General features: G+C 42.0%; 1 protein-coding gene and 1 long non-coding RNA gene across 2 annotated transcripts in view; one reads left to right on the top strand and one right to left on the bottom strand.

Annotated features, from left to right (window-relative positions):
• Nucleotides 1–17,697, bottom strand: part of LOC143837937 (uncharacterized) — an 18,731-nt gene extending 1,034 nt beyond the window's left edge. The window contains exons 1-2 of the long non-coding RNA XR_013231147.1: nucleotides 17,632–17,697; nucleotides 13,540–13,670 (exon numbers count right to left, since the gene is read on the bottom strand). This is a non-coding gene — a long non-coding RNA (uncharacterized LOC143837937). The remainder of the gene's footprint in view (nucleotides 1–13,539; nucleotides 13,671–17,631) is intronic.
• Nucleotides 17,698–28,244: 10,547 nt separating this feature from the next.
• On the top strand, nucleotides 28,245–136,306 carry MDFIC (MyoD family inhibitor domain containing). The gene is made up of 5 exons (XM_077338460.1): nucleotides 28,245–28,385; nucleotides 74,239–74,395; nucleotides 87,558–87,686; nucleotides 117,349–117,615; nucleotides 135,668–136,306. Exons 1-5 carry the CDS (start codon nucleotides 28,332–28,334, stop codon nucleotides 135,913–135,915), a joined length of 855 nt encoding a protein of 284 aa, XP_077194575.1. The 5' UTR covers nucleotides 28,245–28,331; the 3' UTR covers nucleotides 135,916–136,306.
• The last annotated feature ends 7,873 nt before the right edge of the window (nucleotides 136,307–144,179 follow it).

Genomic DNA, 144,179 nt, shown 5'->3' with positions numbered 1-144,179 from the left:
TAGCAAAAGATGCTGGGAGCTGCTCTAGGCCCTGCAGCGGCGGGGGTGGGCTTCAGGAGCTTTCCAGGCCCTGCTGCATCAGACCCTGGGAGCCACTGGGAGGTCCAGGGCTGCTCCCAGACATTCTGCCACCAGGCTCCAGGGCACAGGGCTGAGACGGACACACAAAGGGTGAGTTTTGTGGGGTCCCGTTTTCAGGATATGATTTCTTGGTTGTGCTGGCAAGGAGTTGGTTTCCAGTTGGAAGGTGGTACAGAGCATCTTATTCCTATTTTCAGAAAACTGGAAAATAACCACACTTAAAAACTGGGGATGTGTATTTGAGTGTATCCGAGCCAAAAAATACTTTTAAAAAAGCCAAATGCAGCTTAGAAAATCTGACTGGCTACTGCTATAGTTGCTCCCAAATAAATCCAATTTTTTTTTTAGTTTGGGGAGGGGGTATATTCATCTATACTTAATAGAAGAACTGGGTTTTTATATCCTTCTTTTCACTATCTGGTGGAGGGCTCTCCAAGCAGCTTACAAACACTAACCCCTTCCTCTCTCCACAGCAGACATCCTGTGAGGTAGATGGGGCTGAGAGAGCTCTAAGAGATCTGTGACTGGTCTGAGGTCATTTAGCGCTGATGGATGAGTGGGGAATGAACCCTCGTTCACCAACACCATGTGGACATTACATGTACTCTTTTTAACCATTTTGATTATAGTTAGAAGAATGTACAAATTCAGGAGCAGACAAAAGGCATTATTTTTCATTTTGTTCCAGAGCAAAACAAATTTCAGAGATATAACCTTATTTTAAGAACAACTGTGCAACAAGTACAGCCAGTCCCACATCCAGGTAGATTTTATTTCAGAAAAAAAATAATCCAGTAAAACTGATGAACTTATCATCCATTATTTATTTATTTAGAAGAATATTATGCTAGCACCAGGAACTTGCCTGAGGAAGCTTACAAAATAAAAATAATAAAAAACAGAACATTAAAAGCTATTAAAACTCAGCCAGCATAAAATATAGGCCATAAAAATAGACCATCAAAACCTTAAAATAACAGTTTTCAGTCTAAAAATATGTTAAAAGATCAACTTTTAAATTAAAAACCTGTGTGATAAGAATTTTTGGGGCATGATGTCCACTTATAGTGCGCTGTCCCATCCCAGCGATATGAAGGCATGTCTAACAAGGAAAACTGCATTCCTAAAGTTAAGTGGAATATGAAGACAGATAAATTTATCAGCAATCTGTTAGGCTCTCAGTCCTTCATTAACAGTCCGTCATTAAAATTTTATGTCCATATGTGCCTTTGATACCCTTGTAGAAAGCCTTCAGGAGACCCTAAGAGGCATAAAAACAGAATCAAGCAAGCACGCACATGGCCATTCTAAAATCTGGTTTGATTAGGAGTGCAGGTCCCTCAAAAAAAAAACAACTGAGAGATCTTCTCAACTGTTACAGGGTTAACCCTACAGGGACTCTAATAATTGAGATGAAACAACTGAAACAAAATTACAAAAATAGTATACTTATCAAAAAGAAAAAGGCCATGCTGGAAGCCTGGGAGCAAATTAGACAAGCGGCTCTTCATAGGGATCCCTCTCAGTTTTGGAAATTGGTGGCAGATTGTCCAAAAAAACCTTATATAGTCTCAACAATCCCATCTGAAATATGGGAAGCACACTATAGGTCACTGTACTCTGCACTGGAATTGAATATTCCTCAATCAATGGATATTGAAGTGGAAGCCAATCTGCCTGACTGGCCACAAGTTGGCCAGGCAGAAATAAGGAAGCTGATAGGAACTTTGGGCATGATGCCTGAAAGAAAGTAACATAGCCATCAGGAGAGCCTCAAGGGAAAGGACATTCCATAAGCGAGGCACTGCTACTGAAAAAGTCCTGTATCTTGTTACTATTTGCCTCAACTCTGAAGTTGAACACACAGACAGCAGGGGTTGTGAGGTAGATCTTAACTGGTGGTCTGGGCAATATGGAAGAAGGTGGTCTTTCAAGTACCCTGACTTCAAGCCATTTTGGGCTTTAAAGGTAAGAACAAACACAGGGAATTGTACTCAGAAAATATTTGGGTAGCCAGAAAGATATTTCAGCCCTGGAATGACAAATCCCTGTATCCTACCTGCAACAATGGATAGATGCTACATTTTGGACGAACTTAAGTTTTCAGAGTGTTTTCAATGGCAGCCCCAGGAAAAGCACATTAATATAACCTGGACGTAATCATCATCCTGGAACAATCATGTATTCTGAGGAATGGCTATAGCTGCTTTTATAGCTAAAGCTGATAAAGGAAACTATGTACCGCAGAGAAGATCAGGATCCAGCAGTACCTCCAAACTAAAAGTAAGATTAAGCAGAGATTTGTTAGGGCATTCCTTATTAAACAAACCGAATACTGAAATTTTGAGGTGGGGGACATGCCAATGAAAATACTGATTTTTATAACTTGACGGTTTCCATATGAGGAATCTACCTCTGGACAGCCTCCAATTGCTGGCAGATTTTAGAGCCCTCTCCACATGACGTAGTCTGCATCCCGAGGCTATCCAGGGGCTGGCTTGAGTTTTGGCCAGATGTGCCTCAGGATGAGGGAAATTGCCAAAACTGGATTTGCCACCTTCTATTGCACTTCTCATCAGGGAGCAAACAGGGGCAAGCCTGGATGGAGAGGAAAAGATGTGATAGTCTCTCTAGCATTGTCCCACCCTTACATCTCCCCTCCACTCTCCATTTCCTGCTGGATAATTAAAAAAAAACATTGTGCGGTTTACGTTGCTGCAGGACTGTGGAAACCACCTTGAGATCACTTTACAAACATGAGCCCATAAATCAAGTCTCATTACTCATCTTTTGAATACATTGTACACAAAACATGATGGGTAATGCTAGGCAAGTTACTGTTTTACTTAAATCTTCTCAGCTTTGACTCCAGTGCAATTAAAAAGAGAAAGCGAAAATGAAGGATAAGAAGTAGTTGAGAGACCTGTGCTGCAGTGATCCACCCATACCCTTCTTACAATAAAGAACATTTAGGAGATGAAGTGTAGGATTGGAAGAACTCTGCTGTATCTTATTTGTCTATCTATCTGTCTGTCTGTCTGTCTCTGTCTCCATATATCTGTCCTTCCGTCCGTCCATCCATCCATCTGGCTGGCTCTTCCATCCGTCTGTCCGTCCGTCCACCCGCCCGCCCGCCCGCCTGTCCATCCACCCACCCACCTACCTATTCTAATCATTAGGCCACCACTCCTGGCCAGCTGGTTTGTGGCAGGTAACAACATATGAAATAGCAATGAAAACAATACCCTAACCCCCCTTCCCCAATTGCTGATACGACTCCAGAGCAATGATGTAACCCACTTGCTGGGTTACCCCACCTTCATCCGCCCAGCCTCAACCAAATGCCTGGTGGAGGAGCTCCATCTTGCTGGCCTTGTGGAACCTACTTAGTTCTGTCAGGGCCCTTAGCTCTTCTGGGAGCTCATTCCACCAGGCAGGGGACAGGGCTGAAAAGGCCTCAGTCAAGACGAGGCAAATCTCATGCGGGTTGGGGACCTCCAGTCTATTGGTAGTTGCACAGCTCAGTGCTCTGCATTGGGCATAGGGGGTTTAGCGGTATGCCAGGGCAGGATGCTGAATCACTTACTATCTATTCTGAAATAACCTCATTAAGCAAATAAAATTTTTCATATGCAATGGCTTGCCATAAGGGCAGGGGAGTCTTCTTTATGTTACTTACCACAAAGGTGGTTTTCTGTATCATGAAAAAATGAGGGTTTTTTTGAACTGTGATGGCTAGTAACCCAAAACAGTTGTTATTAACAATAAAATCTAGCATACTTTTTCTTTTTGAAATATTGTCAAGCAATCCATAGTTTTCTAATCATCAAGGCATTTAATAGCACAGAAAACTCATCATCAGTTTTGATGAATCAATGAAAAAGTTTTAGCTGGATTTTGAATAAATGTGCAATTACTTGTTCTAAATTTTACTGTTGTTATTATCTTCCATACTGAGTCATATAAATTGCTGTTCTGAATATTGGTTTATATAGGGTAGGGCGCACTGAGGATGACATTCAGGAACCAAGGGGAAGGTAGCCCAAAAAAGTTTGGGAACAACTGCTTTAGATGATGTGTTTACTAAGGTCACTGCTGTACACTCTGTTAAGCCGCTCTCCAAGGTCTCAAGTAGATATAATAACTGTATCTCTAAGATTTAAAAATTGTAGCTTCAATATTTATCAATAATATTTGAAACAAAAAGTTCAGCTTTCTGTTTCATTCATGAGTCACCATGAACCACCATGAAATCCTTAAAAAGTTCATGGACATTTGTGATGAGGGATTCATCACAAACTTTGGTTCATGAACCAAAACAGGGCAAAATCTGTGATGAATTTTGTTTCATGGTTCAATTCGTGCCCATCCCTAGTTAGCATCAGCATAACTTAAAACTAATTTACACTAAAATTAAAACAATTTAATCTGGAGGACATCTTTTTAAAGAAGGCATACAATTTAATCACCTATCAGCTACTAAAGAAAAGTTTGAATTGCTATGCAATAAACTGATAGTTAATGGGAGAATTTTGAAACTTGGCATGAGGACTATAATGCCTTTTCACCATCAACAAATAACTCTTTGCAAAAATTCAACAGGGGTTTAAAAGAAAAATGTGGCTTGTCACAGGGTTACTTGGATTCTTGGTATAGTTACTGAGAAATTGATCTAAATTATATGGAAGACAAAAGAATTATAGCTGAAAGTACAAAAACAATTATGAATTTAAGAACTAACGTTGTTAATAATAAATATAAAGTATATGATTATTTTAAAAAAACAGTACAAAATGTTCCGTATCCCTGTAGTATGCATATACCCTGACTTGGATAGTGCAATCTCATCTGGTCTTGGCAGCAAAGCAGGGTCAGCTTTGGCTAGTATTTGGATGGGAGACCTCTAAACCAGGGGTAGTCAACCTGTGGTTGTAATGGCAAGCAATGACCTCTGAACATCTCTTTCCTTAAAAATTCTATGAGGTTCAATAAGGAGAAGTGGGTCACAAAAATGAGAAGCATGCATACTGGATGGGAGATACACTTCTGGGTAGCAGTATGTGCGAATGTGATCTTGGGGTACTTGTGGACTGTATGCTGCTCTGTGCTCTAGCTGTGAGTCTTGCATTCTCATTTGTATGGCACACTTTGTTTTTGCAACCCTACAGTGGAACTGAATTTACAGGTGAGTGTTTGAGCCTTGAGTCTCCACTTTTAGACCCTGACCCACAAGCTAAAGGCCAGTAATCACATGGAACATTATATTATAATGAGGAGGGCCTGTGGCCCGCAGAGAGGGGATGTGGCTTAGTGATAGAGTATTTTTTTTATTTATTTATACTTAGATTTCTATACTGCCGTTCCCAGTTGGGCTCATGGCAGTTTACAATAATAAAAAGATTAAAACACAATAAAACCCCCATAATTCCCATTCATTATATACTATTACTGCTAAAAGGCAGCAGGCGAAAAACCTCTAGCTACTCAACTCCTTGTCCAGCCAGGGGGCCAATTTACTTGTTATCTTACTAGTCTTACTAGTAGGAGTGAGGAGGCAGATCAATCAATAACAATAACCTGATAATAAGATGGACATGATGGACATGGAGGGATCCAAGCTTGAATCAAATATCCCTGCCCTGGCCTCAACCCCGCCCTGGCCTCAACCAAATGCCTGGCGGAAGATGATAGCTCCGGCAGGGCCCTTAGCTCTTCTGGGAGCTCATTCCACCAGGTCGGGGCCAGAACTGAAAAGGGACTAAGTATAAGAGTATTTGATTTCCATGAAGAAAGTTCTTAAAAGAGTGAGGTAGTAGATATGGAAATCTTCTCTATGAGTACCTGGAGACTGGTGCCTATCTGAGTGGACAAAACTGATCTTCATAGATGAAATCACTGATTCATTGTTAGGCATCTTCATGTATGATTTTTAATTCCCCCCAAAAAGTAGAGGATTGGATTGTGTTTCTGATTCTACTGATATGTTCAACATGTCTGGGTTTTGTGTTTTGATCAGATTAAGTGTCCATATTTAATCATGGCAAGTGTATGTTTAAAGTGTGCCAAAATGTTGAGTATGGAATTACCAATTTTTACCAATATTTTTATTGGTGATAATCAAGTTGGACAATTATCATTTCAGGACTCCCATAACCTTTTATTGCTTGAATGAGTGCTTTGCTAAATATTTTCTTTTTGTGTCTTTCTGCTCAGTATACCATATAAATCTGACCATGAAGAAACTTGGTGGGGAAAGTGAAAGTTATTGGTTTGTGCTTTTATTGCCGTATTTATGGAGCGTTTGTTAAACCAAACATTACTTTATGCCCTCATGAATAAATAAAAGTCACTGTAGTTAGCAAATGTGTGATTTGAATGGGGGGATGTTTCTAATATTTGAACTCCTTTTGGTGCCTGAAATGCAAAATTACTGAACAGTAGAGCAAATAATGCAATCAAGGCTGCCTGGCAGACCACAAGAGAATGAATGCATTGAAACTCCACTATTTTAACCTGTCTGTTTTGCACACACAGAGACCCATAGCTCAGACAGTGAATGAATGCATGAGGATAAGAATGCATGTGGTGGAGGGAAATGCTTCATCGTTCCTATTATGTTTCTCTACCTTACATAGATTCAAAGTGGCTAACCATCACATTTCCTTCCTTTCACCACGACAGGCACCTTGTAAGATAGGTGGGGGCAAGAGGGTTCCTAGAGAACTGTGACTGGACCAAAGTCACCCAGCAGGCTTCATGCGGAGGAGCGGGAAATCAAACCTAGTTCTCTAGATTAGAGTCCACCACTCTTAACCACTACCCCACACTGGCTCTCAGTGTCAATTACCATGATCCTAAGATCAGTTTTGCAGTACTTAACACTAATAGAGAGTTAATGTGGTGTCATGGCTAGAGTGTCGGACTAGGATCTGGGAGTCCCAGGTTTGACTTCCCACTTTCCCAGAGATGCTGGTCAGGTGACCTTGGGTTACTCTGCACTTATTGAGAAGATAAAATGGAGACGAAAGAACAGCTTGGTGCATGGGCAAAATAAAAATGCACTAAACAAAAACTAAATTAACAATAGGTCCTTAATGCAGTTAGGAATTGCATTAAGGCCACGCACATCTATTTCATGAACTGAAATGTGAACACACATATATGCCAATATGCAGCTTAATATCACACTTACTCTGGATTCTACATAAGAGTGAGATCAGTTATTGTGGCACAGAAGCACCCATCTTTATAGCCTAATCTTCCCATTGGTGATTCAGTTGACTGTAAAACTGGAACAATTGATCAACCACTCAGTATTTGAGTGGTCACTGGGTAGAAAGATGGAGTATGAATAAAGTAACTATGTAAATAAATAATGTTAGTTCTATCTGAGGGCAATAACATTCATGTCAGGTCTTGAAAATTGTTCAAAGCTTGTATGCTATATGCCCAGCTGTGCATACAGATATTGGATACTACAAGTACTCTTTAGTCCTCTAAACATGAAACAGAAACATCAACTTGCATGAAAAGTAAAAGTGTTTTTGTCTGCTGTGTCTTGAAAGGCATGTAAACAACTTCATGCAAATTAGTTCATCCTGGGAATCTCAATGAAAGGCAATAAAAGCTGAAGGCATATGCAATCCGATGGAATGATGGCAGTGTGCTTTCACCATTTCTACTTGCTCTGAGATCATACAAATGATTTCTCTGTGTCTAACTTGCCAAGTAGAATTCCCTGTTTATCTCAAACATGTCTTGCATTGTTTCACATCAAATCCAGTTAAATGTTGGTGCATTGTATGTCATGTAACATGTTTTTATTGGGCATTACTTTCAGGCTCTTGAAATATGCAATGCAAAAAAAAGCATTAAGTTGTGAGACTATATAAAGTGATGTGATCTTTCCCTTTCTATTCTACGAACAAGTAAAAGACAGAAATTATGCAAAGACAGAAATTATGAAAAGTTGATTGCCTCAAAAGGTGTCCAATTATGGACCAGTTTACATCTAGGGTTGTTTCCCAGCCAAGCACCAGCAACCCTACCTACCCTAACAATTCCACATACTTTGGTGCCCTGGAAAAAGCAAGTATTTCTATCCCACAAGAAAATAACCAAATGGAGAGAAGGAAGGCAAACATTAAAAACAGAAGGCTTCAGAAAAGTTAAGTAAGAACAAGGTTGATACTTGTGCTATAACAGTTAAATGTAACTGTTCCCACTATATCCCGTCATCCCAAACAGGCAGGTAATTCCAATTTTTTCCTGACTGCCAGTGAACAGGAGCTCACCATCTCCTTAGGCAGCCTATTCCACTGCTGAACCTGCATTTCCCAGAAGTCAGTCTGACACTTTAAGCTCTACATCACAAATCATCAGCGCAGGGAGACTCAAATTTGGCCACCAGCTTCAGAATGATTGTAGGAGATCCATGGCCTAGGTGAGACAAACCACCACCATGACACCATGCTATTTGTAACTGAAAGGGGCTCTGTGGCAAGCATAACTCAGAAAATAATACTACATGTTTGAAAACCCCACAATGGTGATAGAAGTTATATTTCCAAAAATGAAGTGAACTGGAACACCCTGAACCAGGTTATCTTTATGTCAGCCAACTTCTAATAAGAGAGTTTTTAAGCAACCTGTCATGTGTCTATAATTCTCAGTTCCACAGCCCACCATGGAAGGTTGCTGGGTGAAACACTCTCAGCCGGACCTACCTCATAAGGCTATTGTGAGGATAAAATAGAGGACAGGAAAACAATGCAGATTTTGGTCCCCTTTGAGGAGAAAGATTGGGTATGGCATTTGTTATAATGTTTAATGATATTTTTCAAATTACATTATTTATCAAAGCCTTTAAAGGTGCATATTGTGAGCAGTATGGTGTAGTGGTTAAGAATGGCAGACTCTAATCTGGAGAGCCAGGTTTGACTTTCCACTCCTCCACATGCAGTTAAATGGGTGACCTTGGGTCAGTCACAGCATTGTTCTCACAGAGCACTTCTCTCAAATGTTTCTCAGCCCCACCTACCTCACAAGAATGTCTGTTGTGGGGAGAGCAAGGGAAAGGGGCCTAGAAGCAGCTTTGGGCCTCCTTTGAGTAGTGAAAAGAGAGGTATAAAAAACCACCACCACCTCCTTCTCTTCCTCCTATACACCATAAAGGGCTATCAGATCTTACACCAGCACCATAATGATTAACAATCCAGTGCCTGAACTGTGAGCTGTAACTTCTGTTTCACATGCATAACCACTAAAATATATTAATGTTGCATTATCATGCATGTAAAGGCTGGTGGAGGAGGAAGCATCCTTTTTCTACTTGATTTGATCATGGGAAAATATTAACTCTTCCCTCCTCTTCTGTTCATAATATTTAAAAAAGTGAAGAGAAAATAACTGGCAATTAGTCGGTAGCAACTCTCAGCATGGAGTGGTTCCCTTGTACCATCTGTTGTTAAACAAGTTCTGTTAAGCAAGTTTTGGAGGTATGGAAGTCTGTTTAGCTGATGCTAGTTCAAGCAGAGGAATAGACAAAGGACTTTTTGCTACACCCCCAATGGCTGCAGCCAGAACAGCATTCTAAAAGTAAAAGGAAATGTGTTTGTCAGTAGGCAATGGGACATTGACTTCATGCACCCTCCATCTGACTTCCTCAGGGTGCACTGGGGGTGGGCTGCATCCCCCTTAATACACCACATAGTCAGAGTGTTCAAACAAACTGTTGTTTTAATATTGAGAAGACAGTTGGATTATATCCTGTTTGAGAGGTCTATTGTGCTGAATGTTGTAATGATATAAAGGTTTTTAAAAAAAAATAATTTAGTACTGTTGTGATCCACTTTATCTGAACATCTTGATATTCAGCTTCACATGTAAAAGATTCTCTTGTCCATTTCTATGGGAAACAAAAGGTTAGTACATGCATAGATGTTCATGATCACTCATGCAGAAATGAAATATTTAACTACAAGAGTATCTTGTATTTGGAAAGTTATTTGCTGACATTTAATTTTCTGATCCTTTCAGTCTATACAAAAGAATCTGCACACAGGAAATATGTGAGTAAACTGACAAGATTTTGTGAAAACCACTAATTTATTTTATTGTAGGTGGTTTCTGCTCTATGTTTCAAATGCTGCTTGGATTTTTTTATCAAATAAAAACATGTGAAGACTAATCATCTTCAAAGGATTCCTTCATTTATTTCAACAAAATCAGTATGAAGATACAGGTGTGTACTTTTTGTGGTAATATATCTGAAAGCTTATGTATATTAATTAGGGCTATTTAACTTGGGTAAAAGGAATGATTGTAACAGCTATTTTGAAGCAACCTTTTTGATTACATACTGTGTCCAAGTGCTCTAAAGAAAGAAAATCTATCCGGTCTTTCTACTTTGCTGTTGAGAAAGAGGGGAGGAAAATGGTGTACATTTCATTGGTTAGAATGCAGTTTCATGTCATTCTAAATCACATTAAGAATCAGTTGAAGTTAAGGAGTGGGTGGTGAACTGTCAAGTTTCAGAAAGAGAAGAAAAAACTTGAGACAAGGTTTTGGAACTTACAAATTCAGATGGAAGGATTTAATCAGCCACTTTCCATGTGCTTCACTGAATACGTGAAGTCCTGTCTGTCATATACAGATAGAGTGGTGAGAGTCTGATATGTATTTCCCAGTTCCACCTAATTGGATCACTCCAGCACTAGCATCAGAACAGGCAATTAGTAAACTGGACAATAACCAGGTTGGAATCCATACTGTTAAAGCAGTAGATCCTGTCTCTCTTCCATGAGAATAAAACATATATATTCTGTGGATTCTAATATATTACTTTGCAACTCCCATGTTTAAAGCAGCCTTGAATATGATATTGGATGGTAAATTAACGATATACTAGATCTCTTGTTAAAAGGCACTGAACTGTCTAGAAAAGGTGCATAAGGAACAGAAGCTATTGTCACTTACTGGTACATATACAAAGGATACAATCCCTTGGGAACTTATCATGTGTAAATCTTATTGAAATAATACTTGTACCAGAGAACTGCCAATGAATTTGTGAACAGTTGTAAGCATTTCAATGGGGTTTGCACAGGAGTACTTCCTGTAAAATCATGCCCAAGAGCACAGGAATATCCAGTTTCCCTTAGTCTTCCTGGTGCAAATCAGATTTTCAAATGGAAGACAGCGTTAATATGTCATAGTATCTCTGTGAGACTATGTATTTAAATATTTTGAACTGAGAAGAGGGCATAGCTAACTGCTGGTCTGCAGAAAAATGACAAATCAAAAATTGGGTAATATCACCATCACCATCACCATCACCAGCACCACCTCCTCCTCCTCCTTCCTTTTAGATCTACCAAAGTAGTTGGGTAATATCTTGTACTAGAAACATCTCACACATGCATGCAAAGTTTGAAGGGCTCCAGTGCTCTTCATGCAGGTGGATGTTTTAAAAAGGGTGGGAGAATATTGGCGGTGGGGGGAACAGGATGTTCCAGGTCCTGATGTTAAGGCCTGTTCTTTGCATCTTGTATAGCAGGAGTAGTCAACCTGTGGTCCTCCAGATGTCCATGGACTACAATTCCCATGGCTCATGGGAACTGTAGTCCATGAATATCTGGAGGACCACAGGTTGACTACCCCTGTTGTATAGGATTTGTTGGTAATGGGTGGAGTTGATTTCACATTGCTCCTAAGCCTAAGAATAATAACATCCTTCATTAGCAAAGTCTCATCAGTACCAAACTGAATACAGAGCTTCCTTAAGAGGTTGACATTTGAGTAAAAACATAGGAATCCTTATAGTAACAAAATGGAAAATTAATGTGGATGCTAAATCAACTAAGGGGTCCATGTAATTCCAACTGTGCACTTGGTTTCCATAAATTCTTTGCCTAATGAATCATCTACATTAATTGAAGCCGGTCAGGTCTCCAGCATATGCCTCACTGGTTCAATTTAAAAAATGACATTGTTGAATAAAAGTCTTTGCTACTTCCTTGTCTAATTCTTACTTTATGGAAGACCCAAATATGAAAGATTTGGCATATATTATTTAGTTCTTCTATATTAAGGGAACACATTTTTGGATGTGACATAGCACACAGCATTCCAAAGCAATTTAAACAACATATGCAGAACCAAAATTCTGAATATTAATTAGTTTTCATTGAAGAGAATGCACAGAGTTCGTAGCTTAAAAAACAGAGAGAAGGAGAAAGGCTGAATTCTACAAAGATGATAAACCAACCAGAATGCAATGCAATTATCACTCTCTTCTGATTTATTGGCCCTTCACAAATTAACCCTGGCCAGTCAGTATGGTGTATAAAATTAAATGCTGGGGTGATTATTTAAACAAACATATACATATACATATACATATACATATACATATACATATACATATACATATACATATACATATATTGACCAAGTAGATTATAACTTTCCCCTCATATTTAGGACAGAAGTGAGTTCAATATATTTCTTTAATATCTTGCCCATCACCAGAACATAGTAACACCAGATGGCTGTATTTTATAGTCAGCATTTAGAAAGGGGGAAAAAGTTATTTTTAATGGCAATTTAATCATGCACAAGAGTATTTTGGATTAGAAGAAATGTCTAAGGCACCAATCACCTGCAAACAGTGAATTGCCTAGTGAGGAAGGGTGCCAGAAACAACGAGCCATTGTGCGTGTTTTCCTGGAATTATGAGCAGGCCTTTGACATGGTAGAACTGGAAAGAGTGTTGAAAGTACAGACAATGAAGGCATAGAAGGAATATATACACTATATAATAACCCTCAAATACCTCAACATTATTTGAACAGCAATGCTTAAGCTTAACTTGACAAGTCAAGTTAAGAGATCAAACTGGGGAAGTGCTGGGTGAGCAGATAGAGTTTCATTGAAATTCTTTGAATCTTGCCAGGATAAATATTTATAAATGTGGAAGACAACTGTATGACCATTGTAGCACTAGAGTCACCTTTGAGTTTACAGATGAAAATTATAATTTTTAAATATTGGGATCCATACCCAAAACATTAGTAGATATATGGGTTTAGGAAACTGTTTTACTTTGAGGTGAAACATTGGTACATTTAGCTCAGGAGACAGAAGTGATTCTTAAGGGTTTCAGGTTGTCTCCAGGATCCTTTGCAACACTTGCTGAAATTTGGACATACCAAAGACTAAGCCTAAAACTTTATGCTTACAAAACATCTGCTTTACCACTGAACTATGATCCATCCCATTTTGAGTCATGATCAAAATAATCCTATGATCTTTTCAATAAGCATGTCAGTAGGGAACCAGGTGGTGACCTCATAAAAACCAGGAAAGGGAAAGATCTGGTGGTTTAAAAAAATGTATGCAGCATCACTTTTAAACCAAGTCTGAAATTTTGGTACCCAACTTTACCAAACTTTATACCTTTCAAAGCCCATTCATTTCAATGGATTCAGAAGCATGTCACTCTGTGCAAGATGGCACTGCAAAGTGCTCTTCTTCAGGCTCTCTTGTCTTCTGCTATCAGCTACACCACAGTCCTAACTCCAGTCTTCCTATGTTAGAAATGTAAAGGTCAAGTGAGGGCATAGAAATATTGAAAAAAAATCCCAAAACTTCACTTTTTAAAGAAAATGGGGGGGGGCATTTAGGTAAAGATTTTACTCACCCAAAATATGGTGTATGAACATGGCATTTGTTAATTATAGTGCCTGTGCATATACCACACACACACAATATTTATATATATACTACAACATAACGTAGTGCCACAAGGCTCCGTACCAGGTCCAGCATTTTCAACATTTTAATCAATGACATGGAGGTAGGGGGACTCCTCATTAAATTTGCAGATGACACCAAAATGGGAGGAGTAGCAAACACCCCAAATGATAGAGTTCAAGAAGATCTGAACATGCAGGAAAAGTGGGAAAATGAGAACAAGATGCAATTCAATAAGGATAAGTGCAGAGTTCTACATCTGGGTCACAAAAATAAGAAGCATACATACTGGATGGGAAATACACTTCTGGGTAGCAGTGTGTGTGAATGTGATCTTGGGGGTACTTCTGGACTGTAAGCTAAATATAAGCAGACAGTGTGACATGGCGGTAAAGAAGGCAAATGCAGTCTTGGGCTGTATCAACAGTAGCATCATACTGAAATCACAAGATGTCATAGTCCCACCATATACTGCATTGGTCAGACCTCACCTGGAGTACTGCATACAGTTCTGGAGGCCTCATTTTACAAAGGATGTGGACAAAATTGAGAGGGTTCAGAAGAGACTGAACCAGGGCCTAGGGACCAAGCCCTTTGCGGAAAGGCTGAGGGCCTTGGGAATGTTCAGCATGGATGAGTTGAGAGGGAACTCAACTGCATTTAAATATTTGAAATATTGTCATTTGGAGGAGGGCAGGGAAAGGTTTCTGTTGGCAGCAGAGGATAAGACCCGAATATATGGGTTTAAACTATGTGTAGAATGGAATTGGCTAGATATCAGGAAGAACATTTTCAGTTAGAGTAGTTCAGCAGTGGAATCAACTGCCCAAGGAGATGGTGAGCTCCCCATCACTAGCAGTCTTCAAGCAGAGGCTGGACACATACTTATCCTGGATGCTTTAGGCCAGGGACTCCCAACCAGGTTCTGTGGAGGTCCGTGAGAACTCTGAAGTGGCATGGTATGGGGTGGAGTCTGGGCTGTCTTTTCAGCTCCTACTCTTCTTTCTGGTCTACACAAGGCACCATAGTAGTATTAAAATTCTGAGGGGGAGCAAAAGGAGGTTTAAGAGGGCATGTAGTGAAATCACTTATGGGGTGTGGCAGGGGATGTGGCCAGCTGACATCATTCCTAGGGCTCCTTGAAGTCTCCAAAATTATTTTAGGGTCTCCTCCATGGTCAGTAGTTTGAAAAGGGCTGCTTTAGACTGATCCTGCATTGAGCAGGGGGTTGGAATAGATGGTCTATATGGCCCCTTCCAACTCTATGATTCTGTATTTTTAATTATATGTTTGTTTAATGAGACCAATATTGTAGACAATTTCTAGGTCCATTCCGCACGACTTTAATATAGCACTAGTCTTGCATTTTGTTTTCACCACTAAAATTACGTTCCGCATGACGTCGTGAGCAATCTGCAACACTCCTGCAACACTAGCGCGAAAATCGCTTAGTTGTAGTGATTTCCGGGGAATTGGGAAAAGTGGATTCACCCTCAGAAAATCGCTACACTCCTGCCAACAACCTGCAACACTTGCGAAAAAGACCTGTGCATTCTCAATGTAGCAGTTGCAACAAAGTCCCTCCCCCTGGCTCTCTCCTCCAAACTTCTGGCAAAGCGATCACCATTTTTTCCCCCTTGGAGCGAGTGGGGAAAGCAACAAACCAGCGAGGCTTCATTCACCCAGCGAGGCTTCTCTGGCTACAGTCCCTCCACAGAAGTGCTTTAAAGCTCCCCTAAGTCCCCAAGCACAACACAGCCCCCTGTTCGCCAGTTCCCTTTAATTTCGGCCAAAAATCACGCCTGTGCAGGGGAGGGATTTTTTTTCCACTCAAGGGAGCATGGTAACGATGACTGCCAGCTCACACGCCAGCTAGATGGGTCTCTACGTTAGGAAGAATCAAGGCATATTCGTTGAAACGTGTGCGTGTGTGTTTTTTAAAACTGTGCTTAAAGGGAAAGGGTCTTTTCGGGAGCATGATAACAACCGCCGATTGGCTGTTCGTTTGATTGATGGCCAGGGGTGGGAACAAGCACAGAAAAAATCGCTTCCTTTCTAGCAATTCCTGCGAGACCGGAAACCTGTGGGGAACGAATGAAACGCTACTGGATTCCACTACAAATGAAGGTATGCGGTCCGCCCAGTTTCATCATTCTACATCTCTCAATAAACTATTGGGAGTTTCACAAGATAGGGTGACTATAATTAATATAATTGTAAAATAAACATACTGATGCCACAATTAAACTTAGTATAATTACTAAACAATTGCAGTGCTGTTTCTGAATGGCTTATGGTGGCAACTAACTCCGATGACAGCATAACTTCAAGCTTATACAAAGTGAGAAATACAAAAACATATTTGGAGGTATAGCACTATTAAGATGCACTGACACCATACTATACTGTGCCAGTTCTCACACTGCCAGTGTAGAAATATAAAGCACAAGGGTGAGTTAATGAAACAGGGTATCCTAAGCCTATACAGTGTGCCTTCCACTCCAACTCATGACACACTCCAGGATACCAATCACAGCTCTCCCGAGCACATTAAAAAATCCAGCCAGTGCATTCTAGTCCTATTTCAGATAACAGGTTGTTTCAGAGGTATGTGCTAGTGTTGACTTGTATTGGATGGCGGCTTTCACTAATGATTGTCACAGGGGCAGTGTCAATATACTGCTCCAGAATAGGTGGGTTGGGATGGGTATGCTATGAATTCCTGTCCAGTTGCTATGTTCATTGCTCTTTGGAGGTGGGTTTTTTTTTTGGTACATATTTCTCTTTTGTAGAATACATAACCAGCATGCTCCAGTGTTGTTTGTTTTGGCCTAATATTTGGGAGACACAGGTTCAAATTTCCAGTCTTCCATGGATAACCTTGGGCTGGCCTCTCTCAGCCGGACTTACCTCACCGAATTGTTCTGGTAAAGGTAAAATGGAGGAGAGAAGAAATATATTGCAAGCCATTTTGGGTCCCCACTAGGGAGAAAAGATTCCAATTCAAAAGCATACTTTCTGGAAAGTCCTGCATACTCAATATTATAACAATTGGTTTTGAGTAAACTGCTCTAGGCTTGGACTGTAAGAGACCAAATGATGGAAGCAATTACCTATCAGTATATTTCTGTGTGAGGGAATGCATTGTGAGAACTGGAATTCCTTTTTATTTGGTTCCACAGCATTCACTTACCAGTGTGTGGGGGAATTAAATAAATAATTTGGTACCTGTGTAAAGACTGACAAAGTAATCAGTATGTTGGGGGTGGGGGGAGAAGAATCAAAGAGCAGATGGTTGTTGGGGTTCTCAATAATTAGCACTTAGCAATTTACATTGTGTTAAGCTATTCTACAAAATAAAAAATTCTTCAGACATTATGAATCATCATACAAATAAGATGCATATATTAATGATATAGAGCGAGAGAAACAAGCCAAGTCAGTGAGATAAATCTGCAGTCATCATTAGGAGGGGCTTTATTTTTATGAATATCTACTGGGAACTAGCTCATTTGTCAAAGAGGGCTTTTTATTGCACTGAAAACTTAAGTTGGAAAACAGAATTTTAAAATATTTCAATGAGTGGAGAACATTTTAGATACCAAGGTGAATTTTATAGTCTGGGCTCATCTCCATAACAATCTATATAACTATACTTCTTTTTTAAAAAACAGAAATATTTAAGTTAAAGAAACTCTATTGAACTAATGCTTAATGCATTCATCTGTGTACAACAAAGTCATTCATAAAAGTGATGCTTTTTCAAGCTTGCCTGTTTAAGGAGAATGTGAATACCTTTCACCACAGGAACTCACTGAGGCAGCAAAACTCTGGAGTGTTGCATGTTTTGAAAAAATTACAGATTCTTGGAATAGGAACCTTTTTGCTCACTTCAGAAGCAATTAACTAGTTGCTATACACCTGGAGCTTGTTATTTCTGGGAAAGCCCTTAAAGCTACAGTTCACATTTCATTGAAGGTTGGTAAGAAATCAAATAAAAGTATGGTTTAAAAGTCAGGTAATGCTTATTCCATACTTCTGGCAAGAAAAATATTATATAGAAGCTGCTTACTTCCTTTGGCTAGAAAAATCCAGTTTCCATACCTAGAAGCTTTGCATCTTATGAATGTTCTATTTTCCCCATAAAAATCTTTAAAATGGGAGAAGATGGTAGGTATATGAGTGTGCATATGGTTTTCTATACACTGTGCAACTGCAGAAGTTTCTAAGATCACTTGAATTTCAGGGACTAACCATTTATTCTAGCATAAACTTGCATGAGCCAGAGTTCACTTCATCAGGTGCATGAGATTGACTTTTTATATATTTGACGGTGAGCTCTGTCTATCTATCCTAGCTTTTAATTAACCGCCACTCCCAAGCCTTGCTTGGTTTACATTCGGGGCATGGTGGGATGATGTTGCTTGTCACCAGATATACTTCTACCCCTGTACCAAAGATCAGATCAAGGATATGGCCAGCCTGATGGGTGGTGATGGCTACAAATTGTGAGAACTCCAGTGTCACAATGGCCGACATCAGGTCTGGGCCATGTCCCAGGGACAGTGAGTCTGTGTTGCTATTGAAGTCACCCAGGATTAAAATCAAAATCCTGGGAAACTGCAACGCAAAAGCAGCTGCCACCTCCAACAGGCCTGACAAGGCATCTGGTGGAGTGTTAGGGACATGGTACACCAACCAAATGGCCAAGTTCTTTACCGATTCCCACCCTAGGCTAACACATTTGGCCCTGGGAGAGCCTTGTAGGAGTAAGCCTTCTGGATAAGAAGAAGAAGAAGAAGAAGAGTTGGTTCTTATATGCCGCTTTTCCCTACCCGAAGGAGGCTCAAAGCGGCTTACAGTCACCTTCCCATTCCTCTCCCCACAACAGACACCCTGTGGGGTGGGTGAGGCTGAGAGAGCGCTGATATCACTGCCCGGTCAGAACAGCTTTATCAGTGCCATGGTGAGCCCAAGGTCACCCAGCTGGCTGCATGTGGGGGAGTGCAGAATCGAACCCGGCATGCCAGATTAGAAGTCCGCACTCCTTACCACAACACCAAACTGGCTTTCCACCCCCCCCCTTCCAAGGAGCCAAGACTGGTGAGGGACTGACAACCCAGGTGGGGCCAGATCTTGAATTGTGTAAACTGCTGTGAGTCCAATCAGGAATGGTGGTATACAAATGTAAATAATAAATAAATAAATCTTTCTGTAGAATATACTACAGGGGCATTGGAAGAGATGTGTATTTTGCATAGTTAGATTAGGAATGTGGAATAGATGGGAATAAGATTAGGAATTTCAGAATAGTTAGACCGCTAGGATTGTTTTCTCTGCTCTTTCTATATATAGTTCATTTCTCTTCAAAAAATATTTCATTCTTTTAAGCAACTTGGAGCTTTGCTCTGTTGCATATTTAAACACTGTCAACAGGTTCATAGTTCATAGCTAAACTACAAATATATTCAAACCAGGAGGTTGGAAGTCTCCCAAGTCACGCATCTTCCTATATGGGCACCTATTTCTGAATGAGGTTGTGTTCCCATCTTTCTGCTCCCTGCTGCTTTTCTCAGAGAGCAGAAAGCAGAAGTTCAAAAGGCTCCCAGCCATTTAAACTAAACAGCTGAGTGGTAAAGCAGTACTCAGCTGTTTGATTTAAATGTCTTGGACCTGAGCCCAAGAAAATCCCTTTAAATGGTCCAGCTGTTTAAAGGGTCCTTTCTTTGTCTTGCTTTGCTTCATTAAAAGGTCCTTGTGGCCTCAGAATGGGTATACCTTTTATTTTCACTCATACAACTTGGATCAGAAGCAAAAAGAGTATGTGAAGTAGTTAGAAGGTAGGATGAAAGTTAAATAAAGTCATTAGGAGACCAACAAAAATGCAATAGTAAAGTTAAAATATCCAGAAGGTTACAGACTCCAAAAAAATATTAAGAGCTATACCTGACGTCAATGGAATAAACCAAACCTTCACATTGCATACTGCAGTCCCACAACAGCTGGAGCAACTGGAAGAGCAACACTAGCAAAATATCACAGAATCACAGAATCATAGAGTTGGAAGGGGCCATACAGGCCATCTAGTCCAACCCCCTGCTCAACACAGGATTAGCCCAGAGCATCCTAAAGCATCCAAGAAAAGTGTGTATCCAACCTTTGCTTGAAGACTGCCAGTGAGGGGGAGCTCACCATTAGGCAGCCGATTCCACTGCTGAACTACTCTGACTGTGAACATTTTTTTCCTGATATCTAGCCTATATCGTTGTACTTGTAGTTTAAACCCATTACTGCACATCCTTTCCTCTGCAGCCAACGGAAACAGCATCCTGCCCTCCTCCAAGTGACAACCTTTCAAATACTTAAAGAGGGCTATCATGTCCCCTCTAAACATTCCTTTCTATATAAACAATTAATAAATAATAAGTAAAATAAAAACCAAATATATTAAATGCTAGAATTAAAGCACGTTGTAGCTGTAAATACAATGGGCGCTATCATGGGGGGAGGGGTGTGTGTCCTGTCTGGAAATGTGGGTGTCCGTGACTTGTGGAAAGAAAATAAGAAAGACATATATTAAGTAAGAGAGAGAGATAGAAAGAAGAGAGAGGCCAATATAGAGAGAAAGATAGGGAGAGAAAAAAAGAGAGATAATAAGAGAGAAATAGATAGAATGAAAGAGATAGAAATAGAGGAAGAGAAATAAACCAAGATAAAAAGAGAGAAAAAGAAAGTGGGAGAGAGGGATGAAAAGAACGAGAATGAAAGAGAAAGAGAGAAAGGCACAGAGAGAGATAGAAGGAGAGATTGAGAAAGAGATAAAAAGGAGAGGGAGAGAGAAAGAATGGGAGATTAAAAGGAAGAGGCAGATAGAGATAGATGGAAAGAAATAAGGAGAGAAAGTGTCAGAAAGAAGTGAGCGAGAAATAGATAGAAATATAGAGGGAGAGGGAGAGAAAAAGAAAGAGAGAGGGAGGCTCACCCCCCAAAAGGCCATCATGGCTGCTTGAAGGCTTGGTGGGTCTTTTCGGGGGGGGATGACTGGAGTTTGCGCTGCTCACCTGGCCCAAAAAGGCACGCCAAGACTCGGGGAGGCCACAACAAATCTTCTTGGAGCAGGGGGGAGTGCAGGCGGCCCAGCCGGGTAGCCCTCTGGAAGCCAGCCTAATATTCCTGCATGCTTTCGGAGAAGCAAAGGAAGCCAGTATGGAGGGAAGCAGGGCTTGGGGTCAGTCAAGCATCCCTTGCCCATCTTTCTCTGCCTCTAGGAAATCAGCTGCCCCCCCTCCCACAGCTGCCACCCAGTGAAAGGGTGAAAGGCAACCCCTGCATTGACACCCCTTGGGCAGCACCTAGGCTGCCAACAGGGCAGTGCCATGTGCGTTCACACAAAGGTACCATCAGCTGGAGAGTCAGGCCATTTTCCACAGACCATGGGGGCTGGTTCTGAGGGTGGGAGGGAGGGTTCTGGGCAGAGAGTGCACAGGGGTGGGCAGCTGGAAGCTAGCCCTTCTCCCACTGGGGCTGTTTGGTGCTGGTGCGTGGCTGGTGAGGGGGGAGGTGATGGGGTGGGCCCCCCTTCCCATAGGAAGAGCGCCTGAACTGCAGTGAGGGCACCACTCAGTAGCAGCAGCCACGGCGCCGGGCTTCCTGGGCAGGCATGTGCGTGCCATGCTGACAAAAGCGAGCAGGAGGCAAGGGCTGGCTGGGAAGAAGATGCAGCCTGCCATGTAACACACATGCACAGGCAGAGGCGGAGAGAGCGAGAGAGAAATATGTGGGCAGCCATTACAGCTCCATCTAGAAGAGGAGGCTTGGCTGGTGCTGTCTCTGCCACATCCCTCGTCAGGAGTCGTTCACCCTCCCCCAGAAAATACAAAGGCCTGGCCCTCGGTCTCTCACCCCTGAGCTGTGAAAGGCCTGGCGTGCCCCCCTCACCCTCTTCCCTCCAGCTGGGAAAGGGCTGGCAGCTCTTGTGCAGCCTGGGAAAACTCAGGCATGGGGAGGAAGGCCAGGTCGGGCTCTCATGCGCCCAGTGGGAACTCTGGCTAGAGCCGGCTCCCTCCCGACTGGGAGCGACAGTCACCTCCGTTCCTGGTGATGTCCAGGTGTCAAATGGTGGCAATTGGTGTCGCCAGATTTATAGGGGGTGGACCTGAGGGGGGTGGGCCCCTAGGACTGGAACCAGACTCCAGACAGGCCCAGGACAGTCTCTGCCCGGGAGGCAGTTTCCCCAATACTAGATAGAGCAAAGATATGTAAAGGCAATATAAGTAATTTTAACAGCTCCAATTCCAGCTAATTTCTGTTTTACTACTAAGGAACTAAGTGCTCTTAAGCACAATTAATATACTTTACCTGGCACCTCGAAAAACAACCATAAAAGTCTTATAAACTGGCAAATACTCTCAAGGCGGAATTCTTTACTTCTTAGCCCTAATTTCAATATCCACACAAGTGTAGAGATTCGGCCTGAGGGCGTTGGCAAACCACGCTCTCTGAGGCTGCACCTCTGCATCTAACCTAGACCAATCAGGATACTACAGCACAGCAATTACCTCATATGTTAAAAGGATTACTTGAAGCCTATCAGTTTGCTCCACGCTACCTCGCAGGATTACTTGAAGCCTATCAGTTTGCTCCACGCTACCTCGCGGGATTATTTGAAATGATTTACGTGTATGTATAAATAAAGGATTCCCCTCTGTTCGGGGGGTCTTTCGCAGGAAATCCTTCTCCGTGTCATTCTTCCTCATTGCTTCCCGACAAGTGGTGACCCCCGACGTGATTCCAGATCCTGTGCTCACTGCGACCAGAAAAAGAGTCTTCGTGCACGATCAGCTACGGCTCCCTGGTGAGTATGGGGGAATCATTGTCTAAGGAACAGGTAAAGCATGCTGACAAATTGAAACAGGCAGTGAGACAGTGCACAGGAGAGGCGATTTCGGTGAAGGACCTCCGGGAACTGATACAAGAAGTATCTTGCCAGTGCCCGTGGTACCCTTTAGCGGGGACCAGAAGACTAGGAGACTGGGAAAAAATAGGGAGGGAGTTAAAGGCAGAGCCCCATGCTCCCATGCTGATCTTATTGACATGGCAGAAAATACACAAAGCGCTGGAAGTCATGAACCCAGAAGCTGGAAATCTGCTATTGAAAAATATTGCACCTTCACACCTTCCCTATCCCACTCTCTTACCAGTGGCCGTTACACCGACCACTCCCAAACCTGTCGCCTCGCAGCCATTAAGGACTGGGGGCCACTCCCAGATCGTTAACGCGATTCAAGCTGCCCGTCAGGCCGGTCAGCTCGATCTCTCTGAGGACTGGGAGGGAGAAACCCCAGCGTTCTTTCCTTTAACGAGGGGGGGACCACGTGGGGAAGGGGAAAACAGGCAGATCCCGTTAACGTGGGAAGCCATTCCCTATTCAATTCTGCGTGAGTTGAACAAGGCTATAAAGGAAAATGGTTTACAATCCTCTTATTTTCAAGGAATGATAGAGGGGATCACTAATGTTAGGCAGAAAGTCTCTGAATTCTTTCTTGAGTTCATCAAGCACCTTACAGAGGCACAGATTAATAATCAGGAAGCCCAAGCTGAATTGCTCAAGAAATTAGCTAAAGAAAACTGTATTTCAGAAAATCGATGCATTATTCAGGGTTTAGGCCGTGATCCAGATATTGCAAGCATGATAAAATCTCGCTGGGATTTTGGCATAGGTGACTACCAAGCTTCTTTTGACTCAGGGTAAAGCCCTCGGGAATATTGTTCATTCTCCAGATGCTTGCAACGATCTTTATCAGGGATCACTAATTCTTAGTAACTGACCTTATTAAAATTTCTGTTCCTCTTACAAGGTATGCATTTTCTCTAATTTTTCAGCTTTCTTCTCTTCTACAACGTGCTTTGGAAAGATTTTGTAGAACAGGTTTTTTCCATCTCTCTACAGATTTATATGGTCTTGTTCTTATAAGCAAGCATTTTTAGAAGTGATATGCATTAAACCACAATCTGCATTAGTATTTTAGGGTACTTGCTCGAGCACCCTCACCTTCTGAGGTTAGATGGGTGGCAGCCTGAGAAAGGATCTTTTCAGTTGTGACACTAAAATGATGGTATTCCATTCACAAAGAGATTTGCATGTTTTTCTCAATCACTGCACATGCCAGTGGATTAGAACTGAACTGTTGTATTTGGCTTTGCATTAATGACCTCTTTTCTTATTTCTGTGTTTTACTCAGTTGTTTTCAATTGACTTATATAATGTATCAAATAATGTTTTCATGGTTTTGATGATTAGCCACCTAAAGACATTTTAAAATTTAAAATTTGGCTGTAATTGATAGAGCCTCCAGCTGCAGTAGCAGGAGTGCTGTTTAGAGATTTGGAATCAGGCTCTCTTTTTCCAGTTCCTACGCTAGGAGCTTAGTTAGAAACTTATCTTGCTTTCTTACCTATCACCCACTAATCTACACAACTAAAAGGTTTTCCGTAGCACAGGAATGATCCTTTGTTTACAGCCCAGGAAGAACTTTAGCTTTTGTTTACTGACCCCCGCTTCAAGGAAGAAGGGGGGGGGAGTGGAGTTCTGTCTTAAAATTTTTGGTCAGCAGTTAGGAAGTATGCTCACTGAAACGCTGCTATGCCTCAATAGAGCTTTATCAGTCAGAGCTGTCTAGCTGCGTAATATTTATAGGTCAGGGAAATGCCTGGCTACGATGGAGGTAGAAATTTTTATATAAGACAAAATCCTTTTGTCTTTATTTTATGTTTTGCTACCTTTTGGGTAAAAACAAGGCACAGAACCTCTTTGGGGAATGTGTCCACAGTTTTTATTACATCAATTTTTTAATGTGTAATTAGCAGTGAGAATATTTTCTTTTGGTCAATTTTTTTGGGTTGTCTATTTAAAGGAGAACCTACAATTTTGTTTTTGACTCAGGCTACCTGATTTATATCAGACAGGCCTAATCTTTCACAGGTCAATTGTTTGTTTGGTCACTGGAATGTGTGGAGATTAGCTCTCTCTTGGAGCTCTAGCCATTCCAGCCCTCAACAGGAGATGAGATTGCCTCATGGAGTCCCTCTCTTTCTTTGAATTTGTTTGGTCCAATGCTTGAGCACTATGAAAGCTCTAAGCCTCCAGGTTTCCTTCCAAATGAGTATTTGCTCTATCTTGTTTCTAATGTTTTCAGTTGTCATTTTCTTTGAAAAGGGTTATTACTGATGTCCCAGTAGATGGCCTAACGGTGTTTAGCGATGGATCTCCCTCACCAGGAGTCTTAACCTGGCAACAACCAGATGGTATATGGTACAGTAAGTTTACAGGTCCGCAGATAATCAGCCACCGGTTGGAACTGGCAGCAGCAGTGTTGGCCCTGGTCTTTCTGAGTCTCAACTATTTAATTTAATTTAATTTAAATTCTGATAGTTTGTATCTCTGTAATCTTTTATCTGTAATTGAATATTCATATTTGTCTCCAGTATGTGATGAACAACTATTAAGTGTGTTTTTAGCTGTACAAAAATCACTGTAACAGTGAACAGCTCCAATGTATGTAGCTCATGTGAGACGCCTTTTCCTGGTTTTCTCACTGAAGGAAATGCTTGAGCTGATTCTCTTGTTTCATTTGTTGTTCAGTCTCCAATTGAGAGTCATGCCTTGCATGATCAAAATGCAAAGGCATTAGCCAAGGAATCCCGCCTTCCTTTGGCAGAAGTACAAGCTAATGTCCACTATGCGCTAATCAGGCGTCTCACCCCTCCATTGGTGTGAGCCCCCGTGGGTACGGGGCCAACCAAATCTGGCAAATGGATGTTACACAATTTCCCCTGTTTTCTCCGTGGAAATATGTTCATGTTTGTGTTGATACGTATTCTGGTTATATATATGCCTCCCCTCAAAAGGGGGAAACACAGAAGCATGTGCGCGCTCACCTTACCCGTGCAATGGCGGTCATGGGCACTCCTTCCGCGCTCAAAACCGATAATGGTCCCGCTTATTGCTCCACAGCATTCGCTCAATTTTGTGTGCAATGGAACATCAAACATGTCTTTGGAATTCCCTATAATTCCACGGGTCAAGCTATTGTAGAGCGTGCCAATGGGACCCTGAAACGCATGCTCGACAAACTAAAACAAAAAGGGGGAATTGGGATTTCCCTTTGAGACAAGGAATCCCTGCTTTCAAGTACTTTGTTTACTCTAAATCATCTTAATCTTATTTCTTTTAATTCTCAATTTTTAGCTAGGACTCAGCATCATTTCCAGACCGACCTCCCTCTTCCTCGGCCCCAGGATCAATACCGTCGTTTACCAGACCCGAGGTGGTACGGGCCAGTCCCATTGATGACCTGGGGCTGGGGCTACGCAGCAGTTGCCCTTCCCTCTGGGTGGGTTCCTGCTTGTTGTGTCCGCCCTGCACTTAATGGTTGGCATCAGGGATTAAGCAACCCAATTCCTCAGTTCAACCTGCAGCTGCAGGAGATGGAGCCCGTGATCAAGAGAAAACGGGGAGGGAAGACATCCAAACCCCCCAGTGACTTGGGGGGCAATAAAGGGCCTGTCTGATCAAGCCGAGCAGCAACTCAAGGACCAAGGACTTCCAGAAACTCTGGAAAATTTTCTTGCTGCTGTTATAACAGCCTTACATTTTAATTCTGTTGTTATTTGGTTATGTTGTATGTGTGGGTTTTTACCAAGTGGGGTTGCCACTCCGCATTATATGTCTGCGCCTAATCACTGGGTCTGCCATGCTGCTTATATGTTTCAATTTCATGGGGAAAATGTGTCTTTAATCTATGAATCCCCTCTGTCGGTAGCTTCTATGTCATTTATCCCCACTCCCTTTAATTCACCTGAGATGGTGCTGGCTGAATTACAAAATGTAGACAAATCAAAGTTATTTGCAGGGAACTTTTCACAAGTTAAGCGCTTTCAACAATTTCGATATCAGCGCACAATGCCAGGTCTCTGTTTTTGTTGTCATGCAAAAAAATCGGCATTTCATAATTGGACACCCAAAAATCACAGTGATAAAATATGGGTAATGTGTTGCCAATCCCATGAAACTTTTCAGCGCCGAAACATGTATCGGGCTTATCATTGCCTTAAAACAAAAAAGGGGGAGATGTAGAGATTCGGCCTGAGGGCGTTGGCAAACCACGCTCTCTGAGGCTGCACCTCTGCATCTAACCTAGACCAATCAGGATACTACAGCACAGCAATTACCTCATATGTTAAAAGGATTACTTGAAGCCTATCAGTTTGCTCCACGCTACCTCGCAGGATTACTTGAAGCCTATCAGTTTGCTCCACGCTACCTCGCGGGATTATTTGAAATGATTTACGTGTATGTATAAATAAAGGATTCCCCTCTGTTCGGGGGGTCTTTCGCAGGAAATCCTTCTCCGTGTCATTCTTCCTCATTGCTTCCCGACACACAAGGAGCTCATCCTTCTTAACAAGCTAAAGCCTAATTAAAATGGGCTAAAAGATCAACTTTATTGGCGACCCAAGAAAAAAGCAGATACAAAAGCTCTAGCTCCATATGCTATCAACAAAACAAGAAATATAGCAAGATAAGTGAGTAAATGCAATAAAAGAATGTAAATAAAAGATTTTAAAGGCTTTAAAAATCAGTGGAATTTAACCACAACACTTTGCCTCCAAACTGGAAACTGGATGCCCCAGTGTCAGCTATCTTGGGCAACAAGCCCCAGGGCTGCTCAAGAAAGCCCCTTTAAAAAGCCAGGTCATGGTTCTAGTCTTTGTGGTTTCTCACCCATTATTAACAGGCCTGAAACTCTAGCTACTACAGTATGCTGGCTTTTCAGTGGAGAATGCTGTTGAATAGTAATGTGCAGATATCCCTGTCAGTACTTGCTGCTGGATCTGGCTCCTATAAGTCCTCCCTCAAAGGCTAAAACAGGCCTGAAAAGAGCCCTGCCTTTTACTGAAATAAACAAAGGCTTGCATGCTTGCAGTATTGTTGTGGTTGCCCAGCAATCCACACAATGGCCATTGCAAAGAGCATTAATTTCTTAAAACCACAGGCATTTCTAGAAGAAGAGTTGATCCTTATATGCTGCTTTTCTCTACCAGGAGTCTCAAAGCAGCATACAATCACTTTCCCTTTCCTCTCCTCAAAAAAGACACCCTTTAAGGTAGGCGAGGCTGGGAGAGCCAGGATACTACTCAGTCAGTAGAGCTTTACCAGTGCTGTAGCGAACGCAAGGTCACCCAGCTGGCACTGGAGCAGGCACACAACTTATACCTAGGGGACTAAGTTGTGATGTGTATTTCTTTAAGAGGATCACTCTCTTAACACACCTGTGATGCATTTAAGCAACCTTGTTTTCTGGTGGGTTGTTCTTCCTTTGCTTTCCCTCTTGTATGTTGCCGCTCCAGCTTTCTTTTAATCATCTTCCAAAGAAATAGACCTGTGTTCAACAAGACAACCTGGATGTTGTTTCTTGGGCCAGCAGAGACATTACATGGTGTTAGAAGTATGGATTTCTGTCAACCCCCACATCCACTTGTTTTGCAAGGTAATTTGGCTGAAAACTGGAAACGCTGGGAACAAACCTTTCGACTATATTTGACTGCAGCTGGAATTGATAATGTTTCAAACAAGCAGCAAGTAGCTATTTTGTTGAATTGTATGGCCAATGAAGCTTTGTTAATTTATAATACTTTTGTTTTTTCTGGTGGAGAGCCAGAGGATGTAGAAGGTCCTTGAAGAGTTTAAGAAAGAATGTGGTATTTGAACGTTATTCTTTCTGGAATCATTTGTTGAGACAAGTAGAGACTGTGGAGCAGTTTGTAACTGAGCTTAAACTAAAAGCTAATAATTGTGAATTTGGGTCTGCTTTTAATGAGATGGTTAGAGATAAAATTGTTTTCAGTGCAACCAAGAGACTGAAAGAGAGGCTGCTAAAGGAACCTAACCTTAACCTTGAGAAAGCAATTGAGATATGCCAGGAGGCTGAAGCAACAGCGAGTCAATCACAAACTATGGCAAATGTTTCTAAACAACTGCATGAGGTGACAGTGATAAAGGAGGAACATGATGAGGTTCCAGTTCAAATACTTGGATCTAGAAGACCACATGCTGAGTGGAGACGTGACAATGGAAGCGATAAGGAATGTTTCCAGTGTGGGATGGTGCATAAAACTCAAAAGTGTCCAGCATATGGGAAAATTTGTCACAAGTGTAGAAGAAAAAATCATTTTGCAAGACTATATACTATAACATCAACAGGGCATGACAGGACAACAAAAATATTAAGTTCATAATTTGGATCTACACAGTTTACTTATAGAAGTGTTGTCCCATACTGCTGGTGAACTGGATGGATTTCAAGCCCCTGGGTGGTATGTAACGATAAGAGGGCATACAGTAAAGTTTAAGTTAGATACTGGGCTGAAGCAAATGTTCTGCCATTAAAAGCATATAATGACTTGCCAGATAGGAAAGCATTAACTAAAAGTGATACAACTCTAGTGGCTTATGGTGGAACAAAGATAAAACCTTTGGTCTCTGTTGTCCTTGTAGTTCATGACATAAAACAGGAGGTTTTATGTAACAGACAAATAAACTCTTCCATTGTTAGGTAGGGTGGCCTGTGAGACTTTGGACTTGGTTCGTCATGTAGATGTTATAAGCCCAGCTAAATTGTTTTCACGTGAACATTTGTTTATAATATATTCCAAAGTTTTTGAAGGTCTTGGGTAGTCTAAAGGTTCCCATCATACACATGTTGATCCAACAGTTCCACCAGTGATTCAAGCATATAGAAAGATAACTTTTACAATACTATTTATTTATTTATTATATTTTTATCCCGCCACTCTCACGGAGGCTCAGGGCGGCTAACAATAAATATAAAAACCCCAATAAAACCCATAAAACAATTTAAAACAGACTAGAAGCCAACCAAACAGCCATATATCATCCAATGCTCTGCGGCGGAAACAACCAAGGTCTATCCGCTGATCTTTCTTCTTTAATCTGCCCATAATAATCTAGTAGAGCTCGATGGGGGGGGGGGGCAAGGTTTTCTTCAGCGTACCGGCCTCAACCATAAATCTGGCAGAAGAGCTCTGTCTTGCAGGCCCTGTGGAATGCAGAAAGCTCCTGCAGGACCCGTAGCTCTTCCGGGAGCTCGTTCCACCAGTTGGGGGCCAGAACCGAAAAGGCCCTGGCCCTGGTTGAGGCCAGGCGTGCTGACTTTGGGCCTGGAATGACCAACAAATTTGTACCCACAGTGCATAAGGCCCTGTGGGGGGCAAAGGGCGAAAGGTGGTCCCTCAGGTATGTGGGTCCCAGACCACGGAGGACCTTAATGGTAAGAACCAGCACCTTAAACCTGATCCAGGCAGCAACCGGTAACCAATGCAGCTGCCTCAGCACTGGCTGGATATGGGCCCTCCATGATGGATCACTGTGGCCAGATGTTTGGAGGACAGGTAGGATGCTAGTAGCTGAGCCTGGCAAAGATGGAGAAATGCTTGGCTGGCTACCTTCTTGACCTGAGTCTCCAATGCCAATGAGGCATCAAAGGTCACTCCGAAATTCCTGGCCTGGGACACGATGGCCAGTTGCGTCCCTGCCAAGGTGGCTTCCAGCCCTGCCCTCCTACCACCCAACCACAGGACCTCCATCTTGGAGGGGTTGAGTTTCAGGCGAAGCCTACACAGGCTTAAGGAGACATTAAGACAAATGGAAATAGTAGGTTTGATATTTAAAGTAGATGGGCCCACAGAGTGGGTAAATAGTTTGGCCATCACAGAAATGAAAAAGGGAAGTTGCATATATGTTTAGATCCCTGTGACCTGAATAAAGCAATTTGCAGGCAGCACTACACTATCCCTACAATAGATGATGTGCTGTGTCAGTTGGCTGGAATGAAAGTTTTTACAATTGTAAATGGTTATTGGCAAGTGAAACTGGATGAACAGTCATCACACTTATATACATTTAATACAGCACGGGGAAGGTATTGTTTTAATTGCTTGCCATTTGGGCTCAAATCTGCTAGTGAAGTATTTCAACAGAAAAATCAAGACGTTTTTGGCCATAGAAAAAGAATATTCATGATAGCTGATGATATGATTATATCAGCAAACATTTCTGCAGAGCATGATCAGATTTTGTTCAAGTAGTGGAAACAGCAAGGGCTAAGAACATAACATTTAATAAGGAAAAGGTTCAATTTAAAGTGGATCCTGGGAAGTACATGGGACATATAGTAACAGCTCAGGAGGTTAAGCCAGATGAAGAGAAAGTAAAGGCCATTAGAAAGATGCCACCTCCACATGACAGAAAAGATATTCTCAGGTTTCTGGGATCTGTACAATATTTGTCAAAAATATACCCAAAGGAGGCAGAACTTACTGACCCTCTAAGAAATATGTTGAACAAGGATGTTTCATTCCAGTGGATGCCTGAACATCAGGAGGCTAAAGAACCACGGAGGATCCCTAAAGCAGTGGTCCCCAACCTTTTTATCACCGGGGACCACTCAACGCCAGGGACCACTCATGGGGAACCACTCAATGCCTTTTACTGAGGCCCGGTGGGGGGGTAGTTTACTCCTCTACTCTCAACCACTGCCCTAACGCTCTCTGATCGCTATGGTAATGTTTAAACATCCCTTCAAAATAAGATACAGACACGCCACAACAATGAACATAAGGAACATTTTATTTTCACTCATGAAAATATTCACTATTTTAACTCATGACAATGACAAATCAATGGGAACCCTGAGCTTGTCACCTGGATAGCCCAAGGCTAGCTTGATCTCATCAGATCTTGGCAGCTAAGCAGGGTCAGCCCTGGCTAGTGCTTACACCAGGGTCGTGACATCTGCAACGAGATAGTCCCATCTGGGAGTGATGGGAGACAATGACACCCGAAGTGTGTTGTAAAGGGCCGGGGAGGATGAAGTAAAGGGCCGGGTGGGTGGGTGAGAGAAGGCGTCCTTCGGCCACCTCCTATTAGTCGAAGGACCACATGACCATTGTTTAGTGGCCAGGTACCCAGTCTGAAGCCATGAGCAACAATAACAAGTCTGTTATGGATTGCACTTTTTAAAAGCGTAGAAGTGCTGTACAGAGTAAAGGACTGTGAAGATTAACACTTCACAGAAATAGAGAGCCTTGGGTGACAGGTTCTTCCAAGTAATTTGATTGGTTAGCATCAGCTGAACAGAGAAAGACATGAGAGCTGCATGCTGACAGTCAGATTTCTGCCTTGACTGAATTGAGTCTGATTTCAGCCCTAGCTAAGAAGATTTTACTGATAGTTTCAGAATTCATCTTGGACTAAGAACAGTTTAACACAGACTGGAGAACTGAGGAAAAATTGGCAACAAAGTTCGGGAAGTAGGTGTATACTCCAATTCAGGCCAAGGAAAGGGGATTGATCTTCTAGTGAGAGGATAATTTCCTACTCAGTCAAAGAGGAAGTTTAGTTCTGAAGAATGCGAAGATCCCAGGTGGTTAAAAATCTCCTTTAGAAGCCTTAAGTGTCAGTTAAAAACTGGTTTTTCGAGAAAAGAGTTTTGAGTACTGGAAACAGTACCAGCCTTGGGTAAAACAATGGAACAAAAGCCTCTCAACATAAAGATTTAAAAGCTTTAAAAACTCTCATTAGCCTGAAACATAAGAATTAAATTCTGTGCATGTACTGGTTTTCAACCACTGACCTTTCTATGTTAAATAAAATACTTTTATTATTTTTGAATTTCAAAACTTTTTGAGTGCCATTTAAAATAAGTTAATGTGGACTCCTGGTCCTTCCCACAGTTTACTGTGCTGAGCTAACAGCCAAAATATCATACTGTGACAGGGTGGAACAGCTAGAGTTCTTCAGCAAAGAAGAAAACACATTATTAGGGCAGTTCAGTCAGTAAAGGGAAATAAAAATGGAGGGAAGTGACAGGACCATAATACAGAGAACATTGTTTACTTTGACTGGAAAAGGCTACTTTGACTGGAAAAGGCTTTTTGGGTTTCAAGTCAAGATTTTATCTATTGCCTACTACTAGATTCTTTTGGTTGGAGATGCCAGGGATTGAACCTTGGGCTTTCTGTAAGCAAAATAGATACTATTCTACTAAAGCACAATGGATGATGATACTTATCAGGATGATACAAATTTCCAAATTGTCTAAGAATGAGAATACTCACTTTGAGGTGGCTGAATAATCTCTGTATGAAGTCTGTAATCCTAGACATAACATTTTGACTTGCTGCTGCAACTTTGACCACCAAAATAAATATAAAAATGTCAAGTCGTCTGTGTGATAGGAAGTTTTGCAATTAGGCCTATGGAATATTTTTGTGAGGTACACAGCATCACCCAAACCAAGATACCTTGGACAGGGATAGGTGATGTGGGGTCTGATTAAATTGTGGTACTAATAGCATTATTTTTATTCACTACCGGAAAGTGGGCTATGTGGTGTTGTGAATATATGCAGTCACGATTGTGTGATTTTGAAAAAATAAATTATTCACAACACCTTGACCTGTTAATGCCAGATTATTGTCTCCAATCTCTTATTTATTTGTACATTAATTACCAGAAGCAGGTTTGTGAATGAGAAAACCTGAGTTTCAAGACCAAAGTTCTGACCTAACAACCCTTCTAGAGAATGTACAGATGATATAATTCTTGACTATTATATCAGAATTCTAGAAAACCTGCAGTGTACGGTTACATGCATTTTAAATATGTAAAAAGTGCCTTATTACAGTTTCAAAAATGTAAACAGAGCCTAATCTTATTCGGCATCCTCACAAAATAAATTCACATATTCACATTCTGGGGCTGTAGCTTCAGCCCTCCAGTCTTCACAACGTTTCTAAAAAAATGCTGAAAGAACTTCTCTTCAATTTCAGTTTTACATCAGGAATGGAACAGTTATGGCCTTTGCCTCTGAGGATTATATGCTTTTTCTTTGTGTGCTACACATCATGTTTTGTCATGCTCTTTCACATCAAATACCTAATAAAAGGTAAAGGTAAAGGTATCCCCTGTGCAAGCACTGGGTCATGTCTGACCCTTGGAGTGACGCCTTCCAGAGTTTTCTTGGTGGACTCAATACAGGGTGGCCTTGCTAGTGCCTTCCCCTGTCATTACTGTTTTACCCCCCAGTAAGCTGGATACTCATTTTACCGACCTCGGAAGGACTGAAGGCTGAATCAACCTTGAGCCGGCTGCTGGGATCGAACTTCCAACCTCATGGGCAGACAGCTTCAGACAGCATTTCTGCCACTTACCACTGTGCACCACAAGAGGCTCTCAAATACTTAATAAATTGTTTTAATGCTTAGGCTGGGCACTGTCTTTTTAGGAACTGGATTGTACACTAATACACACTTTCAGTATAAATGGATTATCCTCTAATATTGAGCTTGATACCTCAGTTATTGAGCTTGATACCTCCACCTGAAAAGGTGGAGACACATCCATTTCTCAGCTTCACCAGCACCAACCATTGAAGTAAATGGGCTTTGTCTGAACACAATAGATACAAAATATATAGCAAAGCATATATTGTGTAGCAAATACCATTTGTGCAATTAAGGTTAGATGAAGTAACTAAGCAACAGAGAGACTCTGTGTTGATATATTAGTTATTTATTAATATGCTACTGCATCCCATTTTAAAAAGTAGTTACCCAGTCCTTTGCTTGTGAAGTAGTTGCTTAGTAGAGCTTTGATTATTTGCCCACCTTAACCACTAATATGTAAGTGCTGTTGAGTTGCAACCAGCTTATAGCAACACCAACAAGGGGCTTTCAAGGCAAGTGAGAAGCACAGATGGTTCACCGTTGTCTGCCTCTGCAGAGCCTCTCTTGGTGTAGCTGCCGCGCCTGCACGTTTGCGTCCACCAGCGTGCTGGCGCCCGCGCCTCCCTCTCTCCTCCAGTCCCCGGCCTGAAAAAGGTTGGGGACCACTGATCTAGGGGTCTTAGAGCATACACTGAATAGGAGTAACTAGTGTGACTCGGTGGTTAAAAAGGCAAATGGGATTTTGGGACGCATAAGAAGTATAGTGTCTAGATTGTGTGGGGTGATGGTACCACTTTGTTCTAATTAGACCTCACTTAGAATACTGTGTTCATTTTTGAGCACTATGAAGAAGGATGTAGACAAATTGGAGCACATCCAGAGGAGAGCTACAAAAATGATGAGAGGTTGGGATACCAAGGCAAACGAGGAAAGGTTAAGAGAGTTTGGTCTGTTTAGCCTGGAGAGAAGATTACTAAGAGGTGAGATTTGATAGCCATCTTCAAGTGCTGGAAGGGCTCTCACATAGATGGAGCAGAGTTGTTTTCTGTTGCCCTAGAGCAGTGGTCCCCAACCTTTTTATCACCGGGGACCAGTCAACGCTTGACAGTTTTACTGAGGGGGGGGTAGTCTTTTGCCGAGGGACGTCACCACCAACTTTTGCCGAGGGACGTCACCACCACCGTGCTCCACTTGATTTCCCACCGGCACCCCTGACTTCCTGCTGCTCACTGGGGAGTGCTGCCAACAGCAGCTGCACAGTGCCACACCGAGAGGGAGCCCCAGCCATGGCGGCCACTGGAGAGCACCAAAGGTGAGCCGGTGGCAGAGTGTCAGGGCAGCCCCTGAGACAGCAGCCGGGGAGGAGGACGAGGAGCCACGGCCCAGTACCAACTGATCTACGAACCGGTACCTAATTCAAACAATTGTCAGCTGAACATCCAGAAGAAGTTCCTGACAGTTAGAGATGTTCCTCAGGGGAACAGGCTTCCTCAGGAGATTGTTTTCCTTCCTTGGAAGTTTTTAAGCAGAGGCTAGATATCTACCTCACAAAAATGCTGATTCTATGAATTTAGGTAGATATTGTAAGTGGGTGGGCAGAAGGGATGGCGTCCATGTTTGGTTCTTGTGGCTCTTTTTTGCATGCCCAGGAGAATGCTGATTACCACTTCATGGTCAAGAAGCAAATTTCCTCCAGGCCAGACTGACCAGGGATTCTAGGGGGGGCAACATCTGGGCATGGAATTGGGATCACTGTGGGTGGGCAGATAGTTGTAAATTTTCTGCATTCTGCAGGAGATTGATGGCCCTGGAGGTCCCTTCCAACTCTATAATTTCTGGATAGATTTTCACAAATAATTAAAAACTTATTTCTCACTCTCTGAACTACTGGAGTGTCAGGAATACCCATGCTCTAGATCTCTTTTCATTTGGCAGTTCCAATTACTTATTTTCTGTTCTTCTGCCTTGACAGAAATGGCATTGAACAATTCAGTTCTACAACAAAGATTCAGAGATAACAGAAAAAAACATGTTCAGTTTGATCTGGTGATTTCCCCAAAAGCATTTGAATACATTTCTGTACATTTGTGGCTCTTAATGATCTGAATAATCATAGATGGATTTCACTGTTCTCATTTTCTTTTATCTCTTGTCATGCATATCTTCCCACAGATCTGTCACAATACTGATAGGTTATTTTTTGTGTCTTCATTGTGACATTCTGTTGGTATACTTATCATCAGCATTCTAAACCATTTTTTAAATGAGCTGTTTCTTTTAGAGACTAAATATCTGTTGCTGTTTCTTTAAAAAAATTATTGGGCAATTTGCCCATTAAAAAAGAATATCGGGCAGTTTGCCCATTGTTATTAATTTGGACAAAGTATCTTTAGCACCCCACAACATTTAATGAGGATATTAAGATATTAGCACTTAAAGATATTACGAAATTCAGCTTTAAATTGATGGTAACATCATTGCAGTCTTTGCAAATGTCTTGGCAAGCCATCAGAATTCTGTTTATACAGGTGTTTTATTATATATTGTATCAAACCTACAGCTAATTTCAAGGTAATATTGCAAAGTTATAAACTATACATGTTTTTACTAACCAGCACACTTGTGCCAATATATGCAGGGGCTTAAAGAAACATGTTACACAGTATAAAATTTATTGTACAGTCAGTATTAAATATAAGTACGTTGCAGCACCAACATCTGGGGAAATATAATAATTTAAAATGGATTCAGGTAATATTTCCAAGCTTATCCATAACCAGTACATACCTGTTTCAGGCCATTTGGGAGTATGCTAAGGCTGAGATCCAAAGTGCTTCTTTAGGTGTGCCATGGGCTTAATTATGCCCAGTAGTCGTTTTGATTTGTTTTTCTTTAAGCAGGAGGTCCCTGCATTAGATTAAACTGCTTTTGGAAGCCCCCTCAGTTTCAAAAGTATTTTATTATAATATTGCCTGAAAGACTGCTGTGATGGACTGTCAAGGGTTAATGCCTCATAGAGTCCGATAACCTTTGAGTGGCAGTCTGTTCAAATGGAATTCTGCGGAGACTGTCAGTTAAAAAATGACAGTTGGTAACTGACAATTGAAGAAGACATCATTTAGTTCTGACTAAGGACTTGGAAGGAGACAAAGAGGAATGAAAGGATAACAGAAGATCCCAATTCAAGCCCCAAAGGGACAGAGTGTGGTAGAGCACCAGTGTGCTAGGGGTTAATCTGGAGAACAAGTTTTGATTCTCCACTCCTCCACATGTAGCTAGATGAGTGACCTTGGCCTAGTCACAGTTCTCTTAGAACTTTTCTCACAGAGTAGTTCTCTCAGCCCCACCTACCTCACAGGGTGTCATGGGCCCATTATGCACGGCCGCCGAAACGGCGATTTCGGGTCACATGGAAAACGCGGTGGGGGAAGACGCGGCGCATACCGGTTATGCACGGGGCGGGGCGCGACGGCGGCAAAACCCAGAGTAACCGATTATGCACGCGGCGATCCGGGCGCCGCTTCTGGTTGCGCCCCGGTCACCCGGAAGCTGCGCTTTCTTCCGCGTTTCACTGACGCGGCTTTTTCGGCGGCATGCACCGAAGCTGCGGCCGGTTGCAGCCGGCTCCGTGCGTTATCAGTGATTTTAGCCGCCGCCATTCCACCCCGAATGTGCGCTAAAACCCCCGTGCATAATGGGTCATGGGGAGAGGAAGAGAAGGTGATTGTAAGCTGCTTTGAGATTCCTTTGAGAAGTGAAAAGTGAGGTATAAAAACACCTCTGCAATTCCTGTCCAGTTAAAAGGGAGATAACTTTTAAAAGAGGAGTGATTCCTAATTTGTATATATAGAAGGATTTTGGGAACTTGGTCCCTGCCTTCTAAACATGAAGCTTCAGTGAAACTCAGAAAATTTCAGAGCAACTGCTTCTTTTCTAAAATACTAAATTATATATTTCTGTTGCTGGATGAGGTGGAATATCACTGCTATTTCTTCAGGTTTTGTTAGAATCTTTTTTTTGGGGGTACATGAAGTCTTCAAGGGGAAAGAACTAGTCACCTTCCCTTTCCTCTCCCCACAACAGACACCCTGTGAGGTGGGTGATGCTGAGAGAGCCCTGATATCACTGCTTAATCAGAACAGCTTTATCAGTAATCAGGACTGTGATCCTCAAACCTCCAGTGTTGTCTCAAAGAATTCAGTGTAATGTCAGAAGTATTATAGAATAAATGACTGGGGATTTCACTTGATGGGGACTTTTTTGTTGAGAAAATAGGCAACAAACTGTAGTTTCTTATTGGTTTTGCAATTTGATATTATAGCTAAGTGGCCGGAGAGTTACATTCTACAAACTTGAACTTATTTTAATTCAGGCATCTCATGGACAGGAAGCAATTTAAAATCCTTATTGTATTGTTAGCTCATATAATCATATAATCATAGAACTGGAAAGGACCTCCTGGGTCATCAAGTCTAATCCCCTGCACTATGCAGGACACTCACAACCCTATTGCTCATCCACTGTAACCTGCCACCTCCTTGAATCTTCACAGAATGAGCCTCTCCATCAGATGGCTATCCAGCCTCTGTTTGAAAATTTCTAAAGATGGTCAACCCACAACCTCCCAAGGAACCCTGTTCCACTGAGAAAACACTCTGTCACGAACTTCTGGATGTTCCCTGAGGGAATTCCCTTGCAGAGAGGGAAAGGTTCACAATCTGCCTCAGAGGGTCTCCTATCTGCTGGTCACCTACCTTGAGGAGCCATGCTGGACAGGGATCTATGGGTCAAGTGGTCGCCCTCACTGTCCCCAGCAATTTGTCCACTTCAGTTAAAGAGACCCATCTGAAGCCATCAAACCTAATCCCCTGCAATGGCCACAGAGCTCCCAGATCATATTCTATAACAATTATGGCAGTAACTTCATGGCGGAGTGACATGACTTTGTCTGAGAAGAAGCTTGCTAATGCCTCACAGAGTACTTCCAATTTACTACTATTTTGGTGCCTTCCCTTGAAGGTGGTAACTAATCTAACTACCTTATACATCTGTGCCAGGCATGACCTAGCGGATGCAATTTCTGCAGTGAAGAAGTCACGCTTCGCCATTTTCACCGCTTTCTCAAACACTCCCATAAGCGTGCAATGAGTTGTCCTTGTCGCCTCATCGCGAGTCTTCCCCCACACTCACTCTAGCTGTTTCACTTCCTTTTTCCTCTCCTGAAGCTCATGGGGAATACCAAGGAGCCTGTTTGAGATGAGGGCGGAGAGGGTTCCTAGGAGCAATCTCGTCAATGGCAGCTATCAGGCAGGACTGCCTGTTCTCTACCAAGGCTGCCAACAATATGCCAGAGGGCATCAATTCCTCAGAGCATTCAAGAATCTCTCAGATTCCATAAGTCTCTGTGGCCAGTCTAAAATACGTCCATCACCCAGATGGGGAGGGGGTCGTATCCTCAGCCAGGTCTTCAGGGCATGGTGGTCTGGCCAGCCTGATAGGTGGGACCAGCAACAAATAGCAAGAACCTTAGTGTCACCATGGCTGACACCAGATCTATGCCAAATCCTGGGGATGGAGAGTCCGCATGGGTGTTGAAGTCCCCCAAAATCAAACATCTGGGGAACTGCAACACCCAGGACACTGCTGCCTCCAGCAGGCCCAACAGGGAATCCAAGGGTGAAGGGGGTGAATGATACACCACTCAGATAGCCACAGTCTTGACTGATTCCTACCCTAAGCCAACACATTCCACCCTTGGGATCGATGGCTCTGGGAGAGCCCTGAAGGAATAAGCCTCCTGGACCAGAACCCCCCCCCCCCCCCCACTATGGAGCCAAGGCTGATGCAGGACCAAAAACCCAAGTGGAGCCAGATCTTTATAAAAGAGGAAAGTATATGAGTGAATGTTTAGAACCATGGGATGACTTTTCTGTGAAAGTATAATTTTTTTATAAAAGGAATTATGTTGGGTCAATGTTTAGCAGATCATGTCATATTGTAACAAGAAGAGCTTTAATGCAGTCACTGAATTTCCACAGCAACATATATGGCAAATCTAATTAGTTGCTCTTCTATAATTGTTCCAACATTTTTGTTACCTTTAAAGCACCGACATTCAGCTGGTGCATCGTAACCAGGAATTGGATTGCAACATTGCCTAACATAGTTTGCATCCATGGTGCTATGATAATATTTTGGAAAACAAAGAGAAATTAGATGAAAGAACAAAAGACTGCCAGAAAGGAAGAATGAGGAAAGGGAAAGGAGAGAGGAAAACAAAGACTAGTCTAAATATACATAGTAATATTAAATTAATGTATAAGAATATAACAGTGAAACTATGGAGAAAGCCAGGGGTATGGAAAGGTTAGAGGAACATATTGAGAAACCATCATCCATTTTCAATAGGATATGGCTAATATTTTTAAAACAGTCGGGGGCCATTGACAGACTTTAATACAGTTTGGGGCCATAGAGAGGCTTACAACTAGCAGAGAGAGGGTAGGATCAAAGATGTATTCCTCTTGAAGTCATCAGAGCTCACTGGGGAGAAAAATCTCAGATATACAGACCCAAGGGAACATTTGGGCAGTTAAACTATTATTCAGGACTCCTCCTCAATTAATCAAGGTGCCTTCAACATACAGCATTAATGTGCCTTCTGACAAACAACTCCAGCTGTACATTAGCATCTTCAACTAAGTGGTTTTCTCTTGACCTGAGACTAGACAGTTTAAAGCACTCCGCATTATTTATTATTTTATTTTATTCACTTCTTGCCTTTCTGCGCTTACAAGGTCTCCCAAGGTGACTAACTATTTAAAACATACATTATAAAACCATTATAATTTTAATTTTTTTTAAAAAAAGAGTTAAACAACAGGGTTAAGATGCATACAAAGCATTAAAAATTGTTGGGAAGAAGGGATTACTGAGGCAATGCCAAACAAAATAAAAAGTCTTCAGCTGATGGAATAATGGAGCAGCAGAAGGGAACAGACATCTCCTTGGGAAAAGAATTCCAAAACTTTGGTGCCATGCCTAAGAAGACCCTCTCTGTGAGAATCTCTGATTGCTCCCAATTACCAGGCTTCATTTAGGAAATAGAAAGCTTTTTATTGAAGAGAAGATGATTAGATCAACACGGGGGCCTTGCTAAGCCTGGGGATTCTATGCAAACACCCCCTTATCAACCCAAAGCCCTCGCCCCCTCCAGTGCCATATGGTTTGTCCACAAATGTTGGGAGTCCATGTTGATGAAATGGCTGTCCTGGCTCCAAGGTCTCTGAGATTGTTTCCAGGGCAACAGGGCAGAGAGCGCAATTTTTCATATTTAGAATTAACACAGGGTGGAATGCCTATGGGATCAAAGACATAATTCTACCTAGCGAGCAAGTGATACTAAACAGATTACATGGCAAAGGTAGGAAGTGTCACAGCATAAAACATCAGGAAGGATATATGGCAAAATTTCAATCAGGGTTTTGACACTCTCCTGGGTTGATACCATCTTGATCTCAAAAGGCTGGACCACCCAAAGCAGGCTCTCCGAAGATGACCATACTGGTTGTATGGGTTCAAAAGAGATTTGTACATTGTCTGTGTATTTGTAGACTATGCTTTTTTATATGGGGGGGGGGGAGTAACAGACAGTAAATCGTTAATGCTTTAACCTGGTCTGACAACCTTGAGTGACAAGGGATTCAATTGGAATTCTACAGGAAAGGATGATAGTTAAGGGGGGCAGTTAAGAAATGACAGTTGAAAGTGGAGTGAAAACAGGGAAGGAGCATTAAGCAGAGTGAGAGGATCAAGGAGGATCTTTGGAAGAAGGAAGAGGTATGAGTAATCCTTCCCCAAGAGAAATAACTCCTCATAAAGGGTGTGTGTGTGATCCTTATCAAGTGGTTAATAAGGGAAATTGGAACTGGTGTGAATGTTAAGTATTTTTGAGGCACAGATGCTTGTTTATTTAAGCAGTGACTGCCAAAAGATCTCTCACAAGAATTTAAGGACTGTATAACCAAACAGCTACTTGATTGTGACAAACTACTGTTTATATTTTAAAAGTTACCTCATTGCTGTTGCCTGTTCACTTTCTCAGCCCTAACAAGTCCTCCACCCTGCGAGAATATTTCTCAGAGTAAAGGGCAGACCTGGTATGCGTGACCAAAACCTGGGTGCACGAAGGCAAGAACGTTGCATTGAAAGATCTGGCAAGAATGTTGCATTGAAAGATCAGTTCTATTGTAGGGGAGGGGCAGTGGCATTCCTAACCCAGGAGGCTTTCTTCTTCAGGATTCTCTCAGCGCCATAAATCTCAGGATTGGAGTGTATTGGCATTGAGTGGGGCTTGGTGGAGAACTTGGTGGTGGTTAGCGTACTGTCTGCCCAGCACCCTTCCAGCTGCCCTGTCGAGCCTCCTGGAGGTGGTGATGACCTGGGCATTGCAGTACCCAAGACTATTCTCTTTGGAGAGTTCAATATCCATGCTGATTTGTCATCCTCTGTGTTTGGTTTGGACCTGGTGTCGGCCATGGTGACACTAGGGTTCTCCCAATTTGTTACTGGCCCCACCCATCAGGCTGACCACACCGTCAACTTGATCTTTGGTGCTGGGATAGGGGCAGATTTGCTGGCAACTTATGTCATCCTACTGCCAGACCACTATAACCTGAAAACCCTGCTGAGGGTACTACCCTCTTCCTGCTTGGGTGGCGGGCGCATTTCAGCTTGCCTGAGGAGACTTATGGATCCGTTTGGATTCCTGAATGCTCTATGGGATCCAATGCCTCCCAGCAACTCTTTGGCAGTGCTGGTTGAGGACTGGCAGTCCTCCCTGGCAGCAACTATTGACAAGATTGCTCCTCGATGTCCTCACTGACCTCGCCTCAAACTAGCTCTGTGTTATACCATGTAGGTAGCAAGAACATCTTATCACATGCTTATGGTGTATGAGATAGCTGTGAATGCAGCTAAATGGGAATTTTATGCTGCCTCTATTGTGTCTGTAAGCTCCTGCCTGAAGAAGAAGAAGAATAAGAAGGAGGAGGAGGAGGAGGAGGAAGAGGAGGAGGGGGGAGGGGGAGGAGGGGGAGGAAGAGGGGGAGGGGGAGGAGGGGAGGAGGAGGAGGGGGAGGAGAAGGAGGAGGGGGAGGAGGGGGAGGGGGAGGAGGGGGGAGGAGGAGGAGTTGGCCTATAGATGGCGGCTGGGACAGTTGCATAAGCACTAGGCCACCCAACTAGGCCACCCAAATCAGGCCACCCAATCTGGTAAAGACCCCCTCTAAAAAAAAGGAAAAGGAAATCAAGACAATAATAATTATTCCTGGATAGGAATATAATACAGAAGAAAAGATACAGCAATGCCTCCTCAATTATTACAAAGAATTGTGTGCAGCTCCAAAAGTGGAAGATGTTGGGATAAGTGAATTTTTGCAGGGAGTCCCAATAAAAAAGTTTACACAAGAAAACCAAAAACTTCTAAATCAAAAAATATCAGCTCAAGAGCTTGACGATGCCATATCATCTCTGAAATCTGGGAAATCACTGGGACTAGATGGACTTCCAGCAGAGTTTTATAAAAAGATGAAGCATTTAGTATCCCTGCCTCTACAACAGACAATAAATGAAATCACAGATGATAAAATGAAAGCATTTCCAGAATCTTGGCAACAGGCGTATACATCTCTAGTCCCAAAAGAGGGAGCGGATATGCAAAGTCCACAATCTTACAGGCCAATCTCGCTACTCAACACAGATTACAAAATATTCAGAAAAATACTAGCAAAATGACTTATGAAAGCCATCACAGAAATTATTCATGAAGACCAAACAGGTTTTATACTAGGAATGCTAATGAAAGATAATATTAGATTCGCTTTAAATCCTCTAGTGATGGCTAGACTAAAAAACCAAGAAGCGGTATTCATATTTCTCGATGCAGAAAAAGCCTTCGATAACGTTAGGTAATATTTCCTGCTAACTGTCCTACAGCAGATGGAATGTGGAACAAATTTTGGAAAATGGTTACAACAAATATACCTCAAACAAGAAGCAAGAATTTTTGTAAATGGGATGGTGACGGAAGAAAAGATCATGATTGGCAAAGGAACGAGATAAGGATGCCCACTGTCCCCATTACTATTTAATATCGTATTGGAGATATTGGCAAATAAAGTAAGAGTGGATTAGGAAATTACCCGTAATTACAGCCAATAAACAAGAATTTAAGATTAAAAGTTATGCGGATGATGTATTATTAACATTACAAAACCCAGAAAAATCAATACCAAGAGTGATAAATCATATTAAAAATTTTGGTCGGGTGTCAGGCTACAAAATCAACAAGGCAAAAACAAAGACCTATTTATTTACAATGAATAACCAAAAAATTGCAGAAATGAAAGAAACAACAGGATGTGATATTAATCCAGAAAAAAATTAAATATTTGGGGGAATATCTCCAAATTTGGAGCCAAATCAAACAGGAATTAAAGAGGTGGTCTAAACAGAGGTTGACGTGGTCAGCAAGAATTGCAGCAATAAAAATGACTGTTTTACCCAAAATGAACTTTCTTTTTCAATCTCTCCCCTTGGAAATTAAGGAAAAAACTATTCTAACATGGCAAAAAGAGATAAATACATTTATATGGAACAACAAGAGGCCTAAAATAGCATCCAAATATTGCAGGATGAAAAATCAAGAGGTGGAATACCCAATTTAAGACTATATTATCATGTTGCAGCCTTGATGTGGATCACAGATTGGATTAATGATCCACTAAAGAGAGATCTTTTGTTGGAGCGAATAAATCTAGAGCCACAAGGATGTGAAAAATCAAGAAAAGAAATTCACCTGATAAGAGTAAGCCTCCTGAAAATTTGGAAAAAGTATAAAGAAAGATTAACCTCTTGTGGCGCAGGGTGGTAAGGCAGCAGAAATGCTGTCTGAAACTGTCTGCCCATGAGGCTGGGAGTTCAATCCCAGCAGCCGGCTGAAGGTTGACTCAGCCTTCCATCCTTCCGAGGTCGGTAAAACGAGTACCCAGCTTGCTGGGGGGTAAACAGTAATGATTGGGGAAGGCACTGGCAAACCACCCCGTATTGAGTCTGCCAAGAAAACGCTAGAGGGCATTACCCCAAGGGTCAGACATGACCTGGTGCTTGCACAGGGGATACCTTTACCTTTAACCTCTAGAACCTCCCTACTGAAATCTCCAGTGGAGGCATACGTGGAGCAGAGCCAACAACAGAAGTTGGGAGCATTGAAATATATAGATTTAATAACTACCCAAGTCATTCACAGATAGTACAAGAAAACAAGAACTTAGATTGGCTCACGCATCAACAATTAATTTCAAGGTTAAAAATCAGAAATGTGGGACTTAAAAAATCTACCGAGAAAACTTACTGAGTTTGAAACGCTAATTAAAATGCAACCCCCCCCCCCATTTGTTAGGCCAGATCTACAAATATTTGCTAAAAATGGAGACAGAAAACGAACAAGTAAAAGTCTGCATTCTACATGATTAAGTAGATGCAGAACTTCAGCCAAAATATAACTTTAGAGGAATGGGAACAACTCTGGAGGAGAAACATCAAAATAACAAAGAGTCAATCGTTAAGGAAGGGATGGTTAAAAATGTTTTATAGATGGTATATCACCCCTGAAGTGCTGGGTGAAATGACCTTTGTGCCATGTTTGATACAGATAGGGAACTGGTGGCCCCTCGGGGGAATACTTTTTATTGTTTCAGGTGGCTCTCAGAGACTAAAGTGGACAAGTTGCTGGTGTCAGTGAGGGCAACCACTTGCACCCTTGACCCATGTCCATTTTAGCTGCTCAAGGATAGGAGGCCCTCTGGGAGAGATTTTCTACCTCTCCCTGACTACAGAAGAGTTCCCCGAGGTGCTGAAGGAAGCAGCGGTTCACCCTCTACTGAAGAAACCGTTGCTGGATCCATTGGACCCAGCCAACTACCGCCTAGTCTTGCACCTCATGTTTCTGTGTAAGGTGATTGAAAGGGCCACCATGGACTACCTCCTGGAATTCCTGGAGGAAACTTCGGCACTTGATCCATAACAGTCAGGCTTCCGTTCTGTCCATGGGGTGGAGATGGTGCTGGTTTCCTTGACAGATGATCTCCAGTACCAGCTGAATCAGGCAGTTTGGCCATCCTCATAATATTAGATCTGTTGACCATGTTAGATGTGTTTGACCATGAGCTGTTGGCTGACCATCTCACTAGGGCCCCTGAGTTTAGATCCTCTCTAGAACTGGACAGAGAGTAGCTGTGGGGGAAGAGTTCTTGTGTCCCTATAAATTCCCTTGTGAAGTTCTTCAGGGAACGGTTCTCTCCCTCACATTATTTAACATATTTATGTACCTTCTGACCGAGCTGGTCTGGAGCTTTGGGCTGGATTGTCACCAATATGTGGGTATGTGGATGACACCCAGCTATATCTCCTGATAGATGGCTGCCTGGATCCCCCCACCTCAATAAATTCACCAGATGTTTGGAAGCCATAGCTGGATGGTTAGAGCAGAGTCGCCTGAAACTCAACACCACCAAGATGGAGGTCCTGTGTTTAGGCAGGAAAGTGAAAGACCAGGGAGAGTGCCTTCCTACCTTGGCTGATGTGCAATATAACACCTTGGCAGGAACATGGGAGTGGTCTTGAATGTCTCCTTGTTTATGAAGGCCCAGGTTATGGGAGTAGCACACATGGCATTTTTCCACCTACGCCAGGTGAAACTACTTGTGCCCTACCTGTCTTCAGTGTGCTTGGCCAGTCATCCATTCAACAGTCACCTCTAGACTAGAGTTTTGTAACTTTCTTTATCTGGGTCTACCTTTGACTCAGAAATTTCAGCTGGTGGAAAATGCAGCTTCTAGGGTCCTCCTGGGAACATCTTAGAGGGCCCATATCCAGCCTGTGCTGAGGCAGCATCATTGGTTGCCTGTTGTGGACAGGATCAAGATTTTGGTGTTACGAAGAAGAGTTGTTTCTTATATGCCCCTTTTCTCTACTAGAAGGAGTCTCAAAATGACTTACAGTGACCTTCCCTTTCTTCTCCCCAGAACAGGAACCCTGTGAGGTAGGGGAGGCTGAGAGAGCCCTGATATTACTGCTCAGTCAGAACAGCTTTAACCTTTAAGGCCATCCATGATCTGAGCCCCACATACTTGTAGGATCGCTTATCTCCTTATGCCCCACACAGGGATTTATGTTCAGTGGATATCAATCTATTGGAAGTCCCCAGCCTAAGGGAGGCTCACCTGGCCTCAACAAGGGCCAGGTCCTTTTAGGTTCTGCCCCCTGCTTGGTGGAATGAGCTGAGAGAGCTACAGGCCTTGTGGGAGCTTTCACAGTTCTGCAAGGACTGCAAAATGGAGCTCTTTTGCCAGTTTTCGGTTGAGGACAGGGCAAGGAAGATCGGGTCCCCCTCAATGATGTCATCAACCCCCCCTGGAAGATTTCCCCAAGGCTCGTTTTCAGATGGTCTGTTAAGCCGAGGGGGGGGGGGAGTTGTTGCTGTTGAGGGCGTTGTAATTTGGGATTTTAATGATGGTCTTGTGGGATTTTATATTTCAATCGTGAACCACCATGAACCTTTCTGGAAATGGCAGTATATAAGCCAAATTCTTTCTTTATTTATAAACCAATACATACATACATACATACCTGTCCATTTCCCCTCAAAAGTGAAATAAAGCAATTTTTAGTTTTGAATCATCATCAATCTCTTATGTACCATCATCAGCATAAGATAAAAGAAGGAAAAGAAGAAAAAATAACAGGGACTGCCCAGCCAAGGTAAAGGATAAGGCAAGTGGAGAGCCTTTACTATGGTGATTTACCCCCCCCCCATTTTTGTTTGTTAAATTTTCATATTTTTATGTGAACCTAGGTCATTCCAAGTCTGCAGAAAATTCTCAATGTTGGTTTATCTCTGATCCACAGATTTATGTGTCTGTAGACTGGGGGCAAACTTTACAATTCAATATACAGTGGAGGCAAGGAGAATGATGCACACCACTTTGAGCTGTATTCAGATTGGTAGTGACTTAATTTAATCTCAGAGAGAGGTATTTCCTATAACCTGGCACCTGAAATCTTTTGGCAGTGGATGACACCCACCTTGGATTTCCTCTCACCCTGGAGGATGGGGAGAAAAAAAGTAACATGGTCCAGGCAGGAAGATTGGATGGTGCTGGGCCCTCCTGGGGTTGTGGGTTCTGGGCAGCTACCTAGGATGCTAACCCTTGAAGCCAGTCAGTATTTGGTATATAGATAAATCATATATTGTCATAATTGCCTTCCCCCATTTGCAATAAGATCTTTAGTCTAAGTCAGTAGTGTTGTTTTTGATTGTCAACAGCCCTCCAGGTTCTCATGATCTTTCATATCATCTACTACCTGGTCCTTTTAAATTGAGATGTCTGGGATTGAATTTGGGACCTTCTGATGCTCTACCATGGTCTGTGTATGTTCAGTGTATAGTCTGGATGCATCAGTTTAAGAAAAAAACTGGCATTGAACTAAATAATATCACCTCTCCAAAACAAATAAATAGCATATATATACAATGCTAGCAACTGTAGCATACCTTGATTGTTATATGTATAAATGCTAACTTAACTATATTCTGCTTTTGTATAGAAAAAAAAACATTCACATGGCATAGGTGAAAAAATAGCCTGTGTCATAACCATTTAAAAAAACTCTGGTGTCATTCTCAATTAGCTATCAGATATAGAAACCACAATTGAAATAGAAGAACTGGTACACTAATTACCACACAAGGATATTGGAGAAGGCAGACCTGGTTCTAAAGAGCTTAGTGTTGAAATAGAAAAGGCAAACATTAGGTGGGAGAAAAGATTACTTTTTCCATATTATCATAAGAGAAAGAAGGTGCTTTGTCCTAGCAGTCTTAAGAGACTTGGCAAACATTCTACAGGGCCCCTATAATACAAAGCTGGAAATGGAACCTGGTAGCCTTGAGCCTCAAACTAGGGTTGTTACTGTGATACTATTCTTTCTCCTTGATCTATCTGCTCCCAATGACTAATGAGGACTGCATCATAGATGCATCTTTCCTTTTGCAAAACTGTCATGATTCCTGTGGTTTGAGCACCCTGTGGATACCTGAAAAACTAAGAAATTAGGATATTTTTTGCAACTGTTTGTGTGTTTGTCTTCATAATTATATATATTATATATATCCCCAAAACACAACTGTGTGGTGTTTTTAGCAGGGTGTGTATATAGGTACTCACACACACATATAGAGTAGGAGAGAAGGAGAGAACAGAGAGATATCCAAAATGGTTAAAGGGTGTAAATGACATTTACACAGTGTAGTCTCTACTATTTGCAATTCATCTGTAATCCCGTTAAAGGAATAATAGCAGTTGATGCAAGATGTGGATGCTTCAGGTAATAGGAGCAAGGATCAGTCATTCATAGTGTGCTATTCTAGGTCTGGCTGGGATCCTTCAGACTCTAAGCCAAATGTTAAACACACTCTAAGTGAATGACAAAATACCCATCCACTCTTCTGGCTGTCTTTGTTAACAATGAAGAGCATTTGCTAGCGTGAATGCTTGATGCTTTTATGTCATCCAAACATCTGCTTTCCAGCTCTCATATGTTCCTCCAAGTATTTTCCTAACAGCAGCATTGCTGTAGCCCTAGCAGCCTGAGCCCAACCCTCTGTCATACACATAGGGGTAAAAGCTGAGGCAAACACATCAATAACTCACTTCTAAAAGTGTGGTAGAATCTTTCCAAGCCAGCACAGCATCACAAAGCACAAAGTAATTCCACCATCAAAAAGAAATAGTGATGAACTAACAGGCAGCAAAACACAAAAAGATTTGGATCCACTCAGTGTTGGATTCACAATGCAGTCTCAGGATCTCATGTGCCTGCAGTCACACAGCCAATAGCAGAGAGACTGAAAGTACTTATGTGCCATTTCTGGTTAGTGCAAGAATCCTCTTTCTAAAGCTACAGTGGTTATAGCAATTGAATATAACTGGGATCATTCTTGGATTTCTGGTACTTGTTTTCCATTTCAGCCAGTGCAAGCCTAAGAATGTTTGGCCTAGACAGTTAAGTATAACACATTGGAAATTGGCCCTACATTGAATTTGGTCACTTATGGTGTATATTCCACCACCCTCATTATGTACTCTAATCTCATCTAATTCATAGTGCCACAAAGGATTTTGTATAATTTAAGAAGAGTAAAGATTCTTTTTCAAACCAAGTGGTAAAAACAATACTTACGTTCCAGGTAAATTACAAAATACTGTTTGCAAATAATGTCTTTTAATTCCAATATAAAATATGAACTTAGTTTATATTTACATATAAGTATGTTAGAAACAATGTTTGTTGAAACAAGATGTCATAGTCCCATTGTATACGGCACTGGTCAGACCATACCTGGAGTACTGTGTGCAGTTCTGGAGGCCTCACTTCAAGAAGGACGTCAATAAAATTGAAAGGGTACAGAGGAGAATGACGAAGATGATCTGGGGCCAAGGGACCAAGCCCTATGAAGATAGGTTGAGGGACTTGGGAATGTTCTGCCTGGAGAAAAGGAGGTTGAGAGGGGACATGATAGCCCTCTTTAAGTATTTGAAAGGTTGTCACTTGGAGGAGGGCAGGATGCTGTTTCTGCTGGCTACAGAGGAGAGGACACGCAGTAATGGGTTTAAACTTCAAGTACAACGATATAGGCTAGATATCAGGAAAAAGTTTTTCACAGTCAGAGTAGTTCAGCAGTGGAATAGGCTGCCTAAGGAGGTGGTGAGCTCCCCCTCACTGGAAGTCTTCAAGCAAAGGTTGGATACACATTTTTCTTGGATGCTTTAGGATGCTTAGGGCTAATCCTGCGTTGAGCAGGGGGTTGGACTAGATGGCCTGTATGGCCCCTTCCAACTCTATGATTCTATGATTCTATGATTCTATGATTCTATGAAAGACGATCCATGATATATCAATGGCAGCTGGGCCAGGAGTGAGCTACTGACCTACTGAGTAGTGAGTACTTCTGTCTTCTTTCTCTACATTGTGTTATGCTGTGTGATTGCACATGCTCCTCCACCAGGCATTTGCCTGTCAACCGGTGCCCCCCTCAGACATCCCTCCATGGCCTGAACCCGTCTGTCCTCTCTGCGGGCCTTGGCTGGGTTCCGTTCCTGTTGTGTTTTTTATGATCACTGAAACTGCGTTATTGGATTGTTGTTGTTGTATTTGTTTATGTTATGTATTCGTTCATTCCATGTATCCCCCATGTTGTATGTAAACCCCCCTGAGCCATATGGAAGGGCGGTATAGAAATCAAATAAATAAATAAATAAATAATAAATAACTTGCAGGAGATTGGGGGCTGTTTGTTTGAGTGTTGAGTGAATGACTGCATTAGGTGGGGGATTATGTCATTGTCCTATTATTGTGTTGAGTGAGTACAAAGAGGGGAGGAGGCTGACTGCTGCTACTGCCCTCTGCTGGGGCATCTGCTCGCTAGAGGTGCGAGCTGAGAGCTCAAGGGCTCTTGGCCGCCAGCTCTTTGTTGGTGGATCAAGCCAAGGGATACAGTGAAGTGCAGGACAGTTTGAGAAGCATTTGGAATGGATCAAAGTGGCATGACGTCTGAAGGAGGTGAGGTAGTGACGTGTACCATCTGTGGTATGTTTGTCTTCTTACGTCGGATGACAGATTTTACACATGCAGCAAGTGTAAGTTAGTGGCTCTGATGGAGGAGAAGTTACGGGGATTAGAGGAATGCTTGACTACACTGCAATATATAAAGGAGGGTGAAGAGTTCCTGAACAGAACTCATTAAGCACTCTTGAGAGAGCAAGTGCGGGAGGAGGGAAAGCTATCACAACAAACAAAGGAGCACCTAACACAGGATGTTAATGAATGGAAGGCTTTTACACACAGGAGAAGAATAAGGAGAAGGTCTGCCCCTTTGATAGGATCTGCCCGAAGATGTTGATTCAGGAACACAGGAGCATGAGCAATTCCTCAAGCCTTTACGAAGCCCAGAAAACAATTCACAGCCCCCCACAGGTGAGAGTTCTAGGGCTTCTGCTCTCAAGGGTACAAAGAAACAGGTACTGGTAACTGGGGATTCCCTGCTGAGTGGCGTAGAGGCCAAAGTGCGTACACCAGACTTGTTGTCTTGAGAGGTCTGCTGCCTACCTGGTGCATACATCAATGATGTCACAGAATGGCTTGACAGGCTGGTTGAGCCCACAGATCATTACCCCTTCCTTCTCATCCATGTACGAACAAATGATACTGCCCTGGACAGCATGGAATGTATTAAGACTTTGTGGATCTGGGGGGAAATGTAAAGGACCTGGGAGTGCAGGTTGTGTTTTCATCAGTTCTTCCTGTAAGCGCCATGACTTGGAAAGAGAGATTAAAATGATGTAAGTAAATGTCTGACTATGTCACTGGTGTCATCGAGAAAGGTTTGGATTTCTGGATCATGGCCTACAATGTTGATATGAGGAGCTACTATCAGGAAATGGTTTGCACCTTACAAGGGAAGGAAAAAATAATTTTGGGAAAAGCCTTGCACACCTGGTAAAGAGGGCTGTAAACTAAATCCAAAGGGAGAGTGAGACATAAATTCAGAACCTAGTGTGATGGCAAGAACTGAAAATGAGAAGACTGCAAATGTACAGGGAGTGGCACATAAGCAGGGGACTACTAACTTACAAGGAAGTTCCAAAATCAAAACCATGGGGCACACAAAGAATGGATTATGATATCTCTACACTAATGTACAGAGTATAGTGAACAAGCAGGAGGAACTAGTAGTCCTAATAGAGGAAGGGGACTATGACCTAATAGGAATCACAGAAACTTGGTGGGATAACAATTGGAATATTAGAACTGAGGGGTACAATCTGTTCAAACGGGACAGACAAGTAAAGAAGGGGGGAGGGGTAGTAATAGATGTTAACAATCTGTATACTTTTGAAAAAATACAGGTATCTGAGCATGAAAGTTCAGTTGAGAGAATTTGGGTAAATATAAAAGGAGTAGGAAATGAGAATGGTATTATTGTTGGGGTCTGCTATAGACCTCCAAGCAAGCCAGAGGACTTGGATAAGATACTCCTAAACCAGATTACAAAATTCTCAAAGAGGAGAGACAAAGTAGTCATGGGTGACTTCAATTACCCAGATATCAGTGGGAAGATGAACTCTGCTAAAAATGCAAACTCCAATAAATTATTGACTTGTCTTGCTGACAGTTTCATTTCCCAGAAACTAGTGAGGGCAACCAGAGGGTCTGCTATTTTAGACTTGATTCTCATCAATAGGGAAGAACTGGTAGATGAGGGGGAAGTAGTGGGCACACTTGGTAGTAGTGACCATATGATTATGGAATTAACAGTTGAGGGAAAGAGAAAACCTTTACATTGGACGTACAGTTGGACGTATAGACTGGACTTCAGGTAAGCAAGTTTTAACAGACTTAAAGGTATGTTGCATAGAGTCCCATGGTCAGAAATACTTAAGGAGATGGGAGTCCAAGAGGGCTGGGAATTTCTTAAAAGTGAAATACTGAAGGCTCAATCACAATTCCCTTAAGAAGAAAAGATGGAAGGAGCCTAAGGAATACAAGGTGGCATCATAAGCAGTTGTCAAATGAGTGGAGGAATAAAAAAAAGAGTCATTTAGGAAATAGAAGGAAGGACTTATAACCAAGGAAGAGTATAAACAAATAACCAATGATTGAAGGGAGAGTGTTAGAAAAGCTAAAGCTCAATATGAGCTTAGGCTAGTGAGAAGTGCTAAACGTAGCAAAAAAGGTTTTTTTAGTTATATTTCAAGTAAAAAGAAGAATAGGGACACTGTAGGACCACTGCAAGGATACGATAGTGAAATTATAACAGATGATGAAGAGAGGGCTGAACTGCTAAACTCCTATTTCTCCTCAGTCTTCTCTTGTCAGGGAAATGGTGCTCAATGTGGCAAAAACATATTACAACAGGGGGGATGGGAATGGTGGCCAAGGATCACTGTGGGGGCAGTCCATAAACACCTAGTTTCTTTAAATGAAACAAAGTCTTCTGGGCCAGATGAATTGTATCTGATGGTACTAAATCAACTTGCAGATGTAATATCTGAACCTTTGCCCATTATTTTTGACATTACTTGGAGAACAGGTGAGGTGCCAGATGATTGGAGGTGGGCAAATGTTGTGCCCATCTTCAAGAAATGGAAAAAAGAGGATCTGGTTAACTGCCAAACAGTCAGCTTGATATCTGTAGCTGGCAAAATTATGGAACAAATCATCAGTCGGTCCTGGAGCAGCTGGAACAGAGAGTTGTGATTTCTAAGACTTAGCATGGGTTTAATAAGAACAAGTCATGTCAGAGCAACCTTATCTCTTTTTTCAAGAAAGTGCTGGATCAAGGGAATCCTGTGGAAATAGATTATCTGAATTTTAATAAAGCTTTTGATAAGGTTCCATGTGATATTCTTGTTGACAAGTTGGTAAAATGTGGTATGGATCCTGATCCTGTCAGATGGATCAATAACTGGTTGACAGATGGTACCCAAAGTGTGCTTGTTAATGGTTCAGCATCCTCTTGGAAAGGAGTGACTAGTGGAGTGCCCCAGGGATCTGTCCTGGGGCCTGTGTTGTTCAACATACTTATAAATGATTTGGATGAGGGATTAAAGGGGATACTTATTAAATTTGGAGATAATGCTAAACTGGGAGGGGTAGCAAGCACAACAGAAGCTAGAATCAGGATCTTGATAGGCTTGAGAAGTGGGCTAAACTAAATAAAAAATGAAATTTAATAGGTACAAATGTAAAGTTCTGCATTTAGGTAGGAGAAACCATACACACCAATATAGGATGTGGGAGACTTGTCTTGGCTTAGTATATGCAAAAAAGATCTAGGAGTCTTAGTAGACCATACATTTAACATGAGTCAGCAGTGTGACCCGGGCACTAAAAAGGGATCACCAGATTGTCGGGGGCTAAAAAGGGATCACCAGATTGTTGGAGTGCATGAAGTGTGTCAAACAGTCAATGAGCAAGTAAAAAAAGACTTTCACCAACTTCCTCCAACAGCTTCTTCTAGCTACATCTCTTGGCAATTTGTACAGCTTGTGTAGTGGTTAAAAGGTGCGGCTTCTAATGTTGTGAGCTGGATTTGATTCCCTGCTCCTCCACATGCTGGGTGACAATTGGCCAGCTTGATGACCTTGAGCTAGTTGCAGTCCTGTTACAACTGTTCTCACAGAGCAGTTTCTCTCAGATGTCTCAGCCTCACCTACTTCACAGGATGTCTGTTGTAGAGAGAGGAAGCTCATTGTGATTCATCAAGTTCACAAACTTGACTTTATGAACCAGACATTATTGAAAATTCATGGCAACCAGTTTCTGCCCACCCCTAATTGTAAATGTTTTAAGTCTCCTTAAGAGAGAAAAGTGGGGTATAAAAACCTATTTTTCTTCTTCTTTAATCTTTACTCTTTTGGGAAGTATTTTACGTAAGCTTTTCTGAATTAAGGCAGTATAAAAATTTCAGCAAATAGCTGCACCTTAAAAAAAATCTGCAAACTACTCTTCTTTTTTTCTTTGTTTGTGGAATCTGCTTCTGGGTTGTTGGTTCAGAGGCACTAATGTGTATGAGCCTGGAATATTCTAGCAAAAAACAGCTTCTGCAATTACCAAATGCCTGAGCTGCACTTCAACATTTAATTACCCTCAAACACCATAAACTGCCTCATATATTTCTCCACCATGAGCATTATACCTTAATCAAACAGGATTAATAAGTTTTAGAGATATTACCTGTTTATATATGAATATGAGAATGAAGACAGTGATGCAGTGGCAATGTACATTACCGTATGCATTATTTGTTTATTTTGGTTTAAAAGTTCTGAAAATGAACAGCAACAATATTTGTAAAAATTACGTTAAAATAATTGTTGGATCCAACAAATTTTTCTAGAGCTGAAAAAGGGTTCCTCTTTGACACTAAAATGTCTTGGCTGGGGATTATGGATCTGCATGAGTGGCTGAGGAAAGACAAGAATTGTTTGAATTCAACTGTTTAAGTATAGCTTCTAAGGACTCCTTTGGACATTCTTCAGAAATTGTTTTTCCTGTAATGTGTACTTACAGCATCAATTAATAACCTTCATTTTTTCAAGATAAGTACAGTGTTGTTCTGAGCAGAAGTACATCCTTCTTAGCTCACTGATTCCAATAAGCTCAATGTATTTAGTGTTGCACAGTTAATAGGAGTCATCATCACCAGAATGTGGCTCATACTTATTGTCAGCCATGGTGACACTGACAGTTTGTTCTTCACATTCCCACCCTTCAGATCAGCCATACACTCGACTTGATCATTGGGGCAAGGATAGAAGTGGATCTGATGGTAGTTAATGTCATTCCACTACACCCTGAAGTCCCAGTTATGAATTCTGCCCCCTCCTCAGTTGGGTGGAGGACATATTTTTGCCTGCCTACAGAGATTTATGGATCCAATAGGATTCCTGAATGCTCTATGGAACTCAATGCCTTGTAGTGACTCATTAGCAGCTGTGGTGGTGGATTTGCATTTCTGTTTTTTGGCTGCTATTTATTGACATGATTGCTCCCCGTCCTTTACGTAAGAAATGATTGCTGGGCCCATGGTACCCGGCCAGTTACTGCCCCATGTCACATCTTGGGAAAGGTAATTGAAAGGGCTGTCATGGACCAACTCCTGGCATTCTTGGATGAAACTTCGGTGCTTGATCTTTTTTTTTTTTTAAGATTTTTATTTTTATTTTCCAAGATTAAAGATAATAGAATACATGTAATCTACATTATTAATACAGAAAAGAGAAAGGTTATGCTCTTCATTTAATACATTTAGTTCCCCGTTTCAATCTCCTTTTGTATTATTTTCTTAGATAGTTCAGGTAAGGGCTCCATTGTTCTTGAAAAGCCTCTTCTGTTCTTCCGTTGACTATCAGTGTCAGTTTAGCCATCTTGGCAAAGTCAGCTAATTTATTCAGCCAGTCTTCTATCGAGGGTAGTTCTTGCGTTTTCCATTTCTTGGCCAATTCTAGTCTTGCTGCCGTTGTCGCGTAGAAGAATAAACTTTGTGTGTGGGTTGGGAGGCACTGCGGAGGAACACTTAATAACATAGCTTCAGCTTTCATAGGAAATCTAAGACCCCACATTTTCTGCATAACTTCGGTGCTTGATCTGTTCCAGTCTGGCTTTTGACCTGGCCACGGGATGGAGATGGTGTTAATTGCCCTAATGGATGGTCTCCAGGTTTGGCTGGATCGAGGTGGTTCAGCACTTCTCGTGTTGTTACATCTGTTGGCAGAATTTGATGTTGTTGACCACAAGTTGCTTGCCCACCGCCTCACTGGGGCTGGAATATGAGGGTCTGCCTTACAGTGGCTGATCTCTTTTCTCCAGAACTGGAGACAGAATGTTGCTGTGAGGGAAAATCAACAGCAATATTACTAACTTGCGTGTGGAGTGCTAAAGGGACACTACTCTCCCCCACAGTGTTCAACATCTACATGTAACATCTGGCCCCGCTGGCCTGGGGTTTGGGGCTAGGTTGTATGTTGATGACTCCTTATGGACAACCACCCTGACTCCCCTCTGGATACATTTGCCAGTTGTTTGGAAGCGGTGATGGTCTGGCTCAAGGTCTGAAACTCAACACTCCCAAGACAGAGATTCTGTGGCTAAGTAAGAAGGGATCAGAACAAGAAGCGTGTCTTCCCTGTCTGGACAGGGTGCAGTTAGAGATCCCTGCCTGGACGGGGTGCAGTTAGTGTTCCTAGATCCCTTGCACACACCTCACTTGCGTGGGGGTCTTCTCTTTTACTTCCTGAAATGCTGGCCATCTCCTCTTCAACTCCTGCTTCTGCAGACCTCTTCAAGACTGGTAATTATCACCAATCCTTCCAATGCTTGCTCTTTTCCTCCTTGTGTTTCCTAGTTTGCTCTATGTGTTTGCTGTATATTCTCTGGGATTATTCAGTATTCTTTTTGTTCTAATTTAAACCTTTCCCTTAAATAATAGCCTGGTTATTTCTGAGAGTTTTCATAGGGGAAAATCCCCATTTATATAGGTTGAGATTCCTTTTTCCTGCCTCTTTCTCTGTTTCCAAGCTAATTTCCCCAAACTAAGTGGAGACTGCTTATTTTGATTAAAATTTATGGCACCTCAGGTAAAATGATTATGGTTTAAGTAAATGAGATGTGCAGACTTATATGATTAGACCATCCTAGTAATTATTATTACAGCCTGATTTGGATTGGGTGGTGATTTAATCCTTCAACAAAAGATGGTTTCATGTGCGATAGTGCCTGTCCCCATGTTGTTATTGCCCATGGAAGACAAGAACCCTCTTTTGGTTTTCCTGCAGGAGAAAGTGGGTTTGAAAGGAGAAAAGCACGTAGAGCTTCCTTTGAAGCTCTGACTTGGGGGGGGGGGGGTCCACTGCAGTTTTGAAAAAATGCTTGGAAAATCCAGTCAGAGAAGTCCACTTCCAGATGAGGATTAAAATAAGGGAGCTTTGTGCAATCACCTTAGATGGAATGGGTGGCTGTTAAACAAGTAATCTCATGGTTTTCCAGGTTGGCATTATAGGGTTTTCAAGGCAAGAGATGTACAGCGTTGTTTCCAACCCCATGGATATTAGGGTGTAAAAAGGTGTGTAATTGTGGTAGCCCAAAGATTGGGTGGGGGGGGGGTAGAATTTTATGTCTATGGACAAGCTTCTTCCTAAAATGTGTGAAAGTTTCTTTAAGTTTTGTGCCCTGAAATATGTTTAGGCTTTCACAACAAACATGGTACTATTTTTTTCCTATGACAATTTTAACACCAAATGACAATCAAAATGGTATTGTACATACTTATCAACATAATAGTAGATTATGTCAAAAACCCTGACAATTTATAATTATGCTGAAAAGTTGCAATTGTATTACTGAATGCTAATTTTATTCTGGTATGTTGATCTATGCATTTGAGGATTGAGTCCAATTGTGAAAACATTCTAATTTGCAATTACAATTGTTAAGTAATTTCAACTTTCCTATATTTTAAGCATACTTTCCCTGAAAAAAACAGTAAGGGGAAAAAGCTACTGGTGTCTGGTTGTACATCATAATTTTTTTTTAATTGTCAAAACAGTATGTGGGTATAACTTTACATAACTTTGATTCTCCTGCTTCATAACATCAGATAATGTTAAGTAAAATTATACTTTAAAATTACAACTTTTAGAACATTTAAACTAATATCTTAAAATGGTAGGAATAAAATATATTGGAAACAGAGAAGAAGAGAAATGAGAAAATTTGTACAATGTAATAACCCTATCCACTAAACTATAATGGTAACAATTTCTTTTATAAAGTGAGAATGCTATATGTTCGATTTCCTCCTCTCTAATACGGTTACATAGTAACTCCAGCAAAATGACAATTCTGTAGGGCAGGATTACCTCTCATTAGGTACCTTTCTAAGTCTAGTTACTATATTATAATCTTTTAATGCTCCAGACAGTGAAGCATATTTACTTACAGGTTTATAAACGTTTGATTCTGGAGGATTTTGGCACGTTGCCATTAATTACATGAGTTCATTTTAGAAGGCATTTCATCTAGTGCCTCTGAAGTGATATCAAGATTATTAAATGCTTTCAGATGAAGTACTTTTTACTGTTCGTAGAGCACAATTCCTCATTTTTTTCCTAGCTTGTTTCAGAGCTATGAGTAGCTTTAGACATGGTACTGTCATGGATTGAACAAGAAGTGCCCAGACAAAAGTTTAATTTTGGGCATGATAATATTACAGAGGAACAGAAAGAACAAGGTATTTGAAGTCTTGTTTTCTTTAGTGATGTTGTCATATCCAAAACTGCTTGAATTGTGTTATGCTCCTGTAACCATTGAAAGTAATTCCCAATTTATACATCTGGAATGCTACAATTACCAACAGTGAGTAAAACAAATGCTGTCCTGATTCTCTGATCACCTGAATATCTGAGAATGGCTTTTATAGAGAATAAAATAAAATGTCACAAAAAATCTTTTAAAATTGTTTTCATCAAATGCATGTTCAAATGATCTAATATGAAATCCATTTGCATATTTCCTTTTTAAATTTTGGAACTCAAAACTTTGCATGACAAGATTTCATTAAGTTTTGTTTAACTGTTTAGTTTTTGAAATAAATTCCAGATTTTGGTGTATGTTTGTAAGAGAAAGAGATCGAAGTCTGAGCTGTTATTTCACTACTGGTGAGAATCTGTATATTGTGTCGGAAGCAAGCATGAAAGTGGAAGAGCCACATCAACCCAGGATGACCACATTCTACATTTTGGGAATATGCAGCTATTAGACAGGGTTGAGGCAGCTTAGATAATAAATGGGGATAATAAAGACCATCACTAGAAATAACTATTTCAAGTTGAGGCTAATGTGCAATGAATATTACTTCCCTGGGCAACCCCTGGGAAACATAGCTTCTACCTGCCACAGGTATACAACCAGTCTGATATCTTCAAGTCCCAAAGAAGCCTTTTTAAAAAGCCTAACATAATGGTTACAACTGGAATCTATCTGAACATACTATTAGTACTATACAGTCCTAGCTTTTTCGACTCCATTTTCAAATAATAGGCATCTTCCACATTGCCCATCTAGCTCAGCCCATAGTCTTCCAGCCTCTCACCTTTCTGTAGAGCAGTGATCCTTAAAATTCCCGGCCCCAAGGAAGCCCGCCTGGCCTCGACTAGGGCCAGGGCCTTTTCACCTGGTGGAATGAGCTCCCGGAAGAGCTGAGGGCCCTGCGGGAATTACCAGCATTCCGCAGGGCCTGTAAGACGGAGCTCTTCCACCAGGCTTATAACTGAGGCCGGGCGGAAAGAAGATCAGCCCCCCCCTCACAAACTGGCGGTAGAGAGCGTCACCCCCCTCCGTAGTTGAGGATGCGGAGAGCACATGAGTAGATTACGCCATCGCTGTTGCCATTACTGTAAATTATCGGTTTTTATTGTCATTTTATGGTTTAGGGGACGGGGTTATGTAAGCCGCCTCGAGCCTTCGGGGGGAGGCGGGGTATAAATATAAATATAATAATATAATAATAATAAAAATGATCTCCATCTGCACCATGACACCCACTGACACCTTTCCTGGAGTCCATAAAGTGTTTTCAGAAAGTGGATAGGGTCAAGTGGTTTTTTTTTTCCAGAAGGTCTTCTGAGTTTATTTTCTGGACTGGAAACTGTGAGATGCTGCAAGTTAAGACAAATTCAGTACATGGTGGATGGGCCCTCATATTTTTCATCAGAAAGGGGATGCTAAAGTCATAAGCAAGATTGGAACCCATGACAAAAATATCAGAGTTTTTGGCACTCTATTCTCAGAAAACAGAAGTCATTTAGAAGAAGAGTTGGTTCTTATATGCTGTTTTTCTCTACCCAAAGTGGCTTACAATCACCTTCCCTTTCCTCTCCCCACAACAGACAGTTTTCTCAGTGCTGTGGCAAGCCCAAGGTCACCCAGCTGGTTGCATGTGGGGTAATGCAGATTCAAACCCGGTTCGCCAGATTAGAAATCCGCACTCCTAGCCACTACACCAAGCTAGATAAATTGAGTTTATAATGTGGTGTGTGCTAGCAAGCAATCTGTGGTATAGCCTAGACAAAATAATAGTTCTGGAATTTTAAAAAAATCGAACATGTTATTTTTAGGATGTATAATCAACAAATGTAAATTTGATCAAATGATGGAGGCAAATAGCCAGTTCTCCTGTACTTAAATAATTGGCTCTTCATATTACCCCCACTATCTTTCAGAATCTTATTACCACCCTCCTCCAGTTTGGTGTGGGCAAAGCAGAAAATAGCCATGTATATTCCCTTCAGAATCCTTTCTCTCACTTTTTAAGGCAAATACACTGCTGTAGGGCCCTCTTAAGGAATCTGATTATTCTCTGTGACAACGCTCATAGTCTAAAGTGACCAGAGTTGAAGGGAGGTAAGGCAGAAGGTGCTGGTGACGGCACCCCTCCCTCCCTCCCTCCAACTGGGCTCACCGTTGCCTCCCGAGCGCGTCTCCCACGAGCCCGTCAGATTCCTGCCTGTGCGGTCGGCGCAGGTCAGATGGGGGCTGAGGGTGGGCCTCTGCCTGGCGCGCATGCGGGGGGCTGGGCTGCGGCAACCAAGCAACCCAGGCTCCACCAACCAATCTCTGGGAGCTCCCCCATCTGGATCTGGAAACTGCAAGAGGCAGGCGGTGGCAGGGAGCTTTCATGGTCTGTTGGGAAATGAAAGGAAGAATTTGGGAAAATAGATTGCATTCTTGGCTGAGGCTATCAACATGGCAGGGAGGAAGTGGAACATTTTGACACTCCGCTGGGACGTGGGACTTTTCCGCCAAAGGCATGAGTGTCCCGTTATTATCAGGACACCTGGTCACCTTATCATAGTCTCATCAGGTATTAACTCTTCTGGAATCAATTTTGAAGCTAGCTGGAATCTCAGCAGTGAACTGCTCAGATTAGGTCCCTGGTATATGGGTTCTAATTCTCCAGTAAGCTCTTCCTGGGGGACCTCTCCTCAAACTGACCCCATTACTTAGTGTCTGTGAAATCCATTGATGCAACTGGATTGTGTTTATCTGGGGTGGCCACTTTTCTCTAAATGTTTTTTGCGATACAGCCCTCTGATGTAGCATGATTATGACTGCTGGAACACAGGCTTTGCTGAGAAGTTCATACCAGACTCCTAGCCGTTGCTTTAAAAACAAACAATAACAACAACAACAAAACCTCTTGCAATCCATGGAGTTCTTCAAGACCATCATAATGTCTTTTCATGGATGTTCACCCTTGGCCTTAGGTCAAGGAATACACTTCCCAAGAGGCATTATCTAGAATGGCATAGAATCATCCAGCAGTATTAGGCAAATAATCCAATTTACCTTGCCTCCATTTTATCCTCATAAAAACCTGTGATGCCTCTCTTTCCCTCAAAGATTGTACAGTGACCATAGGGCCTATCCAATTTCTACTGAAATGGCATCCATGACAAGACCCATAAAATGTTGACAATGAAGAAGAAGAACAAGGAGAGTTGGCTATTGACTGCTGGAAGGAGTCCCAAAGTGGTTTACAATCTCCTTCCCTTCCACTTCCCACAACAGACATCCTGTGAGGTAGGTGAGGCTGAGAGAGCTCTGACAGGACTGCTTGGTTAGAACAACACTATCAGGGATGTGATGAGCCCAAGGTCACCCAGTTGGCTGCTTGTGGAGGAGTGGAGAATCAAACCTGGTTTGCCAGATTAGAAGCTGCCACTCTTAACCACTACACCATGCCGGGTCTCCAAAGGACACCATTGGAATAGAATTCATAAAGGCACCATTTTGGCTTCTTCCTTCCAACATGGGACAGGTAAAGGTAATTTCCATTTATTTCTCAAATCCCTGGTTTCCCCACTTCTTTCCTTTACTCTGCTGATCCATTCTTTTAGATCCACAGATATCATTCCTGGTTCTTCCCAAAACATGTGACCAAATTGCTCACACAAATCAACACTACATATTGTAAACAAGGAATAGTGGTCATCATTGGCTTTACAGGAAGCACTACAGCTAATCTAAAAGGCTGAACTTTAGTTCCTTGAATTGGACAGATTCTGCAACACTTCTGCTTGGGAAAATCCAGTTCTATTCTCAGAACTTTTGAAAACCTCCCAAGTTCATGTTATTTTGGAACCCAACTTTGGAAACCATTCCTCTGAATTTTGACCTTTATCAAAGAATATATCAGCAATGCAGATGATACTTAAAAATATTTCACAATATATAATGGCCCACTGAATTCTTAAAATGTGTGGCTTATTTTTCCCCTTCTGAATTGTTCAGGCAGTAGGAAACACAAATCCACAAAATGGCAGAAGCATAAGGTGAAGCATGAGTGAACAGCTTGTGTGTGTGTGTGTGTGTGTGTGTGTGTATTAACCACCTTTTTTTAAAAGAAAAAGATTTTACTGTGGATTCAATATTATGGATTCATAATATGCAAACGCATTCTGCTTTTAATACACATTCAAGGCATACATGTTAATAGTTCCAAAGGAGCTGTTACAAGATATGCTTTGAATATGTATTAGGAACTGTACACAATGTGTAACTAAGACCATTTTGTATTATGAATCCATAATGCAGAATGTGTAATACAGTATAATAGCTTAAAAGGAACTATCATGATGTATGTTATGAATATCTATTAAAAACAACATATACAAAACTCTTGACTAAATTGTATAGGTTCATTTATTTGACCTCCTAACCAATGTAACGGGATAATATTTTTCACTATAAAGATCAGAGAAATATTTTAGATACTCTTTTTTACATTTTAGGAGGGGATGGATATCATTTTGTATTGTAATCATATTTGCAGTGGTCTGTCTGTCCCTTTTAATTGACAAGTTGTTATTTTGATGTTGTCAAGTGAATGCAGTATATTTTTATGTATGGTTACAACACTGCACATGTAAAATATAGATTTCAGGTGACACTGGGCTGAAATGCTGCTTGCGTACCAAATGAAATACCATAATCTGGAAAATCTCATTTCCCCCCTTCCCAGTAGTATTTTACCTATTATATGTACAAATAACATCTAAAATTACTATAATTGAAATACACTAGTGTGATACAATTGTTTCCATTTATTCAGTTTGTTTGCTCTGTGCATCTGATAGCACTTTTTGTACTGCTGATATTACTATTTGCTGATGGTGATTGGTACTTTCTCATACACTTCCTCCTCCATTAGCAATTTCATGCTGTTGCCATTCAATCTGCTTTGCTGGAAATCTGCTTATAAACAAAGGTTACTCAGAAAGTCTCTGAGCATGTTTCTAAAGGCTTTACAAATTAATATGTAATATTTGATGGCATTGTTTAGATAGCTGAGCATTATTTGTAGAATGCACGTTATAATTTTATTTGTATTTGTATCATGCCCTGTAAAGTTTGGTTCCAAGAGGACATTGTGGTACAGCTTGATTTATTTACCATCAGTGCATTTTCAAATATATTAGTGAAAGCATAACAAATTACTAGTTGATGTCTTGTTCTGATGACTTGTACATTTGCTATTTCATCCTAAGATCCTTCCTTTCTGATTCTAAACAAAAAAAGGATGGGGACATGCCACTGCATTGACTTGATGGAATTTACTTCCTAGTAGGTATTTTGTAGGTAAGCAGACAGAATCTCAGAGGACCTGATTTCCCTACATTTAGCTTTTCAGTTGATGGGCCAGTCCTTATTTCTCATCTTAAATTACCTTACAGAGTTGTTGTTAGAAGTTGGAGGAGATGCTCTGCTTATTACCCTGAGCTCCTTGACAGACATGTGGGATACAAATGTGAGAAATGAAATCAGAAAAAGTATGATGCACATAGAGATCATTATTAACCAGGGCACATGATCCCACCCCTGGATGTTATTTTGGTTTGGTCTAGGTTGTCTGATAGAGGTCCCACAAGGAAACTTTATTCAGGGATCTATAGTGGTTCTCAGTAACTCCAGAAAAGATTATGTTACCCTTAAATTTTATGCATGGTGTAGAAGACAGAATTTAGGCACCTTGCCACCTTTTAAAAGTGTCACTCTACACAAAGAGTAACTCATGTTTAATATGATGATGACAGGAGCCATTTAGTTGTGTCTGACTCTTGGTGATCCTATGGCTCAATTGTCTCCATATCTTCTAATCTTGCTTAATATACTCAGACTATTGATTGAGTGATTCTTCTTCAGCCTCATGTTCTGCAAATAAAATATTTATATTTTATTTATTATTGCATTTTTATACCACCCTTCCAAGGAGCTCAGGGCGGTTGCTTTTCTAGGCGATGGTGCTTGACCAAAAATTTCAGTCTGGTCCACATAGCCATATTCTCAGCCTGTTCGTTGACCATTCCTATGTTTTATAAGTAGCCTATATAGTTTAACCAATGAGTGGTAACAAGTTGTGGATCCACAAGGTCTTTCAAGGGGCATCTTATTGACCCCTCCACCACTATCTTCTCTTTCCCTTTCCTGAAAGCCCTTATAGCCTTTCCCTCTTTCCTGCCTTCTTCTCTCCATCCCTAACTCTTGTAAGGACCGAGCCCCTTCACCCAGCAGAGACTCCTGTGCCCCACCTCTTATTTTAGAGCAGGGTTTCACAACTGGGATTCACAAAACCCTTCAATTTCCTGATGGCACCTAAGAGTTTTTGTGAGAACAGGGGGGAAAAATTGTTAAAAATAGTTTTTACAAATGTTTAACAGATTTTTAAAAATGTGCTGTGAAATGACCATATATGGTAATGCTAGCTTACCTTCCCTCTCACAATGGCCAGTGATTGGCCTGGAGAGGGTGGGAAGGGGAGAGGCCTCAGCCAAAAGCATCCTTTCTAGCTGATGCTTGTTGTACATGAAGTGACTGGATTCCAGAGAGGTAGTGTTTTTTTTTTTTTTTAACTTACTCTTATTGGTGTATGTGTGTTTGTGCAAGCCTTTGCAGCTTCGCCAGCAGGCCTTTTAGACTGTCTATAAATGAAGAACCTCATGCCATAGCAAATTGTTCCTCAGATCTCTGGTCCAAATCTCTGGTTTCCTGCTGAGAACCCCGCTGTACCCCCTTGTCCAGTTAGTCAGGAGTTTCAGGCTAGCTGAAGCTGAGTCAGCTAAAGTTGAATCCAGATAAGATGGACGTCCTCTGTCTTGGTCAACATACCCCAGGATAGCCAGGACTGCTCCTGGCTCTTGACGGGGGTCCATCTAACAACTCCAGTGACAAGAGCCTGGATGTGATCCTGGATGCCTTACTAGCTGTGAGTATTTTAATCTTGTGAGTTGCTCCGAGAAATCAGGGAAAGGCAGCATATAAATACAATAACAAGAACAATATACGTATCCCCACATTTGGGCATATAGAGAATTAACAATATTGATGGTTAGGAGATGACCTTCCAATTGCTGTGTCTGACCTAGAGTTGGGTGCTTCGGCATCTGAAGTGTCCATTTCCGCCCGAAGCAGCCAGCGCCGCAGCATGTGGGGGAGGGGAGATTCGGACGCTGGCGTGCCGATTGATGCACATGCACAGGTCCAGAGCCCCCATGCTGCAGGGTGCTTCGGGGAGGGGCAGCTGATTCAGATGCCAAAGCGCCCAACTCTAGTTTGAACCCTTTTGCCCATTAGAGTTTGAAAAAATAATACTTCCCCAGCTAAAGCGAATATATGTGTGTGGCCATAGACATGGTACAAAGAGAACAGAAAAATGTGAATGTTGACATTTTGAATTCAGGTAGAACAGGGATAAGAAGACGTGTGAGTTTGCTTAAAGAAGAAGCACCTTGTGATGCACGGTCTCTGGGGATTTGTTGTGAAACAGGTGATCTGGTACTGCCCTGTACTAAATACACATTTATGCTCTACTTGTACATGTATAACTTATGAAAATATTATAAAAAGGCAATCAGTCTCCATATCCAGATCTCTTTTACATAGCGAAAACTAAACCCAATAGGATTGCCCACTTGGGGAAGGGGAGGGGGATGAGCATGTAACAATGCCATGATGGAGGAGTGAGGTCAAACAGACAATGAGGTTACAAACTTAGGGCCGTTCCGCATTCATCCAAAATAGCACAATAGTTACTATTTGAAATTGCTACAGTTTTGCCGTTACGCACAACGTCGTTGACAATCTGCAACACTCCTGAAACCGATCCGCAAAAAGCGCTTCGTTGTAGCGCTTTCAGGGAAATCCCAAAAAGTGGATTCACCCTCCGGAAAGCGCTACACTCCTGCAACCAATCTGCAACACTAGCAGGAAAGTTCTGTGCGTTACCATTGTTGCGGTTTCTGCAAAGTCCCGCCCCCTGGCTCTCTCCTCTGATCTTCCGGCGAAGTGATCGCCATTTTTTTTTCTCCAAGCGAGCGGAGATCAACGCACCGGCAAGCCTTCGTTTACCCAGTGAGGCTTCCCCGGCTGCAGTCCCTCTGTTTAAAGTCACCAAGCACAAGCATCGCAGAGGCCCGTTTGCTGGTTTATTTTCACTTTATTTTTCACACTGTTTTCGGCTGAAAATCACGCCCGTGAGGGGGGGGGATTTTTTTTTTCACTCGGGGGGAGCGTGGCAATGATGAAACGGCAGCTCAAACGTCACCTGCTAGCTGGATGGGTGTCTCCGTTGCAACGAATCAACGCAGATTCGTTGCAACGGGTGTTTTTTTTTTTAAAAAAAACCTTCCTTAAAGGGAAAGGGGCTGTTTGGGAGCATGATAACAGCCGCCCATTGGCTGCTTGACGGCCAGGGGCGGGACACAGCTCAGCAATAGTGCTTCCTTTCTAGTGATTTTTGCCGAGACCGGAACCCTGTGGGAAACGATAGAAACGCAACTGGATTCCACTACAAAGGCAGGTATGCATAACGACGCATTCCAATATTTAAAATGGCGATTTTTCATTCAGCAAACAATTTGCTACATGGATCCCGGTGCGGAATGGCCCTTAATTTTCTTTCCAGGTTTTAAGTTATAGAAGGGCTTGCTAGCACAAAACAGTAAATGAGAAATGCACACTCCCTTAGGAGATTAAAAATGAACCAAGCTAGAAGACAGGTTTGCATCACCAACCCAAAACCTTAAAAAGTAGGCAACGAAAAAGTAAAGCCATGCAATCATTATATTAGCAAGACTAGATGTTATTATTGAGGAATAATCAAACAGCTCATAGTATTGCCTAATAGTTTGAGGGCCTGGTACTGTTTGTCATGGGGCCAAATTCTGTATCCATAAACAGGATAATTTATTTATTATTTATTATATTTATATACCACCCTCCCCGAGGGCTCAGGGCAGTTTACAGAAAACAGGGAAGGATACAATTAACACATGGTAACAGGTAACAGTAACAGCAGTAATATTATAACAACTAGTAATTAAGCCCGCTGCACTCTGAATGCAGCGGGCGCTAGCGGGGCTCGGGAGTCTCCGGGGCCGGTGCGGGCATGGGGTGGCACGTGAGCCGGTTTCGGCTCATCCTGGCCCCCCCCCGCGGCGCGGCCTACCTGGGCTCGTGTTGTCGCTGGAGGCAAGGCCGCAGCGGTGAGGTGAGGCGGCGACCTGCCCTGTCAGATTCGAGCCAGGTAATGGCGGCGGCCGGGCAGCTGCGGGTCAGCAGGAAGAGAAGCGGGTCTCCCGATTAGTCAGGCTTCACGCCTCCCGATTAGTCAGTCTGGCAGCAAGGGACCAATTGGCCCGTTGCTGCCGGACTGACAATCGGAGGGCCCAATTGGCAGGCACTTTGCTCCTGCCGATTGGGCCCTCCGATTGTCAGTCGGGGGGAAGGGGCCTATCGGCACCCTTCCGCATCACGGACAGGGCCCACCCTCGGGGCCCTTAACAAATTATTTAATCCGCTCTGCTAGGTGCGGTTAAAGATAATAATTTAACATGATAATTACAATAATACCATAAAATAGAGTCTCGGCTCAACTCTTACTGGACCCTGTGGGCAACTGATTAATGTTGGTCGTAGAGGGGTGGGGAGCTCGAGGGCCAACTGGTTTGGTCAACCTCAACCAAATGCCTGGCGGAGGAGATCCCTTTTGCAGGCCCTGTGGAACTGTTTAGGTTCTGTCAGGGCCCTGATCTCCTCTGGGAGCTCGTTCCACCAGGTGGGGGCCAGAATGGAGAAAGCTCTGGCCCTGGTTGAAGTCAAGTGGGCTTCCTTGGGGCCAGGGACCACCAGGAGGTTGGATGTAGTAGAGCGCAGGGCTCTCTGAGGAGTATAGGTGGAGAGGCGGTCCCTCAGGTATACTGGGCCCAGACCGTGTATGGGCTTAAAGGTCATAACCAACACCTTAAGCCTGATCCGGAATTCAACTGGGAGCCAGCGCAGCTGTGGGAGGATGGGCCGGATGTGGGACCTCCGAGGTGTTGCTGTGAGGACCCTGGCAGCCGCGTTCTGGACTAGTTGCAGTTTCTGGATCAAGGATAAGGGTAGGCCAGCGTAGAGAATTGATAACATGTCCCACTCTGCATGGAGAAATTTACTTCTGGGCATCTAAATTTAATTGCACAAATAATATAGAGCAAATATTCAAGCAATATCTGGATTTGGACCAATATAGTATAAAAATAGCTGGAAACAAACTTGTGAGTTACAAAAAACAAGGTGTGAAGAAATGCATTTTTTTCTTTGGAGGTTTGAACTGAACTGCAGCCTCCCTCCCCAAACTCACCCATTTACACCTACTTAAGATACACTTCATGAGTGACTGTTCTCCATTTTTTTGAAATAGGGGAAAATTCTGAGTGAATTGGTGCCATTTATTTAAATTATTGGAATAGTATTTTAAAAAACCTTCAGTCTAACTTTTAAAAGTGTTTCTCTCTGAGCATACAACAAGCAGGTAGGGGGTAGTCAGGTCAATTGCTTTCCAGGCTCACTTCAGCTACCTTTTAAGAAATGCTAATAGGTCTAGCAAGAGACAATGGGATGGTCAAGCTCTCCCCACCACCACCACCACAGAAATTTGGAGGAATTAAGAAAAGCTATTTTTTTGTGTGCAGCTTGTTACTACCCAAAGGAGTATCAAATCTTACAATCACCTACCCTTTATCTGTCCATAGACACCCTGTGAGTTAGGTGAGGCTGAGAGAGTGGCCCAAGTTCTGACTGGCCCAAGTTCACCCAGCTAGCTGCTTGTGGTTACCCAGATAAGACACCACCACTCTTTAGAAAACCAAATTGGCTCTCAGACTAGAAATACTACAAAGCCAGCATGGTGTATTGGTTAAGAGCAGTGGACCCTAATCTGGAGAACTGAGTTTGATTTTCACATCCTCAATATGAAGTCAGCTAGGTGACCTTGGGTCACAGTTCTGTTAGAGCTCTCTCAGCCACACCTACCTCACAGGGTGTCTGTTGTGGGGAGAGTAAGGAAAAGTGATTGCAAGCACTTTGAGACTCCTTGAGGTAGTGAAAAGTGGGGTATAAAGGCCAAGTCTTCCTCCTTCTTCTGGAAGAAACTCCTGGAGATTTCAGGGACAGTTTCTTTAAAATGTCCTTTTAGGTCCGGCCTCTCTCCTGCCTACGGTGTCCCAGGAGGGACAGAAAAATGCCCTGTTTAGCTTTGCCGGCATCACAGAGCTAAATGGGGCATTTTTCACCTTCCACGAAGGTGGGATTGCATTGGCACCCAATCTCACCCGTGTGGAAGTAACCCCTTGCCCCTCCTTCCCTGCCACTGTGGCAAAACCTTTCCATCCCAGAGTGATTTGCACACATAACTACAGGGTGGGCCATGTGGACTGGGGAAAATCTTCCTCCGTCAGCACATCAGAAGCTGCAGGGCAAATTGCCCCCACTGCACAAAACTGGCACTAGTCTAGTGTGGCCACTGGTGTGCATAATGGGTCCCAGTGTTGGAGGGTAGAACAGGGATTGCAAGTCAGAGCATGCCCGTTCTGCCACTCAAGTAACTGTGATAAACCTTTCTAAACTTTTTGCATGTTTCCCAAATTTGACCACATGTTTAGTCACAGTTAAATGCATACAAATCCCATTGATATCAATAGGACATGTGCATAGTTTCAAGGGCTGTGGCTTGCTTCATCCTTATATTGGAGTTTGGGCCCTGCAACTATAGAATAGCAAACACAGTCCATCCTATTGAGAGAGATAATCACAGTGCCACTAAATTCATAAAGTGTGTACTGCATAGATAAGGCTTTTGAAACTTGACATCATATATACTGTATGAGTCTCTTGCAGCTCGCACTGTGTTTTTAATTTATGTTCAGTGCTGATCTGATCCAAATGCTACTCTACTAATATATGATGTAGTAGATGACAGGCTGAGGTAAGAGTTTTACATAATTTATTAAAAATTGTTTCAGATGACATAATGGGTCTTTCTTGAAGATTAAAAACTCTGAAGAAATAAAATTGCATGACAGCATTTAAAAAAACTGGAAAGAAAACAGATTGAATCCTTAACTCTTCTCAACACATGTATGTACTAATGACACAAGCATGATTGTGTCATGTGGTAATCTATATCCAAGTCCAATTCTAATATTCACTTTTGTTAAGACCTATGTGTACATAAATGTCACCTTTACAATTTTTTTCTGGAGGCTACAGATTGAATGACCTGACCAGGATAGCCTATCAGATCTTGAAAGCTAAGAAAGGTTGGTCCTGGTTAGTATTTGGATAGGAACCCTCCAAGGCATATCAGTATCATGAGGAGGAGGCAGGCAATGGCAAACAGCCTCTGAGCATCTCTTGCCTTGAAAACCCTATGGAGTCACCATTAGTCTGCTGTGACTTGACAGCACTTTCCTCCACCACCACAGATTGGATGGGTCCTATGAAAGATTTACACATGTACCTCCATCCTTGTGGAGGTGCTGATTGTTTGCTTGCATTGAGGGAAGGTAACTGTATCTTCACTATCTTTTCCATGTATGCAAATATATAGCAAATGAAATAAAATCATGCAAACTATTGTACGTTCCATTGCTCTTGATGAGCATTGTTATTCTTCAGACTTTCTATAGAATCATAGAATCATAGAGTTGGAAGGGGCCATACAGGCCATCTAGTCCAACCCCCTGCTCAACGCAGGATTAGCCCTAAGCATCCTAAAGCATCCAAGAAAAGTGTGTATCCAACCTTTGCTTGAAGACTGCCAGTGAGGGGGAGCTCACCACTTCCTTAGGCAGCCTATGAAGCAACCCTTGCATAAGCTAAACCCTTGCAAGCTAAATTTTCCTTTCTACTCAAACACCATGCTTCTCTAGATCCAACCCAGCAGGTACTTCAACAACCACCCATGCCATACCTATCCTCAGCAGAATCCTTTGATGAGTTTCTCTCATGGAGTGTCTGTTGGGGGGAGTGGAAAGCGAAGGGGAATGTAAGCCGCTTTGAGACTCCTTCTGGTAGAGAAAAGCGGCATATAAGAACTCTTTTTCTATTGTAAACCCAACAATTGGAATTCCTTTTCATAGACTTCCTCTGCCTGTTATGGTGGTAGTGGTGGCAGAGAGGCTGTATTTAGTTGCTCTGGCTTGACAGTTAATAAAAGGGTCTCTAGCAGAAATTCTCTCTACCAATGCTTCCTTTGTCAGACCTTACTAGATTTTTCTGCCAGCGATACCCACTGAAAAGCTAACCGTGAAAGAAAAGCCCTTTCCCTCACATTGGTTCCTAAGGGACAGAGTCCGTAGGCTGGCTCATTAGTGCCCAGTCCAACTTCTGTTTAAATTTATGATTATTATTTATTTTTAAAAAATGCCTTTGGACGCCGCTTTTTAATTCCTTTTCAAGAGATTCAGCCTCAGGAATCCACGTTTTCAGGATGCGGAAACGGTGGGGAGGAGGGAAGCAAACAGCGAGCAAAGGACCCAAATTTAGGGGAGGGCCGCGCGACTTGTGTGGAAGTTAAAGGGAGTTTCCCGCGCGGGAGGCTCGGCCTGGGCCAGGGCGATAAGCTGTCTAGGGGAGGCGGGGTGCTCTAGCTGCAGACAGCAGGAGGGAGAGAAGGAGCAGGAGGAAGAGTGGTTTGGGGACCGGCTCGGCTGCTGGGAACCTCTCGGAAAGTTTTCTTTTCCATTGAAGAAGCGAGGATTTTCAGGCTACAAGGAAATGCCAAGGTAGGGACGCCTGTTTTGCTTTCGAGAAGGAAGGCTGTTTGCAACGCTTGCCTGCTGCTTCAGACTGAAAGCTTTGGGACCCCTAGCTATCTCCTTGCTCGCCGCTTTCACCCTTGCTTGCGTGTTTGCTTGTTTTGTTTGTAAGGCGCATTTTTATCAGAGTGGGAGGAGAAAGCGGCGTTGGCTGCAGAGTTGCAACGGTTAGGGCTGTTTCTTGACGGCACATCTTTTTCAAGTTTCCATTTTACTTAAAACAAACAAACAAACCTTGTGAAGGCCTTTATGTTTTCCCACTTGTTTGCTTCCTCAGCGTCGTGCATTAAAGCTTGTCAGAAGGGAGAGAGTCAGAGCTTTGTTTCTCGGAGGAGAGAGCTGGCAGATGTCCCGAGCGAGAGAACCTCTTCCTCCAGGGCCTGAAGGGCCAGCGCATGTAGCTGAACACAGCCTTTTGATCTCACTTCCGCGAGGTACGTTGCCCGAATTTTTTTCTGCAAAAAGTATTGTCTTCGTCTCTGTGATTTCGCTTGGGAGGACGAGGGGGTGGGGGAGAAGGCTCTTTACCCCCCCTCCGCCAACCCCCCCTCTTGTTTTCATTTCTGTATCTCACGTGCTTTCAGAAAGAGATGGCTGCGACTTGTACCTGCTTTCTTGGCCGTCTGTTTATTGTTCCTTAAAAAAAATGTGCTTGCAAACGCCTCCCAAATTCCTAAGCAAGGCTGAGGCATGCAAGATCTCTCAGTACAAAAATCTCGTTCATCTTTGTAGGTCAGCTGTGGTACTTTAAAGCTCTCAGAAGGGTTAGATAATCTTGGCCTTTCTGCTCCCTCCGTAGTATATATTTAACTCCTGCTAACATGTGCTGTTTCTTTAACTTATCCTGCTATGTTAACTTTACCCTTTATCACAAGTTTTGAAGGGTAGGTCATGTGATGAAGGCTGTGCCAATGTGGAAGGCTTTGTCTTCTCTACACACAGAAAAGTTGGGTTTCCGGTACCTTTTGTTGTAAATACGAGGGAAGTTCTCATTCATTTGAAGATAACATGGTAGGACAGTTTGCAACTTTTTAATGCATTAGATGCAGGGATGGCCAAACTGTGGCTCTCCAGATGCCTATGGACTGCAATTCCCATGAGCCCCTGCCAGCATGTGCTCATGGGAATTGTAGCCCATGGGAATATGGAGAGCCACTATTTGGCCATCCTTACTCTATGGCAGGGTGGCCAAATTGTTCCTCTCTATATGCCCAGCACATGCTGCTGGATGCTCATGGGAATTGTAGTCTATGGTGGCCATCTGGAGAACCACAGTTTGGCCACCCCTGCTAGAGCATGGCCATTGGGACTTAAAGAGTACTTAGTGATGTGTACAGACTAAGTGAAATCTTTGTACAGATGTGATAAATAGTTCCACTGCTTGGCTCGTTTGGGGTTGTTGCTGAACCATTCACTCCAAAAACGAGTTTTTGTTAAACATTTTTGTAAATTGATTATTTATTGTTGTGTTGTTCTGATTTCAATTTTTAAAGATCATGTGGAAAAAACAGCAGTCAAATACTGTGTTTGCTTGTTTGGAAGGAAAACCCATACAATGAAATTCTGTTCATCATTACTTTGAAATAAACTCCACTGTGTGTTTAGAAGTATGTAAATGTGTACAGGATTGATATATACAGTATTTGCTGGCGTATAAGATTACTTTTCCCCCCTGAAAAACATGCCTCCAAGTGGGGGGGTTGTCTTATACACCGGGTGCACTTCAGTTGAGATAGACATAGTTGCCCATAGTGGCCCATAGTACTATATTTTGAGTGGAAATGTTGAGGGGTCATCTTATACGCCCAGTCGTCTTATACGCCGGCAAATACGGTATGTAATTCAGCTGTTTTCGTGTGACTGATCCGCCTCACATGAGCATGTGATGTGGTAGTGGGAAACTCACTATTTTATTTACGTTCTTTAAAGTCTATGTTTCTCACAGGAACTCATGGCAGATTACACATAGTAAGACAGTACAATTACAAAAAATGGACTTCAGAAACCAGTTTATTCGTATTTTGGAAGATGGGAACTTCCAGAAAGAACTGAAGCATAGAATAAGTATTTGCGTAACACACTAAGCGGTGCAGAATTTACATAAATAGGATCTTATTTACAATAAACTAAACACAGCAATATAGACCACAGTCCTTAATAATTTATCCAAGCTAATTTGTAAAACCAGTTTGTGCAGTGCAACCCTCTTACCTGCTAAGAAAAGTCCTTGTGAATAGTTCAGTTTTGCATAGTTTGCTGAAGACCAGGACAGTGGGAGCTTTCTTGACCTCTTTGCATAGGCCATGCGACCTTTTCAGTTATGTGGGAGGACTGCGTACTTCTGTGAGTCTGGCCTTCCACAGCTGCACTGCTCAGCAAGTAGTTTTTTTGTGTCAGTAGTTACGTGTTTACTTCAAAATCACTGTAGAATTATTTATTTAGAAGATATGTACTTCTTCCTCAATAATTATATGATGCCTCTATTTTATTTGTCCTAATGAGAACAAATAATGACAGATTGTTGTAATCTACTGTCTTGCTATTTTTCTTATCAGGTGTCTTATTCTGCTGAAGTATTGTGTAATTTTCCTTATGTAATGTCTGGTCATGATATGACACCTTAGAATGTCCAGGATGTTAGTGACTGCAGAATAGATGCTCAAGCTAGCTTTGGTGTAGTATTATGGTGGTAGAGCCAATATGGTGTAGTGATTGAGAGCATTGACCTCTGATCTGGGGAACTGGGTTTGATTCCCTACACCTCCACATGCAGCCAGGTGGGTGACCTTGGGCTAGTCTGAGTTCTTAGAGCTCTCTCAGCCCCATCTACATCACTCAGTAACTGTTATGGGGAAAGAATCAGAGAGTCAGAGTTGGAAGGGGCCATACGGGCCATCTAGTCCAACCCCCTGCACAATGTAGGATCAGCCTAAAGTATCCAATTTGAGAGCCAGTTTGGTGTAGTGGTTAGGAGTGAGGACTTCTAATCTGGCATGCTGGGTTCGCTTCTGTACTCCCCCATATGCAGCCAGCTGGGTGACCTTGGGCTCGCCACAGCACTGATAAAACTGTTCTGACCAAGCAGGAATATCAGGGCTCTCTCAGCCTCACCCCACTCACAGGGTGTCTGTTGTGGGGAGAGGAAAAGGAAGGTGATTGGAAGCCGCTTTGAGACTCCTTCTTCTGTTCCAAGTTGACCACCAGTCTCTCAGTCCCTTCTGCCCCCATATATGCCGCCCAGGTAGAGAAAAGCGGCATATAAGAACTAACTCTTATATGCAATTGTAAGTCACTTTGAGACACCTTTGGATAGTGAAAAGCAGGGTATAAAAACTGACCTTCCTTTTCTTGTTTGAATAATAACTAAGTCTGTAATAACTGGGGTCTCTGACGACTTCTAGGGCAGACCTATATAGTATGGATGGTTATGTCATGTACATGCCGATCTTGCGATATGTATGTTATCATGCAATTTTTATGACTATAAATACTTATTTGTTTGATCAAAATCAATATTATTATTGTTTATCTTTCTAAATAGAGGATGCAGAGATGAATTACAATACCAACGGATTGTGGCAGGAGATTCTGAATGTGGCCTTATTTATTTATTATTTATCATACTTATATACCGTCCTCCCCGGAGGCTCAGGGCAGTTTACATAATAACAAGGAACAATACATAAAACGGTCTATAAAAACATGCCTTTCCTGGTTGCTCTTTTTTGGGGGGGTACTCTTGGTCACCTGGACTATATTCGTGGAAGTGAGCCTAGCTAGGTGAAGTTTCCAAGTGATCTTGTTCCATATGCCTTTTGCTTTTTAAATCATGCAACTCCATTTTTGTTTACATATTTAAAGAGGATTGCAGCCAGGACATATGGTTTGATTCTGAGAATGTTGATGGCTATTGACTTTTGGGGTTGTTTGGTAGGCTGGAAGATGGCCTAGAGAAAGTTGAGCCTCAGCACGTTTAATTTAGACATGAGGCCATATCACTTTAATGGAACTTATATTCCTATTGCCATGCAATTAATACATTCACAATTAAACATGACCAGAAATACTAGTTGAATGCTAGGGTTTTTTCTCCAAAAAATCCCATCCATCAAGGAGCCACTTGCTAAAGCTGAAAGAACCAGTTTTCCCCTAGACAAATATAATAGTTTAATTAGAGTCGAAGCTGATGTAGCAGTTTATTCTGGAAATGGGATGCAGTAAGCTCTACCTGTGTATAGACTACTTCTGATCACTGAATAACGACAGTGTCTTGAAGGTTTGGTGAGATTTCTGCTGATATTCCACACTACTGATTTTAGAAACACTCCATCATAGAAGCCCACAAGGATGTCAGGTATTACAAAGTGAGCTGCAAAATTAATGATTTGTAGAGTGTCACTGAGAAACTGCAGCTGGACTTCTTGTCTGCAGTTGCAGGGGAGACTTTTGTAATGTATACTTAGTAAAAAGTAAGTAATCTGGCAAGAAGCTATGGCTTCCCCACGGCTACAAAAAAGAGAAGCATTGTGAGTAATAAGATACTGGCCTGGAATGCAGTATTTAAATAACCAAGTGGATCATTTAAACTTAGCCCTGGTTGGGATCTGGTTGCTAAGATAATGCAACAAGGAGCATAGGTGTTAGGTTTGAAATGTTAGTCATGCTGAAAAACCCAACAACCCTAGTGTGTAGTTCATAGTTTGGCAGAAGAAAGCCATATGATAGTTTAACACCTGGGAGATCGGAGTTTTAATCCCTGTTCCACTTTGGAAGCTTGCCAGGTGATCTTGGACTGCACACACTCTCAACCTAACCATAGTGGTCTTATCATGATAAAATGTAGGCGAACAATAGTGTTTTGAGTCCCCATTGTGGAGAAAAGTAGGGTGTCAATGAAGTAACATTTTAAGTAACCTGGGGTGGTACCAGCAAAATCATCTTGCATAGGTTATTGGCTGACTCAGGTGGCAGAAATTATTTTTTCTACATGAGAACTAAAAACCAGAAATCTTATAATGAAGGGCTATGTTGTGGTGTGTGTGTGTATGGGGGCAGAAGGGACTGAGAGACTGGTAGTCAACTTGGAACAGCAGTAATCTAAAAAAATCTAAATGTATCTAATATATATGAGATTATTTTGTTAATTAATTTAGTTGTTTAATTTTTAAACGCTAGATACTGAGGTGCTCAGATAGGCATATTTCATTCAGGCAGGATGCCCAATGTCTGTCTATGTAGCAGTTATTTTGATTTTCAAACAAAAAGATAAAACCACAAGCTCATCAGTGGCAGTAAAGATGTTTTTAGATGTGTGGTAGATACACATAATTCTAAGATTCTTAGTTAAAAGTAAGGGCTTCTGATGGCTTTGAGAGTAAGTGTGCATACGATTGCATCCCAGAAGGCCTCCAAAGAGTTGGAGAAAAGACAATAATGTAGAAGTAGTGATGTTCTGAATTTATTCTCAAAAGAAGCATCTGAGAAGAGCTAAGACTTCAAGGTAATGGAGAAAATGGCAATACCAAAAGTAAACAAGATTTTAGCTACATGGTACAAAGGGCAGGACATTGTCACCTGTACATTAGTAAGTAGTATCCTCAAAGTACAGCCATTTGACCTCTTTAAACAGAAAAGGCCCAGCGTCAACTGATTTCACCATTAGGGTGTTTTTTTTTACTCCAAGCACTGTAATATATTGGGATTTTAAAAAATGTTCCATAAAACTTTAGATAGAGCAACTAATCCAAATAAGTATTGAAGAGAAGGTGAAGTGTAGTTCTGAGTTAGTTGGAACAAACAATGGAGAACATTTACCTCACTACAAGTACATATGTGCTAGACATAGAATACTATCCTTTATAGGCTGTTATTTTTCTAACATCTTGGGTTCAAAGTTTGGGCATTGTAAAACACTCAGCTACCATGAACATGAATTGTAATAGTTGCAGTTTGGAATTTGATATAGTAAATCTATTCCATTTACATATTTAAACATTTTGCACAGATTATTTATTTATATTTATTCTTTGTTTTATTTACCACCGTTCTCAAACATTTGAGGCGGTTTACGATAAAATAGTAAAAACACAGAACCCTTAAAATCCCTAACACATTAAACACATTCAAAGATGGCTATTCATTTGAGTTAACTCCCCATCTCCTCCCCCACATCCAGCTAGCAATCTAGAGCTTTTTCCTTAGGAGTGTGGGTCCTGATCTCACTGGCTCTAAGGGATCCCCTGATGGTAGATCTGGGACCTCATCCTGGCCTCAACCATATGCCTGGTGGAAGAGCCCCGTCTTACAGACCCTGTGGAAAGCTGATAACTCTGACAGGTCCCTTAGCTCTTCCAGGAGCTCATTCCACCAGGCTAGGGCCAGGGCCAAAAAAACCTGGCCCTGGTCATGTCCAGATGAATGTCCTGGGGGGGGGGCCTGGGACCACCAGTAGATTCATACCTGCAGAGCGGAGTGCCCTGTGGGGGCCATAGGCAGACAAGTAGTCCCACAGATATGCAGGGCCCAAGCCGTGTATGGCCTTAAAGGTTAAAACCCAAACCTTAAATTTGGTCTGGAAACAGACTAGTAACCAATGTAGACAATGTAGCACCGGTTGGATGTGGGCCCTTCAAGATGTGCCAGTGAGGACCTGTGTAGCCGTATTTTGTACCAACTAATATCTGGGTCAAAGCCAAGGGTAGGCCCGCATAGAGTAAGTTACAGTAGTCTAACCTGGAAGTGACAGTTGCATGGATCACTGTGGCCAGATGTTCAGAGGACAGGTAGGGTGCTAGTAGCTGTACTTGGCGCAGATGAAAAAATGCCATTCAGGCTACCGTTGTGACCTGAGCCTCCATGGAAGGCGATTGTCTGCAGGACTTGAAGGTGTCATTCAGTCTGTAAACGTATACTTTTGGGAGGAATATTAACTGAAGTTTTGCTAGTGATCGTCTTAAGTTTTAGAAATCTTAAAGGACTAATAGCTATATCGGACTCCAGCTCTATGAAACTAGTTGCCTGAAGTGGAACCCCTCGAAGATGGAGATCATGTGACTGGGCAGGAAAGGACCAGATCAGGAAGTGTGCTTACCCAAACCGGACAGAGTGCAGCTACCAACTGCACAGAAGGCAATTTTGGCGTAATTTGTCTTCCTATATTTGTCTCAGGCAATGCTGGCGGATGAAACTGTAAATGTAACTGTAAGTGTGTGATGTAAGTTTCACAGTGTTTCAGGCAAGGGGGGGAAACGGAGGAGATAGCTATTAAGCCCTTAGCTCTCTCCCAGGAAACCACACACCCGTTCTGAACCATGGACCTGTTCAAACTATTATTTTGAATAGAATGTTACCTTCAGTTATGGTTGCCAGTGTTAGTCCATTTATGTGTTATGTAGAGCTAGGTAATTATATGTTATACATACAAAGTTCCATAAAGTTCCATGTACTATTTTTCTGTTCCGTGTGAACTGCCCTGAGCCTCAGGGAAGGGCGGTATATATATAAATATAATAAAACAAATAAGCTGTGCCTTCATTAGTAATATGGGAAAGTAATGAGTTCCAGTGGTTTTAAATTACGTCATCCAGCCTGGATTCGAGTAGCCATATTCATCTGAAGCAACAGAACAAAGTTGGGAGTCCAGTGGCATGTTTGAGATCAACAAAGGTGCAAGTGGACTAAGACTTTGTTCCAAAATTATTGAGCCTAATAATTTTGGTGTCACTAGACATACCCAGTGGTAGTTCCTTCACTTTTTGGAATATTGAGCTTGATTTGAAGATTTATTTTTCATATTTATTTGAATTCTGTTGAGTAAATTTTTCTTCAGTGAAAGGGCTCTAAAATTACTAAAGTATTCTGCCCACCTAATTCTTTGGTTCTAAACAGTAAAGTACTACTGTAGCAAAATTCTTGGGCATAAGTATGCTTAAGCATTATGTATTTAGATTTTTATATCGCCCTTCCCTACGGCTCTGGGCGGTTTACAAAAACATTTTGGAACATTTACACGGAACAGTATCAGTATCAATATAACAACAATAACATACCAACTAGAACTAGAGCAGTATTTCAACAACGATAACTTTGACACTCCCTTGGTAGGTTCGACTTCTCAGTCTGGGCGGGGGGGGGGGGCGTAGATGTTATGGGTCAGTTGGCCACAAGAAAATGCCTAGTGGAAGATCTCCTTTTTGCAGACCTAATCCTATATTTTGTAGGAAAGGGGAGGGGGACCTGGGCTTGATAGGTTTAAATTGATGAATAAAAAGGACTTTTCACATATTCAAAAGCTAGGGTTGCCAATCTCCAGGTGGCACCTGGAAATGTCCCACTATTACAATTAATCTCCAGATGACCAAGTTCAGTTCGCTTTGTAGGCTGAACTCTATGGTATTACATCCTGCTGAGGTCCCTCCCCTCCTTAAACCCTGTACTCCTCAAGCTACCCCCCCCCCCAATATTCAAGTATTTCCAAACCCAGAGCTTTCAACCTGATCAAAAGCACACATCCTTTTACACAGGCAAGTTGCTATAAGGTGGGGGCATATTTTTTCTGCTTTTGCCTTCCTGGGCCTAAACTACTCCTGAGGCAAGCTCCCTGTTGGAAACAGTGATGGGCAACTTAAAAATACTGTGGATCTTACACTTTATGCTGCTTGGTATCACGTATTGCTACTGACATCAAAGAGACAAAACAACTACAAAGGTTCAGTGGTGAGAAGGCTAAGGAATCAAACACAAGTTAGATTGGTCTTGGGAGAGGAACCTGCTCCAGGGCCATTCTCTCCCCTCCCCCTTCAGTAGTCATTGAGAGCCAACTGGTTGGAATTTGTTATGTGATGGCCTTCAGAATGTGGGCTGGTGTAGGAAGGTTGTGACCCCTGACAGTTCGACGTTTAAGCTAACATGAATGGAAAATAACTGTAGTCCTTGGGACCAAGCCCTTCACTTGCACAATGGAGCTGACTTTGTAGTACATGAAGTCTGGTTGTATTCCACAGAGAGGCAAACTGACACATAATCACATAATACTTGTTCTTAGATGTCTTCTCCCCCTTCTTAAATTCTTGCTGGATCTGAAAGTGGGTTTGACAAGCAAAACCAAATAAAGAACTTTATACAGTTGCCTTTATATTTTTGTTGAATTTTATTGATACAATTGTCTTTAATTGCATGTCTGCTCCACTCTCCCAAATTAGGCAGAAATTGGTTTAGTATTGGAAATTAGTTCAGTGTTTGTAACTTGAGGACATAACAGTTCTGTAAGGAAGTTTCATGGCCCAGCAGTGTTTGAGAGTGAGTTATGTTGTAGCTCCCATGTTTTGTAAGCAGAAACTTTAATGGGACAAGAGAGCAAATGAATATGTAACCCTGATTTAGATAATCAAATAGCTGTCTGGTGTAAGAATTGTATCCTTCAGGCAGCTAATGTTAAGTTGAATGCTTGAGAACTTTGGCTTTTTCTTTGGCTGTTCTGTGGCAGTATCTCAATATTGATATTACTGAAACCTAGTTTTGCATGTTTTTTCTTAGTTTATGTGGCACACTTTCCTGGCAATGATTTAATGTTATGAGTAATGGGTAGGTTTTTTTCCTGCTGTAGAGTAACTTGCTAATGTTTCTTGCTCTTATTAATACTACAGTTTTGAATAACGTGTGCTGTCTTGTCATTTGGCTGTCTCTTGTTTAATTGTCTTATGTTACATGGTTCACTTTGATTTTAATGCAGTTATGAATTTAACTAACAAAATGCAAGGTTTTTGCCAGAGTTTCATTTGATTTTGCAAGGGTATAGCATTCAGTTTCATGTGTGTAATTCCAGTTAAGATGGTTAAGAAACATGGAGAAGTGATACATAGATAAAACTTCTCAAGAAAAATCTTGGAATTTACTTTTATGTCAGCCCATCTTGAAGGGTCACTTAGTTGAAACTTACGTTTTCAACCAGAATCCACAAATGACTGGAGTAAGTGGGAGCACCATGGTTCCTTTGATGTCCCTGCTATAATCACTGAATGCTGAAAAGCCAAGCAGTTTTTCATTCAGAAATGCTTGCCTCTTCAAATATTATTTGCAAAGTTATTCTTTGCAGAAATTTCTGGTTGAACTCACTCTTTGTGTTTGGAATCACTTGGCATCCGAGAATTGTAGCAAAAGCACTTAAAATAAAATTTGAGAAATATCTAGATGTGTCATTGACGTCTAATGCTTATGCATATAATGCTTTTAAGATTTGCTAATTTTATATTTTACATTTTAGATGTGTTAGGGGTTTTTTTTGTTTGTAAAAAATAGCCATCAAAAACTGGAAAGTTGGCATGAAAAGTTACCTGACATTTTGAAACAATTTTTTAATATAAGAATGTAATATATGATGTGATTACTTGGTAAAACTGTTTTGGGTCAGAATGTTTTGAGTAGCAGATTGATGCGTGTGACTGTGGGTCACTTTTGAATTTTATTTCATATTTGTTTTAAATCTTCCTTCTCCCTTTGAGATGGACATCTTGGTGGGTGATTTTCACTATCCATTCTCCTTCCAGTCTTTTGTGGGCGTCTCCTCACCTTCAGTTCTGTTCCCGTCTCATGAGGAAGAGCAGTTTGAGTGTAGGCTGTAATAAATCCACTCTAATATTTCTTTTAATTTTTATTTCCTTTATTTCTCAATTTCAATCTCTACTTAATCATTCTACATCTCAAATTTAATCCAATTTCCTCCTCTTTCCTACTCCTCACCCCTCCCCCAGGTCTTGGGAAAGAAACAAGAAAAGACCAGTGTTTTAAGAATGGCTGTGGCAGCCATTCTCTTCTAATAGACTTGCAAAATATGTCAATTTTGGCTGCTTAAGTCATAGAACATAGAACGGCTTCCTCTCAGAGGAGGAATGGGATGCTTCCCTCACTGCCTGCGTGAGTGAGTTCTCCATTTGGGCAGTCAAGAATCCTAACAGACTTGTCTTAGCCCAGGTAGAGTTGCCCTGCTGAGAAACACTGAAGGGCATGAAAAGATGCCACATGCAGAAGGCAGCTACAGAGTCAACAGCCTGCTTGAGCCTCCTAACTACAAACCTTGACCATTTTGGGCACTCAAATGCTAGCTGCCTGCCTCTACAAGCCACCCTGTCCATACAGGAACTGGCAGAAATGAAAGGCAGACACCAGTTGAAGGGCCAATCAAGTTGTCAGGAGGACACCATGACAGGCTGGCACACAGGTAATATACTTGACTGGGCCATTTAATCCTCCAGAAATTTTCTTCCTCATCAGACAAACAATGAGGGAAGAGACATAATATTTCTATTATAAAAAACAAACATAAAACAGGCAGATCTTTATCTAGTCCCCCCTCTTCTCCCTCCCATTTGGGGCATGAAGTTTTAGGGGAAGACCCACTGACCAGCAGAGGCTCCACTTGGCCAACTAAAGCAGCACAAAAAGAGTCTATTCACAGAAAAAGAGGTGGAATCAGCACATAATGGGAGGCAAACTCATCTTTAGAAGGTGAAATAGAGGGGTCGTCAACCTGTGGTCCTCCAGATGTCCACGGACTACAATTCCCATGAGCCCCTTCCAGCGCTTGCTAGCAGGGACTCATGGGAATTGTAGTCCATGGACATCTGGAGGACCACAGGTTGACTACTGAAAGGGAGGATAGATAATTCATCTCAGTCAAGGAAGAGGAAGAAATTGAAATCCCTGAACAGTCTGCCAGATTTATTTTTAATTGGAGGACTATCAGTATCTCCTTTCAAAGACACTGGCTGCACCAGATCTATAGGACGTCCAGGTAAGAGAAGATCAAGTTTCCACAGTGCCAGATTTAAAATGCAGACCAAAGGGAAATAAGGAGGTCTTTCCCTTCCCTACATTCTTGGGGAGCAGTTAAAAGCAGAATGGTTGAAGCCTATGGCTCATAGAAAATTTCCAACATCATTAAAAAATTACATGTTCTACTAACATATCCCAGTTAGCTTTTACAGGTACCACTGGTTGATGCTCCTGTCACATTGTTACAGTCCTCAGGTCTATAGTAGGAAGATGGCCAAGATTCCATAAGAGAGAATCTGTATAAAATAGGAGATTTTATGTTCAGGAAGAGGATGTGTAGTTTCTTTATGGTCACAAAAAGGAATGGAGACTGTTTAATTGAGCCTTGGCTTACTTAGTTTTTATTCGTTGCCTCTCTCCAACCTCTTTTGCTTTATAGACTCAATGGCAAAACATCCTCTCCCTCTCTTGTTTGGGTGAGGTTGGAGTGACAAGAAAGCTGAGTAGATGAAAATGCTTGGAGTGAGTTTTGATTGTAGCTGATTATTATTTAGTTTTCAATTGAAGGGCTTTTGTTTGTTTTTTATTCAAAAGTTGAGATGTTGTTCTAACTTGTTTTAACTATTGTTTACATTTATTTAAATTTATATATTTTTGTGCCTCCAGAAACAAATCATCACAACAAACCATTCTCCAAAAGGGGAATCCAAATTGGCTGTTTTGGTTCTGGGCATTTTTGGCTTAATTTTGGGTTTGGTTTAGGGACCACCCCAAAGCAAACTGGAATTTTTAGGTTTGTGCCCATCTCAGTTAATTTTCCCATTACAGAAAAATGTTGGTTGTTCACACAGCCTAAGTTGTACATTTGCTGCAAGGATGCTTTATTGCCTAACAACTTTGTTTTTCCTTCTCCCATATACAAGTATGTGTGGGAATTCCTTTCTGCTGAAGTTTTTCAGTTAGAATGACAGAGCTCACAATTCAGTTTCAATATATGATGCTTGCTTTAATGTTTATACAAAAAAAGCTTCATAAAATATCTGTGAATCTATGCACCATTGCTATACATAGACTTGGGATAGTGTTACATCTAGTTAATTTATACAAGAGCAAAAATCTGTTTGTCATTGCTATCTACAAAAAGGTTCCAAGGATAATCCCAGTAATTCTAGACCTGTAAATCTGTTGTCAATTATAGGAAGGCTTGAACTACTACATACTGTCATCCCCATGGCAAACTGATAGTCTGTGGAGACAATTCTTGCCTTACAGCAACTTCTATTAAGGCTTGGACGGATCTTCTGAGTTATGTGGAAACCTCTGCACATAACAAATGGCTCCAGGAATATCCAGTGTCGATAAGGAAACTTTCCATGTTCTTCCATCCACCTGGCAAGCTTCACTAGATTTCAGGATGAGAGCTGAGGAAAGTTGCCATAGGGAAACCATTTGTTGTAGGAACAAAACAGTATTGCCTTATTGGTGTCAGTATCATCTGCTTTGAATAGGGAAGTATTCAAAGTTAAACCCTGAGAAGTCTCTATTTTTGCTGGACATGCCTGTTGTCTTTTTAGATGTATAGGTTAGTACACAAAGGAGGAAACATTTTTTATTGTAAATTAACCTTTTCTTAACAAACCAACAAAAAAAATCCCTTGAATAATTTGCTTATGTGTCATTAACTTTGGCCCTGTAGGTGTGAACTTAACCAGAAACAAATCTATATGAAAATGCTGTAGGAAATCCGTATTGATAAAGTAGCTTGTAAAGGAGAAGTAAAGGTGTTTGAATCAGTGACTATATTTTTTATCCTTTGTTCTTGTTTAGAAAAATCTGGAGACAGAATGGCTGTAGGGGAAAGAGAGATAACAGAGCCTTCAAATAACCAAAGTGTACAAGCAACTACACAAGGCCAGTTAGTCTGGGGAAATAATGCTGGTGATGACCTCGTCAGAAGTAAGTATTACCAGAATAAATTGTGCTGTTTAGACTTTCTATAGTGTAATCTGTGTACTGGCCATGTCAGTTAAATCTGTGTCAAATACAGTTTGTGTGAACTATAATATGTATCTATGGATTTTTTTTTTAATGCAGGGATGATTTCAATATCTGTTGAAGAGTAGAACCTAAGATATAAATTTGCTTTTTGGTTACTTGTGTTCTGTGCATGTCAGGAGGACCTTTGTAATTTATAGATTAAATTAGCACACTGTTCCACAGGTTCAGTATTGAACTACCTTAATAAATGTCAGACTCATTTTGTGTATTCCTGTTTCTCCCACAAATCTCAGATATAGTATGGGGTGTAAGTTCCAGTTCCAAGTACTGGAATACAGTTCCAAGTACTGGAATAATGTGGAACAACTATAGCATTTGTTTTAAAAACATACATGTACACTAGAGCAGTGGTCCCCAACCTTTTTATCACCGGGGACTGCTCAACGCCTTTTACTGAGGCCCGATGGGGGGGGTAGGTTACTCCTCTACTCTCAACCACTACCCTAACGCTTTCTGATCGCCAACTACACCCTGATTGGCCTTGCCCTTACAGCTCCCGCCCTCCCTGTCCGAGTTGGAATAGGGCCAGTCAGGGTGCAGCCAGCTGCACCCTGATTGGCCCTGCACCTACATCTCCTGCCCTCCTTCGCCAAGCCCTCACCCCTTGCCTCACAGATGAGCCAGGCACGTCTGTGACTCTGCCGCTCCACATCCAGGGCCCCAGGTGAGAGGCCGCAAGGAAGCAGGGGGAGAGGGGGCGTTTCCCAAAGGCCTGGAAAGCCAGGCTCCCAGAAAGTCATCCGGCTGCGGGGGGTGGGTGGGGAGAGGGAGTGCTTCCCGGGGGCCTGCTTTCCAGGACTTTGGGAAGCGTTTCCTCTCCCCCACCCTCCGCAGCCAGGTGGCTTCCCAGCAGCCTGGGAAGTAGCTGGAAAGCTGACAGGGAGGACCCTTTCAAAGCTTGTTCTTATGGAATGGGCTTTGAAGCTAGTCTATTCATAAATTATACTTCATAATAATAGGGAAGTTTCACCAACATGAGAGGTAGATTCAGACTAATGTTTCTGTGAGCACAAAGACTTCTCACAGAACTCAGTTTTCCTGCCCATGGGAGCCCAAAATATTCCCCAAAACTCAAAAGGGGAGGAGTGCAAAAATCATGTGCTAAAGGCAGAAGTCCTTATTCCCCCTGAAACATTTGGCTTCCAGCCTTTGGTCCACTTTTATAGTTAATTTCTTTGTGGTTTTGTTTTTGTTTCTGTCTTTTACTTAATTCAGAATTTCCTAAGTCCTGATGGAAGAATTAAAATGGCATAGAAACTAAAAATCTTGGAGAAACTTGCTAAAATTTTAAGTTTGGGGTGTTAGTATCAAAGAAAGAATGTGGTTTTTTTTAGTCACTTAGCTACACTATTGCTTTATGCCACACTGAAGTCTCTTGAAGCCACACAAAGTCAATAATCAATTCCCCTGTTAATTTTCTTGCTTTCGCCCTCTCTGAATCCTCTCCACCATTCAGGTCATGAGTTCCAGGTTGGACTAGAACCAGTTAGGAGATGAGGGAAAATATTGCTGTTTTGCTGCAGGTCCTCAGATATATTGTTTCATAGTGTATACTTTTAATCTGTAATGATTCATTAAACTGCATTAAAATATGCTGATAGACACAAATATTATGGAATAGAAAATTGAATGTAAACATTTTTCGTTTGGTGCATATGGAGCAGTTTTTCTTTTTTAAAAAAGCTTTTATATCAGACTGACTCATTGTTAAATATAACAAATTAGGATGAACTATAAATTTGTCAAGAACTTTGCTCCTATTTATCACTGATTTAATATCTCAAATTTTCTTTTGTTCCAGTTTGCCCACCTACAATACAGCCTTTCAGTATTGCTTCTTTTCTTAAGGCCTTTTGCTTTCATGCTACAGCTAGAAGAATATCTACTTATAAGCTTGGTTTAATAAGAATAAAAACCAGTGTTCATGCAACAATTTCTCACTGTAGTTCTTTGATTTGGTAGAAAAAGCTAGATCTGTTAATGGATGATATTTAGAATTAAGTTCATTAAGATGGATGAAAATGGCTTAGGCCATTCAAATCTCCCCCCCCCCCGACAGCAAGCGCTAGTCACTGCTTCCCAAGCTACTTTGTTCCAGCACTTGTCTAATCCCCCTTGTACTATTTCTACTACCTCATAAGGAATGGACAGCCTATCCCCTCTTTCTTGCCTAGTGAGCTAGCAATATGCTATTTCTTTCTTGGCCGGACCATCCTTGTTTTGTGAGAGCCAGGCTAACAAAATTTTGAGAGGACTCAGAAGCGAAGCATGGTTGGCCAAGGTCAGTATTTAGATAGGAGACCACCAAGAAATACTAGATACCATATGCAGAGACAGGCAGTGGCAAATCACTTTTGAATATCTCTTGTCCTGACAACCATATGGGGTTGCCATAGGCCATTTGCTACTTGATGGCAAAAAATCCCAACAAAACAAGTCCTGACACACATTTCCAATTGGGACATTGCTAAAGGTTCTAAGCAAATTCTGATGTCTTCTCCATGTTTTTAACCTCGTGTTCTACTTTATGGTTGTGCAGGGGGGGGGGGAAGAGACTCAAATGCAATGTGTTTATTGTCCCAGGAGCTGCACTTGAGCTTGGTAACTGCATATTGATCACATAGTCTCTCAAATGCACTTTGATTGTAATGTTAGAAATTGGAAGTGACTATAGCAGGTAATGTTTTCTGTTGTTGTTATTCTCATATGAATAACTTTCTTGCACATGGAACAGGTTGTTTGGGTCAGTTATGTCAGTGTTTGGAAATTTTTGTTATTGCATAATTAGCATTTCGTGGTACAGTTTTTGTTAAGCTTTGTTCAATAAACTCTTTTGCTGTATCCGGTAGTTACTGAAAACCACTGTTTAATATGTATGTTTTGTTTGTAATTTGATCAGCTTTCTTAGATGTTGAATTTGGGTATCTGTAGGATCGTACGGTGAAGAGATCTTATTCTTGATGTGGGAACCTTTCTGCTTCTGTTGTCATTGCTCACAATTTGACATTTATTCTTGTCACAGTTTTTCTACCACATTTTAGTAATGTATTTGTTTTTGTGGTTCATAGTTATGTCTTTATCAGTGAAGTAGCATCGACAAAGTGAGTCTTCTTAGATTTTGATTTTGCACCAATTTATTTGATATAAAAGTTCCAGGAACAGTGGGTATAGGAAATTCCAATGCCTTTAGACTTGTTCAGATTTAATCTTCCTGTTGCTCAAACAGGACTTCAGCTTTGTGATATTTAAGAAAACAAGAAGCATCTCCCATATATTCAAACTGTCATGAATAATTGATTAATAATAATCCAGTTCTCAAGATTAAATAGCCTATTATATGCTGAAGTTTTACAGATAGAAAGGTCACTGCCATCCATCATTGCAGCTTCAAATTTATCCTCTTCTTCACTAAACATCTCCCTGGTAATTTCTAGAAAGGGATATTTTCATCCAGATGGAGAAGATAAACTTGTGTTGGATGTGCTGTATTACCATATAAACCTTTGACAAAAATAGGAATTTTTTTTATTGTGAAAAGTTTAAAATGGTTATACATTTTTAGATTATGTGTAGTGTGCTATTAAAAATTCCTACATACTGCTTGAGCTAATAACGAGTCTATATTTATTATATTGCCATTTGTGCATATTGGAAAATAGTGTTCTGGCAATTTCAGAACAAGATCAGTTCAGGTGACTATCTCTACTTCCCAGTGATTGCAGATAGAATGATAAGTTGCTTGTATGAACTTCCTATTGGATATTAGCCCTTGATAATATTAGGATAGCTTTCATCTGCTGAAAGTCAGAGAAGTAACTATCATTTTCACCAAAGCTAATCAAATGGGATATTTACTAACTGACCAGCACTATGATGCCTTCAGGACAATGCTGTGACTTGGGTTCTGCCTCTCAAATGGAGGGTCTTTCTGCTGAGCTAGCTTTAATGGCAATTCTTGCAAATAAGGGTTCTCAGCCATATCTTACTGATGTGCATTGTCTCATTGATAAATAAAGATGTGGTCATACACGATGATCTTAAATATGAGAATAGTGCTCTTCTACAAAGCATTAGTCCCATTAACATTAGAATCACTTAAGTAGATTGGATTTGCATGCAGTATTACTGTGGATCAAAATGTTCAGTCTATCATCGAGAAAGGGTAATTTTGTTTACCTGAGTAAGATTATTATTTCCTGTGTTTTCTTAGTTTTGTGTCTGAGTGTATTAATCAACTTTAAAACTTTTGAAATAATGGCACCTTCCCCCCTTTCATGCTCTCAGCATGGTAAGTTCCAGTTGTGTAACAGCTCCCCTTTTGTGTTTGTCCTCCAAATACATTATTCATTTATTGTATTTCTGCCCTCCCATTAGAAATGATCAGGTTTCTGAATTTTGATTCTTACCAAATAATGTGCAGAATGACATAAAGTGTAAAACAAATGCTTATTAAATCAGTCTTATTTTCCAGTTGCAATCTCTCCTTATGATTCCTGTTAGAAATTATGCTGTATTCTGTAATAGCTTTTTTGTTAATAGTTTTGAATGGATTAGTAGTGTACGAGCCTAGTCCATTTTTTTGATATAATATTGTGGATCAAGATAACAGGATATAGTAATCTGCCATTTTCTGCAGTAATGATATATTCAATTCAATGTTATATGCAATATATAGCATTTGAAATTAGATATTTTCCAGAACTATTAGTAATCATATGTGTCCTTACTACTTCTGGCTAAGGAATCCTAAATCTTAACCATCTTCAAGATAATAACCAGTACTCCAAGAAAGTAAAATATTTAAAATTAATACGATTGCATGTGCACAACTCAGTTTACTGTTCTTGCTGTCGGGAATGAATGTGACAAGTCTATCTGCATAAAATAAATGTAGAAATTTCCATTTGAGTGTTTCTGTAAAATATGTTCTGTATTCTACAGCAGGTTGAGAAAATTCATGAGTTCACCTGTCTTATGTATGTTTGTGTTTCTGTTTAAAGTGGCCAATGTAGCAAACAGTTTGCCTCAGGTCAGTTGTTGGATTGCTGTCTTAAATCTGTTTTTGAATCTAGAGCAGAAGGAGGAGCTAGTATAACAAGGTAAAATATTCCATCTGTGTTGGAAATGTGTTAAGTGGATTGGATACTTGATGAATCAAGCATGGATTAGGAATTGTCAAACACATTGAAGGCTGATGGTGTTAAAATTTTCCTGACCTGAGACACACATCTTTACTCCCTGGGAGCAGCTTGGGACACATTGAACAGCAAGCCTTGGAACATCTTCACTCTTTGTGAGTTGGCATCTGAGGTTAGATGAGCAGCAACCAGAAAAAGGATTTCTTTGTCATGGCACCAAAAATTTGGAATTACGGAAGGGAGGGAGGGAGGGAGGGTTTGTGTTTTTATACACCGCTCCCAGGAAGCTGGTTCGCAGCGGTTCACAAAAAGGAAAATAACATAACATCCAATAAAAACATATAATATTAATAAACACCTTAAAACAATCCCCCAAAGCACAGAGCATGGTGGTATCCAGTCTGACCTAAAAAATCAATCCCTCCCCATGCTCTGGAACATCGGCCATGGTGCAGAGGAAGTTAAAGGTGTGGCTGCCAGATAAGAATGACATAAGGCTCCCAGCGCAGTCTAGCATCGCACACAGGGCCTGGGGGGGATATGATCACATACCCAGGGGTCCCCAACTGGCCTCAATCAAACGCCTGGCAGAAGAGTCCCAACAGGGCCCACAGCTCGTCTAGGAGCTCGTTCTACCAGATAGGGGCCAGGACCAAGAAGGCCCTGGCCCTGGTCGAGGCCTGGCATGCCTCCCAAGGCCCTAGGACCCTCAGCAGATTCATACATGCAGAGGGCCCTGCAGGGGCCATAAAGAGGTAGATAGTCCCGGAGATGTAGGGCCCAAGGCGTGTAAAGCCTGAAAGGTGAAAAAAAAAATGCCTTGAACCTGATATGGAAGCAAATTGGTAATGAAGTTGTTTCAACAGCAGCTGAACATGAGCCCAGCAGGATGACCTGGTAAGTACCCATGCAGCTGCATTCTGCACCAATTGCCATTTCCGTGTCAGGAATTAGGGTAGGCCCGCAAAGAGAGAGTTACAGAAGTCTAACCTGGAAGTGACCATTGCATAGATCACAGTGGCCAGGTGTTCCAGGGACAAGTAGGGCACTAGTAGCCGGGCTTGACACAGATGGAAAAATGCTGTCTGAGCTACCTTACTGACCTGAGTCACCATAGAAAGGGAGGTGTCAAATCACTCCCAGATTCCTGGCTTGAGGTACAGATGTCAGTTGCAGCCCATCCAGGCAGGGAAAGATGCGCTTCTTGATTTTGGCCTGTTCTGCCCAGCCACAGGATCTCCGTTTTGGAGGGGTTGAGTTTCAAGTAACTCTTCCTGATCCATCCAACCAACTGGCAAAAATTTCTGGGGGGACATCCAGCCCAAATAATAATGTGCTACAGTCGACCAACAACCCACTTCCATTTCATTTTTTACTTCCAAAACAGAAAGTTCGAGCTCTAGTTCCTCCAGTTCTTCTTGTGATAGATGTTGGGCCACTTGGTCTTTTGCCTTATTTCCATGATTCATTCCTTTTCCAGTCATAGCACAGAGGGTTTTATTTAAGAAATGCACCCATTGGCCCATTATGCTCGGGCCATAATGCCCGTGCTGGTGGTGGCAGTGCTTCAGGGAAAATCCCGGATAACGTTCGCCCCCACTACCAGCGCGGGCGTGTTCCAGACCAGGGCTACGGAAGACCCACATTAAGCAAATGCAGGAACTTCCACAGCTTTCTAGGTACGCCAGGGGCCGGCAGGGGCTGAGGCGGGCCGGCGCTGTGCATAATTGCCATCGCTGGGTCTTTTGGCCTGCCCAGCTCTGACCTGCGGTGTCCCTTCAGGGACACTGCACAACTGCGGGCTCCACGGAGCTGGCAGGGGCAACTTCCTGCCCTCACCAGTACATGTGGAAGAGGCCTGGCCCTCCCCACGGCCCCTCCCCACCTCCCCCTGCCGCTTCGCTTACCTCGGCCGGCAGCGATCCAGCCCTCCTGGCCCCAGCGTAAAGAGCGCGCTACGCTATGCTGGGGCAACCCAGCATGCTTCGCTCCCGTGTGTACACGAGAAACAGCGGGGCATAGTGCCCCGCCGCAACGGCATGGCAGCAGCGCGGGGTAGTTGCCGCCGTACATAAAAGGCCATTGTTGTGCCAAAATGATGCAGACAAATGAGCACAATCTCTGCTTGTTTCCCTTGGGTGAAGGGTGCAGTGTTTCTAGTTGTAAGGCCTGTCTGTGTTTTATGTCTAAGGCCAGAGGGGATTGAGCTCTTAAGCTCAAAGTGGTTCTTTGAGAGGAGACTCTCAGAACCACTGATATTCCATAAAACCTGTTCTCTACTCTGGAGATTCTGCTATGTCAGTTCCATCAATGTCCCAATCCAAATCTCAACAGATCCATTCAAGATCAAGGATATCAGTGACTCAGATGTTTCTTGGAACCCCCAGCCAAGAGATATAAATTTAGGTTTAAGGAGAGGCACAGATCAGAAACTGCATCTCATCGAACTTGAGTCTCAAATCCAGCACCTGCTAAAGATCTTGCCTCCACCTAAAAGTGTGTCTCCCAGACTACCCCCAGCGTCTATCTCTGATGAGGAGATTGAAGTGGACAGAGGACTCTTATCAGTTCTGAATGTACCTGAATCCTAGTCTTACCAGCCAATTCTATGGTTCCAGCCTCTGACTTCTGTGTCTGGCCTCCACATCATCCTTACCTAATGTCAGTGGCAAATTTCTGAGTGGAATGATGGTTATATGATTGGATTCAGGGCAGATGTGAGTTGGTTCCGACCTTCCCAATATAGAGGATCTCCGTATACTCTATTAGCTGTAATTTCCAGGAAATCTCTCTTCCCCATTCTGGCTTCAGAGATTGAGAAGGGCAAAGACTGAGCACTAGGATCTTTTGTTAGTTCAGATATACCTTCAGACCCTGGTCCAAGTGAATGGGACTTCTGTGTGCAGTGAGCAGATGCTGAGAATGGTCCAGTCCCCTGAAATTGAGGTGGTTACATCTGACCAAGGACAATATCCTAGGATGTCTTCATGCCAAATCACCTGGTATCATTGCTTTCCACTTGTTGGAAGGTCTGGTTGATTTGACAGAAGAGTTATTGCAGAAGCCAGCATCCTTTCAGGCTGCACATTGGAGAGTTGAAAGTTTTTATAGTGTAAAGTAGGGCTTTGTCAATTATTTGTCTACTCATCTACGTACTCCTCAACTTGTTACAGAGGAAATGTAGGCCAGAGGACACCACTCATATTATGCTGCACTGACAGGGAACTCAGGAAACCTGATGTCACAGGATGCAAGATTTACTCCTAGTCTGCCCTGGAACTTAGCATTGCTAACTACCAAATTATTATGGAGTGATGATGATATTAGCTTTTCCTCTAGGAAAGAGGATCTGCCTTTTTAAGGCACTACCTTGTTCTTCAGGAAAACTGATGAGTTTCATGCAGTTTAAAACAGTCAAGTCTATTGTGTTTTTACACTTTTCAAAGGTAGATGAACAACTTTTCTTTCATCTGCCTTGGCAACCTTACCAAATGACTGTTGTCCTTCAATGTGACTAAGTCCTTTGCCTCTCAGCAAGGTTATATTAAGTGAAAGGGCAATCAGTTCCAGACTGCTAGGGAGGCCTCTCAGGCTCCGAAGGCTACATTCTGACAAGATGTTACATGGGCACTTGTCAGATTTGGGGATAGGTTATCTTAATTTTGCAATGAGTGAGAAGCCATCATATCTGATGATTAGGTCTTTTCTAAAATTAGATATGGTTTTAGGTTAAAGTTTCAATATACTTCCCATTGAATTCCTCTTCAAAGGGTGGTAAGCAGTGTGCTGTCTGATCTAGAGGCTTCATTGGAGGCCCTCTTTAAACAGAGAGCAATGGAAAGGGTTTTGGATCCTCAGTTTTCACTGGGTTTCAATTCTAGCCTGTTTCTGATGAACAAGAAGGATGTTGGATGTTGGACCCATCCTAAATCAGGGGGCTTAAATGTATTCCATTCTGTTTCAAAATTCTGCATGATTTTGTTAACCTCAGTCATGAAGTTATTAAAGTCAGATTTATGGTTTATTGTTATTGGCTTGAAAGATGCCTACTTTCCTGTCTCAATTCTCCCAAGTTTGTACCATTTCCCCTTAACCAGATGATTCACTTTTGGCGGCATGCTTTAGACCGTTTATGCACTGGGAACTTCACTGCCCCAGCTCCCTTGCTGGAGCACAAATCGGGGGCAGATGAGGTGCACCAGGCCAAATGCTCCCCCATGTGGGTGCAGGAAGAGGTGGAGCAACCTGCCACAACTAAAATTCCAGCCTGCAGCTCGATATGAAAGCTCCAGTGCATAAACGGTCCTAGAGAAGCACTCCTGGCCCATCAATCCATGGTATTCGTGACTTATGAGTACCTAGGCCATTTTATAAATTGGGAAAAATCTAGGATGATCCCTTCTCAGGTACTGGGACCTTGAAGGATAATAGTTATATGGGCAACAGTTTCAGTTAAGTGCAACACTGTCTTTTTTTTCTTTTCTGAAGTATGAAGGGGAAAGCAAAGTTATTCAAGAAAAATGATGTCTTGTGATTTAAAGAACTGTGCCCCAAATTATTTCCATTTACAATGTTTTAGGGAAAAATAAATTTCAAAAGTATTGAAGACCATTCAAAATAGTTAAGAAATATTTGTAAATGCCAGGTACATTATATCAGGTGTAACAAGGCTTAAGATTTACACATTTTAAAAGGGAGCTTCAACTTTTAATTGAAATAAACTGTCATCTCATTTTATTGGTGCATGCATTTTATTATAGCATAACAATATGGCAGTTTTTCAAAATTTTGTAGATAATGTCCTGCTGATATTCAGTGCCCACTCAGTTAATTCCACAAGATAAGGACTTCTGAGTACCCCTGGCCTCTGCTATATTGAAACTATGCAAGCATAATGATTTCATAGAGATTTATATCTTCCTCTGTGAACTGAGAGGAGGATCAGAATTTTAACTTGCTTGGGAAAAATATAGCATGGATAATTTCATCCCATTATGGCAGTCTTACCATCTCTTCGAGTGAATGTTCTATTACAAATTTACAATAGTGAGGTATTTTTTTTCCTGTCCTCAGTTTTCAGACCTTGCAAATGACACAATGCCCTGCATTACAGTAGCAAGAATGTTGCAGCCATTGGGAGAGTTTAAACACAACATTATGTCTGAATTGTTTGTCACTAGTGCCAATCAGCTTCCTTTTTGAAAAGTGAGTGCATCAGTTTGCTAGAAAAATATGCCTTTACAATCTATCTATCTATCTATGAAGAATAATTCTTGTTCCACTGTAGTAGTATATTTATACAATAGGCTTGAACTACTGTAGCAATGCAGATAAAATACTTTCCCATGTCATGAATATTGTGTGCTGGGCTCTTTGACATGATGCAATACTTTATTATTATCCCTAAATATGCTAAATTTGAAAAAAAGTTATTTCATAAGGTAGATCAAAAATTTTCTCTTAAACCTGTAAATAAATAAATAGTACATATTTAGTATAAGATTAGGAACAAAGTCTATTTTTAAAACAGGCCATAGGAGGTTTGAGGTTCCCTGCAGACGAGGACTGGTTGGGCTCTGCAAGAGCCAGGTCTTACCTTGCGAGTCGCCCTCCGCCCTTGGGTCCTTGCACAGGCAGAGCAGGGAAGGACAGGTGGTGAGCTGTGCTGGACAGGCCTTGTGAGCTCTCTCCATGGTGAGAGCAGCATGTGGCCACTGTGCAGGAGACTCACCACTGCTAGACCTCCACCCTGCTTCTTTGTGGCTTTGTTGATCCAGAACAGGGAGGGTAAGGAGGCAAGGTGGAGCAGAGGGCACCTCCAAGCTCTCACCACAGGGAAGAGGCTGGGGAACAGGGCACAGGCACCTCTCAGGAGACCCACTGCCTCTCGCCTACTGCCCTGTGGCTCCGCTGGCACAGAGCAGGCAGGTTGAGGTGTGGTAAAGAGCAAGTTCTGACCATGGGGAGAGGCTAGAGACTTTTTGTTGAATAATTTTGTTGAATAGTTTTCATGTCATAAGATACCACACTATCATTTTATATCGTCAAATTAAATTTGAAGTGAGAAAGCATATGTCTTCAGAAATGGTTTGAGCATTTCAGTATAAGTCTCAACTAATTCAGCTGGCTTGCAGTGCAATCATAAACAGAGTTATTCCTATCAAAATTAATTGGTCAGTGTAGAATGGTGTGACATTACTAGGTTATATTTGGGAGGAAAATTTCAAGATTCCTCTTCTCTGTCTAGTCTAGAGAAATGGGTTTGATTCCCGACTTCTCCACATGCAGTCAGCTGGGTGATCTTGGGCTAGCCATAATTCTCAGAGAGCTGTTTTCACAGAGCAGTTCTCTCAGAACTCTCTTAACTCCAAGGGAAAGGTGTCTGTAAGTCACTTTGGAACTCCTTCAGGTAATGAAATGCAGGGTATAATTATTTCTAATCTTATGTTTTTAATGTCCCTGCCCTCTAAAATGTCTTCCCTTATACCCTAATATTTCCCCTCCACAGGTTTTCCCCTTAGGTAACAGTAAACTGGTGCTAGGAAGTTATTTTCAGGACCCCGTGAAGATGCTGTTATTGAGCTACAGAGGCCAAATATCTGAATTTGTGTAGCACAGCATTATGTATTCATCTGTAAGAAATGGGGTGTTTCATTCCCCCCCCCCCATTCCACTCTCATAGGCTATTCAAGCTGTCTCTTGGGCCTGCATAGGGAAGGGAGAATTGTGGCCATCTACCTTTGAGTTTCTCAAAGGAAGTGGGAGCTCAGGTGATGTGGAAAGTGGACATATGTTGGCATCTTTACAGCATAAGTTAAAGGGTTAATGATACAATCCTCGCCAAACATTAATATGCTCATTGCTACTGTTAGTACTTGCATTCAGTACTTTAGTCGGTATAGTAGTTTTGTATAGCAAACAAAATCCTGACACAAATTAACTGAAAAGACACACACACACAAAATAACATGTCCTAGTATGTAAAGAGGAAATGCAACACCCTCCCTCCTTAAAGGAATAGCCACCTGCCTTGCCCTGAGACCTCATAAATTTTTATATGACAGAAAACAAAACACTCTTGATAACGTGATTAATGAAGGTGTAAGATGCTGATCAAGAATACTAATGTATAAAATGTTAGGGAGACTATAAATTAGTGTTATAAAATGTTGATCACTGTTGTAATTGGTCATAAAATTAGTGGCTTCAGTTAAGTACAGTGAACATACATGAGACTAGAAGTGCAAATACAGTGATTTTGCTTTCTTTTCCTGGTAAAGTAACTTCAGTACTGGGATTTCATAGTTTGACCACCTTATGGTGAGAAGCCAGAATCATTTGAATCTACGTGAAACTAATCTCAGTGATTATCTGTACTACTAATGTGATCTTGATCTTGGCCTGAAAGTTAATATCTTTCTTGCAAAAGGGGTATATGTTGAGGATTTTTATTTCACTCAAGCCTGGAATACAATATATCTCAGTCTAATGAAATTGTTTTTAATCTCTTTGCCCTCTGGAGATTAAGTCGCAGATTTATGGGTCAGATCCAGTGGAAAAGACAGAAGGAGGGACAGTTTTGCTGATTTCTTCCCTCCTGTGGATCCCTAACAGTGCCCCCACTCACTGTTCTTGGAGATCCCCTGTTCCCCAGAAGTGGCAGTTGAGGCTGCAGTGGGAGATGACAGAAATTCCTTCTTGTTAGCAGGAACCTTCTGCAAAATCTAACCCTATGTGCTGATTCCTTCCACTTATGAGTTTTCACATAGGCATGATCTTTCATTTTAGTTTGCTTTTGAACCCCAGTTTGGTTATCGTTTGATTAGTACACATGGGGAAATATGCAGCCATCTTTAGTGCCTCATTGTGTAATTTATCTGGCCAGTTTCAATATGATGTTTAAAAAATTGAAACACAAACCAAAAATCTGCTGTTCAAAATGGCAACAGTTTCATGCTTTGCTACTTCATGGAATACAGTAAATATTGGGAGTGCTGTATCTGGGTTGTACAAGGTTTCCTTTTATATATTTGTAGGGGGGTAAACGGTAATGACTGGGGAAGGCACTGGCAAACCACCCCGTATTGAGTCTGCCATGAAAACGCTAGAGGGCGTCACCCCAAGGGTCAGACATGACTCGGAGCTTGCACAGGGGATACCTTTACCTTTACCATAAATAAAGCTGGACAGGAATGGTGGGAGAAGTTGGGACTCATCGTGTATCTGACTAGTCTGCCCATCAAATAGCCAATCAGGTAGGCTGTTCCACGCCTGATTGGCTGTCCTTCCAGTGAATGGCCAATCAGGTAGGCTGTTCCGCCTGCTTCACTCAACTGAACGTGAGAGGGAAGATAGCCAACGAGTGTGAGCTGGGATTAGGTGGGAGGTCCTGAGTCCACAGCGGGGACCAGGGTCTGGGGAGCCAGCTTGGTGTAGTGGTTAGGAGTGCGGACTTCTAATCTGGCAAGCCGGGTTCGATTCTGAGCTCCCCCACATGCAACCAGCTGGGTGACCTTGGGCTCACCACAACACTGATAAAACTGTTCTGACCGAGCAGTGATATCAGGGCTCTCTCAGCCTCACCCACCTCACAGTATGTCTGTTGTGGGGAGAGGAATGGAAAGGCGACTGTAAGCCGCTTTGAGCCTCCTTTGGATAGAGAAAGGTGGCATATAAGAACCAACTCTTCTTCTTGGAAGGAAGAGAGGTGAGACCTGGCCTTGCTGGTGCATGGGGGTGGAGAAGATTGCCACCCCCACCAATGTTTCCTCCACCCCCAAAAGTCCCAGCATGGCTTCTCCAGGCCTCAGTGGGCCTGCCTGGGGTGATGGGAAGGTGAGTCCCTGCCAGTGCTCCCCTCCTGCCTCAAGAAAGCCCGCTGCAGCCTCTCCAGGCATCAGGAAATCTGCCTGGGGTGGGGGAGGGGAGAGAGAAGAGGCGTGTTGTGGCATCTCAAGCTCTCGGCAGGCCTACCTGGGGCGGAAGGAGAGAAAGCTAGCGCCCGTTGTATTTTAAATTATAATAAGCTATTTGCTTATTTTGCTTTCTTCCCTCTAACTAGAACTAAAAGAATTTTCAAACTTCAGTCTTTGAACAAATACTTGGATTCTGTTTTGTACAAAGAAACCTGTACATTTGTCTACTTTTAGTCTAAATGTCTATTTGGATCTTCTCGTAGTTTTCTTGGAATTCATTCAACAAGGATTGTAGCACAGATTCCTGGAGAGAATACCTTGGGGAAATAGTTAATGCTGTACAGATACAGATTTACACCCCACTTTGATGTTTCTCCCTCCTTTGTAATTAGTGACAGTATAAAATGTATGTTTTTCCTCTCCTACAGAATTTTTTGTTGTCTCCTAAGATTGTGTTCAGATCCATCCAAACCATTCTCAGTATGAGCCATCTTAAATAACTTCTTCCTGCAGATTTGCTGAAATATTTCTTCACAAAGGAAATCCTGTTTCTTAATAATTGATTTCTTGTAAAACATCAGGACTTTCAAATAACTAGTGGATGCTGTTGGTTGGTACTTTGCTTTCTGTGTAATGTCAGCATTGTACAAAATATTCAGCAAGAAAAATTGATTTTAAAAAGGTCGATTGCACCCTGATGATTTCTTGTTATTGTAAGTTAATGTTTTAAAATTAGTTAATATTTTCAGCAATGCAAAAGCTGCAGAATATCCTGTTTATTTTTTCAGAATTATTCAAAAATTATTGCTGACAAAAGCCTCTTTACAGGTTGACTCGGGTATATTTTGTAATGTGAATGTTAGTATTCTGGATCACTATGTAGCAGTACTTATTAATGTATTCTAGAGATTTGAATGACAGCTAGTCAAGTGTTGTTTTTTTTAGTTTTACATTGCTATTGACGTATATTTATGAAATATGCAGAGAATTTTGAAAGAAGCAGGAAATATTGTCATGTACCAAAATGGATGACATGTTTTCAAGATAAGTAGCTCCACCCTCAAGCTAGCAGTTGGATACTGTCAGGATGATACGCCATTTTCATACAACAAATGCATTTCACACAGTAAAGACCTTGCATTACTAGGACTTGAGAAATTGACTAGTGCTACACAAGAAAAACAGAGAATGCTCCCCATTAAAGCATACTCCCCCCCTCCTTTTGCCACAGAAGAATATATGTGTAAAATCCAACGTGGCATAATATTTTCATTTGTATTCCTCTGCATTTGCTCCTCAGTGAAAAATATTTACTCTGATTTAAATGAGATAAAAGGTAAAATATAGTCTACTAGCACTATCTCTTTTTGATGATTAGTTATAGTTCCCCTTTCCCTAAGCATGTTTGTCCAAGGGGGAACTCCTTGTATCAGTCTGAAGGGTTGGTGGTTTGTCTGTTTGTCTTATTGTACAGATTATTAGATTAAAGGTACTGTATCATTAGTACGCTGGCATTAATCGTACAGCATATCATATCTGGTGTTAGTGGGTATTCCACAGGTTGTCAAGATGGAGAGGAACAGGAATACAGCAGTTTCTAAAGATTAATGTCCAGCTGTACTAGGAGGATATGCCACTCACCTAACACAACCTAGACCTCTACACAGACTGATGAAGTATGTGCTGAAGCACTCCATAGAGGGTTCTGAGATTATGATGATCATCATCGCACCACCTCTAGCATAACTTGAACCACATTAGAGATAGAAACCATGACTGAAAGAGTAATGTTATTTACCAGCCAGTCAGGTCTGGCCATGGATGGGTGAGCAACGTCTGTTTCACCAGTCACTAATTACTGGTGGACTACAACCCAATGAGCTACTTTTCTCCCCTGGTTCTAGGACTCCATCCTTGATGGGTGGTTCTCACCGCTGGTGCTAGGGAGGCAGGCCTTAAATTTACTTCCTCTTCCTGTCTCCCTGGTAGAACCGCCCTCATCTCCAGTTTTTCTCCTGCCTGCAGGGAGTGCGGTTGTGTGAGCATTAGCTCTTCGCCTTTTGTTTATAGAAGCTAGATTAAGACTGTTAGTTGGAATTTCTATACTAAAATCCTTCTACTTCTTTTCCTCTGTATCTTTCCCTCCCAGTTCATTCCCCAAGGGGGAAAAATTGGGTGGGGGGAGTTCATAGTTTATTAAGATTATTTAGTTATAAGCAAAGTTAATTAATAGTTAATGTTGCTAGGTTAGAGTTTAAAGTTTAAAGTTAGATTGATAGGAAATTTATTTTTTTTAAAAATGTACAAACTCTCAGACTATGCGGAAGAGTTTTTACAGACGTCGCTGGTCGATGCACCAGTCATGGCCTTGCAGTCACAGGGCCTGGTTTCTCAGGATGGTGAGGGTCACCTTAGAGACCAGATGGATAAAAAGGCAGATTTTTCTCTCAAAAAAGGCACATGAGGCTGTAGCTATGGCCATTAGAGCCTCGTCCACAGCTTCCATAACGGCTAGGGCTTCGATAGTCTGGACTAGAAAGCTGGTAAGATTAATTCCTGAAGCAGACAAGAAGTCTACTGAAGGTGTATCACGATTGTTAAAGGCAGTTTGTTATTTAGCCGATACTACTTTGGATGCAGTTATTTTTGCAGCCAGGGGACTTACGTCCGTGGTAGCTGCTAGCTGTGTTCTTTGGCTGAGGGCCTGGCCCGCAGACAATCATTCCAAATCCATTGTTATTGCCTACCCCTTTCAGGGAGATAAATTGTTCGGGGATGCATTGAATAGAATTTTGATTGAAACCTGAGAAAAAAGCAAATGATGCCAAAGTTTGTTAGACGTGGTAATGATAGAAAGTTTCAAGGCTTTTCTTTCAGATCACAGAACACCCTACCAAGATTTCGGGAGAACAGGAGAGGATCCTGGGGGAATAGTCGATATTCCCTTCGTAGGGGACGTTACTCCCGATATAGCAGACAAGGCTTCAACAGACAGGAGAAGCCGGACAGGGACTCCTCCCAGAATAAAGCATGACTCCCTAGAGGACAGGGAGATTCCGGTAGGGGATCGTTTATCATTGTTCCCTCACAGATGGTTGAAGCGCAGTCCGACAAATGGGCTGCAGTGATAGTTCAGGTTGGTTACAAAATAGAATTTTTTGCAATTCCCCCCAACAGGTTTCTGGTGTCCCCATTAAGCGCAAATCGGCTCAAGAGAGATGCTCTGCTAAAAGCAGTCCAACATCTACTAAACATAAGAGCAATAGAAATAGTTCCTGCAGGGGAACAGAGAAAAGGAGTATACTCAATTCTGTTTGCAGTGCCAAAATCAAACGGGGATTGGTGTCCAATTCCAATTGTGGCATTACGCCAGTCAGGCGTGTTAATACATTTTTGGACGACCTCTTGATCTGAGCGTCATCAGCTCAGGAATCAACATCACACACAGAGAGAGTGATTACCACTCTGAAGGAATTCGGATTTCTAGTCAATCTGGAAAAGAGTTCCATGGTTCCTACCCAGTGCTTGGAGCATCTGGGAGTTTTGTTGAACACGAAAGAAGGAAAATTGGTTTTGCCAAACAAAAAGATCAAAAAGACCAGAGATCTGGTGGGGGCTGTGATACGAGAAAAATCAACTTCACTTATGACACTGGCAAAACTCATGGGAGTTCTGGTAGCAAACACGGAAGCACTACAATGGGGGCGTTTCCACCTGCGTCCTTTACAGTCCCTTCTAAGACCATTTCAGGAGAAAATAACAGCCAAGTCAAACATCAGAGTCAGGTTAACTCCTGCCGTAAGGAGCAGCCTCTTGTGGTGGCTGAAACTGGTGAATCTTGGTCAGGGACGTTTTTTTGTGATAGAACAAGAATTAGTCCTATTTACAGATGCCAGTCTGTCAGGGTGGGGAGCCATTCTGGAGACTTGGCATGTTCAAGGGAAATGGTCAGCACAAGAGAGGGAGTTTCCAATAAACCTATTGGAAATCAGAGCAATTTGACTGGCCTTGGTACACTTCCAAATCAAATTACAACAAAGCATGTCCTGGTAAGAACGGACAATGTTGCAGCCGAGGCTTATTTAAACAAGCAAGGGGGGACGAAATCTCCCTCACTTCACAAGGAAGCATCACTGATTTTACAATGGGCAGAGAAGACTCTTCTGTCCCTGAGAGCAGAACATATCAAAGGGGTACTGAATGTACAGTCCGACTGGCTCAGTTGACAGGAGATTTCCGAAGCAGAATGGTCCTTGAATCGGGGTTTATTCAAAATGATTGTGTAACACTTTGGCAATCCAGTGGTAGATCTATTTGCCAGTCAGGAGAATGTGCTCTTACCTCGGTTTTTCACCAGGTTTGCTCAACCCAGAGCAGAACAGATAGATGCCCTGACGGCTCAATGGCTTCAGGGTCTGTTATATGCATTTCCTCCAGTCCCAATCATTCCCAAGGTACTCAGAAAGGTCAGACAACAGGGGGCACAGGTAATCCTAGTGGCTCCTTATTGGCCACGCAGACCATGGTTCGCAACAATCCTGCGTCTAGCGGTGGGGAAACACCTGTAATTACCGGTAATACCAGATCTCTTGACACAGGGGCCGATTTGGCATTACGGGCCAGGCTGGCTACAGCTGACCGCGTGGAGACTGAATGGTCAGCTCTGCTAAAATGCGGCCTTCGTGAAAAGGTGACTAGCACCATACTGGCGGCCAGAAAACCTTCTACTGTTAGGATGTATAATTATTCTTGGAAGGTATTTGTCAGGTGGTGCAGACGGAAAAACAGGACCCTTTAAAGCCTGGGTTATGGGTCGTATTGGAATTTTTACAAGAAGGATTGGATAAGGGTTTGAAACCATCCAAATTACGTAGACAGGTGGCAGCCTTGGTGACAGTTATTCCGAAGGTTCAAGGGTTTTCCTTAGCCAAGCATCCTCACGTTACTAGGTTTCTGAGGGGAGCCACGGCAGTTTCTCCCCTAGCCGTGCATCGTTTCCCAACTTGGAGCCTGAGTGTGGTACTATCAGCGTTGCTGAGACAACCTTTTGAAGCTTTACAGGATATTTCATTGAGGCATTTGCGACTCAAGGTTATTTTCTTAGTTGCAGTAACGTCTGCTAGACGAATTTCAGAATTAGGAGCTTTATGCATTAGGAAAGATCTTGTGTGTTCCACAAAGATAAGGTGGTTTTGAGGACAGATCCTATATTTAGGCCCAAGGTGGAATCTAGATTCCATAGGATGCAGGAAATCAATTTGCTTACATTCTTTCCTGACCCTAAACATCCTAAAGAAGTTTTGTGGCATAAATTAGATGTACGAAGGGCCCTCAGGGCATTCCTTATACGTATGGAGCCATTTAGGAGATCAGAGTCAATGTTCATAAGCATTTCTCCGCCTAATAAAGGAGAAAGGATGTCTGCTGTGGCTATTGGAAAGTGTCTCAGGGATTGTATTGCTGAAGCATACAGTTCATTGGGTAGGCCTGTGCCCTCTGGCATTACAGCTCATTCAGTTAGGGGGGCTGCAACGAATGCTGCCATGATAAATTCTGCCTCTGTAGAACAGATCTGCAAGCGGCTACCTGGTCTTCAATTTCCACCTTTATTAGGCACTATAAGCTTAGTGATTACAGTGCAGCGGAGGCTGCCTTTGGCAGAAGTGTTCCTTTACAAGGCTTAGATTCAGACGACACAATCCCGCCCGGGACAAAGTAAGCTCTTGCATATCCCATCAAGGATGGAGTCCTAGAACCAGGGGAGAATGCCCATTGGCACTTACCGTGAAGGGTACTTCTCCCTGGGTTCTAGGACTCCATCCAGCCCTCCCTGGGCGTCATCTGAAATTTAGTCCTGTTATAGTCATTATGGGACAGGAAAAGGGGGAATATTGGAATTTAGTTGTTCGGAACTGTTTTTTCTGCTTCCTCTTCCACTATTTCATGTTCTTATTATTAAAGAAAAAAGAAAAATTATTACAGAGAGTTATTGTTATGGTAGTTTGGAGTATTGTTTCTCTGAGCTTTGGAAGGATCACAACTGAAGATGAGGGCGGTTCTACCAGGGAGACAGGAAGAGGAAGTAAATTTAAGGCCTGCCTCCTTAGCACCAGTGGTGAGAATCACCCATCAAGGATGGAGTCCTAGAACCCAGGGAGAAGTACCCTTCACGGTAAGTGCCAATGGGCATTTCGTCATGATTCTAGGTAACAGCAGCTGATTTCACTTTGACTTTAATGGTACCACTGCAGTGCTATAGCGCTATAACACTTTAAAATGTTTTTTAAAAACTCTGAAAGAATGTGTGGGGAAAAACTGATGCTGATTGGGTTGGCCATAGCATTTTAGACACAACTCTAATGGAAGAATATTTGCTGTGTATAACTCCCGTCCCTGTATTGCTTTATTTGAAATTGGGTCCATAGTGAATAAGGGTAATATAAAAACCCTCCTCTGCAGGATCATTGGGAAGATTACTGGGAAAGTGTACATGAAGAGCTTTTATCACTCAACTATATATGCTGCATAATAACGGAATAATCTTGCTATGACTATACAGGAGTTGATGAACTGCCATTTGTGTATATAATGACATATAATTAGCTTTATCATTATGTGCCAATTGTGCATATTCACATTTGTTTATTTTTGTTAAACATTACCAATTTCCAAACCTCACCTGTTAAATCAAACTCATAGTAAACAATTTGAATTAAGAAATAGTTGGTGAATTCCTTGTTTGCATTCTAGAGACCAGAAATATTACTAGTAATAATATTTTGCACAATTTTCCTCTTAATCTGTTAACTAAAGTTGAAAATGGAGTATAGGCACAATTTCTTAATGTTATGCATTGCCTGGTCTTCTTTGGACTGTATTAATGGGTTAAAATGTGCTCAAATTTTGCAGTCTGTTTTTTTTTAAATTACATATAGAAATGAAAATAAGCTTGTCTACATACTGGTGCATCTACAATCCACAATCTGTATTCTAGTAAGCCTTTTGTACCACCCGGAGATGGTAGTAAGTTTGAAATCTGAATGGGAGATATGCATAATTACTTTGGTTCAAGCCTTCAAAATCCCAGTGATAAATACATGTTAAAATACTGAAGTATTTTATGCTATCTACTAACCTCACAATTAAATTACTATGTAAAGTTGGTTAAGTAACACAAAAGTTATTACATTAAGGTGTGCTTTATGAAGAGACCAATGACAGGGCTGCAATGAAACATGCTAATAGATTATATGCTGTAGCAATATATTGCCTTTTTATTGCTTTTCCACAGGCAGCAGATTCATGTATAGTTATTACTTGCTACATTATCTGCTAGTTTTCTATCAAAAGTGATTCATTGTGTTGAACCATTAATCCAATACTTATTCTTGGTGAAAATTCACTAGCATTAACACTATATAAAGCTTTGACTTAAATCCACTTTCTTCTGCTCATTTTAACAATGGGAACACAGAATTTCTAAAGATTCATTGTCAATGTTTTTAACATGGTAGCATTTCTAGATTTAAGGTTGTTTTTAAAGTTATATATTATTGTGACCAGAACCATCTGGGATTTGAGATGCTGAATGTTCGTAAATCTAGTGTTGGAAATATTGATGTGTATTGCATTAGTTATTGAATAACAGGAATAAAATTTTGCTCATACATAGTATAAAATGGGGTCTTTTGTAGTAGCACATGGCCTGTTTAGGATGATATAACAGACACCGAATGTTCACATATCAAACAAAATGCCATCTTTCTGTAGAAGAGAGGTGTCAAAAAGTTTCTTTGTACCTTTAACGCTTGTGATTATGTAGTACAAAATGCAGAGTTTGTAAAATTTCTTGAATATACAGGCAAGAAATGAATAATTCAAAACAACTCATAAGTTCTACATTCTATTGTATCTTTTATAACACAGGCAGTAGATAGCATTATGTTCCCAGTAGAGCTGAATTTGCACAAGTTACACCTCTGAAAATGCCAGATGGTCTATGGTCTACTTTTGAGAGCTGTCACATATGTAAAGATTTGAAAAAAAAGAAAAAGAAAGACAGCTGAATGAGAGCAGTGGATCATTAAAGGGAGAGTGAGAGTCCCTGGGTATCACTGTGTTTTAAGAAAGCATTTTGTCATTTCCCATATTACTCTTCCTTCTTTTCTTTTTCTAAAAAAGACATATACAACCTTTAAAAATACTATAAAAACAATTCTGTTTTAAACTAAATGGTTGTGGCTTAATCTTAAAACTGTCATTTTTTTATTCTTTGTACTAGGATGCAGTCATATGGTTCCTAATTGGTTTCAAGTGTATTTTAACCATAAGATTCAAGTCTCCCTAGTGAAAAATTATCAATAAAGTTAAAATAAATTTAAATTGGTATAACTAATACATTTGGGGGTTTTATTCACTTTTGATTTGACCTATATATCATATGTGAATACTCTAAAGCCAGTCAGCTAAAAAGTTGTATGTTAATGTTAAAAGACTGAAATAAGAGTACTTTGGGAACAGAATTCATATTTTGATCTTAGTATAAAGATAATAAAATGAAACTACAACAAATAACTATGGATTACTCAGCTTCTTCAACACAAGTCTTTAATTGACAGATTAGACATGATATTTAAGACAAAATATGCGATCATATTCCATGACTATAATACTGAAAGGTGAATAGTCCCCTCATCCCATTTGCTAGCATCTAAAATTAATAACTTTCCATTTTAGTAACTCAGTTGTCTAGATTAGGGATGGGCACAAATTGCATTTTTTGCAGCTTGGTTTGTGACTGACCCATGAATTGAACTACAACCCCCTATGAACAGGAAGGTTGGCTCACAAACTGACCCAGTGTTCATATCAATTACTGAGCCATTTAAAGTTTTAAACCCCTGCTTTCTGCTCTTGTGGCAGGGCTATTTAAGCCACTGCTCTCTGCCACTTATGGTGATCAAAAAGCAAGGGGTGAAATAGCTCAGTGACTCAGCCATTTAAACTAGGTTTTCTCCCCACGGCTTTTGACAGGAAGCAGAAAGCAGTAGTTTAAATGGTTCCCTACTATCAACTTTCATGAAAGTTCTTGGCAGTTATTCAGTTGATGAACATTACTTCTTGAATCACAAAACGTACAAACGGTTTGACAGTTTGCAATTCGTAAACCAGTTTGCGCCCATCCCTAGATTAACAGAATGCTTTGTGTGTTTTCTCTACTTATTCATTGACAAATGATACTAGCTGTTTCTACAGAGATGCTGGTGAAGCATAACTTTATATGCCTGTGAACTGGTCAATATGCTTTTGCATCCCTGAAATGTGTGCCGTTTTATCCATACAATGTAAGATGCAAACAGTGGTTTTGAGTGGTGGCTTCTAATCAGGAGAGCCAGATTTGATTCCCCGCTCCTCCATATTCAGCCATCTGGGTGACCTTGGGCTAGTCACAGTCCTGTTAGAACTTTTCTCACACAGCAGACCTTTCAGAGCTCTCTCAACACCATGTACCTCACAAGTTGTCTGTTGTTGGGAGAGGAAGGGAATGCGATTGTAAGCTACTTTGATAGTCCTCTGAGTAGTGAAAAATGGGGTATAAAAGCCAACTCTTCTTCTTTTGTCTATTCACACATATAAATGGAACATTATTCAAAGACTGTTTTATTTAACGTTTCAGCAGAATCTTTTTAGATTTTCCTTTCTGACAGGATGTTAGAATATTTGTGATTGAGAGATGGTTGAAATTAACATATAGTTCTATGATTGTGCAGCTTTAGTAGTATTTCTTTAACAAGCTGGGGCCCTGTAAGAAGTCATGGGAAGGTGGTTGCTTCCATTCTCTTTTTGGCATCTCTTTCTTCATCCATTTTTTCATTTGTCTTTGTTACAGTCCTGTTAGAACTTTTTTCACATAGCAATTCTCTCAGAGCTCTCTCAGCACCATATAATTGAAGGACTGCCTGGCTGACTGTGCTCCCTGTAGACTATCACACATTGCTAGCTGCAACTGGCTAGTGGTCCCTTGCTCCCGAAATATTTTCTTGGCCTCAATCAGGGTCAAGATCTTTTTGAAAGTAGCCCAAGCATGGTGGAATTAACTCCTGGAATATCTGTGGGCCCTTCAGAAGCTTTCTCAGTTCCAAAGGGTCAGCAAACAGAGGTCTTCCACCAGGCTTTTGGTTGGGGCCAATGAAGTTCCTACGGTACAACATCTTATTGGCCTCCTCCTATAACCTCAGAAGAGCTCTCTCCTGGAACAAATAAGACCTGAAGTGTTGTTGTTGTTGTTGTTGTTGTTGTTATTATTATTATTATTATATTTATACCCCGCCTCCCCCCGAAGGCTCGAGGCGGCTTATAACATTTGCAGGCAGATTGTGCTGATGATTGGAATCCTAGCTATTCTTATAATTTTTATTTATGCTGTTTTAGTGTTTTATGATGAATCTTTTATTGTATTTGTTATGTTGTAAACACCTGTGAGCCATCACTTGGGAGGGATGGTTATCTAAATCTAAATAAATAAATAAACATGTTCTTTCCCAGGGTGACAGGGATTCCCAAACTATTAATCTTAAGAAAACTTGGAACAAAAATATTGAGGCCCAAACTCAGATGTGGTGTAGGATATAATGGTAGTTAATTATGTCTGCAGGGTTATCCTGCAGAATATTGAACCCAGCACAGTTTGTATGTGTTAAGCTCAATATGATGTTCTATATAGGATGCAAAAAGAGAAATCGGTGTATGGAAGTTATCTGTAGTTCATGTGTTGTAGCTATAGTATTACGAGATGCAGTTTGGAAATTGCAGGAGAGGCATTAAACTAGTTTAGCTATAGTACAGTGGCTCTCAACCTTCCGAATGCCGTGACCCTTTAATACAGTTCCTCATGTTGTGGTGACTCCCAACCGTAAAATTATGCAAGTGTTCTTTCACAGACATTACATGGAAACTGACCAATGGCGTGAAGATCCATTGTTCATTATTGTATTAAAACTGTTTTTTTTCCGGGGTTTCTCAGTTCAGTTCTGCCTCTTGTCCTGCCGAGCTGCACTGCCACCTAGGGTGCCTGGAGGAAGACTGCGCTGCGCTGGAGGAGTGTGCTGCGCTGTGCTGGAGTGGCTGGCGGCTGAGTACGGGCACCTGCGGGAGGAGCGGCAGCAGTGGCAGCACCCCCCCAGACAAGCTGTTCACCCTGCCACGACCTCTGCGAAAGGGTCATTCGACCCCCAAAGGGGTCCCAGGTTGAGAACTACTGCTATAGTAGATGCAGGATCAATTTTGTACTCAACTTGGAGAGACTTCAGCTGACCTGGAAAGACTTACTGATACCCAGTTATAATTCTGAGCCAGAATTCTATACTTATCATAGAATTATAGAATCATAGAATTGGAAGGGGCCATACAGGCCATCTAGTCCAACCCCCTGCTCAACGCAGGATCAGCCCAAAGCATCCTAAAGCATCCAAGAAAACTGTGTATCCAACCTTTGCTTGAAGACTGCCAGTGAGGGGGAGCTCACCACCTCCTTTGGCAGCCTATTCCACTGCTGAACTACTCTGACTGTGAAAATTTTTTTCCTGATATCTAGCCTATATCGTTGTACTTGTAGTTTAAACCCATTACTGCGTGTCCTTTCCTCTGCAGCCAATGGGAACAGCATCCTGCCCTCCTCCAAATGACAACCTTTCAAATACTTAAAGAGGGCTATCATGTCCCCTCTCAATCAGGCTGAACATTCCCAAGTCCCTCAACCTATCTTCATAGGGCTTGGTTCCTTGGCCCCAGATCATCCTCGTCGCTCTCCTCTGTACCCTTTCAATTTTATCTACGTCCTTGAAGTGAGGCCTCCAGAACTGCACACAGTACTCCAGGTGTGGTCTGACCAGTGCCGTATACAATGGGACTATGACATCTTGTGATTTTGATGTGAAGCCCCTGTTGATAAAGCCCAAAATGACATTTGCCTTTTTTACCGCTGCATCACACTGCCTGCTCATGTTTAGTTTACAATCCACAAGTACCCCAAGGTCTCGTTCACACACAGTGTTACCTAGAAGTATATCCCCCATCCAGTAGGTATGCTTTTCATTTTTCTGACCCAGATGCAGAACTTTACACTTATCTTTATTAAATTGCATCTTGTTCTCATTTTCCCATTTTCCCATTGTGTTCAGATCTTGTTGAACTCTGTCTCTATCTTCTGGAGTATTTGCCAGTCCTCCCAATTTGGTGTCATCTGCAAACTTGATGATTAGTCCCTGCACCCCCTCCTCTAGATCATTAATATGTTAAAACGTACCGGACCGAGCACCGAGCCCTAAGGTACCCCGCTACTCACCTCACTCCAATCTGATGAAACACCATTGACAACAACTCTTTGGTTCTCTAACCAATTCCCTATCCACCTAACTATCTGAAAATCCAGATTTCAGTCCTCCAATTTATCCATCCATGGGGAACTTTACTAAAAGCTTTACTAAAATCCAAGTAAACAACATCAACCGAATTTCCACGATACAGCAAACCTGTTACTTGGTCGAAAAAGGAAACCAGGTTGGTCTGACAGGACCTGTTGGAGACAAATCCATGCTGACTTCCTTGGATCACCAAATTGTCCTCCAGATGTTTGCAGATTGCTCCCTTTAATATCTGCTCCATTATCTTCCCCACAACAGAGGTCAGACTCACTGGTCTGTAGTTTCCCGGGTCATCCTTCCTCCCTTTTCTGAAGATCTGAATAACGTTTGCTCTCTTCCAGTCCTCCGGGACATCGCCAGTCCTTAAAGAGGTCCCGAAGGTTGTGCAAGTTCTCTGGAAGGTTCTTTGAGCACTCTCGGGTGCATTTCATCCGGCCCAGGGAATTTGAACTTATCCAGTGCAGCTAAATGCCTCTTGACAACTCTCTGTCCATGTCAATCTGCCACCAAACACTATCTCTTGGCTACTGCCATCTCTAGATGTGCCTAAACCCTTTGACCTGTAAGAAAAAACAGATGTAAAATAGAGTCTTTCTGCTTTCTCTGCATCCTTCGTTAGAGTTTGTCCATCGGCACCCAACAGTGGGCCTATTGTCTCCTTTACGTTTGCTCCTCACATAACTGAAAAATCTTTTCTTGTTACAGTGGGCTTCCCTGGCCAATCTTAGCTCACTCTCAGCTTTGGCCTTTCTGATGATTGATCTACAGTGACTAGTAACCTGTAGGTACTCTTCTTTAGAGCTCTGTCCTTCCCTCCATTTTCCTTTTATTTCTTAGTTCCTCTTGAAGTTCTCTGTTCATCCAAATAGGCTTATTACAGCTCCTGCAGTGTTTTCGTCTTTCTGGGATAGTCATTGATTGAGCATGCAATAGCTCTTGCTTGAGTAGCACCCACCCTTCACATGCTCCCTTCCCTTCCAGCATTCTCGTCCATGGTATGACACTCACCATGTTTCTGAGTTTATTAAAGTTTGCCCTACGAAAATCCAACATCCGCATCTGGTTACAAGCTGGTTACTGTCTTTCATTGAAAGACAGCTATCTAGTTGCTGTCTTTCATTGGTATGAGGAAAGGTGATTTCCTACGGAATTGCAGAAAGTTTTGGCTTGGATTCTGTCTTGAGTGCAAGTAGAGAAGTACTTATTTTCACACCTTTATAGTATAACTAGATCTAAAGCACATTTTGTATTTAAATAAATTGGGCGCTAGTTGTTCCCCCCGCCCCCGAGTCCCAAAGGCTTCTGCGTTCCTGGGGGCGGCGGGTCAGCGTGGCGGGCCGCGGTGCCTTCCCAACCCCCCCATAGGGCAGAAGGCTTCTGTCGGGGCGGCCTTCTGTGGTTCGAAGACAGCCTACCTGTAGTGTGGGCTGGCGGCTGGACAGTGTCCGTGAGCTGCTGGGATGCCGGGTCGTCGATGGCTGTGAGGCAGCCGGGCATGTTCGGCGCTGAGGGCGGCCGGTTCCGGTGGTGGCGGCCAGCGGTATGCTGGGGGCCGTTGGGGGTTGGGGGGAGTGGGAGGAGAACCATGCATGCTCCAGATCCGGCGCATGCGTGGTGTCTTGTGGTCCTGTGGGGGGAGGGGGGAGGCAGGGACGCATGCGCGGAGCTCCGTGCATGCGTGGGTCAGTTTGTTGGCGGTGGGGCAGCCGCGGGCCGGAGCGCGTCGGGGGAGAACAGTTCAGTGTTCCAGGGGGTGAGTAAGGTGTTCTGTGACGGCGCGGGTGGTTGGTGGGGCAAAGGGTGGTGTGGGGGGGTAGGGCTTTGGGGTGGGAAGCGCGGCAGAGTGGGGGTGCTTGTAGTGTGATGTGTTGGGGTGGCTCGCGATGGAGGAGGGCTGGATGTTGAGGAGTGTGGCTCGTACTGCGGTGGTGAAGGGGGAGATGTTGGGGGGGGTATCGGGAGGATGGGGAACCAGCGGGCAGCGGTTACCGGCAGGCAGTGGCGGCTGACCTGATTCTGGCAGCAGCGGGGTGCTGGGAGGCGGAAGGCGTCGTGGGAGGCGTGGAATTCCGTTTCTGCTCCCCATCAAGTTGGGAGGGTTTGCGGCTGGAAAGGAGCAGGGCTGCTGCGACAAAGTCCCTGCTCCTTTCCCCGCATTGATGCGTAGTCTCTGGTGGCCAAGGAGACAATGGGGAGGTGCACTTTGCGCTCCTCCCCATTTTCTCCTTGGTCCAGGATTGACACTCGGAGGGTCGGCTCCTGATTCGCCCCTTCGAGTTTTTATCCCGGACTGAGCCCGCCTTAACTCCTCCCAACTTGCCCTTAGCCTTTTATTACTAACCGCGGAGCGGTTTACAGATGAATAGTTGGACCAGTTAGTTCTCTCACCCTAATGCACCAAACAGGATTGTTTTTATTTTTAGGATAAAAATTCAATGGAGGGGGAGCGAATAGTGTGTACCATCTTATGAAACCTGGAGAAAAATTATTGTTGTGACTATAAAACCTTCAGTTTTTAAACATTAAATTTATAGACTGTCCCCTTCTGCAAGCAGACTCGAAATAGTTCAAACATTTGTTTTTATTTTATTTTATTACTTTTATTTATTTACATTTATTTTTAAGAAATATGTGTACCAACTTGTCAACCTATTGATATCTGAAACGTATATATAAAGTTATTTGTACAAAAATGCATCAGTCAAAAAAAGTTCAAAGATTCAGAAGTATTAAAGCAAGGTTCAGAAGATAAAATTAAGCCACTAGCGTAACTAAAGAATTCATGCAGTTTTAGCGTGGCACTAAAGGCATATAAATTTATATATTTGAACAGGGGCATTTGAGTGGCTTCCCCCTACAAAGATCCTGTGGCTGGCTCCCACAGAAAGTTTCTCTGCAGGTTGGGGGCAACACTGAAGCTAGGAAATGTGGCATGATAGAATCAAAAGAGTCGAATTTGAGCTAATAACTGTATGCAAAATTTTACTTTTTGCTAAGACTCCAGCTTTGTGTTCACCGAGTAAACAAAATAAATAATTTGATTCTGCATTAACTTTACAACTCTTTTCTCTCCTTCTCTTTAAAGCCCAGCCTGAACGTTTGCCCCAGCCAAATGCTTCACCACCCGAAAAGCACAAGGAAGAAACTGGCAGAGCACAAAATGGTCATGCAGGTCTGAGTAATGGAAGTGGAATTCACAGTGGAATCAAACTTGTAGCAAAAGATAGTAGACAATTCTCAGCACCCGTTTCCCAAAAAATGCACAAAAAAATTCAGTCCAGCTTGTCTGTCAACAGTGAAGGCAGCAAAAAAAGCTCTGCATATTCTCATAAGCCAAGTTCCTCACCTGAAGGTAAGCTTGAAATCCTAGCAGAAAGCTGAATGCAGAACAACCACAACCTATTCTTGCCAGTATCCCCCCAAATAATTAGAGCATGAGTCTTATTCCAAAAAGCAAACAGAGATAGTAATAAACCACTTCCTCAAAAAAAAATTTAGTATTTGAAGGAAATCAAAATGAAGGGTTTCCTTTTTTCAAACATGTCTGCACCTTGTTTGTGAGAGTACACTTGAGTGGAGTATTTGTTAATTGCTAGGCAGTAATTTTTTGGGTACAATGCTGTGTGTAGAAACCTCAGGGGAGGGGTGGTAGCACTTGGAATTGCAAACTCTTTTTCAATGAAATTTTGTCATTGAATTTTGGCATAGTGTTTCCTGCTAGCCTATATATTTTGAACAGAATGTATTCAGAATGTATTCAGAACATATTCATCTTCTTTGTTCAAGTCAGTAAATAATGTGGATATACAAATGCTGCTACTTTCTACCCTAAAGGTAAAGGTATCCCCTATGCAAGCACTGGGTCATGTCTGACCCTTGGGGTGATGCCCTCCAGCGTTTTCTTGGCAGACTCAATACAGGGTGGCCTTGCCAGTGCCTTTCCCAGTCATTACCGTTTTACCCCCCAGCAGCAAGCTGGGTACTCATTTTACCGACCTCGGAAGGATGGAAGGCTGAGTCAACCTTGAGCCGGCTGCTGGGATCGAACGCCCAGCCTCATGGACATCACTTCAGACAGCATGTCTGCTGCTTACCCCTCTGTGCCACAAGAGGCTCGTCGACTTAGAATGGTTTAACTCTGTTTAGAATTACACTTCAGGTATCTGTTCTGTGTACTGTGAGGAGAAGGTCAGGAGGAGGAGAAATCCTAGTGATATAACTTCCTGGCTTTGGATAATGTTGTATATTAATTGAGATGGATTGGCTTCTTGGGAAGAAAGGAGTAGAGAAAGGAGATTGATTTACATTTTGAAATCCATAAACAATTCCTCTGGATCTTGGGAAAGATCCAGTTGAGTTCTAACTAGGTTAAATGAACTGATTACTTCCTTGTCCTCCAGCTAATTTTTGATGTGAAAACATCTTTTGCTGCACCTGGTACCCAAATGCACCAGAAACCAATGATGGAAATTTCTAACTCCTGATGCGCCTTGCATGCCAGGGTGTGGGAGCGGAGTGCGGACTCCCATTTCCTAGTGTACCTGGAAGTGCCATGTGAAAGGATGGAAAGAGGCAGCCGGGGGAGAGTGGGTGGTAGCCTTGATGAACTTGGCCATGCGGGAGGCTCCAATCTCAGCTGCTGTTGTCACCACTATGACTCCTGAATATTTCCTCCACAGCCATTGCTGCCTCCTTCTCTTCCCCAATGGCAGCGCAGTCCACCTGCTTGTTGGCCTGCCTGGGCCCTGAAGCCCTGCCAAGCTTTGATGGCAGACATCCAGGCACTCCTACATGGAAACAGAACTGCAGCACAGCTAACCCAGGTTGCTCTACAACACCAACTCAGAGGTGAACTGGCTGGCCTTCTTCTTTTGGGGGCTGGCCTTGCCTCAGGTCCCAGCAGCTGAGTAGCCTCTTTCCCCAATCCATCTGTCAAGAGCTGGCCCCAGCTAACCAGACTGATACATCTGGCCACTCCTCACTTACAGCGTGTTATTCAGAAGTAAATCACAGCATGGTTGTAATTTCTCTTGGATTCAGAGGGACTTGCTTCAAGGGAAATGGGTGATAGTGCGCAGATTTTTATTTGATGGTGATTTTTCCCTTTCCTCTGTGCCAGATGTTCTCATGTGAGCTGGTGGAGCTGGGTGATTCGCAGAGGCACTTGTTGAACAGTGGGGATAGTGGTGTTAAGTTCTGAGGAGATAGATAATGCTATTCTGAGCCGGAAAGCTCTGCTCCTTCCTGCCTCTTGCTTTCCTGTTGCCAGAGAACCCCTTTCTTTCCTTTTTCTTTCACCAAGGGCAGCTTCTGATCACTTTCCAGCTTTTCTGCCTTACAAATCTTTAAGCAGCTGCACATGAACTACATTAAAGAAAGCACTTATGAAAGTGCATGCTCACTACCTCCATCCCCAACTTGCAGTAGGCTTCCCTTCATTAGCATGATAAACATCCTACATTTCAAGTTTTTCAGGGAAATTTCCCATGTTTGATTTTCTTTTTTGTTGTTGAAGAGGTACGTTACATAAATGATATGCTTGTGAATAAGGCATGGATTGCTACACAACCGTCCTGTTACTGCTGCTGGGCCAACAGCCCATGAGGTCACCATTGCCCGCATGCAGCAGTATGAGCTCTGGAAGCAGCCCAATGGTGATGATATTTTCACATAATCTTATGCGAGAATCTGATTCTTGCAACATTTTTCTTAAATTATCACTTATTTCTCATGCTAGCAAAGTTATGCTCAAAATTTTACAAGCTAGGCTCCAGCAATATGTGGACCGAGAACTTCCAGAAGTACAGGCAGGATTTCAAAGAGGCAGAGGCAGAAGAACTAAAGATCAAATTGCCAACATACGCTGGATCATGGAGAAAGCTAGGGCGTACCAGAAGAACATCTACTTCTGCTTTATTGACTATGCTAAAGCCTTTGATTGTGTGGAACACAACAAATTGTGGCAAGTTCTTAAAGAGATGGGAGTACCAGAGCATCTTATTTGTCTCTTGAGAAACTTATATGCAGGTCAAGAAGCAACAGTGAGAACCGAACATGGAATCACTGATTGGTTCAAAATTGAGAAAGGAGTTCGGCAAGGCTATATACTGTCGCCTTGCCTATTTAACTTGTATGCGGAGCACATCATGAGAAAGGCGGGATTAGAGGAGTCACAAATTGGGATCAAGATTGCAGGGAGAAATATAAATAACCTCAGATATGCAGATGATACCACTCTAATGGCAGAAAGTGAACAGCCTGCTGATGCGGGTGAAGGAGGAGAGTGCAAAAGTTGGCTTGAAACTCAACATCAAGAAAATGAAGATCATGGCATCCAGCCCTCTCAATTCCTGGCAAATAGATGGGGAAGAAATGGAGATAGTGACAGATTTTATTTTCCTGGGCTCCAAGATCACTGCAGATGGGGACTGCAGCAAAGAAATTAAAAGACGCTTGCTCCTGGGGAAGAAAGCTATAGCAAATCTAGACAGCATCCTAAAAAGCAGAGACATCACTCTGCCAACAAAGGTGCGTCTAGTCAACGCTATGGTCTTCCCAGTTGCAATGTATGGCTGCGAAAGTTGGACCATAAGGAAGGCTGAGCGTCAAAGTATTGGACTGCAAGGCAAACAAACCGGTCAGTCTTAGAGGAGATCAGCCCTGACTGCTCCTTAGAAGGACAGATCCTGAATATGAAACTCAAATACTTTGGCCACCTCATGAGAAGGAAGGACTCCCTGGAGAAGAGCCTAATGCTGGGAGCGATCGAGGGCAAAAGAAGAAGGGGACGACAGAGAATGAGGTGGCTGGATGGAGTCACTGAAGCAGTTGGTGCAAACTTAAATGGACTCCGGGGAATGGTAGAGGACAGGAAGGCCTGGAGGATCATTGTTCATGGGGTCTCGATGGGTCGGACACGACTTCGCACCTAAAAACAACATAGAACTTCTCCATCTTTGGCTGCAGAGCACATAGTCACTCTGATTTCTGTGTTGACCGTCTGGTGTTGTCCATGTGTAGAGTCGTCACTTGGGTTGTTGGAAAAGAGTGTTTGCTATGACCATTGCATTCTCTTGACAAAACTCTACCAGCCTGTGCCCTGCTTCATTTTGTACAAGGCCAAACTTGCCTGTTATCCCTGTTATCTTTTGGCTTCCTACTTTAGCATTCCAATCCCCCATGATGATAAGCGCATAAGTTTTTGGCATTGCTTCTAGAAGCTGTTGTAGGGCTTCATAGAACTGGTCAACTTCATCCTTTTCAACAGCAGTGGTTGGGGCATAGACCTGGATTACTGTGATGTTGAATGGTTTGCCTTGGATTCAAACTGATTATAGGACCTAGCTTAGTCAAAATTTTAATTATCGTAATTATTAATGCTGCTTCATAAATCATTCATATTCAGAAATGTAATCTGATCCAGTCCTCTATATTTGCCATTTCAGATGGCACAAGGATGATCTATTTCTTGCTGCCTCATAACAGCCTCTGCTGCAATTATGGGGGAAAATTATCAACAAGGATTCAAATGTAGACATATGTTAGCTGTGCTAGGTGATTCTTAACTTCAGGGAGCTTTGATTTATGGGACTCCTTCCTTTCTCCCCATCAGTGTTTTAGTCTCCTGAGAAGTGTGTGTCTGTGTTATTTCTAAATACACTGGCTCCAAGTGCATAATCGGATACTCTGGGTTTTGCTGCCGTTGCGTTCCTTCCCGTGCATAAGCAGTTTGCTTCACTTCTTCCTCCTCCCGCCGTTTCAGCGGCCGTGCATAATAGGCCATACAGAGCCATACATCCTACAGTATAAAGCTCTTTACTTTGTTTATCTGTTATTTTATAGGTAAGCATATTATCTGACTCTGATCAACGTACAGTTTTACTGATGTTAACTTTAAAGAGCTTTAGAAATTAAAAAGTTCCCTTTTATTCTGAAGAATGTTTTTCTTAATATAAGTCCTTTGAGTCTTAAAGCAGTGGTCCCCAACCTTTTTATCACCGGGGACCACTCAACGCTGGGGACCGGGGATCACTCAGTGCCTTTTACTGAGGCCCGGTGGGGTGGGGGTAGTTTACTTCTCTACTCTCAACCACTGCCCTAACGCTCTCTGATCACTATGGTAATGTTTAAACATCCCTTCAAAATAAGATACAGACACGCCACAACAATGAACATAAGGAACATTTTATTTTCATGGAAATTTTAACTCATGACAATGACAAATCAATGGGAACCCTGAGCTTGTTTCTCTGCAACGAGATAGTCCCATCTGGGAGTGATGGGAGACAATGACACCCGAAGTGTGTTGTAAAGGGCCGGGGGGGGGGATGAAGTAAAGGGCCGGGGGGGGGGGAGAAGGCGTCCTTTGGGGTCCACCTCCAATTAGTCGAAGGACCACATGTGGTCCACTGCCCACAGGTTGGGGATCACTATCTTAAAGGATAGAAGTGTGCTTGGATATAAATGTCTGGGATCTACCCTTAATGTCTTCATATATAGGGCAAAATGGACTCTTATTCTGGCATAAGCTTTCAAGAACCAATGTATTCGTTTTTCGATCGAACCAGCTCCATATGGCTGTTATTCTCATCATTACTAGGTGCTGCAGGTATTTTAGTTTTCCTGGTTGAATAGATAAGGTGGTCCCCCCCCCTTCAGAATCTGTCATTGTCTGTTTAACAAAACTTGTACTTACCACATCAGAGATAGGTGTAAATCATGCATAGCTGCTTTTTAATGGACAACAGCCCAGTTTATAAAAAATTGAGCCTGCATGAATTCATCTGTGTGCATGTATGTGTGTGTGAAGTGCCACCAAGTCACTTCTGAGTTATGGTGACTCTATGAATTAGTGACTCCCCAAGCATCCTGTTGTTGACTGCATTGTCCAGGTCTTGCATACAAAGGGCCATGGCTTCCTTTAGTGACTCAGCCCATCCTGTGTTGGATGTTTCTCTTTTCCTGCTCCTTAAAGTTTTCTATATTTATTGTTGTCTCCAGTGATCTTCTTATAATGCGACCAAAGTTTAGTCATTTTAGCTAGAATTCAGGTTTGATTTGTCTTTTTGGCCATCCAATTAAAAATCAGATTCTAATCTGTTTTTATATGGCAGTGTCATGTGTTTAGATCATGTTTATCTGACAAACAGGTACAATAAATAATCTGCAGTAATCTTCAATAGGTTACTTAGCAACCAGTTTGGCACATGGGTCTCCAACCTTTTTGAACTTTTTATTTCAAAATGCGTGTCTTCAAATCCTGACTTTCTATCCTTTGTTTCTGAGTTGTATCATCTCATGTCCAAAATTTTATCTCTTGATCCTTTTGGTTTTTGTATTCAGCTTCCTACATCATTCCAGTTAGTTAACAGAATTCTGACCTCCTTTCATCTCTGTTGCTCTTGGCCTCTGCCAATTTGTATCTTCCTCATATATTTGCCCTTTTACATGCTTTACTGCTTCCGAACAGTCACTTGAGCAATTTAAATGCCTTTTCCGTGCCTTTCTGGCTGTGTTCCCGCACTGTCATCTCTGTATAGAGCACTGTCTCTCTGGCAGGTGGAACACTCTGGCCACTAGTGTGATTTAATTTGGAAAATGTTGCTTTAGGGCATATGGTACACCAGTGTTTTTGGGATACAGACGACTTTGTTCTTCCATCTTTTAAAATAGATCTTGGGTCCTGTTAGCAGGTGCTTCTGTCTTCTTGGCTCATATTTTTAGATCTCAGTGAGTTTATTGCAGAGACATGATTTAAAACCGAACTTTCAGTGTTGCAACTGATTTTGTAAACCTCTACAACATACTAGATGTAATTGTTTGTAGCAAAGAAATCAGAATTGGAAATATACAAAATATATTGATATATCCAATTAGTTAACGTAGAAGTTCAGTGCATTGAAATGGATGGCAGATCTGTGCATGTGGGGGTCAGCTACTTATAAACAATTTGTACTTGATAAGAGCAGATCCAAGTCTTTACTGTGATCTAACCCAGACAGTGACAAAGATCAAGGATAAAAAACAAAACAGGCTTGTAAAGAGGAATAGGGGATATTCTTTCCATGCTTTCTTCCCTCAGTGTGCCCTTTTTCCTGAGCTGGATCACTTTAGATGAAAAGATTGCAGGAGACAGAATGCCAGCTGGTAACTAGTCTGTCATCAACAAGGGAAAGCTAACTGAAAATCAGATCGTACTATTCCATGTGGATATGCCACTTCTGTTATATATGAGCCTTGCCTGTTCTGTTTCAAGATCTCCCTTACTGGATCATTTCAATTTATTCAAAACAAGCAAGTTTATTTTAGCATAATTGAGGGCCAGGGTACATGTTAACTTCTATTACTTGATTGCCCATGGGGATTTGCAGCATGACTTGCCTAGTTCAGATTGGGACCATAGCATTAGGTAGGGAAGATTCTGCCTTCCCCTATGCCATTTCTCTAATCCAGATTGATCTGTGGTGGCATTGTTTGTCCTATCTTGGTGCCTGCACAGTCAAGATGCATTGTAATGCAGCCCCCAACAGGACAGATAACACCCATTTGAGTTCCTGTGGTAAACTCTTAGATGTCATATTGCTTGAAGTTGATATGATAATCACATGGTAGATGCAACATGTAGTTTAGACCTTACCAGCTGTAGGCTAAGGTTCTATCTGTGTTCTGCTCCTTTCTCCCTTTAAACTTATCACTTAAGTCATGAGTATGTTTTTATGGGTTTTGAGCATGATTTTACTTTTTTACAAAACAATGATGATTTTTAAAGGTTATATATTTAAAGATGGCAAAACAAAGCAGGTACTTCCATCAGTTCTGATTTTTGTTTAATCAGTCATCTTATATTTCTGCTTGTTTTAGTTGTTTGTTTGGTTTTTAAAACTTGACTTTATTTACCTGAAATTAATAGTTTACTTTTCACTTGCATGACTATATTTTTGTCTCCTATGCTATTCTTGAAACCCCTGCTGAGACTTCTGCTCTTGTCTCTGCATGGGCCTTGAGAAAAGCCTTGCTGAGGTCTTCAGCTGCCACTTTGATAGAGATTTTGACTGTTTGATTCTTGCTGTGAGAGGACATGTTGCTTAAGAGGTTCTTTTGGAATTTCTTGATCTCTGTGATGATAGCTATCTAAAATTTGAGCAAGCTCAGCATTTCTGTAACTTTAGTATTTGCCATAAAACTGCTGTAAGAAAACAATAATTAACTTTGTGCTTCAAATCTTTTAAAGAAAAAATATGCATATTCTGCAATATGGATTGGAATGTAACCTAGCTGATTTTAAAATGAGCAGCTGGGAAATTGCAGGCACCTTCATCTAGCATCTGTCCTAGGTAAATTGTTAGAAAGTATTATTAGATAGAATGGCTAACCTTGAAGAAGAACAAGGTTTGTTCAGATAGAATCAGCATGGCTCCAGCATAAGGAAAACGTATCTCAACAAAAAATTTTGAGAGTAGGAGTAATCTAGTATATACTGTACTTGCGCGTATTAGACGATTATGACAAAGAAATTAAAAATTGTATCTTCCAATGATCTCTAGACAGCTACTGAAAACAGCTTCTTTCCAGACAACTTTTAGGGCCAAACTAAATAAAACATTGTCCCTGGTCCCCCCGCCCCAGTGATGCATCTCCATTTTATAGAGTTGGAGAATGCCCTTTAAGAGTGTCATGGTTACCTGATTGTTGAGATAAATGTGGGGGGAGAAGAGGTCCTGCCTTTTCCTCTGTGCTGTTCTTCTGACCGTAAACATCACAAGTAGAGAGCATAATTTTCTGACAGCCCTTGGTGCTATTTCACATTTTAAAATGGCACATGGGGCGGTAGCTGTAAGTTCAGTGGAAAGCTCAACAATTTAATGCTAGCCACTGACTGGCAGTTAGGTCATTATGGTCCAGGGATACCTTTGTCATTAGATTTCTCTCAACCACCTCTTTCTTTTTACAAATTAAGCTATTATGTATTGTCTATTACAGTCTGAAACTGGTGGAGGTAAAATATGGATCGGGAAGTTTCAGCAAAGCCTGAAATGGAACATCAAGAACATAGTCCTTGGAGCTGCCCAGTAGGGCTGGGGGATTCCAGTAATCAGAGGGTATGGCAGATATGACAGTGGGAAATGTGATAATAGAAGATACAAATTTCCTGAATGGTGCTGGCCAGTTTTTTTGGGGGTCAGGCTCTATTCAGTCATGCTTGTAACCCTTCTAATCTCTGACCCCTCTCTAGAGACTATACTGACACTGTGAAATGTTAGGTCGATCAACAATGCCCTCAACTCTCCAAGCGTATTTTGCAGAGCACAAGGTAGATCTGATATGCATGACCCAAACTAGCCCCCCCCAGGTTTTCCATCCCCCATCAGTCCTCGACTTTGGGTAGCAGTGTGTGTGGTAATGCTGGCCCAGGATGTTTATTCCTTTAGAGCACTTCCAGCACCAGTGATCCCAGGTGTTGGACTGGGGTGGGACTTGGTTGAGGTCTTAGCCTTCTGGTTGGTGTACCCTTTGTGTAACATGCCACCAGATGCCCTGCTGGGCCTTCCAGAGGCAGCAGCTGCCTGGGCACTGCAGTTCTCCAGACTGATTATTCAGGGGGATATCAGTATCCATGTGAACTCTGGCCTCTGGACATTGCATCATCCATGGTGATGCTAGGGCTCTCACAAGTTGTTACTGGTCCTATCCCATCAAGCAGTCCACACCCTGGATCTGATCTTTGGTGCATGGGTAGATATTCATCTGATGGTGGCAAACCCTGTCTGGTAGTCAGATTTCTCTGTATATTGTCTCCTCCCTGTATAGGCAAAGGGTTTATTTTGGCTCACCCACACAGACTTATGAAACCAGATGGTTCCCTGAATGCTCTGCAAAATATGCTTGGAGAGTTGGGGATGTTGCTGTCTTCAGTGATTTAGCACTCCAGTGCCCTTTCCACGTTCACCTCAAATGAGCCCCCTGAGCAGTGGGAAACGGGACCTGAGACAGCTAGAGTGAGTGTGCAGCAAGACTCATAACGAAGCCTCAAACACACCTTATAGGATGCTTTTGAAGGCCTATGAGATGGCGCTGAGGATGATTAAATGTGAATTTGATACTGCTTCCATTGTGTTCATGAGCTCATGCCCAGCACAATTATTTAGGTTAGCTTGGTCCCTTACTAAAAAAACAAAGATTTATTGTTGATCTTAAAGGTGCTACTGGACTCTGATATTATTGTGCTATTTCAGACCAACACAGCTACCCATTTGATTTGGTCCTTTACTGTCCTTGAAGATGGGCACCCAACTAATAGTCAATTGGAAATTAGCTGTGAGGCATTTGTGAGCTATTTTTCAGATAAAACCTTATTGCTTCTCTGAGACCTTCCTCATACACTTGATACACTTGTTCTAAGTTGTTTTTAAAGATGTCAGCAAATTGCCTATATTTTGAGGCAAAGAGCAGGGAATGCAACTCTGCCCTTATCTAACTGGAAATTGTATTGGAAGGCAGAAGACTGGACCAGTAAAATGTGTCTTCTTTTAGCTACAGCCTTCACACCACAGCAGTATGCTTGCATTTATCTCAAAATCATTGGATCACATAAAAAGCTTTGAAGCAAACTAGGAAAAATTAAAATAAGCTTATTCTCTGAATACAACTATTTGTCCCTCTCTGTCCCTCCTTTACATAAAAAACATAACAGACAGAAAATTGTATTAGATTTATTCAAGTATAGTCGCCATGACAACAAGCTAATTAATCCCCATCAATCTGGATTTGGTCCTCTTCATTGAACTTGTACTCCCCAGCTTCACTTCATATGTCAAACCTAGTGAGTTCTAGATGAAGGTCACTTATAGGTACATTTATTCTCTATATAAAGAACTTTTAATGCACACAGCTAGTCTTCTTTTCTTCTAGCTTATTTCTATTTCTCCATTTGCCATTTTTATTCCTGCTTGTCATTCAATATTAAATCCTAAATGTTTTCTTGGTATATTTTCCTCTTATGAATGAACTAAGAAAAATTGTGATCAAGTCTAAGTCATTATATATTCCTATATACAAATAGAGATGACCAGAAATTTGTGATGGTTGATTTTTCCTAAAATCTTCCTACTAATAATTTGGAGTAATTTAAAGTCATGTCTTTCATAGAAAAGCACAGTTTTTGGTCCTTGCTTCCTGAACTAGAATAAAATATTAAAATAATAATATGATGTTACATGCAAGCAGCTTCTTCTCCTTCCCTTCTCCTTCTCCTTCTCCTTCTCCTTCATAAGATGTTACACGTAAGCTTTAAAAATGGACATAGTTAAAAGGCAAACACACACTTAATTGGAGCAGACCTTTAAACTTTGCTTATTGAATAAAAAGCTTTATCAGATTTTCTAAGAAAAAAGTATAGATTGTTTCTCAAGTGTACCAGCATCTTAGGGTAGAGACCGCAATAGAGAAGTTCCTACAACATTTCCTTACAGTTCTTATTTCTTGAATAGAGACAATTGTAAAAGCTTTCACACAGTAAGGGTAAGCTGTTCCCAGAGGTCTGTTTCAGACATTCAAAAGAAAGTGGCAATGAATTTTAGAAGAACCTAGTATCTTATATATGACAACAGAGGAAGTATGTGGCATGCATGGTTTCCTGCTGCTTCCTTCACTTAAAAGTATGCTTGGGGGAAGAAAATAAGATTTTCCCTGTGGAGAGTATGCACTTCTTTCTTTGCACTGTCCTGGAGGCGGCATTTAAGAGGAAGGTGAAGTCATCCATACTCTGTCGCTGTTTCTTAAAGCATCTGAAGTGGACCTATGGTGTGCTAAGCCTGAGAATGATAACATTTTTGCTTCAACAAAACTGTTCACTAATCAGAAATAAAGCTTGATATATAAATGTTGTGTTCTGTTTGTAGCAACCTTGTGCAAATGTACCTGCTCGGCCCTTACTGCTGCAGATTCTAATGCAAAAACACAATTTCTCCTTCAGTGGGAGAAGTCATCCAAAATGGTTAGGTCACACCTCCATTCACTCCAGGCAGGGCTATGCAGATATTTGCTAGGACTCTGTTGGAATTATCAAAGTCTGACCCTCCAGTCTGGATAGCCCTGCTGCTTTGGCAGGACACTTAGAGCTCTGTGACTGAACTTAAAAGGAAGAGAAAAAGAAATATTGAGCTTGCCTGTTAAACCAGTGGAAAAGGGTAGAGCTTCTTTGCCTTTGGGCACCAATCCTTTTGCAGTTCTGGAAAAAAAAAAAGAGAGAATGAATGGTCAGGAGAAAACGTTGATGTCCCAGAAAACTCTTCCTGTTTATTCCAGGTGAAATTTTCCTGTGATTGTTGAATCAGGTCCTTAACACATCCAACTATCAATTGAATGTTCCTGAAAAACCAAAGTCCTCAGCTTCTGCCAACTTAGATAGCAGGGATTTTAAGAGCCCTACCATCACCAGGTAATAACAACACTTTGACATCCATAGCCAAAAAATTGTTTTCTACCAGATAAACTATGGAAGACTTCAAGGTCCCTGGATGAACACTCATTGCTCTTCACTCAGGCACTGATTTGCCAAAGGATGGTAAGAACGCTTCGAAGATTCTGTTAAGAAGATGGCTCTTTAAAAAGTCACATAAGGCTTCTTGGGTTCTTAGGGTGTCAGCCATATTTTCCAATTTCAGTTGAGCAGTTTTCATGTGGACAGTCAATTACTACCTGAAGTAATTGGAGCTAAAGAGGTCTTTAATGAAAATAGAGATTTTGCTTCTAATGCCTTACAAGATACCATCCAGTTCTGCACCAGAACGCAAGCAGTTAAAATCATTATCAGAAGAAACAGTTGGATGAAACATTGGAAAGTTGATCCTTTATCAAAAAGTAATTATCATCTGAATAATTTTCTGGAAGGCTGCTTTTTGGAGAATCTACCATAGACAAGATGCTAGTACAAACTAAAGAGAAAAAGAATGCCATGCCCTCAAACTTGGCAGCAAGAGACAAGAACAAGAGATCAAAACATCATTTGTCTTTTTGTGGATATAAGTTGTCTCTATTAGGAAGAGACTCCAAAGATTTCAGGGGATTCAAATCCTTTGGATATAGACCCAAGTCTCACAAGAGATCTTCAGCTTTTAGACAAGACAGGAGCACAGCAGCCAAAAAGAGCACCACCTGAGTACCTCATATGAGATCATCTCCAATACTTTGCAGAGACTTGGCAGCAATGGACAATAGGTCCTTTCCATGACAGGAGGCTACAAAATAGAGTTTATCTTTCCCCCCCCTCCACACAGAGACAACATTTTGTTCCTTTTCTTATTCCCAGTTCTCAAAAAAGACATCATTTATTGCAATTGTTGATCTGGTGTGTAGGGGTGGTAGAGGAAGTATAAAATCAGTGCTTTGAAGGCATTTATTCTGTTCTCTTTGTAATTCCCAAGGAATTAAGGGTCTAGAAACCAATTCTAAATCTGAAAGACCTAAACAACTGGGTTAGAAAACACAAATTCTGAATCTCTCCACATTTTACAAGTGATACAAGAGAATAATTTTCTAATATCTTTAAATCTCAGGGGGTCTTCTCTGTATATTCCTATACAGCTGACAAGGGCAATATCTCAACTTTTCTTTCCAAGCTCAAATTTACCAATACAAGGCCTCTTCTGCAAGGTTTCGTAATGGTCACTCTGGTAGCAAAGCTACATCAGAATGGGGGTTCATGTCTACCCTTAAGGTGACAACATTTTAGTCTGGGGCAAGGATGCTGTGACAACTGTCCAGTGTACAGAACAAACAGTGAACTTTCTACAGTCACATAGATTCTGTCTGTCTGTATTTGAATTTATATACTCCCGTTCCCTGGTGGGCTCATGGCGGTTTGCAATAATCTTAACACTGTCCGTGGCGCTGCGGACTAAATAATACGCTACGGGCTGGGGGGGAGGAGTTAGGGCGGGCGCTGTCCGGGATGAGGAAGGGTGCCGATTGTCCCCTTCCTCCGGACTGACAATAGGAGGCCCTCCGATTGGCCGCCTGCCGGCAAGGGAGCTACTACAATCCGCACTGTGCGCGGCTGGCCGTGCCTCCCTTGCCGTGCCTCGCCGTTGCTCCCTTCCCGGCCGCCTGAGGCTCCCCGTGGCTCCCTTGCCTGCGGCCTGCCGGCTCGGGGGCCACGCACTGCCCCGCTAGCGCCCGCTGTATTTCAGATACAGCAGGCTTGATTACTAGTAAAAGAATAAAACACATTAAAACCCCAGAAAACTTCACTGATTACAGCCAAATACTACTATTGCTAATGTGGCAGGCGAAAGAACACTAAATATCCCACCCCTTTATCCAGCCAGGGGCCAACCTTCCAGTCGTTCTAACAGTGGGAGTGAGGTACCAGATTAGATGTTTCCATAGGGAGAATCCTTAGATCATGAATTGGGACCCCGCCCTGGCCTCAACCATATGCCTGGTGGAAGAGCTCTGTCTTACAAGCCCTGCAAACAGCTGGCAATACCGACAGGGCCCTTAGCTCTTCCAGGAGCTCATTCCACCAGGTTGGGGGGGTCGAGGCCAGGCGAACGTCCCGAGGATCTGGGACTACCAGTAGATTTATATCCGCAGAGCGAAGAGCCATGCAGGGGGCATAAGCAACCAAGCGGTCCTGCAGATAAGTAGGACCCAGACTGTGTATAGGCTTGAAGGTCAATACCAAAACCTTGAACTTGACCCAGAAACAGACTGGTAACCAGTGCAGATGTCGGAGCACCAGCTGAATATGGGCCCTCAATGGTGACCTAGTGAGGACACTGGCAGCTGCATTTTGTGCCAGCTGTAACTTCCTGATCAAAGGCAAGAGCAGGCCTGCCTAGAGAAAGTTACAGAAGTTTAGTATGGAAGTGACCATAGTGGCCATGTGGTCCGAGGACAGGTAGGGTGCTAGTAGCCTGGCTTGGCAAAGATGGAAAAATGCCATCTGATCTACTTTCGTGACCTGAGCCTCCATCAAAAGGGAGGCATCAAACCATCCTGAGCTGCAAAGAATGGGTGGTATAAAAATCCAAATAAATAAATTCCTGGTAACCGGTGCAGGTGTTAATTGCATCCCGTCCAGACATGGAAGGCACGCTTCTTGATCCTGTCCTCTTCAACCCACCGCAGGACCTCCATCTTGGAGGGGTTGAGATTCAGGCAACTCTGCCTGAGCCAGCCAGCCACTGCTTCCAAACATCTGGCAAATGTATCTGGGGGGATCTGTCTGTCCGTCCATTAGGAAGTAGAGCTGGGTGTCATCCGCATATTGGTGACATCCATTATATTCTGTACTAAAAATATACAGAAAAAATACACAGAAAAAAAGTCTTCCTATCTTTGGAAAAACAACAGAAAATCTCAATGCTTATAAAAGTTATCCAGAAAAACCAGTACGTGGACATCGTGCAGCTGTCATCAGTCCTGAGTATGATGATTTGGGCAATAGACTGGGTTTCCTGTTCCTGTCTTCCTTCAAACAGTCTAAGTGGACTACTTCCCTTTCAGAAGGACTTTTCCAGATGCAGACACAAACAGACCAGGATAACAATCTGCCTGGAGAAGGACTTAAAGTGGTGGACACTACAGCCATATTTCTCCAGTGCAGTCGGTCTCCTACAACCACATCAAATGGCCCTAACATTGGATGCCAGCAAGAGAGGCTGAGGAGCACAAGAGAAGTACAACAGCTTAGAAAGAACGCTCAGCATAAACAGGTTAAAGCCTTGAGAATGGTGCTGGTTAAACAAGCATGTGCAAACAGACAATATGTTGACAAAAGCACACACATATTGTTGACAAAAGGATGTCTGATGGCATGGAAATTGAATGGTTGGACTTTGCAGCACAAGGTTTTCCTGCAGACACAGTAGACATTATGTTGAAGTCCAGAAGACCTGACACTAAACAAATCCACAATCAGAGTTAGAGCACTGTTCACCAACCTGAATAAAATGCCTAATCTTAATCTCATTGATTTTCTGTTTGTTTCCTGCAGCAGACAAAGTCTGAATAAGAAGGTGTCATCTGTAACATTCTGGGTAAAACAATACACCCTCAAGGCATACAAGATGCAGAGTCTGAGTCCACCTAGAAGCGTGGCAACTCACTCAAACATAGTTACAGCAAATACTCCAGCCTTCTCTACCAGAGCATCTGTGCTGGAAATCTGCAGAGTGGCAACTTGGCCAACCATTTCAACTTTCATCAAACATTATGTACTGGACCAGATTAACTCAGCAGAGGCTTCCTACAGCCAAGGAGTGCAGTAACAGGTAGTGGCATCTTAAAGCATGTTGAACCCGGCCCTAGGTATAGCTTGGGTACTGCTAAACATTTTAGATGACTTCCTCCAATGAAGGAGAAAGAAATGTTGGAACCTACCTAAAGGTTTCTTCTCTATAATGTACTCAAGATAAAAACACAAACACACGCACAAATAAAACTGGACTTTAGAGAATTATAGAGCTGGGCTTAGATATAACTGGAGAGACAGCCATTGATTTCTCTAGGAGGGTTCCTTACAAAAAACTCTGTATAGACATGCCTGGAATGAGTGGATGTCTGACATAACCATTTTGAATGACTTCACTCTAATGAAGAGAAGAAACCACCAGGTAGGTTCTAATGTTTCATTCTCTTCTTAATCTATCATGCAACTAACTAGTAGTGCAGTCCTGGAGTAACAGAGTTACTCCAACTGTAAGTCAGTCAAACTCAGTGGACTTAAAGTAGAGTATCTCTGAATAGAATTACACTGTTAATTTATGTATCAGGAGGCAGAATTTATTGTGAACTAAAATGCAGTGTATTAGGTTCAGAGTTCCAGTGTCAGTTACCAGCCATTTCAGAAATGGCTAACAATGCCTGTCTTGGCTGAAACCAGGGCTGAATCTTCACGGAGCTTTTATTCCAATCCCAAATCAATTCTGTCCCTGCCGTCTACACTGAATGCGATTTCCATTTTGATTTTAGGCGATTTAAATTTTTCATCTGCAACAAGCATGACTGATCCAGAGTGACCCTACCTTTCCCTCGTAATATCCTGGAGTGGATATAACCCTCAATATTTGAAAAATTGGCATGTGTAAAGGTGCAGTTCTCTGCTTTCCCCGAAATAACTTGCCAAAGACCCATTATGCACGGGGGTTTTAGCGCACATTCGGGGTGGAATGGCGGCGACTAAAATCACGGATAACGCACGGAGCCGGCTGCAACCGGCTGCAGCTTCGGTGCATGCCGCCAAAAAAGCCGCGTCAGTGAAACGCGGAAGAAAGCGCAGCTTCCGGGTGAGCGGGGCGCAACCAGAAGCGGCGCCCGGATCGGCGCGTGCATAATCGGTTACTCTGGGTTTTGCCGCCGTTGCGCCCCGCCCCGTGTATAACCGGTATGCGTCGCGTCTTCCCCCTCCGCGTTTTCCATGTGACCCGAAATCGCCGTTTCGGCGGCCGTGCATAATGGGCCATAGAAAAGCCCTGATTGGCCAGGGCATCAGTTCAAAGGCTTCCTCGTTCCCAGGTTGCAGAAACTCCAGAAGCCCTAACTTATCTCGGCAGATCTTTTCCTCTAGGATTTATTCCCCCTCCTCTGCTGTCTCCAATCTCCCCCCCCCCATTCAAGAAAAGAGTCTCCTGCTGTGCTTGTCTCCCCCCCCCTTCTGAGCTTTCCTAATAATGTGCAGAACACTTTTCTTTTTCAATGGGGGGATAGAGGAAGACCTGAGTTCAATTCAATCTGAATTCAGCAGGATCCACAACAGAATAAACAAAGTAAGTGCAGAATCAGCCCAGATTGGAGCTAAAAGCCAACCCATATCTTATGGTAGTTGGAGTTGGGAACTGTCAGTGGTTGGATAAGTAACAGATCATAATGGTGCACTTACAACTCATGAGAGTGAATTAGTGGGGAATGGTAACTAGGAGGATGGTTAGATGGTAGGAAAAGTATGTCCTACTTAATGTGAACAAGTCTTTCTACATGGATAGTAAAATAATTTGTATAGTAGGTATCTAAAAGTTATCACAGGCGTGTAGGAGCTAATTTATCTTCTTACTATAGTAGATTTGACTGAACATTTGGATTTTTGGCATTATATAGCAGGACAGGACTTGTGTAATGGAAGTATTATGTCAACAGTCCTGCTGCTTACTCAAAATAAGCAGTTAAAATTAGATAATTGTTGATTATGTAACCACTCGTCATTCAGAATTCCTGGCATCTTTTTACAGCACGATAATAGAAGGCAAGGAATGTGAGATGTAATAGAGATTAATAAGAGACTGTATGGGTGACATTCTGTGTATCTTTTAACAAAAAAGACGTTTTTTGGGGAAATGTAATTTTAATTTTGTCTCCTTTTTTCTTTCTGTCCTACTCAATATGCGATGACACTGACATTTCCCAAGATTGCTGTGTTCACTGTATCTTGGCCTGCCTGTTCTGCGAATTCATCACTCTCTGCAGCCTTGTCTTGGGACAAGCATCATGTGGTGTCTGTCCATCGGAGGCCTGCTGTTGCTGCTGCGGGGAGGAAATGGGAGATGACTGTAACTGCCCATGTGACATGGACTGTGGCATAATGGACGCTTGTTGTGAATCATCAGACTGTTTGGAAATCTGTATGGAATGCTGTGGTATTTGTTTCCCATCATGAGAAACTTCATGTATTTATGCCATAGCTTTTTAAAAAATAAAATATTGTTTAAAGACTGGAAAGGGTTGTTTTAAAAAAAAACCCACAGGAAGGACACTTTTAGGATCTTTCACAGCAACCTAGTTCTATGCACTGTTAAATACTTCTTGAAGAATTGTGGAAAAACAAACCCATTAGAACTAATAGGATAGTGATCTCATGCGTGAAGTTTTCTGTGCCTTGATGTCACCTATGTAAAGGGCTCTGCCTTTTGGTCACGCAGGTGAAAGTACTGTTTTGTAGCTGTGCCTAGATAAAGTCAGGAATGTCTGAGCCATTTAGAATTTCCTAAAAACGTGAAGAGCTGATCATTTCTTTAAAAAATAAAATATCTTAAAACAGATGAAAAGTAGCGCTTGTAGTAAAGTGATTTTTTTTTAATTCAGACTTCCACGTTAGTGAATTTCCCTATGTTAAATATGAATACTGCTGTTTTAAAACAAATACTTTTAATAGAACTTTTATGTGACTTTTTGTAGTCTAATGGCAATGTGAAGCCTTGGTGCTGTTGGAGTCTTGTGAAGTATTTTCTCCATGTAAACATTAACAATAATACAGTTCAGCCCCTTACCCATACCTTTTCACAATATATAATACTAGAAATTAAGCTCGCTGTGCTGTAAATACAGCGGGCACTAGCTGGTGTAGTGTGGGGGTTCGGGCGGCTCTGGGCATGGGCACCCCTGCAGCAGCCGGTCCCTTTGGGGACCTCCTCCCCTTTTCCCCGGCCATACTAACGTGGGCCAGGCTTGCTGGCAGTGGCCGCCATTCCCTCCGGTCGGCGCCAGTGCTGCGGCCAGGCCACGGGGGCTGCGCACGTGGCAGGGCGACGGCCAGGGCGGAAGTGCGTGCATGTGTGGTGGGTGCCACCATCACGGCGGCGGCCCCTGAGGCCTGGGTGCGGTGCTGGCGGAGCTCCAGCTCGGCCGTGTTGGCGGGCGCGGTCTCCACTTGTGGGCAGCGCCGCGGGCAGGCCTCGGAGGCCATGCAGGCAGCAGCGTGACAGTGCATGGAACTCCGCACATCCATGGTGGGGCCTGCCATTGTGGCAGCAGCCACGCGGCTCTCGCGGCCTGGACACAGCACTGGCCGCAAGCGCAGGGAACAGCTGGCAAAGCAGCCGAAACAGCAAACCGTAAGTAGGGGCGGGGAGAAGGCTTCGGGGGCCCCCAAAGGACGGGCGGGGTCAGGTGGGAAGTGTGCGGGCGGCGAGGTGGCTGGAGAGGTGCAGTAGGGGTAGCGGCCAGATCCCTGGGCGGGCAAGGACTGTCGCTGGGCGGAGGGAAAGCAGCATTCCCTGAGTCCAGCAGCATGAGGCGAACCTCCTCTCCACCGGCCATCCCAGTCCTCGGGCGACTCACCGTCTGGAGGGCACAGCGGCGAGGATAGCGGTTTGGGAGGGCTGGGGAATCGGCAGCGCGGTGTTCAGAAGACAGGCCAAGTAGCCAATGGGCGCTTTGCGCGCCTCCCCATTGGCCATTTGGCCCTGGAGTGCCACTCGGAGGAGCAAATCAGGAGCCGCGATTCGCTCCTCCAAGTTTTTATCCCGGACAGCGCCCGCCCACTCTCCTCCCACTTAGCCCTTAGCCTTTTATTTAATACCACGGAGCGATTTACAGATTTTAAAGCTATACATTCTGAGCTTGAGGATAGCTGTGGAAATCACCCCTGCTGCTCTCCAAAATCCTTGTTTATAGGCAACTGCCAACTGATGCTCACATTAAAGTCCAAGAAACTTTAGAATTCCTGACATTGACTGCAGTGTGAAATATTCAGATTGTGGAAGACTTCAGTTTTCTGAAAGAAATAGCAGCTTGGCTGTATAGGAGATTCTTCCAAAAGCAAAGAATGAATGAGATTCAATTGGATTTTTTAAAAGTGTTATAGTAGTTGTTTTTGTGAAGGCTTAGTGCAGTATTAGATTTTGCTGATCTTGTTCTTCAAAGAAGAAATATTGTCCCGTGCTTAATAGATGAGTCTATATTTAATTATTTGGATGAAGCAACAACATTTTTATATAATGGTGCTAAATTTTCTTAAAATTTGGGGGAAATTCTTGTAACATTTGCTTGGCTTAAATAAACTGTCTAGCTATTCAAATCTTCCTTGTTGCTTGAGGTCAAGAATGGGATCAGTTATACTGTGTGTTAATAGTAGAAGTACATGGAAAGATTGGTGGTTTCTAGGGAAACAGGTAAGTTTGTTAGCATAAGAGACTTGCAGGAACTTTGGGAATAGGGTAAGTTACCTATTGGAAAGCTAACAGATTTGACTGATGTTTGAGGACATCTTCAGCAATGTTCTCTGTGTCTGACATGACATAAGCTGAAAAAGTTGTGTTATCCTTGCACTTGGATTTTCAGTGTTGCCATCCAAATTTATGAGTGTGACTGATGAAATGAAGAACAACTTCTTTGATTGCCTTGTGCAACCATAATAAGTAACTTTGATTTTTCTAGATCTAGATCAAGATAGAATCTGAGAATATTCAAGGAGATTTCATTGTCATTTTTAGAAATGAATGACTGCCTGTTGAAACTACTAATATAATCAGTATTCAGATATGTGTTTATTTAGCTACATTTCCTTGAGTAGAATTTCCTAACCAAAGCTCATTATACATCAGAATGTATTCTTCCTAGAAAATGATTACAGTACTGAAACAAATATAAGGAGAGGTGTAGCTGTTTGCTTCTGTGTTCTGTTAATGTTTGTATTAAAATTTCTAGCTAGTCTTAAAATAATAGTTCCATTTTGTACTCTGAAAATACAAAATAGTCTCAGTGGAAGTTCTGTCTGGCTCAGGATATATACAAGTTTCAAATGACCTGGAGTGATCAGTTTATTAACTGGTTTTATTCAAAAGTTAAATTGTGACTCTGATTTGATAGACTTTATATATTGTACTAGTTTGTGTCATAGTAATATTAGTAGTTTCTGATACTTAATTCTTCAGGGAAGCATGTTAGTGAATAGTTTAAGAAACTTTTCTGTGTTACTTCTTAACATTCTCAGTTTTGTATTTTGTCTTTTCTAGAACCATCTTTATGGGAACAATATGTAACTAAAATTAATAGAATAGTTAAGCTGTGCACAAGCACAGCTGAAGTAATAACATGTAGTTTAATTGGTCTCATTTTTTAAAATGAAGACAGATTTTCAGCTATACAGAATTGAAAGCTCTTTTAAAGAATTATTTGTTCTCCTAATTCAGTTAACTATTTTGAAATAAAGAACACACTATTTTGAAATAAAGAAATTTTATTTTGAAATATTGCCTGGTATATTGTGTTTTTTGTGTCAATAGTAGTCTTGAATGCTACAACTGGAATAAATCAAATATAAAACTCAAAATATATTTAATACCTCAATTTTTATTGGAAATGGAGGGTAGGTGATAGTGTTGGGAATATTGTAGTGCTACAATTCAGTTGTATCCATATTTGCCTTCCACCCACAAATATGTACATCCATAGGCAGAAGGGAAGGTGGTCATTTTTGCAGATTCTGTCACACTCCTGACTCTCATATCTAGTGCTATACTACAGGAACCACAACTCTATATTTGTTCATCACATTTCTATGCCACCTTTCCCTGAAGGCCCTCGGTGTCTCACAACATGTCAATACAATATCAATACAATACAATACAAAATATTTAAATTAATAAATTATTAAGAATTTGTTACAAACTCAAGCAGCTTAGTGGAAAATGCAGTGGTTGCAGTGGAAAGAAGTTGGAATACTCTATTCTGTCTGTGGCACTATGTTCATTCCTTTGAATCTGTATATGTTTTGAGACATCTGGTTGTCTTCAAACGGTGAGCTCCTTTCAAAATGTATTTACCCTTAAGGCACATCCCAACCCAAGCAGTCTCTGGCCCACTAGAGACTTAAGAGCTAAACTAAAGATTACAGCATCTATGGATCTTACCTATGAATGCCAATAACATTTTAGATAAGAAGCCATCCATTTAAAAATGCCACAAGAAGGCTTATAGTGTAATGGAGCCAGGTGATCAAGTCTTCCACCTCCACGCATGGCTTTACAAGTGCCTTCTCATCGCTGTTTCAGGTTGGCCTAAACTATATGCTACCACAACCTGTCTAAGCTAGATGATTTCCCCAAGTCCTCGATCCCTGAGGGATGTGCCTGATATCATCCATACCAGATGTCAAAGCATTACTCAGAATGTTATTTCATTAGTATGATGATCTTTGCTGTGCAGCAGTTCGCAAGCTTTAAGAACTAGCTTTTGTCTCAAATTAGGTTGTGTCATCCTTCCACATTGATTATCAATGTCGTCATCCAAATTTATTTATTTACTTACTTAGATTTTTTATACTGCCCTCCCATAAGGCCCAGGGCAGTTTACATGGAACGTCATGGGATACATAGAACATCATATGTAACAGTCACGACACAACATATCACTAACAATTCTAACAGTAAATCTAACAATAAATATAAGTTTAACAGATTACCATAATTCATTGAACAATTTTCAATAGAATAACTTGAACAGAGTCCATAGGGAGGTTAGAATGATTCAGATTATGGAGGATATGACCTTAAGGGGGCCGCCGGATGTTTTTAGGTCAGGTTAACCTCAATCGAATGCTTGGTAGAGGAGCTCCCTTTTTAAGGGCCTGCGGAATTCTGGGAGTTTAGCTAGGGCCCTGATCTCTTCAGGGAGCTCGTTTCACCAATGGTGGCCAGTACAGAGAGGTCCAACGTACTTCTTTGAGGATTACTAGCCAGTTGGCAGTGGCAGAGTATAGTGCTCTTTTGGGGGTATAGGCAGAGAGACGGTCTCTCAGGTACGCTGGGCCCAGACCGTGTATGTGAGGTGGGTGAGGCTGAGAGAGCCCTGATATCCCTGCTCAGTCAGAACAGTTTTATCAGTGCCGTGGCTAGCCCAGTGTCACCCTGCTGGCTGCATGTGGGGGAGTGCAGAATCGAACCCGGCATGCCAGATTAGAAGTCTGCACTCCTAGCCATTACATCAAACTGGCTGTCTGCACCAAAGTAGGGTGCTAGTAGCGTGGTGAAATAGAGAACAACTTCATTGGTTGTCCCTGACTTTGACACTTCTGGAGAATTGCAAAACAGTATCTGAGAATATGTAAGGAGACTTAAGTGTCATTTTTAGAAATGAATTACTGCCTGTTGAAACCACTAATATAGCTAGTATCCAACCTGTATGCTTGAAAGAACTTCTAAAAGTTAGAGTATACTACACACTACAGCACTACAGAGAGGGTGGTTAGGTTGTGTGAATGCACAGATGGCCAAAGAACAGTAGTTACTGGTAAGCAACCTATTCTTCCTGTATCTTTTCTGATCTTTATTTTAGTAGCAATCATACTTGACTATATATCTTGTCATCTCCACATCCTGAAGACTGGCATAAATTTCAGGATTGGTGGCAAACTTTTACCTGATGCAGTATCAGATAATCGGGATATAAACCTATGTTTGCTTGCTGGTGTATGACATCTCCCTGTCAATCTGACAAAAGTCTTAAGTCTTATTTTGTTATTGATCTGTGCAGTTCCACATGGGGACTCGGCATGAGCGTTTTACAGCTAAACACCTTGTTCTTGCTCAGGGATCATTTTCTCCAGCACAACAGTGCCTCACCATCATTTCTCTTGCTGCTGAAGGTCATTGAGGGCACAGCGAGCCAAAAACTCGTCAACTGTCAAATGCTGCCATAAGATCAAGCGTCACAGCCAGCACTGACCCACCTCATTCCAACTGTCATCAAAGATCATCCATTAGGACAACCAATGCTATCTTCACTCCATAGCCAGACTGGAAGCCAGACTGGAATGGATCCATGATTGGCGCTTCTAGGTATGCTAAAAACTGGTCTGCAGCAGCCCTTTCAACCACTTTTCCAAGAAACAGCAAATGCTAAATGGGGTGGTAGTTGTCCAGGTTGCGCAGATCCAGGGATGGATTTGTCAGCTAGGGATGAAACCACTGCCTGTTTGAGCCCTCTTGGGAACTCTTCCGTTGAAAAGTAGAGGTTGATTATCTCCTGGAGGGGGCCTCCAATCATCTCATCAGTCCTTTTAAGGAGTGGTTTAGCCTTGTGTACCTCTCAAAGTCCCCCTTCAAGGATCGCTGCCTTGTTGTGGCAAGGGGGCTTGCGTAGTTCAGTGAAGCTATGAGCTATGCCGTGCAGGACCACCCAAGACGGACAGGTCATAGCTGAGAGCTCTGACAAAAGGTGATCCACTGGAGAAGGAAATGGCAAACCACTCCAGTATCTTTGCCATGAATATGGACAGTTCCAATAGGCATAACGATATGACGCCGGAAGATGAGCCCCTCAGGTCGGAAGGTGTCCAATATGCTACTGGGGATGAGCAGACGGCTAGTACGAGTAGCGCCAGAATGAATGAAGTGACTGGGCCAAAGCCGAAAGGACGCTCAGTTGTGGAAGTAACTGGTGGCGAAAAGACAGTCTGATGCTGTAAAGATTTTTATTCCATAGGAACCTGGAACGTCAGATCCATGAATCAAGGCAAGCTGGACGTGGTCAAACAAGAAATGACAAGACTGAACATCGACATTTTTAGGAATCAGTGAACTAAAATGGACAGGAATGGGTGAATTTAATTCAGATGACCATCAGGTATACTACTGTGGACAAGAATCTCGCAGAAGAAATGGAGTAGCCTTCATAATCAATAAGAGAGTAGGAAAAGCAGTCTTGGGATACAATCCCCAAAATGACAGAATGATCTCAGTTCGAATCCAAGGCAAACCATTCAACATCACAGTGATCCAGGTCTATGCCCCAACCACTGCTGCTGAAGAGGATGAAGTTGATCAGTTCTATGACGCCCTACAACACCTTCTAGAAGCAACGCCAAAAAATGATGTGCTTATCATCATGGGGGATTGGAATGCTAAAGTAGGAAGCCAAAAGATAACCGGGATAACAGGCAAGTTTGGCCTTGGAGTACAAAATGAAGCAGGGCACAGGCTGGTAGAATTTTGTCAAGAGAATACAATGGTCATAGCAAACACTCTTTTCCAACAACCCAAGAGACGACTCTACACATGGACATCACCAGACGGTCAACACAGAAATCAGATTGACTATGTGCTCTGCAGCCAAAGATGGAAAAGTTCTATCCAGTCAATAAAAACAAGACCAGGAGCTGATTGTGGTTCAGATCATGAGCTTCTTGTTGCAAAATTTAGGCTTAAATTGAAGAAAGTAGGGAAAAGCACTAGGCCACTCAGGTACGAACTAAATCATATCCCCGACGAATACACAGTAGAGGTGACAAATAGATTTAAGGAATTAGATCTGATAGACAGAGTGCCTGAAGAACTATGGACGGAGGTTCGCAACATTGTACAAGAGGTAGCAACTAAAACCATCCCAAAGAAAAAGAAATGCAAGAAATCAAAATGGCTGTCTGAGGAAGCTTTACAAATAGCTAAGGAGAGAAGGGAAGTGAAAGGCAAGGGAGAAAGAGAAAGATACACCCAATTGAATGCAGAATTCCAGAGAAAAGCTAGAAGAGATAAGAATGCCTTCTTAAATGAACAGTGCAAACAAATAGAAGAAAACAATAGAATGGGGAGGACCAGAGATCTTTTCAAGAAATTTGGAGATATGAAGAGAACGTTTCATGCAAAGTTGGGTATGATAAGGGACCAAAATGGTAGGGACTTCACAGAAGCAGAAGAGATTAAACAAAGGTGGCAAAATTATACAGAACAACTATACAAGAGCAAGCTTAACATCCCTGATGACCACAGTGGGGTAGTTACTGACCTGGAGCCAGACATCCTGGAATGTGAAGTCAAATGGGCCTTAGGAAGTCTGAGCAACAATAAAGCTAGTGGTGGTGACAGCATTCCAGTTGAACTATTCAAAATCTTAAAGGACGATGCAGTAAAAGTGCTACACTCAATATGCCAGCAAATTTGGAAAACTCAACAATGGCCACAGGATTGGAAAAGGTCAGTTTACATTCCAATCCCAAAGAAGGGCAATGCCAAAGAATGTTCAAACTACCGCACCATTGCACTAATTTCTCATGCTAGCAAAGTTATGCTCAAAATCCTACAAGCTAGGCTCCAGCAATATGTGGACCGAGAACTTCCAGAAGTACAGGCAGGATTTCGAAGAAGCAGAGGAACTAGAGATCAAATTGCCAACATACGCTGGATCATGGAGAAAGCTAGGGAGTAC

The sequence above is a fragment of the Paroedura picta genome, chromosome 5 (genome assembly GCF_049243985.1).
Source record: "Paroedura picta isolate Pp20150507F chromosome 5, Ppicta_v3.0, whole genome shotgun sequence".
Lineage (NCBI taxonomy): Eukaryota > Metazoa > Chordata > Lepidosauria > Squamata > Gekkonidae > Paroedura > Paroedura picta.
This window is presented reverse-complemented; position numbering and strand designations above follow the sequence as displayed.

Coding starts and splice junctions, on each gene's coding strand:
- MDFIC (XM_077338460.1), top strand. CDS start 28,332: ATGGTGTTAGAAGTATGGATTTCTGTCAACCCCCACATCCACTTGTTT. Junction 74,396..87,557: donor TTTGATCTCACTTCCGCGAG/GTACGTTGCCCG, acceptor GTTCTTGTTTAG/AAAAATCTGGAGACAGAATG. Junction 87,687..117,348: donor TGGTGATGACCTCGTCAGAA/GTAAGTATTACC, acceptor TTCTCTTTAAAG/CCCAGCCTGAACGTTTGCCC.